At 50.5% G+C, this 103851-nt stretch overlaps 1 protein-coding gene and 1 pseudogene across 1 annotated transcript; one reads left to right on the top strand and one right to left on the bottom strand.

Annotated features, from left to right (window-relative positions):
- Positions 1–35825: 35825 nt before the first annotated feature.
- Osbpl5 (oxysterol binding protein like 5) lies at positions 35826–92482 on the bottom strand. Its single transcript, XM_059264102.1, has 22 exons — positions 92397–92482; positions 64648–64804; positions 62270–62352; positions 57582–57662; positions 57117–57218; positions 56563–56766; positions 55098–55182; positions 52138–52309; positions 51729–51933; positions 50300–50484; positions 49836–49917; positions 48336–48434; positions 47868–47964; positions 46631–46729; positions 43200–43297; positions 42733–42822; positions 42505–42641; positions 41892–42077; positions 41451–41577; positions 40174–40300; positions 39168–39270; positions 35826–36993 (listed from the first exon to the last, which is right to left on the bottom strand). The coding sequence occupies exons 2-22, from the start codon at positions 64781–64783 to the stop codon at positions 36855–36857; spliced, it is 2637 nt and encodes an 878-aa protein (XP_059120085.1). The 5' UTR covers positions 64784–64804; positions 92397–92482; the 3' UTR covers positions 35826–36854.
- A 5938-nt stretch (positions 92483–98420) lies between these two features.
- Positions 98421–98696, top strand: LOC131898418 (large ribosomal subunit protein eL37-like; annotated as a pseudogene).
- Positions 98697–103851: the final 5155 nt, after the last annotated feature.

The raw sequence follows: 103851 nt of genomic DNA, 5'->3' as shown, positions 1-103851 counted from the left end.
CCTTTGTTCCTTTCTCCCATGTAGATGTAGAGATCTGCCTTCCTGTAATTATTTTTATTGACAGGCATTTGGTCAGTGTTAAGTGTCCAGGCAAAAGTATCTCATTTGAGACATTTCCAGACACACCAAGAACAGAGTTACTACATGTCCGAAAATGTTGATTCATAGCCACTTAGTTCGATAGAGGACAAGCATGCCTAAGAGTAGCGACGACTTAAACTAACCTCGCACTAAAACATTCTTAACTCCTTGTATTTACTTTCACCTTGGTTTATTTATTTATTTTTTCCCTTTTGTTTTTTTAAATAATTTTTTTTTCTTTTGGCAGTCTGCCTTCTTTCTTTCTTTCCGAGTAAACCCAAAACTTATTCTAAGCCACAGTCATCCTAGGGTCCCCCCTGCTATGTAGCCTCCCTGGTTCTGTGGGTTGCAGTCTGATTGTTCTTTGCTTTATATCTAGAATCCACTTATGAGTGAGTACATACCATGTTTGTCCTTCTGGGTTTGGGTTACCTCACTCAGGATGATATTTTCTAGTTTCATCCATTTGCCTGCAAATTTCATGCTGTCATTGTTTTTCTCTGCTGAGTAGTACTCCATTGTGTATATGTACCATATTTTCTCAATCCATTCCTCGATTGACAGGCATCTAGGTTGTTTCCAGGTTCTGGCTATTACAAATAGTGCTGCTATGAACATAGTTGAGCATGTTTCTTTGTGGTATGATTGAGCATTTCTTGGGTATATGCCCAAGAGTGGTATGGCTGGGTCTTGAGATAGATTGATTCCCAATTTTCCAAGAAACCACCATACTGATTTCCACAGTGGTTGTACAAGTTTGCATTCCCACCAACAGTGGAGGAGTGTTCCCTTTGCTCCGCATCCTCTCCAACATAGACTGTCATTAACAAAATCAGAAATGGAAAGGGAGACATAACAACAGACAACGAGGAAATCCAGAGAATCATCAGGTCATACTTCAAAAACCTGTACTCTACAAAATTGGAAAATCTGGAAGAAATGGACAATTTTCTGGATAGATACCATATACCAAAGTTAAATCAAGACCAGATAAACCATTTAAATAGACCAATAACCCCCAAAGAAATAGAAACAGTCATCAAAAGTCTCCCAACCAAAAAAAGCCCAGGACCAGATGGTTTCAGTGCAGAATTCTACCAGACTTTCAAAGAAGAACTAATTCCAATATTCTTCAAATTGTTCCATACAATAGAAACAGAAGGAACATTATCAAACTCTTTTTATGAGGCTATAATTGATACCCAAACCACACAAAGATGCAACAAAGAAAGAGAATTACAGACCAATCTCCTTCATGAATATTGATGCAAAAATACTCAACAAAATATTGGCAAACTGAATCCAAGAATACATCAAAAAAATTATCCACCATGACCAAGTAGGTTTCATCCCAGGGATGCAAGGATGGTTAAACATAAGAAAATCTGTCAATGTAATACACCATATAAACAATCTGAAAGAAAAAAAAACACATGATCATCTCATTAGATGCTGAAAAAGCCTTTGACAAAATACAACACCCCTTCATGATAAAGGTCTTAGAGAGATCAGGAATACAAGGAACATTCCTAAACATAATAAAGGTAATTTACAGCAAGCCAACAGCCACCATCAAATTAAATGGAGAGAAACTCAAAGCGATTCCATTAAAATCAGGAACAAGACAAGGCTGTCCATTCTCCCCATATTTATTCAATATAGTACTTGAAGTTCTAGCTAGAGCAATAAGACAATAAAAGGAGATCAAAGGGATACAAATTGGAAAAGAAGAAGTCAAACTTTCACTATTTGCAGATGATATGATAGTATACATAAGTGACCCCAAAAATTCTACCAGGGAACTCCTACAGCTGATAAACTCCTTCAGTAAAGTGGCAGGATACAAGATCAACTCAAAAAAATCAGTAGCCCTCTTATACACAAATGATAAAAGGGCTGAGAAAGAAGTCAGAGAAACATCACCTTTTACAATAGCCACAAATAATATAAAATACCTTGGGATAACACTAACTAAACAAGTGAAGGACCTTTTTGATAAGAACTTTTAAATCTCTAAAGAAAGAAATTGAAGAAGATATTAGAAAATGGAAGGATCTCTCATGCTCATGGATAGGTAGGATTAACATAGTAAAAATTACAATCTTACCAAAAGCAATCTACAGATTCAATGCAATCCCCATCAAAATCCCAACACAATTCTTCACAGACTTGGAAAGAAAAATATTCAACTTCATATGGAAAAAAAAAAAAGACCCAGGATAGCTAAAAGAATCCTGTATAATAAAGCAACCTCTGGAGGCATCACCATCCCTGACCTAAAGCTCTACTATAAAGCTATAGTAATAAAAACAGCTTGGTACTGGCATAAAAACTGACATACAGACCAATGGAATCGAAATGAAGACCCTGACATTAATCCACGCACATATGAACACCTGATTTTTGACAAAGAAGCCAAAACTATACAATGGAAAAAAGAAAGTATCTTCAACAAATGGTGCTGGCATAACTGGATGTCAATATGTAAAAGATTACAATTAGATCCATATCTGTCACCATGCACAAAACTCAAGTCCAAGTGGATCAAAGACCTCAACATAAATCCAGTTACACTAAACTTAATAGAAGAGAAAGTATGAAGTACACTTGATCACGTTGGTTTATTAACACAAGATTTTATCTTAGAGATTTATTCCTTGCGTTTACCCTGAGAAAACAATGGGAAAGGTAATCAGAAGGAAGTAAACATTCCAGCAGATTCCCTGAAGACCTGCAGCACAGCCTTGGTAAGAGTGGCTGGAAGGTACCAGGTTCCGCTTCTTGTGCAAATTAAGTTTAAATCCTCTCCTTTGTTCTACAGCCTAGGTGTAATCCTTAGATCTAAAGAAGTTCCCTTTAGGCAACTGATTATGGCAAAAGTGCAACAACGGACCAAAACCTGCAAGTTTTCTCCTACTGCTTAAGCAGCTTGCCTAGTAACCATTGGGAAAATGGCAAGAGAGCCTTTAGAGGCAGTGCACAGAGAAAAAGACAGTTTTTTTTTTGTTTTTTTTTTTTTTACCTTTTTCGTAACTTTTACTGATTATTGCCTTTTTTTTTAATCACCTAGCCATACTTAGGAATGTAATTTAAGCACATGGAGATTCCCTCATTGCTTTAATCTCTAGTTGACTTCATCAAAGAGCCTTCACTAACCAACTCCCATTCTATTATAATATTAAAAGGACCAGCCTTAAGGAGGCAGGATGGGGAACAGAAAAAAATAAATATCACATTTTCTCCCCCTGGAGAAACCCAGCAGAATCTAGATTTAACTACATACACATTGCTCTGGTTAGTTTCATTAACTTGATACAAGCTAGAGTCATTTGAGAAAAGGGAACCTTAAGTGAGAAAATGCCTCCGTCAGACTGGCCAGTAGGTATGCCAGTGGGGAATTTTTTTGATTAAAGATTGATATGGGAGGACCCAGCTCACAGTGGGCAGTACCACCCCTGGGCAATGGTCCTGGGTTGTGGAAAAGCAAGCTGAACAAGCCACAGAGAGGATGGTGGTTTGAATGAGAGTGGACTCCATAGGCTCATGTACTTGGGCCCCAGATGGTGGAACTGTTTGGGAAGGATTAGGAGGGTGGCCTCGTTAGAGGAGGTATGGCACTGGAAGTGGGCTTTGAGGGTCCAAAAACCCACACCATTCCCAGTTAACTCTCTATCTGCTTCCTGCTTATAAATCAAGACAGAAGCTCTCAGCTACTGCTCCAGCACCATGCCTTCCTGCCTGCTGCCAGGCTCCCTGCCATGATAGTCATGGGCTCACCCTCTGAAACTGTACGCAAATAAACTTTTTCTTCTATTTAAAAAAAAAAAAAAGGACCTTAATATTATACATCCCGGGGGCTCAGAAGAAAAAACTACTAACAGTGAGAATTATTTTCGGGAAATGAATCTAAGTACACCAAGCTCTTTGTCCATCTACTTTATTCCTCTGAGATAAAATCCTATCTACACAGCTTCAGTTCTGTTCTCCTGCCTAGCTCCTTTCTTGCCTGATTTCTCTCTACCTTTATCTACTGTTCCCTCTAAGTTCTATCTTAATTCTGCCTCATCTAGGTCCTTCTCATCTCGTTCTTATCCAGTTAGTACTTCCCCATCTGGCTCTTCCTCATCTTCCATCTCGTCTACATGTTCTCTCTGGTCAAAATCCTCCTTATCCTTCTCAGTTCTCCGTCCTCAAGTTCTCCATCCCTCTCTTCCTCTCCATCTCCTTATCCCTCTTGGTTCTCCATCTTCAAGTTCTCTCTTAAATTCTTCCTCTGAATTTCCTCATACCCTTCAGTTCTTTTCCTCCCCCAGTTCTCTAGGGTATCCAGTTATGTATCCAAGCAATAGCAATCCTCCCCCTCCAGCCAGGTCACCAGGCTTGAGTTCCTACAGGGTCATAAAGGCAGGTAAGAATTTTCCTTAGGCAGTGACCATCAGGCTTTCTTTTACAACCCAAATGAGTGCTAATGATCTGTTAGTCAAGAAGGGAATTTATTCTGGGAGGTGGTGGTGCACGCCTTTAATCCCAGCACTCAGGAGGCAGAGGCAGGAGAATCTCTGTGAGTTCGAGGCCAGCCTGGGCTACAGAGTGAGTTCCAGGAAAAGTGCAAAGCTACACAGAGAAACCCTGTCTCAAAAAACCAAAAAAAAAAAAAAAAAAAAAAAAATAGGAGACAGATGTTGTTGGCCTTGGATGCTTGATAGGTATTTTAGATAAATACACTGTTAGGAGTTCTAGGAAGCACGCATAGCATTACAAGAAAATCACTGTAGGAACCAGCTAATATATATACAAAAGCTAAAATATCACCAAGACTTCTTAAGCCATGGCTTGACCTTTGGAGAAGTCCTTGACTTTTTCCAAGTAGTAGCTGTAGCTGGAGTTTTCCTGCCTGGCCCACGGTCAGGGCAAATCTCTCTCAGGCTGGAGAATTTCTCTCCAGCTCCCGCCACCAAGTCCCGCCAGTCCCAGAGCCCACTTATAAAATAAACATACAGACTCTTATATTATTTAAACTGCTTGGCCATTAGCTCAGGCCTGTTATTGTCTAGCTCTTACTCTTATATTTAGCCCATTTCTATTAATCTTTACTTTTCCATATGGCTAATGGCTTATTGGTACCTTACATCTTCCTTGTCCTCATGGCGGATCGCAGTGTCCCTCTCTCCGCCTTCCACTTCCCAGAATTCTTTTCCTTGTCCCGCCTATACTTCCTGCCTAGCCAATGGCCAATCAGTGATTTATTTACTGACCAATCAGCAACACATTTGACATACAGACCATCCCACAGCAAGTAGCTTTTGTAATAGTAGCTGAATTCTATTACATTTTCCTGCAGCTTGCAGCATCCCATCTTGTGCCGTAAATGAAAGCTGGCAGTTATTGCCCTGTGTGTGAATCTTATCTGCCTTGGTGACTCTGAGAAATTCAAGCCTCACATTGCATTGCAAATAGAATTACTGTTGTATATATGTATATAAACTGGTACCATTGCTGTAGAGAAGAAGTTTGTTAGGACAATAAAGGGACATTGAGAGGTAGAACATGGTGTGAGAAGATTCATTTCCCCATCCCTCAGATTATAGTATCTCTGCTGATTGTAGCATCTTCTTTGGACCCTGAGAGAAAGTCATTGAGGCTGGTTCCTTAAAGGATTTTGTTAGTGGAGGATTAGTGATATAGGAATTTAGCATAGTAACTGTATCTGAGATTAACATTAGAATGAATAATATTTACTGTATCTGTGGCAAACATCAGAGTGAATACCTGTTTTCTAGAAGCACTTTGACCTTGAAGAATCATTGTGGAAAGCAGTAAAGAATCTTTGTGGAAAACAGTGATTGTGTTCAGTGATTTGTAGAATTGTTTTTCTGAGGGAGTGTTGCAGCCTTTGCATGACTTTGGTCACAAGAAGCCTCTGGCACACCTGAAGCGCTTAGATTACTGTGTACTGCAAATGGTACACAATAAAGAACTAAGATCTTGTGGGCATGCGATGCTTTCCTTTAGAGAGACATCTAGATTAGATTAGGGACCTCCGTGTGAGGAAATACTTTATCCAAAAAACAACTTTGTGTAACAATCAAAAAATATGCCTTTGTATGGCTGTTCGAGGTTCAGTTCATCAGAGGCTACATGTTCCTGCTGCCACACAGGCCTTAAAATTTCACCTTGGAGGGACTTCTTTCTTCGACCTACCCACACAACACAGAACACTCCAACAGATTAGTGAGGCTGAGGTTCCTTCAAACTCTGCCTCCAGGAGCCTATGGAAACCTTCACCATAGGGGACTGTGGTGGTTTGAAGGAAAGTGGCCCCCAAAGGGAGTGACACTATTAGGAAGTGTGGCCTTGTTAGAGTAGGTGCGGTCTTGTTGGAGGAAGTGTGTCACAGTGGAGGTGGGCTTTGAGGTCTCATGTACGCTTAAGTCATGCCCAGAGAGAGAGACTACTTCCTGTTGCCTGCATATCAACATGTAGCAGCTTCTTCTCCAGCACCATGTCTGCCTGCACACTGCCATGCTCCCCGCCGTGGTGATAATGGACTAAACCCCTGAAACTGTAAGCTGCCACTTCAATTAAATGTTTTCCTTTGTAAGAGTTGCCTTAGTCATGGTGTCTCTTCACAGCAATAGAAACCCTAACTAAGACAGGGACCAACCTGTAAATTTGCTGGTAGACACATGAGCTACTCATTCAGTATTGCAGGAGACCCCAGGACCCCTTACAACCAAACAATGGAAGCCCAGGGGCAACAGGGGCTATCAAAGAACACAAAAGGATCACTGACTGGAATGTTAACCTGGGACAAGGAACTGTGACTCATTCTTTCATTTCTATTTCTGAATGTCCCTACCCTTTACTGGGGCAGGACATCCTGAACAAGCTCCAGGCAACAATATCATTCTCAGGAGACATTCCTGCAATTGGGAAGCCCTGCTAAGGCTTTAACCATTATCTGCCCAATAAGTGAGAAATATCTGCTCCTCCAAAATCCAACTCATTCCTTGGGAGGGGAATGGAAAAAGTTATTGATCCAGGAAGTTCTGTGGTGATATATTGTGTACGTCAATAAAGTTTGGCTGGGAATCAGAGGACAAAGCCAGCTACTAAATTAGACATAGAGGTCAGGCAGTGGTAGCACATGCCTGTAGTCCTAGCATTCAGTAGGCAGAGATTCATCTGGATCTCTGTGAGTTCAAGGCCATACTTGGAACAGAGCCAGGCATGGTGGCACATGCCTTTAATCCCAGCACTAGGAAGGAAGGAAGGAAGATGGCACAGAAAGGTATATAAGGCGTGAATAAACAGGAAGTCTCTCCCTTGAGGCTGAAGATTTCATAGAGGTAAGAGCATGGCTGGCTTGTTCTGCTTTCACCCCAATATCTAGCTCCATTTTTTTTGTTTGTTTGTTTGTTTTGTTTTGTTTTCTTATTAAACAGACCATTTAGCAATTCATGTTACAAAGGTCCTAGAGTTTGGGCAGAGGACAATCCTCCTGGCTTGGCAAAACATGTGCCACCTGTCATAGTGCATCTAACATCAGGGTTAATGCCCATCCAGTCAAGCAATACACCATCAGTTCAGAAGACAGGGAAGTGATTAAGATTCACATCAGGTGCCTCCTTGAGGCAGGCACACTTATTCCTTGCCAGTCAGCCTGGAATACCCCCTTGTTGCCTGTCCAAAAACCTAAAACTCAAGACTATAGACCAATGCAAGACTTGAGGGAAGGGAACAAGAGGGTAGAATCCATTTACTCAACGGTTCCAAATCCCTATAGGTTGCTCAGTTTATTACCACCAGAGCATAAAGTTTACATTGCATTGGACTCATCTTCACATTTGAATATGTTGATGATTTGTTATTGGCTGTTAACTAAGAGGAGGACTGTTTGAGAGCCACCAGAGGCCTTTTGGAAACTCTAGCCCATTTAGGCTACAGAGTTCCTAAGGAGAAAGCCCAAATTTTCTAGCTCCAGAATATCTACTTGGGGTATGAAGCAAGAGAAGGGAAAAGACTGTTGTCCCAGGCCTGCATAGTGGTCATAACACAAATTCCAACTCCAACCATCAAGAAACAAGTTAGGGGATTTCTGGGAGCTGTTGGATATTGCTCTCTTTGGATCCCTGGGTTTGCTGAAATTGCCAAACCCTTGTACTTTGCCACAGCTGGGACAACAATCCTTTGGAATGGACTGAGGAACATGAATGGGCCTTTAAGAACTTAAGAGGCCCTGGTACAGGCCCCCACTTTAACTCTTCCTGGTATCTCTAAGCCCTTTCATCTTTACCTCCATGAAAGAAAGGACATTGCCAAGTGAGTCCTGACTCAGATCCTGGGTCCCTGGAAAAGGCTGATAGCTTGCATCTCAGAGAGAATGGGTCCTGTAGCCTCTGGATGGCACCTCTGTTTAAGAGCCATTGCAGCCACCACAATTCTTGTTTAAAAAAAAAAAAGCCGGGCGGTGGTGGCGCACGCCTTTAATCCCAGCACTCGGGAGGCAGAGCCAGGCGGATCTCTGTGAGTTCGAGGCCAGCCTGGACTACCAAGTGAGTTCCAGGAAAGGTGCAAAGCTACACAGAGAAACCCTGTCTCGAAAAACAAAAACAAAAACAAAAACAAAAACAAAAACAAAAAAAGCTGACAAGCTTACATTGGGACAGACTCTAACTATAACAGCTCCATGTGTTGTGAAAGCCCTGCTGAGAGATGTCAGCAGGATGTCTAATGCCCATCTGTATCAGTCTGAATGTAATTGTCTCCAATAAGCTCATAGGGAGTGGCCCTATTAGGAGGAGTGGAAGACTTGTGTCATGTTGGGGATGGGTATTGAGGTCTCCTATGCTCAAGCTATGCCTAGTTTAGTTCACTTCCTGTTGTCTGTGGATCAAAATGTAGGACTATCAGCTCCTTCTCTAGCACTATGTCCCCCTGCACACCATGTCCTGCCATGATGATAATGGATTGAACCTCCAAACTGTTAGCCACCCCAATTTGATGTTTTCCTTCATAAGAGTTGCAATGGTCATGGTGTCTCTTCACAGCAATAGAAACTCTTAGGCAGAAGTTGGTACTAGAGACTAGGGTATTGTTGTGATAGGCCTGACCATGCTTTTGTTGAAGGAATATGGGCCTTGGGACTGTGTATTAGAAAAGCAGTTGAATGCTTAAGTGCTGCTTAATGGGCCATACTAGAAGGAACTTGGAAGACTGTGCTATTGCATGTATTTTGGTGAACTGTAGGGTCCTGGCTCAAGAGGTTTTAGAGGAGAAGAATTTTAGTATATGACTTAGAGATTGTTTTTGTGATATTTTGGTAAAGAATGTGGTTGCTTTTTGCCCTTGTCTGAAGAGTCTGCCTAAGGATAAAGTGAAGAGATTTGAATTAATTCCATTAGCAGATGAAATCTCAAAATGGCCTAATAAAGACTTTGTCATATGGTTACTGGTGTTCATGCTTATAAAGATCTATAATTAAAAGGAGCAGCTGGGCAGTGGTGGCACATGCCTTTAATCCCAGCACTTGGGAGGCAGAGCCAGGCGGATCTTTGTGAGTTCAAGGCCAGCCTGGTCTACAGAGCAAGAGCCAGGAAAGGTGCAAAGCTACACAAAGAAACCCTGTCTTTAAAAACCAAAAAATAAACAAACAAATAAATAAAAGGAGCAAGCTTAACAAGGAAAAATACAAAATGTACAATTTGAGGAGAAAAAGCACTAGGAAGTAGAATGGAACTGAGTTCAGTGTTCAAGGAGATAAACAGATTAAAAAATGGAATAAAGGGAGTGGAGACCTCAGGACAAAATCCTACCCAGCTAAGTTTACAACTTGTGAAAAGGAATTAAAGAAAAGCTTAGAGCCAGGTGTGGTGATGCATGCGTTTAATCCCAGCACTTGGAAGGCAGAGGCTGGCAGATCTGAGTCTGAGGCCAGCCTGGTCTAAGAACAAGTTCCAGAACAGCCAAACTTAGGCAGTGAAGGAAACTATTGAGAAAACAGAAAGGTGATGAAGATGTAATTGAATGAGGGAGCCATGTTCCAGCCCCAGTAAACAGCAGAACTTGGCAGTTTTGGCCAAATGGTTCTGGTTTTATAGTTAAGCACAGAAGAAAGGGATTATGGACTATTCCTCTGTTACTAAGGAAAGTTGCTGAGGCCAGGCATGTGTCAAGGGTGCCCCTGAATGGAGGCCCAGATAGGCCATTGTGTAAAGTTGTGAAGTTGAAACCTGGATTGCCTTGGAGACCCCAAGAAGTTAGAGATGCCAGAGTCTTGGTTTACCTACCCAGAAAGCTGCTAATAGGCCTTGGAACCAGCCCAAGAGAAAGACATATGTTGCAGTCAACAAAGCTTAAAGGAGTTAGAGATCTGGAGTGTTTTGGCATCAGACATGGAGATACAGAGTTTGGAGTTTGCCTGGCTGGTTTTTGATCTTGCTTTGGTCCAGTGTTTCCTAACTGTGGTCCCTTCCCTACATTTTGGAATTGTAATGTATATCGTGTGGCCATCATATGTTAGAAGTATTTGGTCTGGGGCTGGAGAGATGGCTCAGAAGTTAAGAGCACTGGCTGCTCTTCCAGAGGTTCTGAGTTCAATTCCCAGCAACCACATGGGGGCTCACATCTTATCTGTAATGAGATCTGATGCCTTCTTCTGGCAGGTAGGCTTACATGCAAGCAGAACACTGTATACATAGTAAATAAATGAATCTTTTTAAAAAAAGAAGTATGTGGTCTGTTTTTTTTTTTAATTTTGATTTATAGGGGATTGCAGTTAAGAGATTGCATGAATCTCAGAAAAGGCTTTGAACTATGGACTTTAAAACATTGTTGAGACTGATAGACTATGGGGATTTTGAAGTTGGACTAGATGCATTTTGCATTATGATATGGTTACAAGCTTATGGGGTTCAGGGAGTGGAATGTGGAAGTCTGATGTAATTGGCCCCCATAAGCTCATAGGGAGTGGCACTGTTGGGAGGTGTGGCCTTGCTGAAGTAGGTGTGGCCTTGTTGGAGGAAATGTGTCACTATGGGGGCTGGTTTTGAAGTCTCCTATGCTCCAGCTACACCTAGTTCAATTCACTTCCTATGGCCTGCAGATCAAGATGTAGAACTCTCTAATGTAATAAATCCATGGGAGTCTGCTTAAGGAGTATTAGGGAAATTTATTAAGGTAAATTGAGGAAATACATTCAGGAATACAGAACAGAGTAGAAAGCTGAAGTCGTCCTCTTATCTGAACAGGAGCTAATCCACCTGCCAGTTCAATCACACCAAGAAGCAGGGAGCAGGGAGAAGGGTCTCATGACCCTTCTCCCTTTCCTTTGAAGAGGTCTCGTACAATGGCAAGAAGCACCGCCTCCTTCAGGCCCTATAGCCCAAGGTCATGGGTGGAGCTAATACCACTACAACTCTTAGCTTCTTCTCTAGCAACATGTCTGCCTGCATACCAACATGTCCTGCCATGATTATAATGGACTAATGCCCTGAATTGTTAGCCACCTCAATTCAATGTTTTCTTTTATAAGAGTTGCTTTGGTCCTGATGTCTCTTCAGAGCAATAGAAACCCTAGGACACCAATGACCCAGTACCAACCCCTTCTTTTAGATAAGGATAAACATATTTGATAAATCTTTGGCCATTAATCTCACCACTCTGATGCCTGATGATGACCCTGAGACCATTCATGACTGCCTCCAGAGGCTGGACATCATCCAAGGTGTGCAACCTAACCTGACAGATGTTTCTCTCACCACCAAAGATGCAGGTCTCTACATAGATGGCAACAGCTTTATTCAAGATATTCAGGGGCAGTGGTGGTCACAGGCCAGAAGGAGGTCATTTGGGCACAAGCCTTTCCCAGGGGTACGTCTACCCAGAGTGCTGAAATAATTGCTCTGATATAGGCTTTAAGATGGGCTGAAGGAAAAATGGTGAACATCTACACAGACAACCAATATGCATTTTCCATGGCTCATTTTCATGGACAGATATGTAAACAGGCTTGTTCACTTCAGAGAGAAAGACTATTAAAAATAAACATAAAGCCAGGAGGTGGTGGTGCATGCCTTTAATCCCAGCACTTGGGAGGCAGAGCCAGGCAGATCTCTGTGAGTTCCAGGCCAGCCTGGGCTACAGAGTGAGATCCAGGACAGGCACCAAAACTACGCAAAAAAAAAACCCTGTCTTGAAAAAAAAAGCAAAGCAAAACAAAACAAACAGACAAACAAATAAATAAATAAATAAATAAAATAGACATGAAATTGTCCAGTTGCTGGAGGCCATCTGGCTCCTGAGGAACTGGCCATAATTTATTGGCCAGGACACCAAAAAGACAAAAGCCCCCAAAACTCAAGGTAACACCTACGTAGATCAAGTTGCCAAAGAGGCTGTTCTTGGGGAACCCAAACCCCAGACTGTTCTGGAACTATCTGCTATCCCTGAGTCCCAACTCTGCCCAATGAAGATGTTCCTTCGTATGACCCAGAAGAAATCAAGTCATATTCTGACTTGGTGGCCCAGGAGAGCTGCAATGGATGGTGGATCTTGCCTGAAGGAAGAATCTGCATGTCAAAGGTACTAGGCCTGGAGCTGGAGTGATGGCTCAGTGGTTAAGAGCACCAACTGTTCTACCAGAGGACCCAGGTTCAATTCCCAGCACCCACACGGCAGCTAACAACTGTCTGTAACTCTAAGATCTGACACTCTCACACAGACGTACATGCATACACTAATGCACATAAAATAAAGATAAATAAATTGTTATTTAAAAGAAAAAAAAAGGTATTAAGCCCAAACCGGCTAACTGCCTTGCATTGCACACTGACTGAAACTTGAAAAAAGAGACCTCAAAGCCCACTTCCACGGTGACACACTTCCTCCAACAAGGCCACACCTCCTAGCAGTACCACTCCCTTTGGGGGCCACTTTCTTTTACACCACCACAGTCATTCAGTGGGTTGTGGATGTTTGTCATCGTTTGGGGGGTTGGTTTCAGGTTGTTATTGGTAATGGTCAGGAAAAAAGCTGAACAAAGGAGATTAGATTCAGGGATCTCTTTCTGAAGAGAAAAGGCAGGGAGGGATATAGGGTAGAAATGACGGGATAAAAGGATGGATTGTCGAGTCTACTTTTGAACAAACACTAGTTTCAGATATTTTACATTGGTATGGGTTTTTGTTTTTGTATATTGATACAAAGTTAAGGTTATTTTTGTTATACTGTATAGAAGTTTCTACTTTTGTTTAAAGTATTGTACCTATGCAGCTCATTTAAAAATGTAATGTAAAGTTCAAGTCCTTAAGGGCTATTATTATAAACCATTTAGGATAATTAAGGAACACAGGTTAGTAGTTAGACATCTATAACAGTTAAACTTTCAGTCATGTTAGGTATGTTTTCAAGGTCATACAAAAATATATTTTAGACAGATAGATGGTTTTCAAACACTTCAAAGACCTACAGTGCTGCGGGCCACAGGAATATATCATAAGAATTCAGCTGGTTATGGCAAAGTCACTACCTGAAGGGATCAAGGAATTCGTTCAGAGGAAGCCAAATTCCAAGGAGTTTTTGGTGTTACTTGGCTTGTTTTATATATATATATATATATATATATATATATATATATATATATATATATATATATCAGCTGTCTTCTGTTATGAAAATCATGTGTGCCTTCATAGTTTTCCCAATTGATTTTTCCCTAAGAAGGGCTCACAGTGTGGACTGATCACTCTCTGGATATACACATTCAAGGTATTTGGAGAACAGCCTCAGGAAAGGCTTCCTCTGGAATCAGATATCTCCCTTAGCCACTTTCAAGGACTAACAGTAATAACAGTCCATATGCTGGTCTCCTGATTTAAGGCAAATTCCACAAGGAGACACTGCCTAGGTTAGGTGGACATTAAGTAATAGCTTTACACAATTTAGCTCGACCCCTCCTTTCTTACAGTCTTATTAACTTTATAGACCTTTAACTCCTTACCTAACCACTTCTAGGAATATTTAGATAACGTTCTGCACTGACAGCTATGCACAGCCAGAACCCCAGTTCAAGCCTCCCTCTAATTATCATTGGCAGCATCTGGCCAGGTCCATCTCCAGATGGAGGAAAGTACCTTATCAGAGATACCTCTGTACTAAGAACAGACTTAAGCATCCAGACTACCCATTTGAGAAGGCCTGGCAGATGTGCCAATTAAGCTTAACTTCCTCCTATCTCAAATCTTACCTCTAGTTCCAGATCTCCCTTTAACTATCACCAGAGGCACCTAGCTGTACACAGGATGCCTAGCAACCGAGCATACCTTCCTCCACCCTGCAGAAAAATGGCAGATAGCTTGGACAGAGGGGAGCCAAAGGAAAAAAGAAGGTAGAGTTTTTTTTGTTTTTTTTGTTTTTTTTTTTTTAGTTTTTCAAGACAGGGTTTCTCTGTGTAGCTTTGCGCCTTTCCTGGATCTCGCTCTGTAGACCAGGATGGTCTCGAACTCACAAAGCCTCTTGCTGGGATTAAAGGCGTGCGCCACCACTGCCTGGCTCTTAACATTTTCTACCAATCATGTTTAAGACTATAGTTGAGCACATAAAATCCCTCTTCTTAGATATTACCCGAATTTAACCTTTAGTTAATTCATTTCCCCACTAGTCACTTTCCTTTGGGGTTGCAAATGATAATTAATGGTTATTGTCCCTCTATGTGATTCCTATCACCCCTACGTTTGACCCTGGAAGCCTGGCTTTGCACTGCCAAGGGATTACTGCTTGTAAGTGTATATATACCAGGACTTCCAGGGCACGGGAGAGGAAGAAGAAGATTTGGAAGAATAAACGACTGGACTAAGAGCTCGGTGTGCTGAGATTCTAGTTCCCAAAAATAGTCCTCGCCATTCATAGTTCTCTCTCCTGAGCCCCTGGGATGTATAATATTAAGGCTGGTCCCTCTATTATACAAGACTACAGAATATGGTATTTAAAATGTTTTGTTAACCTAGGGCTTTTCACGACAGTGATGCTCCTGGCAGCACCAATTTACTTCAGAGAAGATGATGGGCATCGAGGAAACTCCTATCGAGTTTGCTTTTAATGTGGCAAGACTAGCCCTTTGAGCAAGAAACTGCTCTTGTCTTGACTGCTGACAGTGTGTTGTACAAACTATATAAACAGGACACAAAGGAAAAAGACTGTTGAACTTTGTCAAAACAAGGCGAGACAGTCCTTCAAAACTCTTGCTTCACAGAAGTCTGTCAGAAATTCTAGGCCTGTAGGTTAAAGATGGATGCTCCAAAATTACTGAGGAACCTTAGGTGACTGACTCTCCAGGTAGCCAGATGTCTCTGTCATGTGTAGTTTTGGAAGTGGCTTTCATTGCACTTCCTGTTTAATCAGGTAATATTACATATATCCTTCTGGGGTGTTTGATGGAGTCAAAGACTAGGTAGTTGTAGTTTTCCTTAGTCATGATAGAAGGTAAATTAGGTACAGAGCTTTGAATTCACCAAGATAGGATAAATAATGGAGTGTTTTCTTTAAATCTGCCAAAACCAAATTGAATGGGCATTGTAAATGTAATACTTGCTTGGCAATTTTTTTTTTTTTTTTTTTTTTTTTTGGTTTTTTGAGACAGGGTTTCTCTATGTAGCTTTGAAGCCTGTCCTGAAACTCACTCTGTAGCCCAGGCTGGCCTCGAACTCACAGAGATCCACCTGTCTCTGCCTCCCGAGTGCTGGGATTAAAGGTGTGCACCACCACCGCCCAGCAATTATTCTTATTGTATATATTTTTACTAAGTTAGAGTTAAAACCTTTCCTTTTTATTTAGACGAAAAGGGGGAAATGTTGTGGTTTTGTTAATAAGGGGCAACGTAATCTCTTCTGTAACTGCTTCTTAGTAGAAATTAAGGCTTCATTGTCAGGACCCTGGAAGGCTGGAATGCTTGTCAAAGGCCAGGAAGGGAAAGGAGTGCAGGCTGGCAAACATCTCTTTCACTCCTTCCCAGGTTCTGCAGGACCACCAGGTGTCAGGAAGAACAGGCTGCTTTGGAGTAGTCTGGAACTGCTGGTTCAAGAAAGGGTTCAGGCTGGTTGGAAATCCTGTCAGAAGCACCTGTGATTTACATCAGTTTACAGCAAGTCCAGGGCCAGCTGGTTTTTATTTGGAGCAGTTTGCAGTCTTCAGTTGTCTTGCAAATCTATTTGGACAGATACGGACTAGTGTCAGAAGGTAAAGTTAAGGAACTTAGGGGAAAATATTTATCTTGGGTATACACTTGAAACTTCCAGGCCTGTGGTCCTGGTAGCTAGGGGTGTGGGAGTAGTCCCAAGACTAGGGGAAGCAGAGAGAGAGAGAGAGAGAGAGAGAGAGAGAGAGAGAGAGAGAGAGAGAGAGACAGACACAGAGATAGAGACAGACAGACAGACACAGAGAGACAGAGACAGAGAGACAGAAAGCCCACTCTCAAGAATAGGCAGTAGGTGGGAAGCTTAGACTGTTGGTTGACAGGAGTCTTTATCTGAAACCTGTTTGACCTATGACAGGTGGATTCAATTCAGGACTCCCTGAAGCCGACATGAATTTTTTAAGTTTACAAAAAGGGATAAAAGTTTTAGATATATCAGCATTACCACTGTTTATAATCTATACTGAAATCTACATTATAGAAAATGCAGCAGCCTCATGCCTTTAAAATTTTGAGCTTGTGACTATGATTACCACGGCTAGGTTAATAGCTTATCAGAACTCCACTGATTAATGTTAAAATTCTGAACTTTTAAAGTCTTAGTATAACAATAGCATAACAAGAAATATTTCTAATATACCTTAAAGCACTCCCCAGACCTTTATAACTTGCATTTATGTGTCTTAAATCACTTTCTTAGGCCCTCATAACTAACTTAAGCTTTTACATCAAGAGACCTTTACAATTTGCATCTACATACCTTAAATTACATTCTTAGACCCTCACAACGTACATAAACATCAAAGACTTTCTTTTTCCATCCAATAATTTACCCTGAGATACCAGTGATTAGTGAGAGCAGTCACTGCAGAGCAAGTTCAGGAACAGTAAAAAGTTACATGGAAACCTGTTTTGTGAGTTTATTTCTTTCAGTGTGAAGTCAGCCAGCAAGGTAAACTGTCTTTGAGTCTGATTTTTACGTATGAAATGGACTGACCAGGCAGCTGCAGCCTTGTAGGAGGAGCTGGGTGCTTGCTGCTGTTAAACTGATAACGCTACAGTTAGCCATCAGCATTATCAGAGATCTGAGAAGAATACATTAGAGCAGGAAGTGTAATCCAAATGGCCTCTGTATCCGTTAAAATGACAGAGACTTACCCACTACCTGGATAGTTACCCTAGGTTCCCCTGTGGCACACAGGAGGAACTTGAGAAAAGTGACCTATCTTGGTGAGACAGACACAGGGTCGAAAGCAGGAACTCCATCCAAGGGAGGGTTCCAATACTGCAGAGGCCAAGGAGGATGGAAAGAAGAGTCAGAGCAGACAGCTCCGAAGGGGAGGTGAGGAAAGGGTTGCAGACAGTAACTCCAAGGGAAGGAGGAGTCCAACACCCTGGAGGCCCAAAAGGGTAGAAGGAAGCTGCAGGGCTCCCAGGAGGGAGCTGAGAGATAGAAAAGACCAGGGCAGAAGAGAGAAGGGTAAGTGTCTTGTTGACAAGAATTTCAATCCAGGGCACCCCCAAGGGGACTGAGAGATCTGTCAGAGAGAAATATCCCAAATCATAGAGGGGAGGCATCCCTTTCCACGTGATGGGCCCTGGAGGGTGAGAGGAAGCTTCCTGGCACACCGGTGTGACTTTTACAGTAATGGTAGACAAAGCAGGCAGCTCCAGGGAGACACCCAGTAGAGGAGGGGAGGTGAGTGGGCAGAGCAGGCAGGGAAGAACGCAGCTGAAGAGCAGCCTGGGGGAAGGGAGGGTTCCAACAGAGGAAGAGGGGCAGCTCTCTTAGCAGTGAGATGCCCATGTGGTGGGTACCCAAGAGGGCATAGCAGGGCCCAGGAGCCAGAGAGACTGAGAAGAAACTCACCAAGGCGAGGAGAGACAAATGGTTAGAGTAAGTGAAAGGAAGCAGGGGCGGAAGAGGTGGACTCCAGAACAGGAGTCCACTCTGGGGGGTAGCAGAAGCCAGCAGAAACAAGCCATCCACACCTACACGCCTTAGGAAAGTCAAATCAGCAGCCTGCCTCAATCAGGAGAGGCTAAGCCCCTTGGAAGGGGCTCACCTATGCTCCTCCCAGGTTTCAGGCTCCAGATGTAGTATACAGTGAGGACATGTCCGCTCCAATAATGGTTAGGGGGAAGGTTTTTATTGCAGACATGAAGGAGACTACAGCTAGAGGCATCTGGAAGAGTCCAGAGCAGAGAAAGTAGTAGACTAAACATGGCCAGCAGACTGCATCAGGCCATGAGAAGAAGGGGCGGGGAGGGGGCCGGGGAGGGGGGGGGCGAGAGAGGAAGAGAAGAAAGGATCTCTTAAGAAAGAGGGGGCCAGAGGATGCCCAGAGAGGGAGAACCAGGAAGGCACATGGCTGAAATGGCAGGGTTATATAAGAATGAGAAGCTGGGGAAAGGGGAGCCCATGAGCTGGAGAAGTTCAGGGCAGGGGGTGTAGTGAGAAGAGCCACAGGTACTGAGTGGATCTGGAGGCCAGCATGTTCTTTGGTATGCTCATAGGCACCATGGTTAGCCATTTGTTCTGACCTTCTTTGGACTCAGACACCATGGACATGCCTTCAGCTAATTTGTTACTTGGACGTCTACAGGACCATTCTTTTTTCTGGCAACAGCAGACAGCAATAACAACGACTGGAAAAACAAGTAGTAGTAGTAGGAATAGCCAATTTCCGTGATCTGAAAGTGGGAAAAACAAGAAATATTTTGGTCAAGTCAAGAACAGACATTTTTTTTTTTCTTTTCTGGCAGTCTATGATGAAGGACAGATGGCAAAGCCAACGGTCTTCTTCCTGGCATGGCAGAGGCCTGATGACAGGCCCAGCACAGGTAGAACTGGGTCTTTTTTTTTTTTTTTTTTTTTTTGTCAACTTGACATTAAGTTGGGGCAACCTAGGAAGAGGGAACCTCGGCTGGGAAAATGCCTATACCAGATTGCCTGTAGGCAAGTCTGTGGGGGCATTTTCTTGATTGCTAATCAAGAGAGGAGGCCCACTGTGGGCAGTGCCACTCCTGAGCAGTCTATGAAAGCCAACTGAGCAAGCCATGGGGAGCAAGCCATGGAGCATTTCTTCATGGCCTCTGCTTCAGTTCCTGCCTCTAGGTGCCCACTTGAGTTCCTGCCCACATCCTTTCATGATGGACTGTAAGCTGTAAGCAAGTTAAAAATAAGTCCTTTGCTCATTAAGTTGCTTTTGGCCAGCATTTTATCTCAGCGATGCAAAGCAGACTAACACAAGCAGGAAGGGAGGCCACCATGCTGGCGCTCCTGAGAACAGAAAGGACTGGCCTTGTGTTCCAACAGGAAGAAGACATCCTCGTTCCCAAGAGTTTGTTGACTATTATACAATTTGGTAAAACACACATCACACAAAACTTAATATCTCACCACTTTCAGAACATCTGAGGTGTTTTTCACGGCTGTGCAGCCATCTCCACACCAGTCTCTAGGATTTTCTGATCTTCCCTCACTGACCTCTGCCCCCAGTAGACACTAACTTCCCAGCCTTGCTCCCAGACTGTGGTTCCCAATGTTCTCTACTTCACCTCTGTCAGCTTGTTGCTCCAGGACCGCCCAGGTACAACCACACTGGCCCTTAGGGCCAGGCTTATTTCACTTAGCACACTGTCTTCAAGGCTTATTATACTGCTGTGTCAGGGTGTCTGTCCTTTTCAAGAGAGAATGCTATTCCATTGAATATGCTTTCCCCCTTCGGCTGTTGACACTCACAGCTGTGCAGTGCTAGAATTATAGGCCAGGACCAGTGTGTGCTAGTTGAATTTTACTGTATCTTTTTGGAGTACTGGGGATTGAATTTAGGGCTTCATGCATGCTAGGAAAATGCTTTACTTCATGCATGCTAGGAAAATGCTCTACTTCATGCATGCTAGGAAAATGCCCTACCACTGAGCTTCAGCCAAGTCCTAATTTTTGCACATTGTTAAATAAGGATCCAGCTTCATTCTTTCGCACATGTATGTTCTTTTGCCAGCATTATTTGTTGAAGAGGCTGCCTTTTCCTTACTCAATGTTCAGCTCAAGGGTCCACTTATTGTAAAGGATTATTTAAAATTCCATTAACACATGAATGAAGACGCATGTGGGTTGTAGATAATGATTCAGTCATGAAAAAAAAAATGAGGCCCTGATGGCTTCAACCTAGATCAGCCTTAAAATATGATGCCCAGAAGCTGGAGAGATGGCTCAGTGGTTAAGAGCACTGACTGCTCTTTTAGAGGACCCAGGTTCAATTCCCGGCACCCACATGGCAGCTCACAACTGTGTGTTACTCCAGTTCCAGGGGAATCTGACACCTTCAAACCAATGCATGTTAAATAAATTATTAAAAAAACACCATGATGCTCAGGTAGATGGAGAGATGGTTCAGTCATTAAGAGCAATGGCTGCTCTTGCAGAGGACCCAGGTTCAGTTCCCAGCATGCACATGGTGATTCTCAACCATCTGTAACTCCAATCCCAGGGAATCTGTCACCTCTTGTATATATATGGTGCACAAACATATGCAGCAAAACACCTATACACGTAAAATACTTTACAAGAAAACATGATGCTCAGGGATCCAGACACAGAAGCTACATGTGGTGACTCTACATCTTTGAACAATATGAACAGGACAGGCCACTAAAGCAGATTGGCCTGGGAGGGTCAGGGTCTGACAGAGACAGAGATTCCGCTTAGGGGACAGGTATTTTGCAACAGATGGAAGGCTGGTATTCAGTGTTATTTTGATGTCTACTTTGAAACAGTTAATACTGTGGTATGTAAATTTTCGTTCAATAAGAAGATAGCCATAGTGTTTAAAAATACATCTGTCTTACTTGTTGTAGTCTGACCGCACACCGTGTTCGCTGTGGAGTTGCATGCCTGGAGGATGGGGATTCCCTGAGGACACCTGGAAAGAGACACCCTCAGTTCTTTCTGCCAATCAATGGCAGAGGATGCCCAGAAAGGCTTGATGCCTTTCAAACCACATCAGGCAGCATCATGATCCAAGATCTGCAACAGGGCTCTGGCCACACAGCTCTTACCAGCTCCACTGGCATCTCAGACACTATTGTGTGATTCTCACTAAATAGACAAAATTTACTACATTTCCCTCCTCCATTGATGTCCATAGCCTCTTTGGTGGCCTTGGAGTGAGAAAAAGGAGGCCTGTTCTGCTGTTATCAGGGACTCAGATTTCAGTCCCCAGAGCAACAATACTCCCCAGGCCTGCGGCTTGTGCTGACACCCCCTAGTGGTTTGAATATGCAACAACTCCATCTGATACCTGACAGGAGCGGATTCGTCTTATCGAGCGGGGGGGGGGGGGGGGGGGGGGGACACCACAGAATTTTCCTAAAACCTTGCCCTGAAGTCTTTTCCCATACGGTTTAACCCAGACCTACCTTCCTGGGAATGAACGAGGCTTTCTCCAACCCTCCCAAATCCCGTTACACTGAAGAAACCTCGTGGAAGACATCACTCAGAAACACTGGGTCCCTGGCAGGAATATCTACTTTCTCTCAAGGGGCACTAGACTTGGAGATGTCTAGCAATAAGTTCTGCACCATCCAGGCCACAGAGTCCCCACCCCACATTACCCCCTGATAAAGAATGACACAGACTGTCCCCTTCTCTGGACATTAGAGGCCACTCAAACAATGTATAAAGCCACCACCGACCCATGCCACAATGTTCTTACTTGGTACACCGGCGGCAGACTTCATAAGATTTTGGGTCAGAATAGAAATGACCCACTTGGCACTGGCATTTCCGGTCACTGGTGGCAGAGCAGTCAGCCACCATTTCCTGGCCTGCAATCCAAGGAAGAGCAGGGTTAGGTCAAGATGAGCGTCCTCAAATATGCACATAGACCCCACCATCATTTGAGAGGAACAGCGTGTCCCAGTACAAGCTTGACCAGCCATCACAGATGTACTGAACACTAAACAGTACTAACTACTATGAACATTCGATCACCCTCAGGCCTCCAGAGTGGTACCGAGACCTGAGGTAGGTGATGGCTTGGGAGATTCATTGTTCAGCATCCCATACAACAGCATCAAACTACCCTGAGGCCTCCATCACAGGTGGTCCTGACCTGTACGTCCACTGCTGCCCCACAAAGTTCTCCCCTCACCCCAGGCCACCATCTCCAGACATCTCTGACTTGCCTTATTTAATTACCTCATTCTTTGCTAAAGAGCTAGTGACCACGTGTCTGGGATCCCTGGTGGGACCTTGCACCTCTCTTGATTGAGACTGACTCAGTGGCTTATGAGAGAAGACCGTTTTCCCACTTGAGGTGTTCGTGTGTCTATAGTTCAGTGCACCACAAACATTCAGCTGAACGTCAACCCCTCACTGTTAGGGATCTCCATCTAGGGGCCCCACTCCAAACCCCACCTTCAGCACGCCAAGCAGCGTCTCCTCCCCTGGAGCTCCTCAAGACCACCTACAGGGTATTTAAGTCCAGCTCATAGACTTGCCTCGAGGTTCCCCCCTTTCTTGGGACCCCCGGGGAATGCTTTGCTCAGATGAAAACCTGGACTTTAATTCGGACTGATTGTATGTATTGCACCAGCGGAGAAACCCAATCTCGGGGTACAGAAACCTTTCACTCACAGTGCTCTGAAGCTAGACCGTGTCCATTCTCAGAGTACAGCAGTGGGCATAGGCAAGGACTCCCAGCCCGGCTCTCTGCAGATGTCTTACAGCATCAGGGGATCTGTGATTGTGGAATATGGTTCTGTCTTCTGTTTCTTTGTTTGAGATATTATTTCTCTGTGTAGTCCTGGCTGGCCTAGAACTCCACCGATCAGGCTGGCCACACTGAAGTGATATTTTTATCTATCTCTGCCTCCTGAGCTCTGGGATCAGAGAAATGTGTGCCACTATGCTCAGCCTGCTTCCGTCTTTATGCTTAGGAGAAGCATATGACAGTGCTGAAGCACAAGATATTGTGGTATTTGTCATTTAGTTTAACAACATCAGTGACACAGGAGTGTATATACATACATACGTGCATGCACATACAAAGCAGAATTTCTTTTTCCATAATGTCAGGTAACAAACTCAGGTCTTTTGCATACTAGGCAAACACTCTCTCACTGAGCTGCAACCCCGGCCCCAGCAATTGCTTCAAGTTTGTTTGTTTGTTTTGTTTGTTGAGACAGAGTCTCGCTATGTAGCTCTGGCTGTCTTCAAACTCATTATGTAGGCCAGGCTGGCCTTGAACTCACAGAGATCTGCCTCCAAAGTGCTAGGATTAAAAGCATATGTCATCACGCCCCGCCTGCTTCAAGTTTTTGGGAAACTGATGTTATTACATACATTTCTGTATCCTCTCAGTGACTCCTGCAGGCCTATGGCTCTTCTTCTCTCAGCAGCCTCCCCAGATCCCCACACCCACTGCTCTGCTCTGGAAGCTCTTGTTTGGGAACTTGCACACATGGCTGCCTATCCTTGGAGGGGCGATTTTTCTCATTACCTGCATGTGTTTTACTAGGTTCTGCATTCAATTGACAATTAGGAGAAAAATATCTAAACAAGGGGGAAGGCTGTCTTTGTGATTGTGATTTTTCTGACATGGTTCTTACTCTGAGTCCCTCTCACCCATAAGGAATACTTTTTGCTTTGGTTTGGTTTTGAGGCAGGGTCTTACTGTGTAGCCTTTGCTGCCCCGGAACTCACTATGTAAACAGGCTGGCCTTGAACTCTGATATCAGCGGCTTCTGCCTCCTATGTGCTGGGATTAAATGTTGCGTAACCATGCCCAGCTATAAGAAACAAATTTTAGTGGGACTCGCACGCCAGATGCATCCTGGCATCCATCAGTCATGGCTACTCCATCCCAGTACTGGACTAACACTAACGTGTTTCTGACTCTATTGGCAGTTTTCAAAGACACACAGTGCTAGTCCTGTCTCTGCTCAGTCACATACTCACGTTCGTCACAGCTGGAGCACAGTATACAAGAATCTAGGCCATTACTAGCCCTTGTGAACGTTCCTCGCTGACACTTCTCACACTGTCCTAGGGTGTGGGAGATTGTGCAGGGTGTCTTGACAAACTCACCTGTGGATAAGGGCAGACAGGGATCAGCTTGCTCCAGGCACCCAGGGGTAAGGGGCTAGGTTGCTCCAGGTGGGCTTATGTCTTTAGCACAAATTCTAGATAATCTCTGTCACAAACTGCTTGAGGATTTGCAAGGGCTGCTGGATCCCTGAGCTGCACTCCTTCCTGTGGCTATCTGGCCCTCCCGGATCTAGGAAGCCAGAGAACCAGTGGTGAATAGAATGGGCTCCTCGGACCCCCTGCAGGGCTCAGCTTCTATGTCACAAGTAACTGACTTCTGCCCTTCAAGTCCCATGCCCTCCCCTTTGAGTGGCAGTCTCAGTGTTCTGAGAAGCACTTGAGACCCTGGTGAAGTCAGGTCACCTCATTTACTGCCTCACAAACATGTCACTTAACAAGAACTTTCTTCCTCAAGCCTCTTTCTGTCGTTATTGGTGGTGTTGATACAGTATGGCTCAAGTTGGCCAGGAATTCATAGCAATCCTCCTGAGTGCAGGGATTATAGGTTTAGGCTACCATGCTCAGCTTCTTTCTTTCTTTCTTTCTTTCTTTCTTTCTTTCTTTCTTTCTTTCTTTCTTTCTTTCTCTCTCTCTCTCTCTCTCTCTCTCTCTCTCTCTCTCTCTCTCTTTCTTTCTTTCTTTCTTTCTATGTGTGTGTGTGTGTGTGTGTGTGTGTGTGTGTGTGTGTGTGTATGTGTGTGTGTGTGTGTGTGTGTGTGTGTGTGTGTGTGTGTGTGTGTGTATGTCAAAGCCTCAGTCAATAGTCCTAGCTGGCCTGGAACTCACAGCAATCCCATTGCCTCAGTTTCTCAATGCCGGGATTACAGGTGTGAATCACCATGCTCAATGTCTTATGCCTTTCCTAAAGGCAGGACAGTTCTTCGTCCTAGCAGGTTCTCCTGGAACCATTTTGTATCTCTTGGTTCAGGCTCTCTGATACCAACTTGGAAGTGTTCAGGTAGCCCTGGGAATTTCCTTTCCTATTAATTGTAAAGGAAACTGTGAACTAACTATGGGGAAAAGGACCAAGTCCAGCAAACATGTTACTCTCATGTATTCTCTGAAGGACAGCTGCAGACATGACCAGGTGGCAGACATGCAGAGTCCACTGGAGAAGAGAGATTAGTGGAGTGAGACTGAGTCAAGCCTAGTGGACAGCTGGCTGAGTCTCGGTGTCTGGTTCTTGTATCTATTTGAACATCAATAATTTTTCATTTACGATAGTTGATTTTTTTTTGGTTTTTCGAGACAAGGTTTCTCTGTGTAGCTTTGGCGTCTGTCCTGGAACTCACTCTATAGACCAGGCTGGCCTTGAACTCACAGAGATCCGCCTGCCTCTGCCTCCTGAGTACTGGGATTAAAGGCATGCACCACCACCACCCGGTTCGATGGTTGTTGTTTTTAAGATTTATTTTTTATTATTTGTGTGTCTGTCTGTGTACACAAGTATGTGCAGGTGCCCATAGAGAGCAAAGAGGGCAACAGATCCTCTGGAGCTGGAGTCAGGTGGTTGTGAGAAGCCTGATGTGGGTATTGGGAAACAAACTCCTGTCCCCTGAGAGAGCAACAAGCTTTCTTAACTGCTAAGTCATCCTTCCAGCCCTATTTCCTTTTTGAAACTATCTTGAAATGGGAAAGTGAGTGATCATAAAGAATGTTAAAGTCAAGCTCTAAATTTTGGGACTGAGGGTGACATGAGTGGCCAGTTTGGGGTGACAGAGTACAGTGCCCTGTAGCGCCTGCCTCTCTCTGCAGCATCGGCTTCAAACCTGATTGTCTACTGGTATTAGGGGATGAACTTCTCCTGGAGGAATGTCAGGAGGGAGCAGGGGACAGGCTGACACTGACAGACTGGCAAGGGCTGCCATGGTGTGCCTCATGGGACCCAGCCTGGACAGACAGGCAAGGGCTGGTGTGCATCTTCACCACTCCTCTGTGTACTTCTCCAGAGGAGCCCCTCAGCACTGCTCCAGGGCTGGGGGAAGGCGGGGGAACTGAGGTTTACAGCTGGAAGTAGCTTCACTCTGGCCCCACATGGCTCTGCCTACACTGAAGACAAAATTGCTCAGTTCTCTAACAGCTGGGAACTGGACTTTGCAAGGAGACTCCTCCTACGCACAGGAGCCTAAGGAACAGTAAGCTAAATGATTTATCTGGGGTGACAGAGTGGGGGATTGGTGGGTCATGGGTCCAGGACAGCTTCACTTCAGTGGGCTTGGGTGTCCCACGGGATGGGCCTGCTAAGAGAGCCTTCGTTCACCATGGGGCATGGTGTGATTTCTCGTACATTTGTGTTGACAGACTAGGGCCTTGGGCCACCCCAAGTATCTGCAGCCCACTACGTGTGCCTACATGAGTTGTGAAGACCCTATGACGGCTTGGTGAGGGGCTCCTGGCACCTGTCGCGAATACAGGTAGGCAATATTAATCCTCCCAGCTCCCTTTTCTGAACTTTCCTCTCAGCTGGGTGCCACAGCTCATGCCTCCAAGGGTGGATAGGTGGGTGAGCTTCCACTAGTGAGGCCTTGGTAGAAGTATTCATACCAGCTCTCTTGAACACAGAAAGGGGCGCCTTTGGGGGTCTGTGTACCTGGGCTAGGAGGTACTTCCTAGAGTTTGAGCCAGTAGGTAGTGGCTGAGGTGGACTCCCTGCCCCACACCCTCCTCATCCTGTACAGCCCCTGGTGTGGAGTACCCCTGTCTATGTTCTGGCACTGGGTCCCATTGCGGAACTCACCTGCACTACAGTTCTTGCAGCAGTAGTCCCCAGACCAGTACTCATCGGGGCCGCAGCTGGAGAGGTCCTCGCTCTGTCCGGAGAGTGGTGCTGGCATAGCAATTAGCAGGAGCTAGAGAAGGGCAAGGGGCAGCTTATATTTACTGGTAACTGCAGAGCACAGTCGGATGCTGGTGGAAAAGGAAGTACCGAAAAAAGGAGCCTCCTTGTGGGGAGCACGTGGCCAGCAGGGCAGGGACTATCTGATGCTGCAGAACGCTGGAGCCTGCAGTTTTCTGCAGAAGGCTGCAGAGCAGAGCATGGAGAAGTTGGGTGGCTCTCTGCTGTTTGTACAGCAGTACTTCCCCGGTTCTCTTCCAGCAGTCAGCAGGGAGTGTTCTAGTGCAACTTGTGACCTACTAGGACCCTGTCATCCACACATCAGGCTTTTGTGGCTGCTTCCCATAGTGTGGCTGCAGATGGAGGCGCCAGTTGGAGCAACTTGCAAGGGGGTAAAAGATCCAGAGCTCTGCTTTGTGGTTTTGGTTTTTTTCCCACCTGTGTGGCCCTGGCTGTCCTGGTACCCACTCTGTAGACCAGGCTGGCCTCCACCTCACAGAGATCCACCTGCCTCTGCCTCCAGAGTGCTGGGACTGAAGGTGTGGGCTACCACTGTCTTTTTTTTTTTTTTTAATTCACCTTCACATATTATTTCTCCAAGTATCCAAAAGTTTTAAATGTTTTTCTTGGGCTGGAGGGAGATGGCAGTCAAAAGCATATGCTGGCTAGGCATAGTGGCATATACTTTTAATCCCAGCATTTTGGAGGCAGGGGCAGGCTAGTCTCTGTGAGTTCCAGAATAGTCAGGGTTCTATGTAGAGAGACGCTGTCTTAAAAACAAAAAGGAAGAAAAAAAAGGCTTAATGTGGTGGTCATTGGTAGGAGATTGAAAGGACATCATCCATGGAGCTGTGATATCACACAGGCCTATAAATCCAGAGCCTGTAAATTAATAGGTGACTCACACTGGAAAAACTATTTACCCTTGTCATGTCTCGCTTTTCTTATCTGTAGAATGAGGATAGTAATATACTTACTTAGGGTTGAGAGATTAAATAACGCATGTAGAACAGTTGGTATGTTCCCAGCACGTCCTCTCTCCTCCCTGCTTCCCGCTCTAAGTGACCCGCCTTGATCTATAGCCTAAACATAAGGGGCTCAAACTAAGAATACAGATCCCTCAAACTCTCTACCAAAGAAAGCACCAAGCTGAGGCCTCTCTTCTTTCTGTTTGCATTCGCATGGCACACCCTCTTGAAATTCCCGCAGCAGCAGCCCTCAGGACCCATCTACACATTCATGGGAGCTGTCCTCTCTCACACCCTGACTCACTCCGCTCTATTTCACTGCTAGCATCCTCCTCACAATCGTTATCTTCCTCTGGTTCAGAGCTCCTGCCCTCAATGTTTCTTCAATAGACGAGAGAACCTCCTTGGCGGCAGGATTTCCTGGTTCATAGGTTAGGATCATATGACATAATTTTTTTTCCTTCTGGTAGTCTTGGCCCATTTATTATTTGTCAGGAATTCTGCCATTAACTCGGGCCAGGCAGGAGTCTTTTCAGGGTTCCCAGCTTGTCACCTTGCTGCCATCTTTACTGTCAAGGCCTGTGGAATCTGATAGCTCTTCATACATGCCCTGAAGGCGACACTCACTACTTTCCCCCTGCCTTGCAAGGACTGAATGCTTGCCTGCTACACCTGTACTTTCTTTTGGGAGAACGACAATCACAGGCCAGACTGTGGAAAATAAAGATATCTTTATTTTCAGCCAGGTGGTGGTGGTGTCCCATGCCTTTAATCCCAGCACTCGAGAGGCAGAGACAGGCAGATCTCTGTGAGTTCTAGGCCAGCCTGGTCTACAGTGAGTTCCAGGGCACCCAAGGCTACTCTGAGAAACCCTGTCTAGAAAATAAATAAATAAATAAATCTTTATTTTCAGCATTCTTTGAGGATGGTCTGTTTTTTTTGTGTTCTTTAAAGAGATGTTATCTTCAATCTTTTATTTTTATTTTGACTTTACAAGACAGGGTCTCACTACACAGCTCTGGCTGTTCTGGAACTCACTATGTAGACCAGGCTGGCCTCGAACTCACAGAAATCTGCCTGTCTCTGTTTCCTCAGTGCTGGGGTTAAAGGTGTGGGCTGCTACGCACAGCTCATCTTCAATCTTAAATTGAAGCACCTTCTTTTTTTGACAGTATTTGAGTCAATCATTACTTTTTCTTTACAACTTTTTTTTTTTTTTTTTTTTTTTTTTTTTGGTTTTTCGAGACAGGGTTTCTCTGTGTAGCTTTGCGCCTTTCCTGGGACTCACTTGGTAGCCCAGGCTGGCCTCGAACTCACAGAGATCCGCCTGGCTCTGCCTCCCGAGTGCTGGGATTAAAGGCGTGCGCCACCACCGCCCGGCTCTTTACAACTTTCTTTAACAACATTGTTTATCTAGATTGTTTCTGGGGGTTTCTGGAATACAAAATGCAGATGGAATACAAAATCTGGAGATGCCTCAGCAGGCATGTAGCTCCAGAGCCCCAACCTGGAGGGGCAGAGAAGTTTGCTGAGGTTAAGAGCCACCCCATGTGAGGTCTGGGTCTCGCCCCTTGTGGGGAAGTTCACGATCTAGTCTCAAAGAGCTGGGAATTTTAAGTCACCTCTGAGTCACCGCTGTTGCATATCCGCTGGCAGCCTGTGGAGGAGATCCCGGCTCATTGGTCCGGGGCCGCGGGAGCTGCCCAGCAACAGCCAGTAAAGAAGTACTCTTAACCAACGAAGTACTTCTCTAGCCCCCTGGTTATTTTAAAAAGCGCTGATTGCATGTAAATGGTCTCTGACTGCTCAAATAGTATCTTAGAACAACCTAAGGATTATTTTTTGTTGTTGTTGCTACTAAAGATCTAAATGTGTCGCACAAACGCTATATCCTAATGGGTTTATAAAACATAAATCTTTTCCTGCTTGACAGGGTTTCTTTGTGTAGCCTTGACTGTGTGGCTGTCCTGGAACTCACTCTGTTGTCCAGGCTGGCCTCTAACTCACAGAGATCCGCCTGCCTCGGCCTTTTGAGTGCTGGGATTAAAGGCATGTGCCATCACTGCCTGGCTGTTTGGTTTTGAAGACAGGATATTACTATGTAACCTCAGCTCGGTTAGAATACTGTTATAGAGACCAGGCTTGAACTTGAAATTGTGGCAATCCTGCCTCTGCCTTCCGAGTGCTGAGATTACAGGTGTGTGACACTAAACCAGCCTTAAGAGAATTCTCATGAGAAAAAGATTGACATTAAATTGGCTGTAACCGAAAGGTCATTTACAGGGTTGTCCAGGTTTTTTGTTTGTTTTTCGGAGTCTTACTGTGTGTAGCTCTGGCTAGCCTGGAGCTCTATATGTAGATTAGGCTGCCCACCTAATTTAAATTTAACTGCAGTTCACTATTAAAGTGACAATGAGCCATCTTGGAACAGAGATCAGAGAGGCCCACGAAAAGCAGTAGGCAGTCATTTCTTCTACATGCTCCTTTTGTAGTAGTTAGCATATCTCGGGACCAGCCTGGCCGGACCCACCCGAGGAGCACACACGACTAAGCGCTAGTCTGCATCTGCCCCTGTGCGCGCCTGCAGGCGGAAAAAAAAAAGCCAAGGCGAAGAAATTCATGTGCGTTTATGAGCGCTTCTCCTAGCGCTCAGGGATACCCTTCTCTAGTCTGTGAACGTGGCTACTTCCCTGACTCTGCCCCAACCCCGTACCCCACCTCCGACTCCTAACCGAGTAAGAGTAGGCTCCGCGGTGTAGGCGGTGCCCGGGCTGATGCCGGCGCCCCACACAGCCCGCTCCGCCGAGGTGCCTGTAGGCTGTGCCCCGGCTGATCCCGGCGCCCCACACAGCCGGCTCCGCCGAGGTGCCGGTAGGCTGTGCCCGGGCTGATCCCGGCGCCCCACACAGCCGGCTCCGCCGAGGTGCCTGTAGGCTGTGCCCGGGCTGATCCCGGCGCCCCACACAGCCCGCTCCGCCGAGGTGCCCGTAGGCTGTGCCGGGGCTCATCCCAGCGCCCCACACAGCCGGCTCCGCCGAGGTGCCTGTAGGCTGTGCCCCGGCTGATCCCGGCGCCCCACAACCCGCTCCGCCGAGATGCCTGTACGCGGTGTCCGGGCTGATCCCGGAGCCCCACACAGTCCGCTCCGCCGAGGTGCCTGTAGGCTGTGCCCCGGCTGATCCCGGCGCCCCACACAGCCGGCTCCGCCGAGGTGCCGGTAGGCTGTGCCCGGGCTGATCCCGGCGCCCCACACAGCCCGCTCCGCCGAGGTGCCCGTAGGCTGTGCCGGGGCTCATCCCAGCGCCCCACACAGCCCGCTCCGCCGAGGTGCCGGTAGGTGGTGCCCCGGCTGATCCCGGCGCCCCACAACCCGCTCCGCCGAGGTGCCCGTACGCTGTGCCCGGGCTGATCCCGGAGCCCCACACAGCTGTAGATTTCCCCTGCAGCCAAGAGGCCGGGTGCCAGGACCAGGGGTCTTAGCTCCGAGCCCTGAGCGTCTACTCACCTGCACCAGCAGATGCAACTGTAAACAACGACCCAGGTTGGAGACCGACTCAGGGTGGAAAATCATGACTTTTGCCACAGCACTTCACTTGCACTACCTTAAATACCCACTGGCCACGCCTTCCCGCCTCCCATACCCTGCATGTTGCTTCCTGTATGATTGATTGCCCAATCTCTAGGTGATACAGTGCCTCCAGACATTCAGCACTTGTAATGTCTATCTAATTTTCTATAAATGCAGATGTAATTTTAAACACCAGTGAAGTTATTTAACAGAATCATATTGTTGCAAGCAGTACGCTAGAGTTAGGTTCTCTGCTATTTTTCCATTACAGTATACTGCTCTTTATTATAAGTTAATGAAACATTTCTTTCCCATGACCTGAGTGGAGGAAGAGGCCTTGCGATGGTTGGTAAACTGAAAACTGAAGAGAATGAAAACTCCTCAGAAGTGACACGATAGCATTTGAGACAAAAGTCTAGAGTAACAAAGCATGAGATGTTATCTCAGTGACAAAATCAAAATTAGAATGCAGATCACAAGGAAATGTGACCAATTGTTCTGCAATCCTAGAAAAGACAGTTTCCAAAGGATCCATTGTAAGAACAATTTGTGACTATTAAGGATTTTCAAATTCAAAACTTTCAAAGCCAAACTGTCTTCTTCTTTTTGTAATAGTAAAGAAAAAAATGAGGCAAGAGTTGTGATCTGTGTAAAAGACAGACAGAGGCAGATTGTAAATGTTACTCAAAAGCAGCAACAACAGAGAGAGAGAGAGAGAGAGAGAGAGAGAGAGAGAGAGAGAGAGAGAGAGAGAAGGTGGAAACCACACCAACACAGCTGTCCCACAGCTCAACACAGGAAGCAGAAAACGTAGCATTTTTGCTGTTTCTCTTCCGAACAAGAAGTCTGAAGTAATCCACCCCTGTCGCATTCCCATGAGTGGTCACCAGTCAGTGGTCTGGAGAGGCAGCTGAAAGCTTCTCTATCAGGGTTTGGGGGGCTATGTGAGACCTGCTAACTCTGCTGACCCCCAAGGGAGGCCTGGGTCTCCACCCTGTATCGGCTTTCCCTGGCCTGTGAGTGAATCCCTCACCTATTCTTCCCATTGACTGTGTTTAGCTCCTCATGTGCCAATCCAAGCTCCTGGGACACGACATTTAAGGAAAGTCTCCTAGCCTGACATAGGAAACACAAGGTCGATCTCTCATCCTTTCTAGGGAAGCTGGGTCCAAGATGATTGATTGGTTCATCTAATTCCACCTGCCTCCTCCAGGTGTTAGAAAAGATGGCCCACTGACCAGCCCATCCATCTCCCTTCCAAGTACCACTTCCTCTTTAAAATGAGGGAGGACTCAGGGGCATCAGAGGACTTTGAGACCTGGATTTCATTGGCTGCTCCAAGGAAGAGGAGCCTGCACCAGGATGGCTCTCCTTAAGTCATCCTTTGCCTCTCTCCCTAGGGCCAGGGAGCAGAGCCTGTGTCCACAAGCCCTCACCTAGGCTGGGCAGTGGGAGGGGCCAATTCTTTGGCCAGCCTGCAGCCCTTTGTGTGTGTGTGTGTGTGTGTGTGTGTGTGTGTGTGTGTGTGTATGTGTATGTGTTTGTGGTTTTTTTTTTTTTTTTTTTTGAGACAGGGTTTCTCTGTTTAGTTTTGGAGCCTGTCCTGGATCTCACTCTGTAGACCAGGCTGGCCTTGAACTCACAGAGATCCACCTGGCTCTGCCTCCTGGGTGCTGGGATTAAAGGCGTGCGCCACGGCCACCCAGACGACAGCTGTCTTCTTGTCTTCCCTCAGGCCTGGTGTCTGCTCAGGACTAAACCAAATCAAAGCACAAACATGTTCCTTGGAAAGTTGCATTTGCTGCTCTTGCTCAGCAGGTAGAAGCCCGTGCTGCCAAAGCCTGATGACCCTAGTTCAATCCCCCAACCCACATCGTGGTGAATCTACAGGCCAGGAAGTGCTGTCACAGGGGAGGCAGAGGCAGGCAGATGCCTGCTTTACAAGGTGAGTTCCCAGACAGCAAGGGCTACACTGTCTGGAGAGGGGTGTGTGGGGGGGGGACCACAGAACCGATTGCACTAAGTTGTCTTCTGACACACACACAACAACACAATCTTTTTTCCTTCCTTTCTTTCTTTCTTTTTTTTTTTTTTTTGAGACAGGGCTTCTCTGTGTAGTTTTGGTGCCTGTCCTGGATCTCGCTCTGTAGCCCAGGCTGGCCTCAAACTCACAGAGATCCACCTGCCTCTGCCTCCCGAGTGCTGGGACTAAAGCCACGCCCGCCTACAACAATATTTTTTAAACAATTTGAAAATAAAACAGCTGGACATGGTGGCACACATGGCCTTAATCTCAGCACTAGACAATCAGAGCAATGAGGCAGCTTGGTCTATATAGTGAGTTCCAGGCCACAAAAAAGAAAACAGATAGATAGATGATACCTTAAAAAAGAGGAAACTTGTTTTACCATTTTTCTCAGAGTTTGGTTTTAACTTGGTTATTGTGGGCTGGCTACATTTTGCCTGAGTTCAGTCTCTAAGATTGTAGGTACATTTAGCATAAGAAATCATTATTTCTAAACCTATGTTACTCAGTTTGACCAAAAAGGAGAGGAGGGATTTCTTTTGCAGACGGGATCAGACTGGATGGGGTGTTACTCAATCTTTTCACATCTTTTTTTTTGGGGGGGGGGGCGCTCAGGCTTGTGGTTTCCTGACCTTCAGGACCTCCTCCCAACCCAACCTTCGCTCCTCCCTGGGACAAAGCTGAGGATTGAAGTTTACTCATTCATTCGTGACGTCACCGCTCCGCCGCCGCCGCCGCCGCCGCCGCCGCCGCCGCCGCCGCCGCCGCCGCCGCCGCCGCCGCCGCTGTCCCAGTTACCGCCTAGGAAACCTCCGGTTCCCAGGAAACCTCTAGTTCCCGTTGCCTGTTGCCTCCTGCTGCCCATAAGAATGGATTCTCTGCACATGATTTCTTGGGTAAGATTCTTGCTTAAAGAGATTTCTACCCAGGAAGAGCAGACATGCAGGAAGTCCTGAACCCTGGTCCTCTGCCAGAGCATGCTCCTGTGGTGCTGGGCTCTGTCAAGCTGGCTTGAATCCAGGCACTGACTCAGCGCCCCAGGAATGTGGGTGAGAAATGTGGCTCTTGTGCAAGAGCCCTTCGGAACTGCTCCCGTAAGCTAAGTGAGTGCTGGGGCTGGAGAGGCGGGGTAGACTGCTTGTTGCTCTGGCTGTCTAATTAGATCAGGCTGGCCTTGAACTCAAAGGTCAGCTTGCCTCTGCCTCCAGACCCCAGCCCTGGGACTAAAGGTGTACACCGCCACACCCGAAGCAACACCGGTAGCAGCAAGTGTTCTTACCTACCTCCAGCCCTCAGCACTCGTCCTGCTCCTACCTTAGCCCCACCTGACCCGAGCCCAGCCCCACAGGAGCGCTCCAGCAGATGATCATACTTCAGCACCCGCTCCAGCAGATGATCATACTTCAGCGCCCGCTCCAGCAGATGATCATACTTCAGCACCCGCTCCAGCAGATGATCATACTTCAGCACCCAACAGCTTCTATGTTCTCTTCCGCCTGACACCTTTCTTCTTCTCCTGTGGCAGCCCCACGTGCCTGGGGCTGGACTGGCCCACCTCCACAACACAACCAGACCGAATTGAATTGAAGGCATAGGATGAGTTACCCATTTCCTGGAGTGTCTTTCTAGGTTTTTAAAATGGACTCAGAGATGCCTAGGGCTACTCTGGATGCCTCCAAGCTATCTGAGCATAAAGAAGCTTAATCATTTCAGCAAGGCCATGCTGGCCACAGCAGGCTGCCCAGTCTGAGCTTCTTTATAGTGACTTAAAGAAATAGGTCCCGATCCCTTCCCTCACTTTCCCAGTCCTGGTAGCTTCCCAGAATGCCTTGGCAAGCAGCATCCTTCCCATATCCACAGTTGCTCACTGGCTGATGGGTGGGACTCCAGCTCTCAAGGGCTCCATCCAGGTGGGCCATGTTCTCACTTCACACTGTGAACCCGCACCCCGCCTTCTGAACCTCTCACTTGGTGCCTCCAGCCCAAGACAGCCCTATTACACTGGTTTTTCCATCTCCCCAGAAGTTCTTCCTTGTCCTCAAGGAACCCCAAGAAGAGAACATACATGTATTTCCATTTATTTCAAGGCATGGAGCAGACACACCCCCAGGCTGGGGAAGGAGAGACAAGTGGATACAAAACTTGAAGGGATCAGTTACAGTGGAGATGGCACCAACAAGGTATTAAGGCTCCGAATGTGAGTACGTGTAGGTGCCCATACATACGCACACGCACGCACAGAGGGCCATCCACACGGGGTTGGGGGCCGGCTGCAGAGGCTGGTCACTGCACACAGCTGCCTGGAATATTGCCAACTATATGTATTTAGAATGTCAACAGAATGGGAAGACTGTGTTGGTCAGGGCATGTGGCAAGCTTCAGCCTCCCTGGCTTTTGGGGACACCCCCTGGGCACTTCTCTTGCTTACAAGCTCACACTGCCATTGGCCAGGGCACTCCCCTGGCACAGGTGAGCTCCTCTGGCTGTAGGGCAGGTGTGGGTTCGGCAACTCCCTGAACAGGCTCCTGTCCAAGCAGCTTAATAACAGGATAAAGGTCCCAATGTCCTCACCAGAGCGGCTACAGCCTGTCAGTGCTTGAGTGGGCAGACTGTCCAGAAGTCAACGTCGCCGCTCAAAGAGCCCTGGGAAATCCTGGAGTCGTCTTTCCTGCTGCTCCTGGAAACCTCCTCGCTTTCTCCCGCGCTGCGGTGAGTGGCTGTCCAGAGCCTGCACAGGCCCTCCTGACCCCCAGATCTGATGCCATGTGGCAAGTGAGGGCTGGCTTGGGAGTGGCAACTTGAGATGACCAGGGGCACACTGCAGGGCAGAAACTGCATTTGGCTTTAGCGTTAAGGCCGGTGCTAGGTGGAGGGCTCTGTAGGAGAGGCCAGTGCTCCCTGGAGGGTCCTACAGTTGGGGTCACAGCACCCTCATAGCCCCAGGCCCCACCTGCCATCCTCTCGTACGAGGACCCTTCTGTCCCAGTAGCCATGCCTGTGGGCCTCACTGCCTCCATTGGCCGGTGTAAAGTGCTGGGTGCCTAGGAGGGAACTCTGCAGGCATCACCCTGCATGCAGATCCCAAGGGCTCTTATTTGAGGACATAGTTAATGAATAACTGACATGTCAGGAAGATGCAGAGCAGGAACCAGGAGCGGGGGTTCTGCAGGAGGCTGGGGGACGACGGCTGCCCGGCACGAACTGTGGAGCTCAACATGGCTGAGAGGTGCCTGCAATGACAGAGGCGGAGGCTGCGTGAACACCAGCATGGCCACCCTCCCGGCCTACAGAGGAGTCTGAGACAGGATGGCATGTCTGTCTGCTGGGAACATGGCTACCGGGGGCAGGGGGGGCGGTCCTCAGGGAGAGGGGTCCCAGGGCAGGAACCTGGGCTGTGCTTTCTGGGTATCAGTCGTGGGACGGGAGGGTCTGGTCTTGGGGAACAGGCCTCTTGCATCCTCCCTGCCACCCCTGGGGTGGTGACTGAATGGTGTCCTCCTCCTCAAACCTATGTCGAAGTCCCCTGAGCTGTTTGGAGATAAGATCTCTGAAGAGGTGGCTACTTTAAAAGGCTTACTAGGGTGGGCCCTTAATCTAAAAGGGGATCAAGACAGAGACATACATAGTTACAGAGGATAACCATGGCTGCAAGCCAAGGACAGGGCACTGGGAAGAGCCAAGACTGAGACTTTCAGCCTCTTGAATGTGAGACACTCAGGGTCTTGTTGACATTCCAGGGACATAGGAACAAACCCACCAAGCCTGGACCCTGGTGTCTGGGCTCTCTGTTTCCTGGATGGAAGCAGTCCTTTTGTGGGGTACCAGGTTTCCCTTTCTTTACCCACACAGCTTGGGTAAGGAGCAGATTGAAAGACACATGGCTGTATTGTTGAGACATCGGCTAGAGGCGTTAACCTGGATTGACTCAAGGATACCCAGGCATCTGGGCAAGCACCTCCAGGGAGACCCTGTCCTCAGCAGGCTGTGTACAGCCCACTTCACACCTCCTCAGCCCTCTGTCAGCCTTCTGGGTCTGGGGCTCCCCACTGTGACATCAGAAGAACTCCAGAGGCCCTAGGAATCCCCATTCTCATTAGCTGGTGTATATTTATATTTATGTGACTGCCGGAGGGAAGGCAAAGGAGGATTGCAAGTGTTGAGACTTTCATGGTTTTGCTGATGGCCATCTGCAGGCAAACCACAAGACATATACAGTCCACAGAACAAGAGTGATGTCATGTACGATTCATCTCCCAGCAACCTTTGCCAATTTTCCCCACATTCTCCTGTGAATTAATGAGGCTTTTCTTTTTTGGACCTCTAGAGGACACTGACATGGGAAAGCAGAAAAAAAAAAACTGTCACTTAGCATGGGGAGTGCTGCTAGCCTGGCAGTGCCATCATCTTCCCTGGGGCCAAAAACCACCTCTGGCCTCATACACCCACTCCAAGCTCTCTGCCTCTGAGGCCATAGAATCTTTTGTTTGTTTGTTTTGTTTTTTCAAGACAGGGTTTCTCTGTGTAGCCCTGGCTATCCAGGAACTCACTCTGTAGACCAGGCTGGCCTCTGCCTCCTGAGTGCTGAGATTAATGGTGTGTGCCACCGTCACCCAGCAAGTACCTAGGGTCTTAAGTCATTCCACACCTTCCCCTCAGGCTACTGCAGGTACCCAGGGGCCTCTAGCCAGCACACTTCTCAACTTCCCAAACTATAGCGATTGACTTCAGCCAAGCCACACTCAGCTTTCTAGATCTCCGTCTGAGTGGTGCTGTGTGTCTGGAACCTGGCTGACCCAGGAGGTACCCACCACATCTCACTCCTGTCCCTACCCTTCTCAGTGTCCCAGCCCTGCCTCACTCATTTCTCTTCAGCTCCACGCCCCATCCCTACCAACCAATTCTCTTGGCAAGATCTGGAAAGGAGTCAACAGGGTCAAGTACTGTGCCAGTCACTTGTGGGGTGCCTGGATGGGCACAAAGCTTGTTCTCCACCACACCCTCTCCATTCTGCCCCCCACCCCCTGGTTGGTGCTGCTATTAACCCATTTTACAGAGGAGAACCAAGTGCAATGGCATATGGTGTCCTCATATGATACTGTGTGCTGTCAAGAAGGAACTGTGTGGCCGTGGTTCATACCCCCTGAGGTCACACAGTACGGCTCTCAGATACTCCCTTTGTCTTGAGCATAGTCTGTACAGCGGTGCTGACAAGCTGCAGGGAGCCTGAGGGATCCAGGAGGGCTGCCACCTGCTTTCACACACCTGAGGTGGGGGGCTCCCCTGGCCCTGAGGGACTCCCCTAGCCCTGCACTTTCTTCTAAGCCCCTTGCCTGTGCCCACTGGCTCCTGCATGAGGGTTGCACTCTCCTAGGCTGGCAGGCCCCTCCATCTCCTGTGTTCTTACCTATGCAGCTCTTGCTGAGCTTCCCGAATAGACAGCACAGCCTCCTGTAGCATCCGTAGCCGGTGTGCGTCTCGCCTGCACCGAGGACATGGGCTCTCGCTACCTGGATGTCCAGGATGGAGACAGCAGGAAGAAAGAAACCAGGGTGAGCTAGGATGTCCTGGCTGACCCAGCCTCTGATCTACCACCTGAGAAAACTTCAGCAGCCAGCCACAGACACGGAAAGACAGGGAGAGGTTAGGAAGGGATGGATTCAGGCTCAGCTAGCCTGCAAGCCCTAGAGATGAGTGACCAAGACGTGGCTGGTCCACTGCAGAGGTGGGGACAATGTTGGGGAGACACAGATTGCTCAGTAACAACAAAGGAGCCAAGAGTCCCATCAGGGAAGGGGTCATAGGCAGAGCTGGGGGCTGGGCAATGGACAGTACCCAACCAACCTCTCACAGTGTCCTTGCAGCTCAGGAAAATCCTAGCCTGGGACCACGGTCTCCCTGCAAATCCCCATTTTTCAGAGAAGATTTCATGTATCCTAGGCTGGCCTTGAACTCACTATGCAGCTGAAGGTGACCTTAACTCTTGATCTCTTGTGTGACCTCTGGAGTGCTGGGTTATGAGTGTCCATCACTATGCTGGGTTTATGCTGTGCTGAGACTGAACCCAGGGCTTCATGCATGCTAGGCAGGCTTTCTACCACTAAGCCACATACACAGTACTCTCTTTTCTTCCCCATGTCCTGGCTACAGCCTCAGTCTGTCCTTGGACTCTAAGAAGGCAGATCTCTTAGGGAGAGGGCAGGGCAGGACAAGCAAAGATGTACTATGAGGATACCTGCCCCTGTATCCTCATCTCTGGAAGGTGCTTCCTGGCCCTTAACATCCTGCAGAGGGGCTACAGGAAGGGACTGGCCCTCTCCTTCAGCCCTCCTCCCTCTTAGTCAAGGTCCAAGGTTTCCACCAGCCAGGGCCAGGGCCTGCTTAGCATATGTGAAACCCTGGGAGCTACTTACCAGGAACAAAGTCCTCATCAGAGAGGTCTGGGCAGGATTCAGGTGTGGAGCCGCTGCTCTCCGTGACCTGGCTATGGCCAGAGGGCTGGTCACTGGCCTTGCGGAGCCGCCGGTCGGGGCCAGGTCTCTGTAAAGAGATGGAGTTAGTCTATCTAGGTTCCCCTCCCATGGGCCCTTTGGAGACATGGTGGCTCATTAATGTCAGGATGCCCTAGAGTAGGGCAGTGTGCAGAGGACAGATCTGATGGCTTTGCACCTGGACACAGGTGGTTTAAATCACCTGGCATGAACTGCAGCCATTCCATCTCTGGGGCCTCAGTTTCCCATCAGGAACAGAAAACCATTGACCTCCTCTCCAGGAAAGAGGACCAGCCAGCTCTATGTGGTCTGGCCACCAGGTTGGCTCATGGCCGGTGCTGTTCACACCTGGGACCCAGAACATGTGGCCAGACCCACCTGGTGGAGCCATTCATAGTCCCACCTTACATAAGGGCATCTCCTCCCTCCTTCCCCCTTTTTCCTGGAGCTCCCCCGACCCTTTGACTCCTTCCTGCCTTTCCCAGGCCCTAGGCGTGTATAGATGCTGTAGAATAAATGCTTCTGTACACGGTGAAAATGTGTTGCTCTCATTGTTAATAAAAAGCTGGTTGGCCAATAACTAGCAGGATTGTTGGGGCAGAGAGAATGCTGGGAAGAAGGGTGGGAGTCATGGGAGAGACATAGAGGAAGCAGGAGATAAATATGCCATGCTAGAAGGTACCACTACATGGCAGAGGGTAGATAAGAAATATGGGTTAATTTAAGTTATAAGAGCTAGTTAGTAACAAGCATAAGCTATCAGTCTAGCATTTATATTTAATGATACGTCTCAGAGTGGTTATTTGGGAGCGAACAACTGCCGGGATGCAGAGAAACTCTGCCTACATATGGATGCTGGCTTCTCGTCTTTCTTCTTGGACTACCCTGAGCCTGGGTTTCTTTATCTATAGAATGGGACAAAGTGGCTTCAGGAGGTAAACAGACTGGTAGCCAACTGACTCCTACATGGAGTCTTAAACTGTGAGGCCCAAGGTGCCCATGAATCAGGTATTCTGTATCTGGGGTCCCCCACAGAAAGGAAGAAGGAGCCATGAGGAGCCTGGGATCAGTGAAGGCCCACTGCCGGGTAGGGTTTGAGATATCACAGACCCAGGCACTGAGGGAGGAGGGCTAGGTGGAAGGAATGAGATAGCCATTGAGATCAAGCCTGGGCTGGAGCCTTGGTGAGAGGTACTGACCTTGTGCCTGGACCCTGGACTCCCCAGGAAGGTTGTCTGGCCAGACATAGTCTCCCTCTGCAGTGTGTGAAGAATCCCATCTTGCTCATATTGGGCGATGTCCTTCAGGGGGTCCCAGGGGCTGTGGCTGGAGGGTCCAGATGGTATCCATCAGTAGCAGTGATGACCCCCCCCCCCCCCCGAGGGAGAGGGCGCTGTCCTAGCCTAGACTTCAGCCTCTCATGGTAACCCAGGGGATAACCACTGTTCAGAGTCTTCAGGGAAGGGTTGGGGGGGGGTCTATCTTTCCATCCCTCCATATCCCTTATCCTTAAGGTACTGCTGAATGCAGAGAGAGGGCATTAGAGACTCCATGATGTCCCCAAGTCAAAACAGGCACAGTGGAGTCAGTCTGCCAGCTCCAGCCCCACGGCACAGACCCCAGGGCCACTGGCCACTCACTTCTCATATCGGTAGCGCCATTCTTGGGTGAGTGGGTCCAGGTGGAACAACTGTGGCTTCCATGGAGTGAGGCTCTGCTGGTGCTCACGGGCACGCTGCCGCTGTGCCTCCTCCAGCACAGACTTCTCCTGTGTGGCTTTGTGCTGGTCACCCTCACGGATGGCCCTGGTGACGTGCTGCCAGAGCCTACAGGCCAGAAGATCAACCCACCAGGAGCTCAGAGTGGGGCGGCTCCATTAATCAGCAGCCCCGAATCAGTCCCGTCTATATGGGAAGGAGGCCGAGTGCTCTTTGCTTGGTTGCCTTCAATGGCAGGGAGCTGATTATCTTGCAGGAAGCCTGTGTCTCCCAGGTTTTGATTCCACACTATGAACTGTATTTTTCCTAAGCGGGGCTCCCACCTGCTACCTGCAGGGATTCCCTTGCTGGCTATGATGAGGCTCTCTCCTCCAGCTGTCTCTAGCAGGACAGTTTGATCTGGCCTGAGGGGTCTATTCTGAGGCTGTCCTTGCCAAAGACATCCTGGAATGTGCTCCCAGCATTGTGACCCTGACCACCCTCCCCCGGCCACCACAGCCTGTGGTCAGCAGGGCTCCTGGGTATAGGGCCTCACCTCTCAGACTCCAGCTCATTCTGTTCTTCCAAAAGCACTGTGTGCCGCTTCAGCCGCTGCCTGCGGACCTCCTCACTAGGAGTCCAGAAGAGCTCGGTGCCTCCACTGCCCTCTTCCTTGATAAACACATCTCTGTCCTGCCCCAGATAGCACAGCAGCATCAGAGCTGCCGGCCTGGTTGGTGACCACCCTCGGGCCCAGCCAGGCTCCTGAGGAATGATGTCTTACCCAGTGTCCAGTGAGGCGTGCAAGGACCTCCTCCCCTGACGTGATCTTCCCAGAGATCTGGTTGATGCTGGTGCTGCTCCCAAAGAAAGGCTGCAAGAGCAGACGGACATCCAATGAGTGGGGAGGAGGAGGAGGGCCCTGCTTAGGGGCACATCCTCAGAGGTACGAAGTGGTCATTCTCATGACTACGGCTTAGATGAGGCTCACTACTAGAAAAGGATGCCCTCACGCCAGTGCCTCAGTCTGAACTCAAATCTGTAGTCTTCTACCGTTAGGACAATGGGACTTAGGCCTGCAGGTTCTGCTGTGTGGCCTGTGGGCAACCCCTTTCTCTGTCTGGGCCCTGCCTGTTCTATGCGGATGCAAAAGTGTACTTGTTTGGGGGCACTCTGCTTGGTGTGGGATGAGGGAATCAGGCCTCCCTCCCTGAGCTCCATGCATGGTCTCCCACAAACTGCATACATTACCTTGAGCTTGAAGTCCAGTTCAGCTTGAAGGTTGTTCTTCTCACATGCGATGGTCACTTTGCCCCCTAGCTCCATGGTCATGGTGCCATACAGGATCCCTGAAATGCAACTGGTGTTGGGATTCAGCCCTGAAAGCCTGTGTCAGCAGACAGGGTAGGGAAGGTGTATGAAGGGGTTTGTTGAAATGGAGCCAGAAGCTTGCCTGTCCTTCAGTACTGTGACCCAGGAAGGGGCCTCTGCTCTGGTCTGGAGATGCCATACCCTTCAGTGGGTCAGCTCCTTCAGGAGCCCTGATCCCAGTGACTGAGCAATCACATCTGTGGCTGGGTTCTGCCCCAGAACTAGAGAATAGATGTGTCTGTTCCTCACTGCCCCCAGGACTGGGCCAGTGTGTCTGTTCCCAGCAGTCCCTCAGGGCTGTGTTGCATGCATCTGAAAATCCTGTATATCTTTTTCTCAGTATACTTCTGGTCATATGGAAAACATAATCTAATTTAAAAATCACCACCATGATTGCAGTCGTTTGAATAAGAATGGCCCCATAGGCTCATATATTTGAATGCTTGGTCATTAGGGAGTGGCACTACTTGACAAGGATTAGGTGGTATGGCCTTGTTAGAGTAGGTGTGGCCTTATTGGAGGAAGTGTGTCACTGGAGGTGGGCTTTGGGGTTTCAAATGCCCAAGCCAGGCCCAGTGGCTCTTTCTTCCTGCTGCCTGACAACCCGGATGTAGAACTCTCGGCTGCCTCTCCAGCACCATGTCTGCCTGTGCACTACCATGCTTCCTGCCATGATGACAATGGACTAAACCTCTGAACTGTAAGCCAGCCCCAATTAAACGCTTTCCTTTATAAGAGCTGTCATGGTCATAGTGTCTCTTCACAGCAATAGGACACTGACTAAGACAATAATAAAACAAAACACCCACACATTTCTACTTGAAAACTCAGAAATGTGAAATAAAATATTTCATTTAAAAAAATTAAAAGCAAAAAAAAAAAAAAGAAGAAAGAAAAAGAAAAGCCATTTGTAGCAGCAAAGGCTCGACCCCTACCCCTATATTCTTCCAAGGAGACTGAAAGTGCTAAGATATAGCAAGTACCACAGGGACCTACACAACTCAGAGGAAGGCAGGATCCTCATGTTGCTCCAGGGGCTCTCGGGGCTGCATTACAAGGTAAGAAAAGTCAGCTATGAGCTTGGTGTAATCTCCACACTTGGAGGCTGGGGCATGAGGATTATGAGCTGGAGGTCAGCCTGTGCTGCAGAGTGAGTACCAGGCCAGCCTGGGTTACATGAGGAGACTGGCGGTTTGAATGAGAATGTCCAACGTCCCACAGAGGCTCACGTATTTGAACACCTGGCCTCCACGTGGAGAGGTTTAGGAGGTGTGGCCTTGTTAGAGGACATACATCACGGAGGCTGCTTTGGGAGTTTAAAGACTCGACATTTCCCTTTGTTCTCTCTGCTTCTTGCTTGAGGTCCAAGGTAGGAACTCAAAGCTTCCTGCTCCAGCTGCCATGCCTGCTGCTGGCTGGCATGCCTCCCCACCATGGCGGAGGACTGGCTCCCTGGAACCATAAGCCCAAATAAAATCTTTATTCATAAGCTGCAAGCTGCTTGCCATTGAGCCTGAGGACCTGAGTTTGGTCCACAGGTCCCACATGGTGACAGGGGAGAAGCAGCTCCTTCAAGCTGCCCTCTGACCTCCACGAGTGTGCAGTGGCACACTTACTCACTCCAAACAACTAAACAAATAAATGAAATAAAAACCAAACTAGGAAAAGGAAGAAAAAAGAAGCTAACTACAGCTCCGTGTGGGAACAAGGGACAGGGTTCTGAAAGAGACACGGGGACCAGTCACACCTTGTTTTGTGTTTTAGATTTTTAGAATCAGGTAAGTATTCTATACACACAATTATACAAAATAAAATAAAAATGAATGAATTCCTCAAAGTCACTGTAATTCCCAAGCTAAGACTGGTGGGAGTGGCTGTGTAATCTTGGAGGGGACCTTTTCACTCCATGGGGACTCTGAAAGTCCTTGGAAGACAGGCTTTACACAGAGCTGAACACAGAAAGCAGGCTCATAGCACCAAGAGTCCCATGATCCTAAGACTGCCACCTGTCACCTAGCTAGATGGCTTTGTCAGGTCTGCATCAGCTCTGCCCGAGACTTAAGAGCCATGCAAGATCGGGGCTTGGCAGGCAGGGTGTAAAGACTCAGGGTCACAAGCCAACTGCTGCTCCCCAGATCAAGCTGCACGTGTCCCGCTCATCCTTTCAGTTGTCAGAGCTATGCCGAGTCAGAGATGAGGTTTTTTTTTTTTATTTTTTAAGACACGGTCTCACTATGTAGCCCTGGCCTCGAACTCACAGAGACCTGCCTGCCTGTGCTTCCCAGGTACTGGGATTAAAGGTATGAGCTACAACAGCAGGTTTAGAATGGATTCTTATTTTTATTTTTGGAAGTTCTTGGGGTTGAATACTAGCCTCAGCATGCTCAGCACGTGCTCTGCCGCTGAGCTTCAGCCCCCACCAGGGGGATTTTTAGGGTGGGGAGGTCTTCTGTTTGACACCACAGTGGTGACTCTATGTCACTCTTTAAACCTGTAGAATATACACAAAGAGTGGGCCTTAAAGGAAACTGTGGATTTTAGCTAACAACTAAGTCATGTCTACCATACTAAGGAAGATGTCTGTGATAGGAGCTGGGGGTGGGTAGGGATCTATAGGAATTATGCCTTTTAATTTTGAGACACTGTCTTACTAAGTTACCCAGGCTGGCCTTGAACTCCCTCTGCAGCCCAGGCAGGCTCTGACGTTTCAATCCTCCTGCCTCAGCCTCCTCAATAGCTGGGACTGCTCACTATCACAAATGGGAGCCAGAGGCAAAAAAAAAAAAAAAAAAAAATCAAAGAGGAGAAATCCTAGCAGTCCACCCAGAGTTACACACCCAGTTCTGAAAAGTCACCCACGAGGTCAGGACACCTTCACACAAGCAAACACCTGAGTGGTTTAGCACCTGCTATGGTTGTCAACACCACCTGAATTTGGAATCACCTAGGAGACACACCTCTGGGCGGGTCTACAATGGTGTTTGCAAGGAGGTTAGCAGAGGAAGGAAGACCCACCATGGATATGGATGGCACATCCCTGGGGTCTTTGGCTGAATAAAAAAGGAGAAATCAGCGGAGCACCAGGTTCATCTCTTCCCCCTGACTGTGGATTCAACATAACCAGCTCTGTCACCTCCTCCTCTATGGTAGACTGGACCCTCAAATTGTGACCCAAAACAAACTCTTTCTTCCTTTCTTGGTTGTTTTTTACCATGTCATCGTAAGAAGAAAAGTAACTAATACAGCCCCCTATGCCATGACTGAGGGCTAGCCCGGGCTATCAGGAAGTGGGGCAGGGCACAGTCACTCACCTCGGCAGTGGGCGTAGGGCATGGTGAGGGTGTACTCCTCCTTGCGGCTCAGGAAGGTGAGTTTAGCCTTGCCGTCCAGAAGCGCGGACAGTGAGTTCCCTGCAAGGACAGGGCAGGGCTGTTGAGGGCACAGACCCTTAGCATCGGGCTGCTGCTGGACCCCAGGGTCTGAGTGCCCTTGCAACATATCCCAGAGTTCCCAGTGCCTCCAGCTGGAGCACCGAGGGACAGACACACAACCTCTGGTGCTTGGAAATCATAAAAACTCTGTAGTTTGCACCTATTATGAACTCTGAGAAGTCATCTGCCTTGCAGCATGTTAGTGGCCCATTGTAGTTACTCCACCAGGGAATTTCAGGGTGGAGACTATTAACCTTCTGGAGCCAGCCTGAGCCCAGAGCCCAGGTGGGAAAGGTGAATAGAATATGGATGCAGATGCCACGTGCTACCCTCTGCTGCTACAGGGCACACAGAGAACCTAAGCACATATCTGCACACAAACTATGAAGGTAACAAGGTGCCTGACGGGGAAAGGTGTTGCTGAGGTTCCTGGGCACTGCTATTCCCAGGCTCAGAGCAGCACAGAAACACAGCTTGCCCTGTGATGACAGGCTGCTCTGGCCTGTTTGGAACATTCCAGTACCTGCCACCAGCCAGGTGTGGCTACCAAAACACTTGATGGGACCCATGCAATAGAATACTGTTTTCACTTCTATATACCTACCTACCTTCTATCTATCTACCTATTACCTATCTCTCTGCCTCCTACCCACCTATGTATTATCTATCTATCTATCTATCTATCTATCTATCTATCTATCTATCTATCTTCTATATACTGACTTTCTGTCTCTCTATCCATCTATCTACCTACCTTCTGTCTATCTGTCATATATCCACCATCATCCATGTGCATTTCTGGCGATGGAACCCAGGGCCTCTGCCCACTAGGTATGCACTTTCCACTGATCTGCAGCCCAGCCCCCCTTTTAACCAGTACAGACAGCCACATGAGGCTGATGGCTATGGAATCAGGTGGTTCTCCTGGGACAAGTTTTTCTCTGTAGGCTTCTCCTCTGTTCCCTTGCTTCCCTGCAGAAGGTGTCTGCTCTCAGCAGAGTTGGGGCCACCCACATCATCCCACCACTGGGGTTCTGGGGTTCACTGGCTTCTGGAGTGAAGTTCTCCTCTCACTTCTACAAGACCCAGAACCCCTCCCGCCCCCAAGCCTCCTCACCATAGAACCTGGACTTTGCTGTGATGCTGCCGCTCATGCAGAAGCCATCCTTCCGGTTGCTGACATAGAAGGCAGACACAGGAGGGTGGTGGGACACCTGCGTGAAGAGACGTGACTCTGGAGATGGCTCCAGAGAGGGCAGTCCCAGAAACGACATACCTCGGGGTCCCAGGACCAAGTGTGGGACGGCAGGGCCTGAATCTCCGTGTCTGGGAACCTACTCAAATGTCTGAGTCATCTAAAAATGCCCTGTGCTGGGCAGTTAGGCTGCTTGCCCTCCTTCAGATGATGCTCTGTTACATGCCTGCCTGTCTTGGAGAATGCCCATGGACAGTGACCAGTGTGCAGCCTCCCCTATGGCAGGGTATAGGCCAGAGAAAATGCCACCCTCAGTCCCACCAGCCCCCGCCCACCGCCCGCTGCCCACACTGAGCTGGAAGGCTGAGTTGGGCAGTGGGGTCTTCTTGCCTGCTCTGCTATGTAGAAGGTGTGGCTGTTGGTCTGAGGGTGCAGCCAGCGGCAGCGGAAGGTCTCCCCCAGGATGGGGTTATAGGGTTTCTTGATGCCCTGTGGGGAGCACAAAGACATGCTGGAGGAACTGGGAAGAAAAAGCCACTTCCGGGGGTCCAGATGGAGTGAGGCGCAGGTGAGACAGTATGTGTGAGGGGTGCTCCTGCCTCTGGAAGGGGCTCTGATTTGCCATTAGCACCTTGCTTCTGCTTTGAGGAGACGACTTTTTGCTGGTGGCTTATGTTTGGCGGGGAAGATGGGGGGAGGCCTGCCTCGGGAATTCCTGGCTTCTGCTGAGTTCAGAGAGGCCTCAAGACCCCAACCAGATCTGACTGTCCTAGGACTGAGGCACAGCCCATACATAACTGGGTCAAAGGCAAGCTTGGGAGATGCCAGGCTTCCAGGAGACCTTGGTCTATCTCAGTCTACGGTATGACTCTGGGTTGGACTGCAGGCTCACATCTATTCAATGAGAGGCAGAACTGGAATCCAACTCAGTGTAGTCTTCCTGCTTCTGCCTCCAGAGTGCTAGTATTATAGGTGTGAGTCACCACACCTGTGTGTCTGCCTGTGTGTGTGCGCGTGCGTGTGCATGCGTGCGTGCATGAGTGTGAGTCTGCATGCCTGTGGAGGCTGGCAGTCAATGTTAAGCGCTATCCCTCAGAAGTTATCTACCTTGTCTCTGAGACAGGACTGCTCACTAACCTAGAATTTGCCAAGCGGGCGAGGCTGGCTGGCCAGTGGGCCACTGGGATTCTCCCATTGCCACCTCCTCAGCACTGGGATTAGAAACACGCGCTCCCACACCCAGCCCCAGTGAATGAAACGCTGGTCTTCAAGCTTGCATGGCAAGCGTTTTACTGACTGAGCTCTCCCCACTCTCCCCTCCCCTTTTAAAGATGGAGTCTCACTACATAGCCCAGGCTGGCCTTGAACCCCAGGAAATCCTGTTTGTGCTTCCCTGGTGCTGGAATTACAGGTGTGCAACTACCACATCTGGCCAGAATCTTGGTTGTCAAGTTTGTGTACTATGGAACCCCAGCTCCAGGTAGACCTGCAGGCCACTCCATAACCACGATGGCTGCTACCAGCAGAGTCCTGGGCTGGGGGTTTTCGAAAGGGATTCTGTGACAAAAGGTGATAGATAACCCCAGATCCCAGAGGTAACATAACTTAGGGTCAAATGCTCCTTTCCTAACACTCTCGTGTGTGCTGGCACCTGTCACACAGCCTGAGGCTGTCTCCTTGAAGACTGAGGAAGGATCCAGTTAATGGGACCAGCACTGGGAGCTGGGCCTGAGAAGTCAGAGACAGAACTTTCCTCCACCTCTCAGGATCTAGGGCCATGGTGGGGATAGCTGGGTATCTTCTGGGCCATGGAGGAGAGTGTTGGTCCCACTCACGGTGGGCTGACAGACCCCTGGCTGAGGCCCTGCCCTTTCCACAGGCCCCTCCTACCTTGGGCTTCTTGTAGAAGCCAGACAGATACCATTGCAGCACAAGCTTCATGCGGCAGTAAGCATCCTCCTCTGTGGCTGCCCTGTGATGGGGGTGGAGAGCTCTGACTCAGGCTGGGGTCCCCGGATAACCTCCCCAGCACCCTTTCTCCAAACATCCCAACCTCCACCCACTTGGATGAAAGAGGCAGCCTCATCCCAGATGACCTCAACACCCCGCTCCATCCTTCCAGGCAGGCCAGAATCAGGCCAAGTGGGTTTAGCACACAGCCGTAGAAAGTGCTGCGGTCAGCTCCACACTGGGGCAGAGAGGGCTCTGCATGCTCCGGGCTGTCGGGGTGCCCTCCCCTCTAGGAAGACCCCTTGGTGCTCATGCCTTCGCTTCCCTCTTCCTGGCTCTACCCCATCCCCTGCCTCCGCAGCAGCCCACAGGGCCTGTGGGGCCCCCTTCTGTCGGTGATGCACCTGGAGAGCAGGTCCCCGTGATAGTAGTAATCTGAGAGCTTGCTGAGGAAGGAGCGGGGCTCCAGCACGAAGGTGGGCAGCACCACTCGCGACAGGTCCATGCCCGGCCGCAGCTGTCGCAGCAGCACCCACATCAGGTTCTTGTTCTCCTCGGACACTGTCTCCACCTGGGACGTCTCATCCAGCTGCAGCGGAAGGATACAGTCAGGCCCCATGGGATGGACTTGAAGCCTCTGCTCTGGGTTGCCCAAAGGAGCTGAGGGACAGGGAGTCAGAACAGCACATTTGGTCCTTGCCTACCGGAGGACATGCGTCCACTCTGTGTGAATGGGTGCCACCGCCCATTCTGGGCTTGGGAGGGAGGGAGTTCCTCAACAGGTCTGAGAACAAGACCAGCTCTTCTCTACCTCTGGTGCCTTGGCTCTCCTTCTCACAGGCACAACTGCCATGGCGCCGTTCACCACATGGCATATCCACAAGACCTTCACCAGAGGCCAAATCCACAGGGCTGCCCGATCTTATATGTCTGGCCTCCAAAATTCTGAGCTAAAAACCCCTATTCTCTAGAAGTTCCAGTACAGGAATCTGGTTGCCCGGGTCCTGTGTGCTTGTGGGTGTGCCGGGCAGCTTTCTGCTACTATAAGAAATACCCGAGGCAGTCGATTTTTAAAAGAAGAAAGGTTTGAGCTAATCTCAGCACTAAGGAGGCTGACAAAGAGGACTGCTATTTGTGGCCAGCCTGGGCTACAGAGTGAGTTCCAGGCCAACCAGGGCTACACTGCCCAGTCTCAAATGAAACAAAAGGTTTATCTTCACTGTAGGAGGGCTTGGTGTAGGATTGATGAGCTTGCTTTGGGCCTCTGGAGAGATGGTACATCATGCAGGAAGTACATGGCAGCACAAATGCTCATGGTCAGGATGCAAGAGAAAGAAACCAATCGGACCCCTCTGAGGCCATGCCCCCAGTGACCTAACTTCCTCCTGAGGTCCCAGGTCCTCAGGGTTCTACCACCTCCCAGCTGTAACAAGCTTCCCACACCTGGCATTCGGAGGACACTCAACATGCAGGTGAAAAAGTCACAGGACAACACAGGTTCCTGATTGGGGTGAGGGGCCCAAGGTTGTCCGACCACAGGACAGGTCCCCAGTGTGTACAGGAGTTTGTCATCTGCCCAGCAGGGAGGGCTGGGATCTGTCCTCTGGCCACAGTCCACCCCAGCTCAGGGAAGCTGTTTATTTGGGGCTGGACCTTCACATCAACCTTGCATCTCATGCTAGATGGGCAGGGCAGAGTTGGAGACATGTCATTCAGAGACGTCCACTCACAGACACAGCCGCTGGCCGCACACGGAGTAACAAGAGGCTGCAGACTTCAGCCCTAGCCCTGCTGCGCCCTGTTTCTGTTCTTTCAGTTGACAGAGGCTCTCACCTCTCCCAGCTCCTCCTGGACCTGCTCCACATAGGTAGTTCCCCTCCGTGGCCCACCAGGGCTGTCCAGTGGGTCGCTCCCACTCTCATTGGTCTTGCGGCTGTGATCCTGGGTGTCAGCATCTGAGTCTTCAGCATTCTCTCGTTCTGACTTGTCCGAGAAGGCATCATTCTCCAGGTGGTTCTCCAAGGCAGACCCATTCAGCCTGGAGAGAGGAAGTGCCTGTGGGCCCCCAGTTCTAGGCAACACCTAGGACCTCAGACACCCATCTGGGTACCTGGCCTCTTTCACTTCAGGGACTTCACACACTGCCTTATACTGAGTGACCTGCATTCGTACTATTGCTCTTGGCCTCCCTCCTGCGGCTAATGGGGACACCATGCAGACCCTTCTCACCCAGCTCACTCACGGGAACAGGTCTTGGTCTGGGATGGTGGTTGAGGTGGGCAATCCATATAGAGAAGAGGGTGAGGCATCGGGCGACGACCCCTGCTCTCCATCTCGGCCCTGCTTGCATGTGCTCAGTCGAAGCAGGCTGGAGCAGCGCAGGGCCAGCTCCAGGGCATCTAGCCAGCAGCGGCCTGGGGGACACAGAATGAGTCTGATGGGGCAACCTTCCCTGTACTTCCCCACTGTGGTAGTTTGAATATAATTGGCCCCCATAATCTCATATGGAGTGGCATTATTAGGAGGTATGGCTTTACTGGAGTGAGTATGGCCTTGTTGGAAAAAAGTGTGTCACTGTGGGGCACGCTTTGAGGTTTCTTATGCTCAGGATATTGGCCAATGTCTCATCGACTTCCTGTTGCTGGCAAGGTGTAAGACTCTCAGCTACTTCTCCACCACGTCTGCCTGCACACTGCCATGCTCCCCACACTACGATGGTAATGGACTGAACCTCTGAAACTGTAAACAAGCCACCCGAACTAAATGTTTTCCTTCTAAGAGTTGCCGGGGTTATGGTGTCTCTTCACAGCAATGGAAAACATAACCAAGACACCCACCAAGGAACTTGATCTGCCTATTTTCCGGAAGTAGCTTTCAGGAAGCAATCTCCTGCCAAGGTATCCTGTCTTTTAGTCATGAAACTTCTGGTCCCATGCCTCACTCCTCTCCACTAGGGTCCAGTTAAAGACTCGGTCCCCCTAACAGACCCCAGCCTTGCATGTAGCCATCCTGGCAGGAATGAATATAAACTAAAGAGACAAGTGTGTCCCTCCCTTCAGCCATCAGACTATTGAAACAATGAACCCCAGGAGTCTCACACTGAGGAAGGGAAAGGCTGAAGCCTGGTGCCAGCCAGAGGGGGAGTTTGTCTCCTAGAGAGATCTCACAGAGTTCTGAGAACTTGTCAGACCACCTTGCAGGAGAGACTGGAGGTGACAGTGATGGGTCAGTGACGGGCAGGACCACACCTCGACCAGGACTGCTTAGCTCTGCACGCCTCCTGCCCTCTACTTAAACCTAAATTTCACACCAGGAGCCTGAAGACAGCCTTGAGGGCCTTTGTTTCTCTTCACAGTGTGTCCACACTGAATCAATCTCCCTCCCCCACTTCTCACTGCTGTTTGTCTGTTTAATTGATTACTGAGAATGGGTGCCTGAGTCCAGCTTGTCGGGGCTGCCAACAGTTCTGGGAACATGTGCACACACATGTATGCCCTTGGAAATGAGTGTGGGGCACACATCAGGGGTCCCATGTTCGTGGGGGCAGAGGCTGGGCAGGGAGGGGTCTGGTATGCCAGTGAGGAGCCAGTGAGCAGGGTTCAAGAGCCAACAAAAGACTGCCAGGGCTGTGGGGAAGCAGGGGACAGGCAGGGCTGTGGCCCTGAAGTTCCACTTTCTTCATGACAGTGTGTATGCGTGTCTGCAGGGCTTGGGTTAGACCGGTATATCACTGCCCTTGGGAGTGGGGTGATAGACAGGAGGGTATTGTTCAGAGCTATGGGGAGAGGCACCCACACAGGTGACACCAGTGTCCCAGCATGATCACTAACAACAGTGCCTCCATCCACACCTCAGAGTCACCATAAGTGATACTACAGTGTCCGAGGGACTCATGTGTGAGGGCCCCAGCTTAAGGCAAGATGAAGGAAGCTTTCGATTCCTAAGTTTCCGTGCTGGGTGTCCCTGGGTACTGTGGGCTTCTTTCACTAACTTAAAGCCACACAGCCTTTTGTTGGAGAGCCCCTGGGGCTACACTGGGAAGCTCAAGGGGACCCACCTGGATGGGACCTCCTGGTGCCCTGGAACTGCCCTCTTGCTCAAGGATGCCTGGCATCCTGCTTAGACTCACTGTAGGCTTCCTTTGAGCACAGTGCTACCACCAGTGACACTGGGCATTTGTGGGGACAGTGAGAGGATCATGGGAGGTTATATAACCCAGGGTGAGAGCTGGGGAGATCATTGTGGAATTGGACTTAGGGCCCAAACATGCATTTTGTGGCTGCCACAAAAGACTAGACATCCTGAGTGTTATACATCCTTTGAAACCCCGTTTGAAAGCCTCTGCCTCCTCCTGCAGGAAGCCCACCCTGATACACATGAGATTGCAGATAATTTTCCTTGACTGTGGCCCCTGACAATCAGGGCTTCAGCTCAAACTTGTCATCTGGTGGCTGGCTCACTGCTCAAAGACCCCCAAGGTATGCAGGCTCTGTCAGGGCACAGATTGTCTGTCCACCCCAGAGTCCAGCAGGACCAATGACAGAGAGGGTGAACAAAAACATTAAAAGCATTCAAGATAGGCTGGGAGTGAGTGTAGATATAACATTTGACCACCAGGGGGCGCCATAGAACCGGCAGTTAAGCTATATGCGGGATTCCAAACCTGAACAGCTGGACCTTAGCGGTCAGGTCCTTGGACCTCCAGCTGGAGGCACCAGCTCTGAGGTTTTGATCAGGAGCCACAGCCCTGCCTAGAAGCTGTCACCTGAAGGACTCCTTGTTACAGAGATAATGGGCTGCTTGCTGCTTGGAATCTGTGATCTAGTTCAGAGGATCTGGACTCAGGGGAGCCCACATTAATATCTGTAACCTATTGCTAGACTACTTCTGGGCTGCCTGTTACTTAAGTTTCCCCATCTGTCAAACATGAAATATCACAGCAGAACTTGTTGGTGGCACTCAGAACTGTCACCTGATTGTTTCCATACAGCCCCGGGATTCCCATAGCATTGTGGTGACAGGTACAGCTAGTCCCATTTAATCCACGGGGAAACTGAGGATCGGCTGAAAGAGGGCCATCACTGTAGGGCAGGCTCAGTCTGTGTCGTTGGGTAGCTGAGGGCCCATACCTTAGCTGTAGCCCCCAAGAAGACTGATTCGAGGGGACTCTGGGATGGCGGAGACAGGGCAGGTGGCACTCACCGTCCGATTCAGAGGCGGCCCTGAAGATCAGGTAGCTGCTGGGGAGGGGCTGGGTGATGGATCCCACACTCTCACCTTTGGGGCCCTAGAGAGGCAGAGACCTGCAATGTCAAGCACTGGGCCAGGAAGACTATGAGGAATTGGGTGGGGCGCTCCCCACCCGCTTCTGAGCCGAGACCCCTCCTTCAGTTCAGCTCCCTGATTATGGTGGCCAGAACCAGTTAAGGTAAGTTCCAGACTCACGGTCGAATTGTCCCTTCAGAGGGACAGGGAAGGGCTGGTCAGTGTAAGAAAGTCTGTGTTTTGTTTTGCTTTTGAAACAGGTTTCACTACGTAGCCCTAGCTGGCCTGTAACTTGCTAAGTAGACCAGGCTTGGCCTCAAACTCAAAGAGAATCCGCCTGCCTCTGCCTCTGGAGTGCTTGGATTAAAGGTGTGACCCCGCAGGCCAACCTGGAATACATTTATACGGTCAGCATTTTCATATAAAATGGTTTTATTTTTAACTCCTTTTTGGTTTTTCAGCAGTTTTTGTTTTTGTTGTTGTTGCTTGTTTGTTTTGAGACTGGCCCACTCTCACTCTGCAGCCCAGGCTAGCCTACAACTTCCTATGTAGTTGGAGATGGCTTTGAACCTCTGATCCTCCTGCCTCTGTCCCCCAAGTGCTGCCCATGGGGCGATGGGGTGTCCTCAGCTCACTGAAGAGGGCTGCACTGTGCTAGCTCAGGCACGTTCATGCATTTTTGAGGTGCAGTATTTTTAATCCATAGCGGGTTTACTCAGCTGTAATTTCACCAAAAGTGGGGAGAATATTACTTTTAAAACTAATAGAAGCTAGGCATGGTAGTTTATACCTGTAATCTCAGCATTTGAGAGGATGAGGCAGGAGGATTGCCACAAGTTCTAGGCTAGCCTGAGCCATAGAGTGAATTCTACATCAGTATGGGCCATAGACTAAGAGAAACCATGTCTCAAAAAAATCAAACCAAGCCGGGTGAGGTAGTACACTCCTTCAATCCCAGCACTCAGGAGGCAGAGGCAGGCGGTTCTCTATGAATTTGAGGCCAGCCTCCGTAGTGAGTTCCAGGCCTGCCAAAGCTACACCTTGTGTCATCCCCACCCCCAAATCCAAACAAAACATAAACTTTGTCGTTTCTCTGAAACCCCAATGTAACGAGGTTTTCCCTGAGGACCCACGCCTGTCCCATCAGTCCTGGCTGAGCAGTCCAGGTGGTGAGGGATGAAGGTCTGAGTCAGGGACAGGCCCTTCCTCCCCTCCAGACAGCATTGGATGAGGGACCCAGTGTATAGCCTAGATCTGCCCCATCTCTGCTTCCTGCAGCCCATCACGGGCTGCTCAACCCTCCAGGGATCCCTTGCTAGAGCTCTCCTTTTGGAATTGTGGTCCCGGGAGGAGCCCCCAATCTCCCTGCACCCCCGCCTGGGCACCCTGATGATCAGCTCACCTTTACAGCCCACACAGACTGGTCCAGCGGGTGGAAGAGTTTGAAACAGAAGCCGTCCTTCTTGGAGGGACGCTCGATGAGCTCACAGCAGTGCAGCAGCACCGTGCCCACCCACTGGCCCACCTTGGGCGTCTTGTAGATGAGCAGTACACCTGGCTTCAGCACACACCACAGCTTCGTCCAGCTCTTCAGGGTCCCTCGGATCTGCAGAGGACTTCACGGTCAGGATCATCCATGGGAGGCTGCTCCCCGAGCCATCTACACAGCTTGGTCGGGGGATGACCAGGGGCAGTGACTGGGGTGATGGACTCCTGGAGGCCCCAGGAGCTAGGGGGTGTATCCCAGAGCTCTGTGGGGAGTGTGGTCCTCACAGCACCTTGACTCTGGCCTCTGGCCTCCAGACCTATGGGGAACCGGCTTCTGTGTCGCGTCATTTGATATAGCAGTCCAGGGCCACTCAGACAGCTTTGTAGTGACAAACACTTAGACTCACCTCCCAGGTGCCACAGATGTCCTGTCCTATCGGAGCCCCTGTGCGTGGCACACCTGCCTACCTTCAGGCTGTCAGCCATGATGACCACACTGGGGTCGGTCAGGGCGCTGAACAGCTGCTTTGTAGCCCGCTTCTTCTCCTGCCGATAGTTCTCCTTCTGCGCCTGCGACCAGCACAGAAGTGGGTTGGTTGTGGAGAGCGTGGGCTGCCCTAGCTCCTCCCACTGCCAGCAGGGCACAGGGAAAGGAGGATGTAGAACAGTGGTTCTCAACCTGTGGATCGTGACCCCTTCGGGGAGGGCTGAACAACCCTTGCACGGGAGTAGCAAATCAGATTTTTATATTGCGATTCATAACAGTAGCAAAATTATAGTTATGAGGTGGCAATGAAATAATTTTATGGCTGGGAGTCACCACAACATGAGGAACTGTACTAAAGGGTCACAGCATCAGGAAGGTTGAGAACCGCTGATGTAGAAGGTGTGGGTGTTTCCCTCCATCCTCCCCACCTCCCGGGCCAGGCCTACCTTGAGAGTGTCCTTCTTGGAGATCCTGGTCGTTGGGGAGGTACATTCCTTGTCAGATCCATTGCATAGCCTGTACTCAGCCTGTAAGAGAGAGAATGGGGTGCTGGGGGTGTCAGGGTACAGTTGGGGCTGCCAGGGCCGTGGCAGCAGAAAGCAGGGGTCCCGGAATAAACAGAAATGAGAAAGCGAGCTGAGCATCAGCATTCACCTCTGCTTCCTGACTGTGGACACAATGAGACCGACCACTCAGCTCCTGCAGCCAGGCCGTCCCTACCCCCACCACGATGGACTGTGCCCTTGAACTGTGAGCCCAAAACGGTCCTTCCTCCCTTAGGGTGCCTTCACCAGGCATCTTGTCTCAGCAATGAGAAAAGTAATAAGGTGGGGTTTGTAAAAGAGGGTCTTGGCAGCAGCTAGGGCATGGTGGTGACAAGCTTCTAGCCTATGTCAGCCCTAGGGACAGCAGTTCTCTCTCCCACAATGCTCAGAATGGCCACTCCTTGGCCACCACCAGGGTTCAAGGAGACTTTGGGGTAGGGATGCCCATTGGCTCTGCGGGAGGTGTGTCTAGAGAGTCAGTGTCCAGACCTTGCTTGAGGCTAGAGACAGGAGCCAAGCACTGGAGCCTGGGGCTATCGCTCACTTTCCGGACCTAGAGCAGTACGAGAGCAGCATCATGGAGCTGGAAGGAGCCACAACCCCACAGATGGAGAAACTGAGGTCTGGGGAGTAGAGCCAGAACTTGGTCTAAAGGCCACAGGTCTGGGGATCACAAACTGTGCCCCGAATCCTGCATGCCACCTGTTGCCATGCCCCTGGGGTCTACAGGTGTGATACACACGAGGCTGTAAGCTGTCGTTGGCTATTGAGTTCACTGAGAAGCTGCCTCTGGGAACAAGGCTGCACCCCACATGCATGTTGTCACAGTGTCCTCCAAGGCCCCTGGTCTCACATGGCTGCCCCTCCCCAGCTCTGTGACAGAGAGGGAAGGGACCATTTCTAACGGAGGAAGTTACCATTGTTCATCTCACAATGTAACAGTGCCCACAGTGGGAACACGCAGCCAGACTCAGCTATGGACAGAAAGCACAGCTGGAAACCCCAGCTGATTGCCTCAACTTCCCCAGGCAGTTTCTGCCAGGTGTTGTGAGCCCCCAGGTGTTATAAGTCCCTCTGTTCACGGTCCCCAGCAGGCTCTTCCAGTCATTTCTGCTGAGCCCTGTAAACGCCTGATTTGATGATATTTTGCTATCTATTGCTTCTGTCTATTGGCTACCTACGTGTGTTCTTTACTTTGTCTTGTTAAATACTTAATAAACACACTCATAGCTGGGTGGTAGTGGCACACGCCTTTAATCCCAGCACTTGGGAGGCAGAGTCAGGCAGATCTCTGAGTTCGAGGCCAGCCTGGTCTACAGAACAAGCTCTAGGACAGCCAGGGATACACCGAGAAACCCTGTCTCAAAAAAACCAAAAAAATAAAAATAAAAAAATAAACACACTCATTCAAAACCCAAAGTGTGGCTATCGGCTGCTATTGCTCACTCTCCTACACAGAACAAGCTAAAGTGTCTAAAAAAAAAAATCAAATGAATATTTCATGATGTGAAAATTATAGTGTGTGAGTCAATTTTAATTGTCAACTTGACAAAATACAGAATCACCTAGAAAGAGTCTCAGTGAGGGGCTCTCTAGATCAGGTTGGCCTGTGATTGTCTTGGTTGAGTTGATGGAGGCGGGAAGACCCACCCTGAGTGTGGATGGCACCATCTCATGGGCTGGGCCCTGGACTGAATGGAAAGGAGAGTGTGAGTCGAGCTGCAGCCCATGGGTGTTAGTCAGTGGCTCTCTGCCCCTGACTGCGGTAGAAGTGACTGTGGGTAGAGGTGACCAGTGCTTCAGGTTTCTGGTGCCTTGACCTCTCCGAAGTGATGGATTGGGACCTGAAGAAGTAAGGATGACTATGCTTGGCTCTGAGGGACAGATGGGAGTCCATAGGTACATGGATGTTGTAAGAGTGAGGGGTTGAAGTACTATGTGTGGGCTTTTGTGTTGGTAGGTACATCTGTACTCATTATTTTTTAAACATTATTTACGTGTGTGTTTGTGTGTTTGTGTGTGTGTGTGTGTGTGTGTGTGTGTGTGTGTGTGTGTGTGTGTGTAGGTCAGAAGACAATTTGCAGGACTAGGTTCTCTCCTACAGTGTGGGCTCCAGGGATTGAACTCAGGTCATTGGGCATGGTGGCAAGCACCTCACCTGCAGAGCCATCTCACTGGCCTGTATATGCATATTAAACAGAACAGCTCAGCTGGGTGTGGTGTTACATGCCTTCAGTCCCAGTACTCAGGAGGCCAAGAGTCTGTCACTGTGAGCTGGAGGCCAAACTAGTCTATACAGTGAATTCCAGGCCAGCCAGGGCTACACAGTGAGACCCTGTCTCAAAGACAAACCAACCAACCACAACAGCTCAGGTCACTGGTGTCACTCACGTCCCGCAGAGACGGGGACCATCCCATAGCAAGGCTCAGAAGCTTACCCTGGCCATGCAGCAACTAAGCAGCCACGCTGGGATTGAACTTGGCAGTCCCCCTTCAGAGCTGCACCCTCTTAGCCACATGAGAACATTCCAGATCCTCGGAGGAAGTGCCCAGCGGCTCTGCTCAGAAGCAGTCTTTGAGCTAAGGGTAAATGACAATGCATGTGCCAGGTACCAAGCCTCTAGCGACAGGCTCTGTGGGGACTCGGCAGAAGGCTCCCCAGCCTGGCATGCTCATCCACGTGGTTGGGTAGATGCTTCTCTTCCTCAGTCCCCGAATGGCCTACCCAGAAGGAGGATAGCTCTGACCACACTGGTGGGGACATGCTCCCTCAACTTGCCCAGGGCTTAGACAGTCCCAGCCCTGCAGGGACTGCGGTTAGCTGTCTGTCAGTCCCTGCTCAAATTAGCAGCTGGCGTTTGTCAAGAACTATGAAGAGGTGGACAAAAATCAACCCATGGTTTAAATTAAAACACTATTTACAGAGAGAAATGGCTCAGTGGCTAAGAGCCCTCTAGAGGACCCAGGTTCAATTCCCAGCATCTACATGGTGGCTAACAACCATCTATAACTGTAATTCTAGGATTCTTCTAGCCTCCTAGGACACCAGGCATGCAGGTGCTGCATACATGTGCATGCAGACAAAGCATCTACACACAAAACACAAATAAATGCATCTAAAAACCCCATTATTTACAGCCCCGTGGATGATCTCTACCAGCCAGCCTCCCACCAGCCTGGGTTGTTGGAACCAGCTGTGCTTGTTCTAGACTACAGAGAGAGGGAGGGGGAGGCCAGCTGGAGGCCTGGGGCAGGGCACCTGCATACCAGAGCCCCCAGGTCACTCCTGTGTCCTCACGTGTACCAGGCCGCACAGGAACGCTTAGGAAATGGGAAGGCCCCCCCAGAACTGGGGATTTTGAAATCTTCCTGGAACTCTGTGGCCTATAAAAAAATGACTTAAAAAGTGGAATTTGAGAGTTTGGAGGAGGTTGCTCAGTGGATAAAAGAAAGCACATGCACACAGGTGTGCCGGCTAGAGTTCAGATTCCTAGAAGCAAGCCATCTAAGAGTAAGACAGATGCTGTTACCACCTGCAATCGCATCAATCGAGAGCTAGAGAGGGGATTCTGGGGCCAGCTGGCCAGCAAGACTGGTCAGAAATGCTCAGCTCCGGGTTCAGGGAGGGGCCCTGCCTCAATAACTAGAGAAGGACACCTGATATCAACTTCAGGTCTCCACATGCATGCACATATACCCCCTATATCATGCAAACTCCACATAGCACACACATCTACACATGTAATAAAATAAGATCAACTGTAATTTGGAACAACCTCCGAATGAAAGGAAGTATTTACAGACCACACATCTGAGAAGGGCCAAGGATTTGGAATATATATAAAGAAGGTTTGCAACTTCATAAGAAAAAGACCAACAACCCAATCAGAAGGCAGGTGAAGGACTCAGCAGACATCCCCCAGGAGGATGTACATGATGCTACACAGATCTGAGTCAACACGGAAACCCAACCATACTGAGATGCCAATCGCGAAAGGCTACAGTCAGAAACAGAATAGAAACCACCAGTGCTGGCTGGGGAGACCCGAGGGAGGGGCGACCCGTGACATGCTGGTGCTCTCCAAGTACACAGGAGTGTGGCAGTTCTTCAAAAATGAAACAAAGACTGTTTTAGAAGGCCGTAGTTGCCTTAGGACCTGGCGAGTACACAGAGGACTGTGGCCCAGACACATATGCACACGGGTGCCCACAGCAGCTGTTTACTACAGCTAATGAATGGAAATCACCAGGAAGTGGCTGCCGAGGGAACAGCACCAAGTGTGGAAGAAGAAATGGAGCAGGCCTAATAGCTTGGAGGGTCTCCCTAAGCAGAGAGACTTCCTTTCACGGGTACTTTCTGTTCCCCAAATAGTTCTGTCTGGCACACATCCCTTCTCAGGTCCCCTGGACTATGCTAAGCTCCTAATAAAACAAGAGAGACAAATGAGTAAACCCCATGCCGCAAAGGTGTAGCCTGAGAGTTGAGGGTTTGCCTTGTGTAAGTATGGGGACCACAGGCTCAGCCAGCACCCCGCTGTCCCTTGAGCTAGGCTCCCTGCCTCCCAGTCCTCCCACAGGCAGGCTCTTACCGGTGGTACCTTTGTGGCAGAGCCTGGGGTCAGGGGCTCTTCATCTCTGGATGGTGATGGGCCATTGGACTCCATGTCCCTCCCTGGAAGACAATGGGGAAGCAGGACTTCTCAGAAAGTGCTCTGAAGGCTGCCTGGGAGGGGCAGGAAGCCACTAGAGTGGTGTGGCCCTGAGAGGTAGAGTGAGCTTCAGTAAAGGGTCCCAGAGGCTCTGGCCAGGCCCTCCCAACCACAGAGAGGAAACCACAGGGGAGGAGCTGGCAGAAACAAGGACAGCTGGGCCAGTAGGGTGTGACTTAGGCCCTTGGATCACCAAGGAAGCATGGCACCCAGGTTCAGAGGCACACTGGTTCAAAACACAGGACTCTGGTAGTCCCGTAGTCTTGTTCCAGATTAGCTGAAGAGGTAGGAGGGAAGCTTGGCACCTGGATCCCTGCCCTGCCGCCCTGTACTCTGCAGCTTGAGGGAGAGAGATGATGGTGAGGTGGCCTGAAGCCAGCCATGGGTGTGATTTGGCTACTGTCAATTCACTGCCTGGGGGAGGTAGGCCTGTGGTTTATAACAGAGGCCATGAGTCAGTGATGGAGTGAAACTCTTCCTGAAGCCACAGGCCAGGGATAGGTAGGGCACAGCTGGGCAATGGCGATAGTCTCTCCAGAAAAGCCAGGACAGTGACCTGAGGAAGTAGTTCTCCCCACCGGTCAGAGAGCAGTAGCCAATTGAAGTCACCTAACATCCCAGTCTGGCACAGTGACTGAGCCCCAGGAGCGCCTACTCTCTGCCCATACAGTCCGTGACTCAGGCCTTGGTGACGGGGAGGCAGCTGTCTACTCTCACACGTGGGAAGATGCATCCTGGGTGGGGAGGGGTAATGCTCCAAGCACCCAAGAGGACAGAGGTGTCACATCATGTCAGTGCAAACAGCCCAGCACGGGCTCTTCTCTTTGCTGCCATACATATCCTGTCCACACCCCTGCGCCCGGGACCTGTCACCTCTTGCATTCCTTGAGGAGGGCCTGGCGCCTCCCAGTCCTACCCTGCCTAGTCAGTTGTTCCAAGTCTCCAGAAACTGACTGAGGCTTGTCACTCCTCCCTCTCCTTCCTTCCTCCCCACAGGGACACCACCCCCCCCCCCCCCCCCCCCCCGTCCCTGTTCCTGCAGCAGAGGTGAATAAGAGCTTCGGGTTACATCCTAGGCATCAACCTTCCTTGTATCCCAGTGACTGTCCAGAGCGCCCTCTCCACTCTGGGCCTCAGTTTCCCCTTCTGGTGGCTGAGATCGTTGATGGCATGACGCTTAGCTCTCCTTCCCCATCATGACCTTCTGCCTGCCCCAAGAGAGGGCCTGTGTCTCTTCCTCACTCTGCATCCAGCAGAGGGGGGTGGAAAAGGGAAGAGGGGAGGGGAGGGCTGGAGTCCTCCAGAGCAGTGCAATCCCACCTCCCACTCCTTAGGGACTCCTGAAAGGAAGGATTAGGTCCTCTAAGGCTAGCTATCACCCACAGGGTAGAGAGAGCTTAGTTCAGACTCGGCTATGGGTTGACGGGCATGGAAGCCATAGGTCCAGCAGCCATGAAAACATTCTTTTGTGGTGGGGTCCACATTCCAGGACCCAGAACTTTACCCACAAGTGGCATGTTCCCTCCCAGGGCTTAGGACCTCTTGGAAGTGTGCTGTGGGATGTTCTGTACGGCAAATGTGTTGCTAATTAGTCAATAAATAAAACACTGATTGGCCATTGGCTAGGCAGGAAGTGTAGGCGGGACAAGGAGGAGAATAAAGCTGGGAAGTGGAAGGCTGAGTCAGAGAGACACTGCCAGCCGCCACAATGACAAACAGCATGTGAAGACGCCGGTAAGCCACGAGCCATGTGGCAAGGTATAGATTAATGGAAACGGATTAATTTAAGCTGTAAGAACAGTTAACAAGCCTGCCATGGCCATACAGTTTGTAACCAATATAAGTCTCTGTGTTTACTTGGTCAGGTCTGAGGCTGTGGGACTGACAGGTGAGAGAGATTTGTCCTGACTGTGGGCCAGGCAGGAAAACTCTAGCTACAGAAGTGGGACATTGGTACTGATGTTGTATCCATTTTCTAAATGAGTAAACTGAGACCCAATAACAGGTCTGTGGGCCCCCGGCCAGGACAGCAGGGCTGGGGTCAGGTGCCTGTCCCCACAGCCAGTATTTGATGTAACTGCCCTTTGCCATCCCTAAGTTAGTCCCTTGCCAGCCAACTTGGTCCTTCAGGGTACTGTGAACGCTTTGTGTGGGAGTCACTCTCACTGGCCATGAAGGTACTGGAGGAATGGGATACTGACTGAGCTGCCACAACTGCAGAGTCAGGAGGACCCCAGCTGCCCATGGCCTGCACCAACCTGGGGTGATGGGACCAAGCTCATTTTCGCAGCCCAGAAGCAGGTTCCGTGGGAGTTTCCGGGGGTCAGTCTTCTGTGGAGTAGAAGCTGGTGGACAGAGTGAGAAGCGGCGCCGGAGAAAGGCCTCCTCCTTCATGGCGTGGGTACTGGGGGGCTTCTGAAAGGAAGAAGAGGAGGGGCATGTGGTCAGGCTTCACCTGAGGCCAGGGGGAGTGCCCACAGAGAGTCAAGAGAGGACAGACCAGGTGGCCCTAAAGTGTCAGGAGGCCAGCTAGCAGCAGGCACTAGACGGAGGTTAGGGTGACCCTGGGCCTGCTTGTTCCATCTTAGGACACATGAGATTTGTGCCCCTGCCTGAGTGTCTCTGGTCTTATGTGGGTCCCTGGACTCAAAGTCCTGAACAAGGTGAGAAGGTGCAGGTGTGCTCTGACAGGTTCATACCAGCCCAAGACGTCACCTACCTGCTAGAAACAGCCCTGGGAACAGGAGAGGCGACAGAGGAGGAACCACAGCCAGCCACTCCCACACTCTTGGCCACTGCAATGTCTTCAGCAGATCACAGGCCCCCACAGCCTCACCCTAAACACGGCCTGCCAGCTGAGAACAGCTGATCCGCCACCTCCCAAGCATTTCCCTGTTGACGGAACAGAACCCATCCAATCTCCACTAGTCCTGTGAGAAAAATCACCTGACCAGCTTTCAGACCATCGACCAGCTTTCCCCCTTCTCCAGCTCTCTAGGGACATGGCCTCAGCCTCCACAGGTGGTCAATGGCTCCCCAGAGAGCCAGCTTTAGCCTCCCTTTTTTCAATGGCTTGATCCCAAATACACATAGCCTTTCCTGCTGGACTTGGGGACCAGGTGGGGTTTCAGGAATGGGCAGGGTATCTAGGGTGTCAATGGTCCCAGAGGTTTCTCTCCACACCCCAAAGCCCCTGTGGCCCTTGCCCACTTCTTTATTCAGCTAAGATTCCCAGACACCTGGGTTGTGCCAAGCCCAGGGCAAGCCCGGCTCTTAGGGACCCACAGGAGGCAAGAGGGCCATTCCTGGCAACAATGACGAAGGGTGTTGACGTAGTTGTTTTGCCCTCCCTGGAGCTTCACTTTTTTGTTTTTTTTTGTTTTTTTTTTTTTTTCTTGGAAACAGGGTTTCTCTGTGTAGCTTTGGTGCCTGTCCTGGATCTCACTCTGTAGACCGGGCTGGCCTCGAACTCACAGATCCGCCTGGCTCTGCCTCCTGAGTGCTGGGATTAAAGGCATGTGCCACCACCACCCGGCGAGCTTCACTTTCTTTAGGGATTGAGTAACACAGGCTTGGGGCAGGGTTAACAGCTTACTCTCAGCTGACCCATCAGGCCATCTGCCCACTTGCAGGAAGTGTGGTCAGGGAAGGATGTGTGTAAGTGACTAGAGGGACTCCTCAGAAAGTACTCTCCATTGTTCACTCATGTATATACTATCCTGTCTTCCCCACTTCCCTCCTCACTTACCCATCAGTCTGTCCACCCTTCTCTCCCTCTAACCATCCATTACTCACCTACCTATCCATATATCCATGTGCCATTCACCCATTCATCAATGTGTCCATGCATCATCCATCCATCCATCCATCCATCCATCCATCCATCCATCCATGTACCCATCAATCCATCCATCCATCCATCCATCCATCCATGTACCCATCAATCCATCCATCCATCCATCCATCCATCCATCCATCCATGTACCCATGCATCCATGCATCCACCCATCCATCCATGTATCCATGCATTCATCCATGTATCCATCCATCCATCCATCCATCCATCCATGTACCCATCCATCCATGCATCCATTCATCCATCCATGTATCCATGCATTCATCCATGTATCCATGCATCCCTCCATCCATCCATCCATCCATGTACCCATCCATCCATGCATCCATTCATCCATCCATGTATCCATCCATCCATCCATCCATCCATCCATCCATGTACCCATCCATCCATCCATCCATGCATCCATTCATCCATCCATGCATCCATGCATTCATCCATGTATCCATGCATGCATGCATGCATCCATCCATCCATCCATCCATCCATGTACCCATCCATCCATGCATCCATCCATCCATCCATGTACCCATCCATCCATGCATCCATTCATCCATCCATGTATCCATCCATCCATCCATCCATCCATGTATCCATCCATCCATCCATCCATCCATCCATCCATCCATGTACCCATCCATCCATGTACCCATCCATCCATGCATCCATTCATCCATCCATGTATCCATGCACTCATCCATCCTCTTATCTACTTATCCCTCACCATCCACCCTCTCATTCTCTCTTCTTCGCTCCCTGTATCTTTCCAGGCAGTCAGCTGACCAGCCTGGTTTCCACTTCCTTCTCATTCACCCTACACTCAGACACACGAGGTGGGAAGGGCAGTGACTACCCTGCCAGCATGAACAGACACCCCGCCCCCGCAGGCCCAGTACAATTCAGGTGTACACCAGGAGCCAAGGGCTCTATAGTGACGCCTACAGGCCAGTGGTGGCCCAGCAGCTTCCTTCGACCTGCTCAGCAGGAGGCTTCAGCTCTGCAGAGCTACCCTGAAGTTCGGACTCCCATCCTTTGTGCCCTGCCTGCTGTCTGAAGGTCACTGTCACACACTAGGTATGTGGGGCGGGGTTGTGCATCTCACAAGCCAGCCAGGTCCCCTGGTCCCAAGCTCTGCCCACCTTGTGCCGCTGGCCCTTGTTCTCCACTCCTTTAGCCTACTGGGCTCTAGTCCTGACAAATGCTGAGCTCAAGCCTGCTGAAGGACCTCTGCATGGCTCTGCTCTGCTCCCTCTGTGTCCCCACCCCTATTGCGCAGGCTGGGTTTTGTCACATTCCACTCAGAAGAGTGTCCTCTGCGTGGCCACTCTTTGGCTGCACTACGCACATTCTCTGCATAGCACTGGCGGCTCCTAGACACCCTCCCTGGCATTCTTTACTGTTAAAACTCTCGGGCAGGAGAGATGGCTCAGTTGATAAAACAAACGGTTGCTAGACAAGCAAGAGGGTCCGAGCTCAATCCTCAGAACCTGTAATCCCAGTGCTGGGGAGGCAGAGGCATGTGGATCCCTGAGACTGGCTGGCCAGCCCGTCCATCTCTAAGGCCCCAAGCTAGTGAGAGACCCTGCCCCAACAATCAAGGCAGACGGCTCTGAGGAATTGCACCTGAGGTGCATACACAGACGCATGCAGATGGACCCTATGCTTAAAGGTGCGTTCTCTCTGGTTCCGTCTTGCCCACCATGGGATCCCACCACCCAGGGCAGCAACAAGTGAGGAAGGTCCTGAGTGGGGACCTAGGGATGTGGGGCTATAGATGATGCTGGCTGAAAGTGTCGGAGTAAAGCTGGGCTCCCTGGACAAGCGTGCCTCCTACGCTGGGCCCACCAAGCCTCCAGCTCAGGAAGGAGCTTTAGAGAGGTGACCAAGGCAAGGCCTGCTGTCCACAGTAACCATCCAAGTCACTCTTTCTAGCTAGCAGCTAGGTATAAGGGGCAGCATCTGTAGAGTGCTTGGAATGGCTGAGGAATGGCGTGGGAGGCAGAGACCATCCCACATACCAAGGGCCAAGCTGGGGCCTGTCAGTCTGCACTGGCCCAATGTTCAACAGAAGTTCTGTGTTGACAGGTCCTGGGAGCTCAACTCCCATGAGAGCTTCAGGGGAAGAGAGGGACTAGAAAGAAGAGAGGAGGTAGAAGAAAGGGGAGAAGAAAGGAAGAATGGATGAGGAAATGGAATGCTGGCTGCAGCAGCAGAGTCCTGGTCCTCTGAGTGACTCAGGAGGGCTGTGTTGCCCACCTGTGGCCCATGTGGCCTACCAGGAGGTCTCCTGGACTTTGACTCTAAGTATCAAGGTCCAGCCAGACTCTCTAGCTCCTGAATTCTGCTTACCCAAGGCCACTAGAAGCCAAAGTGTGCTTACCCAACTATTCTCTGTGACCCAATCAGCAATGCCACCTTTCAGACCTCATAGCTACTCAATGCCATCTGAACACAGCTGGTCCTTGCCTACAGTTTCCAAAGCCCTCCCTGCTGCAGACGATGCCATTTCTATGTTTAGCTGTGTTTTCCTCTTGCCCTCATGATCCTGAAGTCCAAGTACATGAGGGAGCTCTGTGGGACTGAGAAGAAAGAACCCAAGGCAAGCATACAACATAGCTGCTTGTGCTTGGGTTCATGGGATGGAGGTCTAGGGTGGTGCCATTTCTGCCCAGGAGGAACCTAGCCTAGAGACCCTGATCCCCTGAGGTGGGATCACACAGAAGGCCAGGCCATGAGGCAGAGGACAGAGCTGTGGCTAGGGAATGGAGTGATAGGCATATACGGCCAGCATCACCCAGTTCTGGCCCAGGCCTTGGAAGAGAAGTTTTTGCAAGACAGGAGCACAAGAAATCCCAACAGATCAAGGGAAGGCTGGGGAGCCCTCCCCTTGTATAGTCTAAGCCAATCACCTCCAGAGTTAAGGCCATAACCCCTGACTATGCGGTAAGGTGTGGTCCTGGTAGGCTTATTGGGCAGGCAGGGGTGGAACCCACCAGCCAGCACCCCTGCTTTGGGAGTGAAAGCTTTAATGCAGCTTGGGGTAGACCTTGTGACTACCACAGACTGCCTGTGCTCAGTGTCAGCCAGACCCACTCTTTAGGCTACAAAGGCTGCAGACGAAGCATGCCCATCTGTCTTCCTCCTGCTGGTTCTGACAGAGTGGCTCTGGCCTGGCCATCCAGCTAACCTTCTCTTTGCTCTGACTGTATTAGAGACCACAGACAGTAGGGACATACAGCCTTCAGAAAGGGGCATTTTGAACTTGGCTTCAGAGCACAGACATGTGACTCTTAGAAGGACAATGTTCTGAGTAGAGAGGATGGGCTGGACATGCCTGGAACTCTGTGATTTGATGGGAGTATGAGAGAGGGGTGGGGTGGGGTGGGGATTGGAGTGGACTCCTGACTCACAGGGACAGTGTGGGTATCGTGATGCCCAGGTAGGGCCTGCTTGCTGGCAGAGCTCATGGAAAGGGCAGTGAGGGTGGGCCTGTAGGCTCTGCTCTGAGTGTTGCTAGTCTAGGGGCAGGTAGGAGAGGAGAAAGGAGGAGCCACCATATTCACCCCAGTTGGTCGATGGCCTTTCTTCTCTCCACCCGGGTAGCTGAGGTGTGCCTCTGCCTCCACAGGGCCATCTGTGGGACTCTTCTCCTTCCTTAGAGAATTAGCTCTTCCATAGAATGTTTCCTCGGGCTGCTGTTCAGGTACCCACGTTTTCCTACAGTCCGTATGGGATCTGTGCTATGCCATATTGGGCTTGTGTGAGGGGCTCATTCTCAGCTCACTTGACCCCTCAAGTTCTGCTGTGCTCCATGGGCTAGGTAGACACATGGCTAATGTAGTACTTCTGCAGAGAATTAGCTCGTGGTGGAAACTGGGCTCAGGAGAAGCTGGAGTTGCTAACTCTACGGAAGGCTCCTGAAGGGCTCTAGCAGGTCATCAGACCCATCCCTGAGGCCGTGGGAAGTGACCCCTCTTGCAGCTCTTCTGGATAAAGCAGTGGCTGCCCAGCCAGAACAGGGATAGACACACACCCCTGAGACCCTGACCTCCTGTTCCAGACGCTTTCTGGATCCCTCCCTATCAGTACCAAGGGCTGATGGGCATGGGGCTGTGGGGCCCTTGGTGTCATGACAGTGTCCATAGCTCCCACTGTGCTGCTGGGGCCACAGTCGAGGTACATCCATGTAGCTGGGCCTAGGAGCAGCAGGGGCTCGGACAGCTGACTGGTGGCTCCCACTCAGGCCTAAGAGCCACTGTGTGGCTCTCTTCCCTTGACTGTAGATCCTCCTTGTCCCTTTTCTCAGGAATTCTACCCTCTCCTGCCCAGCTGAGGGTCACGGGCCACCTAGGAGTCAGGAAGGTGGCAGGTAAAGGATAAGGGTAGGAGGCAGCTTGACCTTGACCCTGCCCTCCACACGGGCTCAGACTCAATTTCCCATCTAGAGCATAGAAGCCTGTCTTGGTATCAGGGGTGATGCTGCGTCCCAGAACAGACAAGGTGGAGGTCACTGTGGTCCCTGCTCCATCAGTCCGTTGTCCCTGTGGACAAAGGTCTGGAAAATGGGAAAGGACCCCTGCCAGCTGGGACACCTCCTACAGTGGGGACACCACCACCTAAGCCAACCACTTAATGAGATGACTCCTCCATCTGAGACACTCAGTCCCCACCCAATGAGGACATCCCTCCCAGCTGGGTCACCCCACCAAGAAAGAGCCAGCTCACTGCCCTCCGGCTGCCTTCCAAGCAGGGATCTGGCCTCCAAGGCACCACTCCCTCCACTGCTGACAGACGCCCACCTTCAGCCCAAACAATGGGATCTTTGTGGAGAAAGGTCAAGGCCACACAGGAGGGAGGCACAGATCTGTAATCTGGGTCCAGGCTCGCCTGAGCCTCAGAGAAGGGATCAACGCGAAGTCTTCCATTCCCAGACTTCCTTCGCATTCCACCTTCGAGGGGATGGGGCAGTTCTGACCTAAGTTCTCTCTGTCATCCTGCAGAGGACTGGGGACCACAAGAAGGACCCAGCACCATGGCTGGGTGGCCTTAGCTGGCCACATTCATTTTGCAGCTATGTGTAGAGTCTTTCTCTGAGTGGGGCCTCGAGGTACCTGCAGCAGCCAAGTGCTCTCTCATGGCTGGCACTGTGGTCTCTGGTTAGCTTCTTCACCCACAACCTCCAGGGAGCTGCTGGAGGGAGGCAGGCCAGGGTCCCTAGGGAGAGATGAGGCTCCAGCTGCTGGAGCTCTTTATTATCGGTGGAGGCCTCCATCTCTGTGTATGTGCTGATGCTTCTGTCTGAATTTGGAGTCTCATTAAAGGCTATGGTGGGGATGGGGGGGGGGGTTCAAATCCTTGAAACCAGCTCAGCGGTGAAGGACCGGGGCCTACAAGCTCAGCTCTCCGCATGCTCACTGGAGAACTGACAGACTATAGAATGACAGCAGCTACCACTTAAAAGGCCTGTCCTCACCATGTCCTGCCAAGTCCCGGTTGGTCCCATCCAACCGAGAGAAGACTTTGATTTTGGACACAGACCGCCAATAGGAGCAATGCTCTCAGTGGCCACGCAAGCTGGCATGGGGGACTCTGGCGGATGAGAGTTAGGACAGGGGACAGTGCAGTCAGGGACAGGGACCTACCAGGGCTCAAGAAGTCTGCCCCCCTTTCAGGCCAGACTCACCTGAGCCTCCACACCCCGATACAAAAGAGATGGGAGGAGGCAGGCTTCCTGGGGACAGCCAGACACACTTCTGGGAAGAGCTCCACCATAGTCACGGCCGGCCCTGTGCCAAATGGGCATACCCGAGGGGCTCTCAGAAGGGGTGTGGTGTTACAGACACACCCCTTAGTTTAGCTCTCCCACTCTAGTGCCCAGCATACCATCCCCAGTGGGATGGCTCTGCAGGTCATCATCTACCTTGGGTGGGGACTGATGGAGCGACAGGCAGCTGCCACTAGGTCACCCAGCAGGAAAGCTGGGTGAGTGCTGCCAGGAATTGTTTGCTTACCTGGTCTAGCCACTCACTTTCCCTGTGTAGGCTGTACTACCTGGATGGACCACAAGAAGACTGGAGGAGACAAGGTAGCCACGGTCTCTCTTGCTTCCTCTCTAGTAGCACCAGGGACCTGAGGTCCAAAGGGTGGAAACTGTCTGTGCTGGTTTTGAGAGGCCTGGACACTGCCCAGACACCCCCAGCGTCCTCTCCCCCACTGCTCACCCCACCCCCACTGGGGACTCCTGCCTTGGCGAGGCCCATGCTTCCTGGATATGGTGGGCCTGCCTGGACTCTGGACATAGCTTCTGCCCCCTCAGTCAGAAAGAAGGGTACTAAGGACCCAGCATGCCATGATCTCTAAGACGGTAGGTGATCTGGCTGGCTGTGTGAGGCTGGTGTCTGAGACCAAAGAGATCACCAGAGGTACCTCTGCTGCCTGCTGTCCCCAGACCAGCCCTACCACGTGATCTGTGGGTGGGTGCCCAGCTGCCTCGTATCTAGGCGCTACTACTTGTGGGGTGTAACAAAGCTGGGACTGTCCCAGTACCAGAAAGCAAGGTGGGGTGAGGGTCTCTTCACACGTCTATGCATGGCTGCAGCTGGTCCTGTGGCAGGGTCACAAAGTGTACTGACCTTGGAATGTGCTACTTGCCAGAAGGCCCTAGATCAAGTGACCACTGGAGACAGACACCTTCTTCAGCTCTACCTGCTGAGTGTCAAGGGTCACAGATGTGGGACCTTGGAAGTATTGTGAGTAGGCTAGCCCAAGGTCAAACACTGAACAGCACCCACATCAGATGTGACCACTCAGGCCCTAGTGGTACTTGGGGGACAGGGATGGTGGATACCATGTGGTAACCAAGTTCTAGTCTTGTTCCAGTCCTAGCTCTGGATCAGGCCATGGAGGCTTGTACCGTATTCCACAGGATATCCCAAGGTTACCTCCCACCCTCCCTTGTCCTCTGGTGCTGAGATGCATCCTGGCTTGAGGGCTGAGGAAAGACTCACGTAGTTGTGCATCTGGGCTGCAGTGGAATTTAAAACCAAGAACCAGCTATTCAAAAGGCACGAGCTGAACTCCCAAAGACACACTCCTCTGGGTTCCGCCATGCAGTCGTTCCTTCCTTTCTGTTCACCTGGTCACAGGTACTTCATGTTGGCCTGGTCCTAGCTTGGGACAAACCGTCCTCTCCACTTCCCCTCGACACCCTCCTCTTCAAGAAATAAGGTTCTAGATCTGGGGAGCGAGGAGCCTCTCCCCCAGATGTAATGAGCAATGGCTTCCTCACTTGCTGGAGGGGTAAACTGAGCCCCCTGATCCCATGAGCTATAAGCCTTGCACAAACGCCCCTGAGCCAAGTTGGAGTGTGACTCTCTACCCGAGAGGCCCCTGCCCACCTGGGCTCCCTCTCACATGGGGGTGGTCAGAGTTCTGGCTTCCCCCATGCAGTGCTTCCGACCCCCCATGTCCTTCTGCCCCAGTTTGCGGGGCCAGCCACACAGCCCCCTCTGCTGTCCACCCCATGAGAGGCTTCCAGAAGGTCCTGGTCAGTCTTACCAGAGGCATGGGGTGGACACAGGACCAGGGAGCTTCACCACAGCTTGGGTTGGCAGGGGGAGGGGCTAAACTGTGAAAGGTGAAATGCCCACGGGGCGAAGCCGTCTCTGTGCGCCTAGGTTTGGCAAGTTCAGTCTCATCAACAACGCTTTTGAGAGCCACCCCTGCACGCCTGCCCTTGCTTGCTGAATATGGCAGATGCCAGGCAGGCAGCAGGGCCCCTCCCCTTCTCTACCGCCCCATTGCCCAGGCAGGAGTCTGGGCACTTGAAGCAGTAAAGACCCTGAAGATTTAGAGATGGCTCGGGAGTTAGAGTATTCACCACGGAAGCATGAGGACCAGAGTCCCCAGAAACCCATGTAAAAGCCAGATGGGTGTGGTATCCCACCTGTAATTCCAGCTTCAGAAGGCAGAGACGGGTTCCCAGGGCAAGCCATGGGAATGTAAGACTAGCCATGCCCACCAGCTCTGGGTTTGACTGAGACCTTCCCTCAAAAAACAACAACAACAAAAAACCCCAAAAAACAAAAAAACAGGTGGAAGAACAATTAAGGGCAATTCCTGACCTCAGCCTCAGGCTTCCACAGTAAGTGTACATGTACACATATTCATATGTACCCACACATGTGAAAAAACATACATGCATACATGCATAACACGCATAAAATAGGGAAAGAAAAAAGAAGAAGAAGAAACGGGGGAAGAGCCCAGAGGCTTCTATCACTCTCTTCTGCCTTCTTTCCATTTGACAGATGTGTTAACTAAGGCACAAGCAAGCACAGAATCACACAGGGCCATGTGGCTGGTCGGTGCAGGGCAGGCATCACCGGCCCAGACACCCTCTATGGTGACTGCCAGCATCTGTGGGGACCACCAGACCAGGATGGCCCAAGAGAAGAGCTTTGGCTGCAGACACCGGGGGGCCCACCTCCCTTCTTGCCCTACTCTGCTCCCTCCAAGAACCCAGGACCCCTCTCCACTCGATGCTTAGGGGACCCTACTCACAACCCTTCCTCAGGCTTGACTCCACGTGGTTAGCTCCTTTCCATTTTACATATAGGGAAACTGAGGCACAGGGAAACAAGAAGTCAACTGATTCCTACAGTTTGATTCTGGGCTGGAGCACCCCTGTTCTGCCGGCCCCACCTACTGTACTCACCAGGGTCTCACAAGGCTGCGGCAGCCTCAGTCCTCGGCCTCTTCTTAATCACCTCAGTTACTGGCTGGCAGCCTGGTGGGGCTGCTGCTGGGACCCAAGCCAGAGAGCTGACAGGTAGGTGCAGGAGGGTGACTTCCTCAGGGACCCTTGTGGGTGAGCAGCTGTGACAATCCTGGTCACCATACCTATGCTGTGGGTTATAACCTTAGCTGGCCCCTCCCCGTGCTTTGTGGGGAAACTGGTTCTGTCAGTCAGGTGAAAGCTACAGTGAGAGCTACAGGCAGTTCTGACAGGTGGGTGGGGCCCAGCACTGCCAGGTGCCATTCTCCACCACACCCCACCAAGACAGGGATGGTGTTTGTGTGAGGGGTGACCAGCCCGGAGGCCTTGGTTCTGCTTTCTCTATTCATAGGACTCTGAACCCATTCCCCACCCCCAAAGGCCCACAGGTGGGTGCAATGGTTTTTCAGGTGGAAGAATGGGCTGACCACAGGGCCTGCCCTGTCCACTCTGGACTATCTCCATGGAGGGCTCAGCATGCTCCCGGGCAGGGGTTCCAGCGGCCACTGTGCAGCGGCTCTTCCTGCGTCTTCTTAGCCCCGTTCCACCCTCTCCTCCTCTTCCTTGTCAGAACCACCGGAAGTCCTAAGGCAGCCCCTCCCGCAGATACTGTTACTCAGATGGATCAGGGCAAAGATTACTCCCTCCTCACCACAAGGACACATCATTGGTCATCCCACTATCCATCCCAGGGACCACGGCCTGACTCTTCCTCTCTTGAGCAGAGTCCCTGGAGGGGCAGAAAGACAGACCACTTGAATAGTGAACCACGAGGGACACCCAGTCCTCTGCCGTGACTGGCCAGTTGCACTGGGACATAGAGGGGTCCAGAGACACCCCCTCCCCCACAGTGGTCCCAAGTCCCCAGAGCTATTAGGGCTAAGAAATAGTTCCGGAGGAGAAGTGAGAAAGCGTGTTTCGTCTTTAACGTTCCCAGGCCTAAATTTGGATCTGTACACTGGCATACTGGTCACACTCTGAAAATGACAAGTTCTAAACCAGAAGCACGGCCACCAGACCTCGCGAGCAGCAGGTGACAGGTGAAAAGAGAGAGACACTTGTAGCTGTGTTGCAGAGACCATGATAGGTCCCTGGTCACACCATACTTTCAACCCCTCCCAACCCCAGTCGTTTTATGTATACATGCCCCTGAAGTCTGATGCTGCAGCTCACTATCCCTGTCTTTGGGGACCCTTCCTCAGGAGCTGAAGCCTTCTAGTCACACTACACCCAGGCCCTCAGCCTCCTATTGATGGAAGACAGAGTTGGTGGGGGCAGGGCCTTCCTTGGCCTTGACACCAGCTTCCCCAAGAGGGGGTGCATGCCTCCCTGGGGACAGCTTTGACAAAGGACCACAGACAATGACTTAAAGGTTTATTTGCTTATGAAGCTCTGGGGGCCCCAAATCCAAAATCAAGGTATCAGCTGAATCACAGTACCCTCAAGGACTCCAGGAGAGGGACCTGCCTGCCTTTGCACCTTCTGGGCACCCCAGGCATCTCCTAGCTTCTAGGTGCATCTTTTGACAACTCATTGGTTCTCCATTCTCCCCCAAATCCAGGCTGATCTCCACTCAGACCCTCATTTATACATGCAAAGTCCCTACACCAAGTGAGATCACCTTCACAGACACCTGGGATGAGGGCTTGGCATATTTGGGGGGAATATGACCTTACATCCTATAAGGAAGTTCTGGGGCATGGGACCTGGTGGAGTCCTTGGGGTGAGGGGTCAGCTCCTTACTCTGCCCCCACCCTTGGGAGGGAACGCTGGCTGAAAGGAGGCCGGCTGGGGGCTAAGCCTAGAAAAAATACCTTTGTAGAGCCAGCACCAAGTCCTGTAAGGAGTGGGCCATGCAGGGGCTGCGGGAGAACAGGACAAAGGAGCTAGAGGCCAGGGGGTGCTAGGGCAGCGGTGCTGGGGAGATGGAGCCTAGGTTCCTACTGCCATGCTCCCCTTTTCTCTTCCACTATTATGCCAAGCTCACCTTACCCACCATGCCCTGTGGCCTAAATGCAGCAGAGTCAGGGTCCTGGGGCAGCTATGCCCAAGGCCCCTCTTTTCTTGTCTACCCTGATATGATACCACCACAGCCGCACTCCTCCAGACTCCACAATCCCTCAGACAGGCCGTTCAGAGCTTGGGGCCGGCCCAGGGAACAAACAGCAAGCAGCCACAACAGCCACAACAGCTCAGAAGCAGCTGCAGCTGCAGCATGGGACCCTTCCATTAAAGGTGAGCCTAGCCTAGGCGCCTGTGCCCTCATTTAGTTCCGGGGTCGTGAAAACAGGTGCTGTCAAGATGCTCATTATATAAACATAAAGGGGTAAAGCTGTGGGCTGCCTAGGGTTCCGGAGGCCCTGCCCTAGCACACAGGTATACTCCAAGACGGATGGACTCCTGTGCATGGTCTATCTGCCTCTTGATCAAACAATCTATCTCCCAAGGACTGTCAACAGGTGGCCACAACCCACAACCTCCCGCTGGTGCCAGGCAACTAGGAGCCTAATGGCCACTGTGGTCATTACTGATGAGCTCTGTATATACGGGAGCACAAGATTCTTGCTTCCTGTTTCCTCTCACCCACCCTGACCACTCATGACCCTTTCCCTACACACACACACACACACACACACACACACACACACACACACACACGCACGTGTATGTGCATCATGTCAGAGGTGCCCAAACACCTGAGCCCTCTGCTTCTGTTTCTCTCAGGACAGCAGTTCCTTGAGGGCTCTGCTGCTGTGGTCAGGGCAGGGGAGCTGCATGGCTGTGAGAAGCAATCGAGGCAGCTTCCTCCACAGAAAGCCAATGAAGACCTGGTCTCCGGAATAGACTCCTGGGTCCCCAGGGAGCAGACAGTGCAGTTTGATTTTCCTTGTTTGGATGAGGGCTTTCGGAAGACTTTTTTTCCCGTCCCCAAGTAAACCTGCTGATGCAATGGTTGCTGTTTCCTCCCAGGTTCCTCTGGGGCAGAGGATCAGACTAAGTGTCTCAGAGCTTAGGAGGGGCCCAGGAGGCCCTTGATAGGTAAGCAGTGATCCAGGCCCCCAGAGCATATCCAACATGGCCAGGCTGGCCACTTAACACAGGAGTGTGGGTCCGGAGGGACGAGCTCAGGTCTCCCTCCAGGACAAGACAGCGTGACATGCTGAGGTTCAAGGCCTGTGCCCAACAAGGCAGAGTACAAGATCCCTCAGGCTACCTCTCCTCCTGGGGACATCTCCCCGTCAGTCACACTAGCCCTCCTTCCCAGCTCCTCACCCACTGCCTGGGCAGCCTAGATCTTGCTCCTTTTGAGTCTTCACTGCTCTTATCAGTAAATAAGATAGCACTTCAGTAAATAAGATAGCACTTTCCAGTCCAGTCCCCAGCCCAAGGGCTGGGAGGACTGACTGTGGCCATGGACTGACTGCGGCGATGGACTGACCGTGGCGATAGACTGACCGCGGCGATGGACTGACCGCGGCGATGGACTGACCGTGGTGATGGACTGACTGTGGCCATGGACTGACCGCGGCGATGGACTGACTGTGGCTATGGACTGACCGCGGCGATAGACTGACCGCGGCGATGGACTGACCGCGGCGATGGACTGATTGTGGCCATGACTGACAGCGGCGATGGACTGACTGTGGCCATGACTGACCGCGGCAATGGACTGACTGTGGCCATGAGTGGTGTCACTTCTGCAGCACTGTTCTAGGTCCCGGAACCCACCGACTGTCTCCACCAATTCCACCAGCTGGGCTGCAGTGCTGGCTCTTCATTTCCCTCAGAGTCTCGGGAGCTCTTGACCACTGCCTAAGGGTATAGAAAGAGGCTTTTGTCTCCCCCCTCAACCCCCAAACGTACATCTAAGTCCTAATCCAAAAGTATGGTGTCTTCAGGAAGAGGGTGTTTGTAGAGGTAACCAGTTAAGAGGTCACCAGAAGAACTGGGGTCCTTTAGTGACAGAATGGAGACACAGACACAGAGGAGTGGGTGACTGGAAAGTGCAGAAGGGTCTGGAGGGTTGTGGCCACAGCTTAGTGACCCTGGGTCTCCAGAAGCTAAGGAAGTAGGACGGTCCCTCCCTGATGGTCCACAGAGGCAGCCCGCCCCTGTCCCCACCCCGAGGAAAGATGACACAAGAAGGAATTTCTATTGTCTTGATATCCAGTGTCTGGTCCTCTGAGGCGGTGGCTCAGAATGACGACATACCAGGTGGGGAACCCTGGCGGAAGGGAGTGGACGCTCCCCACCCCCAGTGTGTGGCATTAGAAGCCTCTGCGCCCAGCAACACAAAGGCCTTAGAAAAGCCACTGCTGTGCAAGGCGACCCACCCCTGCGTGCACTCAGATCCAGCTGTACGGCCTGTCCCGTCTCAGGGGCTCCCCAACAGCCCCTATCCTCTCCCCACAAAGAAAAGGAGGCTAGAGGCGAGTTTTTATCCTGATTCCCTACTTAGCACTAGACTGGATCTCCTGCTCCTCTTTGATCCACTGCTGCACACCTGCCTGGCATAACCCAGGAGGGAAACCAATACGCCTTAGAGAGCTGGTGCTGGTGCTGCAGGTGCCGTCCCATGCCCAGGAGTCGGGTAGTTCTCAGGCGGCATGGCACACTGAGATGGCTGAGTTCCTAGCGGTCAGGATGCAGACCGTTCTCTCCCAGTTCCCACAAGCGGGGGCCCCTGGCCTGGTCAGCTCCTGGCCCCTGCCCACTCCTGGGGAAAGGCTCACACCCAGAGCTCCCAGAACCAGCCCCTGAAGCCCCTCTTTCCTCCCTGCCAGACTAGATGTGTCCCTGACACCTGCATTTCCTGATGACTCTGGCAGCTTGGGTGGCCTCACCCAGCCCAGTCAGGGAAGCATGAGACCTGCCCTTGATGCTCTTCTTGTCTCTTGATGCTGTCAAGGAAAAAGGCTCTGGCTCTCAGGCCTCCAACCCTGCTCCCACCTCTGTTAGAGACAGTGGTCCTCACAAAGCCCATGATGGATGAGCTAAGTTCAGGAGGCTAGGAGTGTTTGGGGCCAGCCTGGACTACATGGCTAAAAACAAAAAAAACAAAAAAAAAAACCAAAAAACGACAAAACAACTCTTAAAAATTACAAAAAAAAAAAAGAAAAGAAAAGAAAGAAAAAAAGATAGTAAAGCATTCAGTGGCTACAGCATAGATAGGCGTACTATTCCTGAGTGTGATTTAATTAGCTATGTGGCACACAAGACGCTAGCCAAGTGCAAGGGCACATACTTGTACTTGGAAAGCTGAGGCAGGAGGATCCTGAGTTTGAGGCTAGCCTGGGTTAGAGAGTGAGACCTAAGTGGTTGGGCCACCTTGAACCACTCCATGAGCAGGACTCAGTAGCAACGTGTGGTCCTCCCAGGTTAACACATACTGTTCAGCCACATTCCTCCATGGCTTCCTCACCCTATTAGGTCCCTAGGGCCTCCAGTGCCGCCCATCTCAATACTGTGGCTAAGCAGGTGTTCCCTTCCTCCCTCATGGCTCCACATGTGTCCCTCAGAAGCTGCCATGCTCAGTCTAAGGGGACAACCTTCCCTGAATAAAGAAGGCTAGGTCTTGGGCCAAGACGCTCCTACTAGAACCCCCAAACAAGCTCTCAAGGCTTGCTCACATTTCTAACACCACCATTTATCTGGTTTCCCAGGCAACAGTGGACTTAGCCCCTCCCACAGGAAGTTTAAGGAATTTGGAGCAGCCGCATAGGCACAATTGTAGAACACTGTAGCATCTCGATAGAGTCTAGTATATCACTGTGTGGGAGATGCTACACTGTGCTGGTTCAAACCACAGCCCTGTGTGGGGTGGTGACCTGGGGAAGCTCTTGTCACCTCTGAGCTTCAGTGTCCCCATCTGTAAAAGGAAATGACAATAGTGTCTACTGCTTATTGTTATTTTAAGCACGAGCAGAGATTAGTCACTAAAAGGCCTACAGGGTGGGGGGATGTGCTGTTGGCAGTGTTTACCTGGCATGCATGAAGCCTGGGTTCCATCCCCAGCACCTCATAAACCAAGTGAGGTGCTACATGCCTGCAGTCCCAGCACTCAGGAGGTAAGATGTGGGAGCCCACAGAGGTTTCCTAGTGAGATCTGAACTTGCTTTACCAGGCCTGCATAAGAGGATGATTGGACCACAGGCCTGGGTACGAGGTGTTTGGAAGGGTCTACACTTGGCTGTATCTAGCAAAGGGGAGATCTTTTGCCTCACCCTGTGGCATTGTTATAAAAAGCCCTTTTGAATAAAGTTCTGGGCCGATAGATTTTGATCCAGGTCCTCCCGAAGCTATCCTGTGTTTCTGTCTTTCCTCTCGTCAACTAGGTCTCTCTTTCTACCTGATATTTTCTTATCCCTCCCTCCTCAAGAGTACCCTGGAAGAAGTGGGGGAAGGTCCCCCGCAGTAGGAACAGGAGATCAGCAGTTAATAGTTATCTTCAGCTATATAGTAATTTTGAGGCCAACCTGGGCTACCTGGGACCCTATCTCAAAACACATTTTTAAAAAGTAAATAATTTTTTTAAAAAAGCCAAAAGGGCCTACAAAATGACCCTAGTCATAGGAAGTGGGTTATTTCTTTATTTCTTTTATTTTCTTATTATGTAGCTAGCCCTGGGTGGCCTGGAACTCCATATGCAGACCAGGCTGGCCTTGAACTCACAAAGATCTCCTTGCCTCTCTCTGCCTCCTCAGTACTGGGACCAAAGGTGTGTGCCACCACACCCAGCAAGAAGAGGGTTGTTCCTCATGTGCACCTAAGTTTACAAGGAACTGAGTACATGGTGCCTTTACATCAATCTACTTCCACTGAGCATGGAAAAGAGTTCAAACCTTGGATCCCAGTAGAGCTAACAGTGTGATCTGGGGGGAAAAAAAGTCCCAGTGCCCCAAAGAAGTTCCTAGGGTCTACAGTGGCTGATGACAAACACGAGCATCCTCACTGGGATGAGGCTCCAGGAACGATGAACGAGCACTATCAGTGGGTATAGGCGCCTGCTGGAGGTACATGGCTTGTCCCCACCCCCCCAGGCAAGGTTTGCAAATAAATGGGAAAACAGACACAGGTTAAAAATAACGCTTGGGGTGAGGGTGGTTATTTGTGTGCGGTCATTCATTAAACTGCAGTTTACACCAAGGGGAAGCTCAGGCTGCCGGGAGACACAGACCCAAGTAGGGAAAATTCCCGAATGACCCACGTGGCCAGGCCACAAGGGATGGGCAGTTGTCCACTGTGGCTGCCTGGGAGGAGCCTCCAGCTTTCCCCTTACACTGCACTAGAGTTCTGAGCTTCTAAGAGCACAGACTCTGGCAGCAGGAAGTCCTGGGCTGTCTCCCTCCTCTTCCATATGCAACATCCGCAGGAGCACCCAAGCTCTGGAAGCCTCAACTGCCCACGGGTGCGGAGAACACTCTCCCAAGGTCTACAGACAGTGCCTGATGAGGGAAACACAGGGAACCCAGGGAGGACACCAGACCTCTCATTGCCAGTGAAGGACCTTAGGGGTATGTGATCTCCTGACACAGTGGAGGCAGAGAATACTTAGGAAAGGCATAGCACTAACGGCCCTCTGGCCTTTGGATCCTGGCCTGGGAATCTATGATTGATGGGGGAAGTCAGCCCTGTGGTGGAAATGACCAGTGAGTGACAGGACATGACCATGGAGCCTCACTGGCACTGTACATGGGAAAGCCTGTCCAACACACTTCTTCCTTGCTCTTCCGGTGTGAGCCTTGAGTGGTTAATGCTTGGGTCACCTAAAGGTTGGCCCATGGCCAGCTGAGCCTAGGCTTTCTGGGCAGACGTAAAACAGCCACAGTTTGAACAGGTAAATGCTGAGAACATTTATGCTATGTGTTGATGGGTACAGAGGGCTATAATCACGCCACAGCACATGTGCAAGGCAATGTGGCACCACAGGAGGCGGCAGAGTGGGCTCTGTGCTATCTCTGGCTCCACGCGGACCCTGTAGTCCATCAGGCAGACTGGCCTCTTCTGGATTCTCAGGGCCTCAGGGAAGGTCGGGCCAATTTTTTGGTTTTTAATTAACAAAATGTATTGGCCAACTAGAAATGCTGGAGGGCCTGGCCAGCATCTGTGGGAACAAGCTTTTATTCTGCAAGCTGGGGGTGGTGGTGGTGGTGGTGGTGGTGGTGGTGGTGGTGGTGGCATGCTCCCTCTAAAATCCTCTCTCTAAATGGATAAGAGAAATTGGAGTCTTTTTGGACAATAGATGGATGTGGTAAGTGGAGCCCCCAGGGCCAGGAGAGTCAGGAATGCCCTTAGCTGGAAAGTAACCACATCCCAATGGGGTGCTGATGGGCACCTTTAACCACCCATTCCTTAGAAGATCTTTACAGATGCACCAGGGAGACCTGGACACAGTATTCCAGCCAGAGAGAATGGAAGCAAACTAGACACTTCCACGCAAAGCAAGGAACACAGCCGGCCCTGGAATCACAGAGCAAAGGGGCCAGCCGCCCCGGCTGTGCAGCACTTTCTGCAGGTTCTGAGATGCAAGGAGAAGGGAGGGGTGAGCAAAATGAAATCCCAGCACTCCAGAGGCTGAGGCAGGAGGACTACTGTGAGCTCAAAGCCAGCCTGGGCTACAGAGTGAGACCTTGTCTCCAAAAACCAAAACAAACAAAATGACAGATCCAGAACGGACGTGTATAAAAGAAGGCAGAGAATGGCACCCACACCTGCTGGTCCATCATCCACAGCGAAGGCAGTGAAACCATGCCTGGGAAGGCCCACGTCACCTGAGGCTGCAGGCCCTGGGGAAGGCGCAGCAGCTGAGGGACTGCACAGGGCTCTCCCTTCCTCCCTCAGCAGCACGACTCCGATCTCTCAGAACCAACCTGGAGCAAACACAGACGAGCAGAGGTGCCTTGCTAACGCTGGTTTGCTATGGCTCGTGAGGCTGGCATGGCTTCTATTATTTTATGTGGCTTCTGTGTTTAAATCTTTCAAGATGTTTAATTATTAACCAATGTTTTTATTAATGAAAGGAAGTATTTCTCTCCATTCTGAGAAGCCCTGCCATCTCTAAACAGAACTGTAGCCTGGCCGGGCCCTGCACTCACGGTAGACCTAGTCCATGTTCTTGCCAAGTCCTCTTAGCATCTCCATGAAGCGGACAACATGATGGCCCATTGCACAGGCCAATGAGCAAACCGAGGTCTGGACAATCAGGGCCACTCAGGGAAGGAGTTTCCATGAAGAACTGGATCCATGTTCTAACTGCATGGCACCCGGCGGCACCCAGGACGTCAGACTGCCACTCAGAGCCCATGGGTCAGAAGTGAGTAGCTGCAGATAGTGCCACAGCCTTCTGGGGCACATGGCTTCATATGCCTCTGTACCCAACAAGACACCTCAACCACACAGACATGTCACACAGCAACCCTGTGACACTCGCTGGTTAGAGATTAAAGTATGGGCTCCACTAAGCCTGGATAGAAGGAGGTTGGGGCCAGCAGCAAGGAGATCATAGCCCATTCAAGTAGGTGTGTCTAGCCTTTGACATTGAGATAGGACACTGCCATCTACAAAGTTCACACTGGAGAGTCACGCAATTGAATTACAAAACAACAACAACAAAATCCAAACTCATGCCCCACCCCAAACACAGTGTTTTAAGTACATTTTACAGTTTTGTGAGTTCGGGACCAGTCTGGTCTATATATGGAGTTCCAGGCCAGCCAGAACATGTAATAGTGAGACCCTGTCTCAAAAAAACAAAACAAATGAAAGGTCTATCAAGTTAGACTAATGAAGGACCACCCTGATAAAGGGGTTGGCCTCCACAGATGGGGTGCCAGAAGACACGGGTGATGTGAATCAGGTATCAGGTACTAAACCTGCCCCAAACATCTTGCATCTACTACACACTTGCTAGGCACATTGGGTCAGTGTCCCACACAGAGACAGGGGTATGCTTTCGAGCCAGGGAAAGGACATCTGTGAAGACGGAGAGATGTAGGCAGCAAGAGGCCCAGCTAAGCCAGTCCCATGTTCAAGGAAGGTCGACAGGGCCAGGCCTGTGCTCAGTCTGGTTGAGTGGGCACATGGCCACCGGCACCAGCTGCCCTGAGTCATACTGAAGGTAGTGCAGAGTGAGGGTGACTGTGCCCCTGGCCATAGGGTCCACATGCCTCACTCTTCTATCTTCTAAATGAGATTATAAAAATGTGGCCCAGGCTGCCCAATTCAAGTTCTCCTGGGAAGGTGGGCACTGGTTATGGTGGGCACCATCAGGGAGGGCTTGTACTGGGAAAGAGTCCTGGGATACACCCTGGGGAGGGAGGGCAGCAAGGAGGTGGGTCCCATCCGGACTCATGGAGTCCAGACCAGTCGACAGGCACTCTTAAACAGCCCACCCAGACTGTGCACACTAATACCACTCCTTGGGTGTCAGTCATCAACAGGAAAGTCCTCTGTCCCCTTTCCCCACAAGACCCTATATAACAGCTTACCTGCCTGGTCAGCAGGGATGACCGGCAGGGGCCCCTGGGATGGGACCAGCAACCAAGCCCTGTCCTAAGCAGCCTCACCCTTGGGTTAACATGCTGGGGCTGAATTTCTAGGTCAAAGAAAAAGTCTCTTTATATCCCAAACTCCCCATCAGTACGTAGCCAAGTGCCCTCCTCTTCCCAGCAGCCTCCCCTGCCCTTTGGGGACCTGCTTTCCAGGGACTTGTCATTCTGTTGCTATTCAGAGGCAGAATCTAGGCCTCTCAGCAGCTGGGGCCCACGCGTTCCTGCAGGTGCCAGGCCCAAAGTGGAAACCCAGCATAGCACCACAGTGGGTGAGGGCTCCCTTCAAAGCTGGCTGCTCCATCCCTCTGCCCACAGAGGTCAAAGGGCGCCACAGGGCATCAGGTAAAGGCTTGTTGCTCACGCTGCTACCTGCTTTTTACATCTGCCTCTGTCCTTTCCACTCTGTCCTGGTGCAGGGACTACAGGATAGTAGGGTGGGGCTATGGGAAAGTGGGCTTTGCCTCTGACAGCAGGTACATCAGCCATGGGGAGGCCACACACACAAGGCTGCACGTGCAGTAGACTGGAGAATGCTGAGGGACACTGAAGACGCATCTGTCTGTGCCAGTGTGTGAGAGCTGGTGTGGGGAGGGAGTAAGGAGCAGCTTTCAAACTCTTTAGAATAAACACGATGTGACTCTAATGATAGAAAATGGCTCAAGGAGCCATGCAGATGGCGCTCTGTGGAGAACCTCTGCTTTGGGGGTGCCCAGCTGCACTGTAAGTGCCTGCCTGGACGTCATGTGCTTACAGGAGTCCCTAGATCTGCTGGTTAGGGGGCAGTGTCATGGAGAGGGAGCCTTAAGAACAGAGAAATTGAGGCCAGGTGAAGGGTAATCTTGCATTCCTGGGTACCCATCAAACGAGAGCTGGGGTACTGGCAGCCTGCACTTACCCAGGGAAGTCTGGGAAAGGGTGGAGTAACCAGGGCTCAGGAGCAGGCATGTGGAGCTCTGGAGTAAACAGAGGGTGGTACCTAAGGACTCAGCGCTTCTAACCCCTTCCCATAGCCAAGTCTTTTCAGGGGACAGGACATGCTCCAGAGGCCAGGATGGCCTGAGAACTGTCACCGTCCCTGTCTGTCATCTTGGAGACTGAATACTAGCTCTGGTACCTAGGTCTGGGCTAATGAAAAATCTGGTTCCTAAGCGAAGCGCTGACATTGTTAGGCAACTGTGGATCAGAGAAAAAGACACCCCAGTTCTCTAGACTTTGGATCAGTGAGTCTCACTGGGTCTGCTCCATGTGAGGATTCTGTGTGCTGGGATCCCAGCTCTGTAGGTGATGGCAGGCATTCTCTAGAAGGTGGGGGCCAAACAAGCCCCCCTCGCATGGAATCACTGCCTCTTCACAGGCTGGGTGGCCACCACCCACAGAGACAGCTCCAGACAGCTAGGGCGGAGGCTAAGGTCACAAGCAGATGGGAGCCGTAAAGAGGAGGACTGGGAAGGTCCTGAGTAGAAGCAGGGTCCACTTGGGATTCCACTTGCAGAAGAAGGCCCACGGTGACAGCAGGTGGGACTGTCGAGGGAGATGATGGCTGGAGGGCGGACACCTTTGACTGGGACTTTAGGGAATATACAAGTCAGTCACCACATAATGGCTGATGTCACCCGGTATTGTGTGAGCCCAGTGACACACACAAGGACAGGTAACTTGGAGACAAAAAGAGCATCGTGGCAGAACACTTGGGTTGCAACATTTCTGTAAGGTTCCCATGGCCAGGCCTTTCCATCCACTCCTGCCACTCAGGCCCCTGTGAGTCTGAGTCCAGGAACTGTACCAGGGATCTGAGCAGCATGGGTGGTTCTGGCATTTGGGATTGTGGCTGGTTGGAGGGGCCAAGGGTGGTCCAGAGCTGAGCACTCCCTCACTGCCCTGGTTCACCCTTCCAGAACAAGGAACACAGGCCTTCTCTGTCTCTGCCCCATAGGCCTGAACCCCCTGAATGAAGGTGACTTTCCGATGTAGCTGAGTGTAAAGCTTGTTGTGTAAACTGGAAACCTGGCCTTCCTTCTCTCTTCCTCCCCCCCCCCGCCCCCCCCACCCCTGTGCCTAGTGGTCAGCCTCAGAGTCCTCTACCTCTGCACTCTTAGGGAAGTGGCCCAGCTATGGGCCACAGACCAGACCCTGAGAGGTGCCTGGCTTCCCTCCTACCCTGAAAATGAAGAAAGAAGGCAGAATTCAGACAAGAAACCACTTCCCAGGCCTGATCCTCTCTCTCAAGGGACCCGAACTCTCCACATTGCACTCACCCAGAGAGTGTGCTGGCATCTCACTGCCACCACTGCCCAGATGCCACTGCTTGTACTCCTACTCATGTTCCCCAGGCTGAGTGTGCGAGTTTGTGCCCTGGTGGGACCATACGAATCTCTGCACTGTTCCTGTCAGGTCCTGGACGTAGTGGGTGGCTGTTTGAGCCATGTCCTGAAGCACTGCCTCTCGTGAGGCAGCGGCAGCTGTTACACCTGCCTATGACTTTGAGGTACCGGCCTCTGGGGCGTGGCCACTGGGGACCCTTAAGACCTGGGATGCATGTATGCTGGCCCCTCTTGGCTACCTCGTGGTTCTGGACACTGAGATCTTGGACCAAGCCGTTCAGCGTGGGACATAGTTCAGCTTTCCCGGACCCTACGCTAAATCTCCCGTGGTTGTGAGTTCACCCCCAAATAAATTCCTTTGATCATTAAATAGACTCCATGGATTAATCCCAATACCTGGAGGCCTGGCTTCTCCCTGTGCAGACACTCTGTGTGCCCACCTACCCCTGGAGAGACGCTGTTTCTGCTGTGACCTCACAGACAGTGTGGCCTGGATGGGTTTCCAAACTCCCCAGGTGCTTGTCCAGGGAAAGCGATTCCACACCAGGCCAGCAGCAGGACATCTCTACGTCTCTACTTAAGTTATGAACCCCAATAAGTTAATTCTCCTCTGTCTGGCTTTGAGGCAGGGGCAACAGCCACCGGCACACACCACATAGGAATACAGATGTCTTCTGCTCCAAGGCTAATCTGCAGAAGTTGGTCCTAATTCAGAGGCTGCAGGCTGGGAGGCATGGATCACACACAATACCGAAGCAGATCTCTTACCTCCTGATGCTGGGGAGGCAGGAGCTGGAGAGGCAAGATGGGCAGCTGGCCTCAGACTGCCAATTTCCAGGGATTTCCCTTCCAACCTCACACAAGCACAGAAGGCTTACTGTGTGCCAGGCCCCGGGAGTTGAGCCTGGAGCTCACATTCAGACAGCAGAGAACGGTGACAGGTGATGGTGCCCTCACCCGGGCTACCTCTGGCCCAGCTGTTCTCTGCATATTCAGACATCCAATTAAATAAATCAAGATAATTTCAGATATAGCTTCATGCTGCTAAGAAGGAAACGTAAGACCCAGTGAATTGAAAACAGGCACTTCAGGACAGGGACAGAAGGTGTCTCGGAGGAGTGGCACCCTGGCGGAACCTGGATCAGATGGAGCTCACCACGTTCAGATCTGTGAGAAAGCTGGTCACAAAGAGTACAGTCGTGCAAGGCCATGGGGTAAGAAAACCAGGCATGTGGGTGAGTCCCTGGGAGTGAGGAATGGGGCAAGGTGAAAGTAGAAGACAGAGACCAGGGGGTAGGTCCCGGTGACCATGGACTTACCCAGAGATCCATGGTGAATAGAAGGGCTCTGAGGGGTCAAGTTACATGAACACACACACACACACACACACACACACACACACACACACACACCTATGCACCTTGGCAGTGCTAGGGATGGAACCCAGAACCTCCCAGAACTAGTAAGTGCTCCAATTCTAAGTCCAGTTTATAAAGGCCACACTGTTTCTGGCTGGATGACTAGGTGTGATAGAAAGGGAGAGCCTGTGAGCTGGGAAGCAATGATGCCCCATGCAGGAGTGGGCAGGTGGGAGGCTGGGAAAGCCCTGTAAAGCTTGAGCTTACAGCCTGGGGTGGCTCTGAGCCTCGATCAAAGGCCGTTGTGTATTCTAGGCCCTTCTACACTTGTCGTTCTGCATCGGCTGGCCAGGCTCCTGTCTTGAACTGTAAAGGCATTCTCTTATGTCTTAATGACCTGGATGACCTTGGCAAGGCTGTGTTGACCAGAGCCACCCTAGGGGGTCTGATTGGGTGGCTCCCAGGCCTTTCTCAATGGCCTTCAAGCCCTCCACCCTCCCACAGCTCTGTCATCACCCTTGCAAGGATCTCCTCTCTGGGTCCCCAAACCAGCTTGGTCCTCTTCACACGTGAGGATTGCCCAGCTAGCTGTATGGACAAAGAACTCCAAATTGGAGCCTCTGTTTCACCCCAGCGGCATCCCAAGCCCTGTCCACGACTGCTGCCAGTCCCCTCAGCTTAGATGCCAGAACAAGGCGACCTGTTACCCATGTGTGCATTCTGCCGTGTCCTGGCTTGGGAACTGTAAACAAAGACAATGATGTGATCCCAAGTCCAAGGCCTTTGTACTTGACCCCAGGCTCAACATTCCTTATCTATGCATACATCTCATATGAATGGCTGATAAACCCTCAGGGATCTGGGCAGGTTGTGAATTCTTTGTCTTTGAGCTGAAGGCTCAGTACAGAGAACAGTATTCTTTTCCTACAGGACAGCCTTCAACAGTGACAGGGCACCCCGGGGCAGGCCATAAGACTTTCAGTGGGCCGCCTGTGGAAAGGCCAACTTCACTGTCCTGCCCCACCCAACACTGCAGGTGCTCACCCGGGCTGCCTAGCCAACCCTGCTGGAACAGTTCACGGTGGCTCCGGGGAGGGATCTGAACCCAACAGTCCTCTGGGCTTAGGGTCATTTGTACCACTATCTTGCAGTCAGAATTCAAGCTCCTAGGCCTCACGGGGAGGCCCACACGTTTCCGAGAAGCAGCCCCACGCTCAGACCCACCCTCATTTTGAACAATAAATGGAAATGAAGGTGGGACACACCCCTGCTACCTTGAGCAAGCTCAGCACCTGTGTGTCAGGAGTGGCGTGTGTCTACTTGCTTGTGGCTGAACCACAGAACACACAGATGGCTCAAGTCCCCAACACAGCTGCCAGACACAACACTTGCCAGCACGTGCCATTTCTGTCCTCCCCCCTCGTGCGTGGCATGTCAGATCGCGCTATTGTAGCTCAGAGAGCTTCTTGGAAGAAGCCTGGTGTCGGGAGAAACCGACCCTGGATAGCTCAGCCAAGCAGACGCAATCGGGGTGTGGGGGAAGGGATGCTTTAGGCATCTGGAAAGAGCCCAGAGCCAAGCTCTGAAGGACTTAGACCCCTTGGCTAGGAAAGAGAACCCCTCTGACATCCAGGATGTGCTGCTGGGGTTAGGCCTCAGCACAGCAGTCTCCCTGAGACTAGGCACAGCCCCGTGGAGGAGGAGCCTCACCCAGCTGCTTCACCCTACTCTAAACACTGCCTGGCCAGGCCAACCAGACAGGGGCAAACACTCGCTTCCTTGGCACCCAGGCCTGGTGCTAAAAGGCCTCACGACACTGCCCCATACACGTGCAGGCAGACAATAGATCCGCAGTCAGGAGCCTGAAAGGGACAGCCAGATGTCACCACTTGCCACCCAGGTCACCCTGACTTGTCTGACACCTGCAAAGCTCTCTGGGCTCCTCTGGAACCCCAGCAAGTTCAAATGTCAGTAAGTACCCTCACCTCCACCCCTTTCCCCACTTGAGCAAAGAGGGGCAGAAAGGTAGTAAGGACAGCCAGCCAGTTGGCTGTTATTAGCAGGGGCATGCCTTCCGGGGATGGGGGTGGCGGTGGTTGCTGGATTCACTCGGGACCAACAAACTCAAAAGTGCGGTATCCGCCCCGCCCCCAAGGGTCTTGTCTACTTCTCCAGGCCCTGATGCCACCACTCTTGCTCCTGTGACCTGACAAGGGTGTCTGGCAGAGGCTGGAGCCAAAGGCAGACACATATAGGAATCTTGAAGTACAGACAAGTGGGTGGCCAGTCTGCAGGGGAGACCCCGAGATGGTAAAAAACAAGAAATTCAAACCAGTGGTTCTAGGAAGCCCCTCCCAGCTACATGCCCAGCCTGGCCCGAGGTGGGTGAGGGGGTGAAGCAGCCCCCTTGGCTCTGGAGGGGATGTCTACCCACACCCCTAGGAGCCACTCACAACTGGGACTCCAGGGACTTGGACCTAAAGAACCAAGATGTCTGGGTCGGGAGGCAAAGCCAGGCTGGACTTGTAGCTGGGAGGGGCTCAGGTCCTATCCCACCCCAGACCCTGAAACCCTCAAGTCATCTCAACAATGCCAAACTCCCTCCCTTTCTTTAGGGGCTCAGTCCTATGGATGGAGGCCACGGATGGACAGAGTCCAAGGGCAAGGTGGGGTCAGCAGCCACTTGCTCTGCGGACCCTGCAGAACCATCCTGGGAATCAAGCCAGAGACCTGAGATCTCAGACCTCTTACATACCAATTCCCTGATTTGGCTGGGCTGGGGTACAGGCTCCTCCACTCCCAGGGTCGGAGGCAGCCAGACCTTCCCACCCACTCGCCTGGTCCTGACTCCTTTAAGCCCCACCAAGTGGGAAGCCGGGCTGGGCATGCCGCACCCACACGCGGGCCTCACCCAGAAGTCCCCACACACTCGGGCTCCCCAGCCAGGCGCTGTTCCCCGTACTGGCTGCTGCCAGAGTCTACCCGGCTGCATCCAAGGGGCTCCCAGATCAGCCCGTGAGGGATCCCTGACCCTCACGCCGGCTCCGTGGCCCTGGAGCTTCTCAGGCCTGCTGAGTCCCCTCCTGGCCTTCCCCGGCCTGTCCACCATCCCTATCCCTCCCGGTGCCCAGCAGCGCAGCTCCTACCGTGCCGGTCGCGCTCAGTGCTCGGGCCGGGCCGGGCCGCGCTGGGCCCGCGAGGGGCTCAGCTGTCGCCGAGCAGCAGGAAATACCAGAGGGCTGATCCAGGCGAGGCGGAGCGAGGGAGCGGAGGGCGGAGGAGGGAGGAGGGAGCGGCGGACGCAAAACCCCGGGCGGACGGAGGGCGGATCGGCTGCTGGGGAGACGCTCTGGGGATCCAGTCCCTGCCTGGAGCCTCCTCCTCTCTGGTGCGCGCTGGGGACATAGAAATCCTTAAGTATAGACAAGTGGGTGGCACCTGCGCGCCAGGGCTGGGGACACCGCCCCACAAATAGCCAGAGGAGGGGAGAGTGGCGGTAAGCGGGGCTACTCTTGTGGGAGGGTCTTCTATTTGAGGAGTGTACCTGGGTGCGGTGCATCCTCCCTTCTCAAAACACAAGATCCCCAGAAATCAAACCTACTGCTCTAGTCTTACACAGGGGTCAAGGGAACCCCTTGGTCCCCATTCGTGATTCCCACTACACTTCTTTAAGGATGCCTGGGCTGAGAATCCGACCCTTGGGGCTAGAGAGGTGGCTCAGAGGTTGAGAGCACATGCTGCTCTTCCAGAGGACCAGAGTTCCATTCTCAGCACCCCGATAAGGCTGCTCAGAGCCACCTGTAACTCCAGCTCCAGGGGATCTGACAACATCTTTTAGCTTCTACTGGCACCCGCACCCATGTGACACACGCACAAATAGAAATAATAATAATTAAAAGACCCCATTTTTGTGAGAACTTAGTCCTGTGTGTCTATCAGCTTTTCCCACCCCCACCCCCCAAGAACTTTCCAGACTCCTCATTCCTCATGTATTTAGAAGACACTTCTCCAATTCTATACCACCTGTAGAGAGAGGCTGATCTTAGGGGTCTCCAGCTGCAGCCCTAAGCATGAGGTGTTTTGTTTGGGTGTGTGGAAGGGTCCTTCCCAGGGACCACCTAAGCAGGGAGTTGGGCCTGCCTCCTCCAGACCCCTGGAATTAGTCAGGTAGGACACAGGTGTGGAGGCTTTTCCCCGCAGAACCTTCAACCTTAGGAATACCAGGCATGAGTGTGGACAGAGCCCTACCTGATTCCCTCATTGTCAGTGGGTGCTGCTGCTGGCAGACATGCTTCCAGACGGAAAGCCGCCGCTGCTAAAAGCCACTGGGCAGGGCTGTGGAATGCAAACCTAGGATATCCAACACCCAGACCCTGCGGACCCCTTGCCCACTCAACCTCAGCCTTGCCCACACTGCTAGAATAGGTGGTGGGTGTCCACCTGGCGGACAAGTACCAGCCTCTTGTGCGCAGATGGAGCAGGCCAGGTGGGCTGCCTGGACTCGCTGGTTCTCAGTTCATCCCACGACCATCCCCGCCCAACCCCAGTCACCTGGCGAGGCCTTCGGATGCAGAACTGCTCAGACAAGATGCTCAGGGCCATGGTGGAACCTCCTTCTTGAGATCTGAGGGATGGCTCTGCCCTTCCAGCAGGGCTGTGTGTAGTGTGGGCCACCTCACAGATGGAGAACAGCCTGTCAGCTAGGTCTGCTCCAAGCTCAAACAAAAAGCTGGGTGCGACTGCTAGTGAACCAGCAGTTGCTAGGGCTAGTCCTTGGGGAAATCAAAGAAGAAAACAAGGCCCCCGTCCCCTGGGGCAAGGCCTCAGTAAAATTGCCTTCACTTGCTACTTGAATGTGGACTATAGGAGCCAGATTACTGGCCAAAGGGGGGAGGGGGCTATGCATGATAGCAGGACAAGTGGGCTGGGGAACACAGTCTGAATGAGGTTCCCCCAGAGCCAGATGGTCAAATGTGGGCTGAGGAACGTGCCACCTGCCTGGCTCAGGGACAGGTGCGTAGCTGGGGCTGGGCTTACCAGAAGTCCCCATCCCTGCTCCTTGCTTGGCTGGGAAAGGCAGCGATGTGAATGGAGGCAGGCTCCGGTCTTGCTGCTGCTGAACATGGCTCTGTCACCATGCAGCACCTCCTTCCTTCTGGGTTGTAGTCTGCTTTGTTTTAGACAAAGTCTCACGTGGCCCATGCTGGCCTCAAACTCACTATATAGTCGAAGATGAGCCTGAACTTCTGGTCTTCATGCCTCTACCTCCTCCCAAGTGCTGGGATTACAGGTGTGTGCTGCCACACCTGCTTTCATGTGGTAGTTTAAAAGAAAATGGCCCCCAAAGGGAGTGGCACTATTAGGAGGTGTAGCTTTGTTGGAGTGGGTATGGCCTTGTTAGAGGAAGTGTGTCACTGTGGGGGGTGGGCTTGAGGTTTCCTATGCTCAGGACACCACCCAGTGTCTCAGTCCACTTCCTGTTGCCTTCTGATCAAGATGTAGCCAGCACCATGCCTGCCTGTATGCTACCATGCTCCCTGCCATGACAATAATGTACTGAACTTCTGAAACTGTCAGTGGGCCGTCTCAATTAAATGGTTTCCTTATGAGAGTCGCTGTGGTCATGGTGTTTCTTTGCAGCAATAGAAACCCTACCTAAGACATGGGGTGTTGGGGATAGAAACCAGGGTCTTGTACATTCCAGGCAAGCACTCTACCAACTGAGCCACACCCCCAGCCTGAGCTGTCCTTCGGGATGGACCTCCTTTTCTTTGACTGTCAAATGAACAGCATGTGTGGTGAGAGGTAGAGACAAGAGCAAAAAGCCTTGGGGCTGAGCCGTGCAGGAGCAAGTTGGGCAAGGGCACACTGCTGAGCTCCAGTACCTAGGGCAGCCTTGAGCAGGTCATGCAGCTCTCCATGCCTCAGTGTCTGCACATGTAAGGAGTGATAGTGAGAGCAGGTTCCACCTCCAGCTGCTGCAGGGAGGAAGCACATCTGGCATCGGAACTCAGTGCAGCCCAGGCACAGGAAGCAGCAGGTGCCAGGAGTGAGGAGGTGACGTTCTTGGTGTTCGTGGGGTGGCCAGAGGCTGGGGTGGCCAGGACAGCCAAGTGGGGAGAAGGGCAAGATGTGAGGTCAAGGAGGCTGGGAGGTTTGTCTTGCCTGGGGCTTCCTAGGAGATGTGTGGATTTGGGTTTTATTTTGATTGTAGTGGATTCAGATAGGGTTTCTGAGAAGAGAAAGAGTGGTCGTATTTATGTGTGTGCACGTGGAGAACCCTATTGTGGTTCCTCAGGTGCTGTCCGCTTGGCTTTTTGACACAGACTCTCTCACTGGGATGTGAATTTACCAATGAGGTTAGACTGGCTGGCCAGCAAGCACCAGGGAGCCTCTGCTTTCACCTCATCAGTGCTGGGGTTACAAGTGTGTGCCACCATGCCTGCAGGGGTTTGTTTTGTCTTGTTTTCCAAGACAGGGTTTCTCTGTGTAGTCCTGGCTGTCATGGATCTCACTCTGTAGACCAGGCTGGCCTCGAACTCACAGAGATCCGCCTGCCTCTGCCTCCCAAGTGCTGGGATTAAAGGCTTGTGCCACCACAGCCCACCCTGAACTTCTTTTTTTTAACTTGAGTCCTGGGGATCAAATTCAGGTCCTCCTACTTGCAAGGCAACCATTTTACCAACTAATCTGTTTCTCCAACCTATTGGTCTTATTTTTGATTACAAAAAAAAAAAAATCTGTCACTATAGAGCAGTGGTTCTCAATCTTCCTGATGCTGTGATCCTTTAATACAGTTCCTCATGTTGTGGTGGCCCCCAACCATAAAATTATTCTGTTGCTGCTTCATAACTATAATTTTGCTACTGTTATGAATCATAATGTAAATATGTGGTATGCAGGATATCTGATATGAGACCCCTGCACAAAGGTTGTTCAACATTCCTGAGAGGATCTTGACCCACAGGTTGAGAACCACTGAGGTAGAGGACCAAATATGGTAGGAGGAGGCTGGGATGTGTCTCTGTAGTGGAGCACCTGCCTGGCATTGGTGACCAAGAGTCCTGTGAAAGGATGGAACTCTGTCCAGGCTTGTTTAAGGAGGTCAGGAGGCTGGAGAGATGGCTTGGTGGTTAAAAGCACTTGTTGCTCTGGCAGAGAATCCAAGTTAAATTCCTGAGTTCAGTTCACATTTGGTGGCTCAAAACCTCCTGTAACTGCCGGATGGTGGTGGCGCATGCCTTTAATCCCAACACTCAGAAGGCAGAGGCAGGCAGATCTCTGTGAGTTCAAGGCCAGCCTGGTCTGCAGAATAAGATCTAGGATAGGCTCCAAAGCTATAGAGAAACACTGTCTCGAAAAACAAACAAACAAACAAACAAATCACCTGTAACTTCAGCTCTAGAGGATCTGGCACCCTCTTCTGGTCTTCTCATGCAACTGTATTCGCAGGCACACACACGCATGTGCACATGCACACACACACACACACACACACACACACACACACACACACACTATTAAAAGTAAAACAAATCTCCAAAAGAGACTGAGGTTGACATACACCCAGTCTGTGACCTCCAGGATAGGGATGGAGGTTCCTAGTTCAAGGAGGAGAAAGCTGTAGTATCCAGCATAGGGTCAGGGCTCCAGGTGACTCCCCACCCCAGCCAGCTGACTTTGATCTGTTAGTGCCTCAGTTTCCCCATTGTCCTTTGACGATAATACAAATTCAGACTTCAAGGAGAGCTAAATCGCCATTGGGGTAACTGAGGGGCACATGTTTTCTATGTCAAAAGCACCTGTTAAAAGATATTTTGAGTTGAAGGGTCATGGGACACTGAGGTAGATTGTTCTTTTGGTAAGAGATTTAGTCAAAGAGTCTTTAACACCACAGACAGACAGACAGCAGCATGGCAAAGACTGAGGGGCATTCAGGCCCCAGCATCATAGATAAACAGCATGGTGGGGTTTCTGATGAGGGTTCAGGTCCACAAGGGAGTCCGATGTCCCTTCTACAGGTCTCAGGGGAAGAGGCAGGTTTCATGGACTCGGGCTGTTTCTGGTTCCCTGTGAACTGGTGTGGGAGGAGAAGGGAGTCGTTCACTGTCAGGAAGGGGGATGTGGGGCAGTGAGGAGGAGGTGCACATCCACCTGAGGTGTACCCCACTGTATGGGTGGGGGATGAGCTACCGCATAGCCCTCTAAGTCCTGGAGTCTGATAACTTGAGCCTGGAAACGTCCTTAGGGACTTGTGCCTGCCTTTCTCTCCCAGAATCCCACACCTGGGGCATCTTAAGGGGTAAGGAGTCACAGACAGGCTTTGGGCAGGGGCTTGCCATTTTCTTTACAGAAGAAAGAGGCTGCTGTAAGCGGGTGTGGCCTAAACAGCAGTCTTGTCTGTATTCTTTTTTGTTTTTAATTAATTTTTTTTAAAAAAAATCATACATAGGTACTGTATTTACATCATCTCCACAGATCTAGATTCTAACATTCATCTTCTGCAACTCGGGCATGCAGTATGTATGCCCTTATCTGCCAACCACAATCTCCTGGAGGCCAGGGCCTGCTTCCTTCTCTCCAGGAGCCCCATCCCCAGAGTGTATTCATGGCAGTTGCTCTGAGAATGACTGAGAGTGTCATAACACAGAGGTGAAAAAGAAAGAAAGAAAGAAAGGAAGGAAGGAAGGAAGGAAGGAAGAAAGAAAGAAAGAAAGAAAGAAAGAAAGAAAGAAAGAAATGGACATATTGTTCTCAGCTCATAGGCAGTGACTACCAGGCCTGCTGGTGCTCCCCAGTGCTCCCTGTGCTCCCCTGTGCTCCCAGCACTGCAGAGGCCAGCCTAGCTACAGAGGGAAAAACCTGTTTCTAAAACAAGAAGAGGAAACATGGAAACAAGCAGAAAAAGCTAACCAAGTCGAACCGTGTGTAAATACCACACCCATATGGGATTTCTCACAGAGAGAGAGAGAGAGAGAGAGAGAGAGAGAGAGAGAGAGAGAGAGATGCCAACTGTCAACGTCCTGCATCATCATAGCACACGGAAGAAGAAAAGCCACGTCATCTTCCCGCAGAAGCAGAGTAAGTACTCAGCAGAACTCAGGGGTTGGAGAGAGGGCTCAGGGGTTAAGATGACATACTGGCTCTTTGACCTTGGTGGCAGAAACAAGATGAGGAAAGCAGAGTCATCCTTCAGAGAGCGTCGCAATAAGACACACACATGTGCTGCTGGCCGCTGAGGCTCTGAGGTCTACCACCTTCAGAAGCAGATCTGTGGCAAATGTGGCTACCCCGCCAAGTGCAAGAGAAAGTGTAACTGGAGTGCCCAGGCCAAGACACAAAACACTACTGGGACTGGGCGATTGAGCCACCTAAGCCATGGATTCCCTGAAGGAACAAGACCCAAACCCCAAAGGGCAACTGTTGCAGCTTCCAGTTCATCCTGAGGATTTCAGCAATCAATCATAAAGTGAATGTTCAGGCTGGGTGGTGGGGGTGCACACCTTTAATCCCAGCACTCAGGAGGCAGAGGCAGGTGGAGCTCTGAGTTCAAGGCCAGCCTGGTTTACAGAGCAAGATCCAGTACAGGTTCCAAAACTACACAGAGAAACCTTTTCTCGGAAAAAAAAGAAAGAAGGAAGGAAAGAGAAAGAAAGAAAGAAAGAAAGAAAGAAAGAAAGAAAGAAAGAAAGAAAGAAAGAAAGAAAGAAAGGAAAGAAAGAAGGAAGGAAGGAAGGAAGGAAGGAAGGAAGGAAGGAAGGAAGGAAGAAAGAAATCTAAATAATAAAAATTTTAAAAAGTAGTTCTGGTTTCAAAAACTGGGGTTTTTTTGTTTGTTTGTTTTTGTTTTTGTTTTTAAAGAGTGCATAGTATTCTTGCAGAGAACCTAGATTTAGTTCCCAGAATCCACACCAGGTAGCTCACAACCACTTACAACTCTGGGCATGTGAGAAAATCCACTACTAATACCACAGATGACAGAGAAACATCAACGCTTTCTCCTTGGCCAGGAGTAGAGCGAGGCTGTCCAGAGTATCACTGCTGTTCAGCAGTACTTATGGGTCCTGGACAGCTCAGTGGGGCAAGATAAGGGTATAGCCAGTGCACACACAACCCCATCACTGCAGAACTAAACAAGACACCCAACACTTCATGGGGCAGAGACTGGTGCTCAGTGGCAGAGAGAGCCCTTGCCTAACTTTAAAAGCCCTGGTGTCTTGGTTTGCTTTTCTGTTGTTGTGATAAACACCATGACCAAAAAATAGCTTAGCGAGGGGAAGAGTTTATTTGGCTTACAGACCACAGTCCATCATGAAGGGAAGGAAGCTGGAGCAGAACTTCAAGACAGGAATCCAGAGGCAGGAACTGAAGCAGAGACTGTGGAGCAATACGATTACTGGCTTGCTCATCATGGCTTGCTCAGCCATGCTCAGCTTATAGAGCCCAGGATCATCTGACCACTTTGGCACCACACACAGTGGCTGGACCCTCCCACATCAATCATTAGTCAGGAAAATGCCCCACAGAAGTGCCCACAGCCAATATGACGGAGAAATTCCTCAGCTGAGATTCCCTCTTCTCAGATGACAACAGCTTGTGTCAATTTGACAAACAACTTAACCAGCACATCTGGCCTCCATCCCAGCACAGAAGGAGAAAGAGAAAGAGGACATGAGAAAGAGGAAAGGGGGAGTGAGGAGGGGGCAGGAGAAGCAGCTAGGCACACTGGAAAGGGAGAAATGGCATTGCCTCTGTTTGCAAGGGATATAATTATCTATGTGAGACATCCTACAGAATAGACAAAACGCCAAACCCAGTAATGGCTTGAACAAGGTCTTATGCTATAAGGTAAAGCTCATTTGTGTGTGTATGTAAGTATTGGGAAGGAAGACACAAAGGAGACCCCAGTACTATGGTATTATTGAAACTGCATTCACATACAGTTAGGTGTGGGAAATACTCAGGTCCAATCTAACCACGTAGCATCTATCTGTTTAATATACCAAGGATTTAGTTACAGATGAAACAATAAGAAAGCTCAGTTGTAGTCAGGAGTCAGCGTTGCTAAGACTCAGTGGGATACCAACAAAAGCCCAGCAGGGTGATTCTAAAATTTATACCAAAAGGCAGCATTCATCATGATGTTATTTGGGACAGTCTAGGGGTACATCCACAGATGAATGGTGAAGAAAATGAAGTACGTTCAGGGTCAACAGATAAGTGTGCACAATGGAGTTGTAGTCAGGCATGAAGAAGAATGAAATGCCATTTACAAGAAAATGGGTAGAAATGGAGATCATGTTAAGCGAAATAAGCCAGACTCAGAGAATTCAAGTTCAGTTCCCAGTATAACCATCAGCAGGCTCAACAATGGTATGTAACTCCAGTTCCAAGGATCTGATGCCCTCTTCTGGCCTCCTTGGGCACTCATGTGCACAGACCCACACATAATTACAAATAATAAGAATAAAACTTTAGCAGCTTATTCACACAGGCAAAACCCAAAGACAGCCCAGTGTTCCTTAGCAGTTCAGTGAATAAATGGTAGTATTTAGACTGAAATTTCATTTGACAGCACAGATGAATGCTGGCGGCATTAAAAGTATACAAGAAGCCTGACAAAAGAATATTACTGTGCAATATTGTTCATATGAAGTTTCGACACAGGCAAAGGTAATCTCTATGACAAAAGCCAATATGCTGTTACCTCTGGGAGCCCAGTGCTGACTGAGGCTAAAATGTTCTCAGTTTTTAGTCTGAATTATGGACATATGGGTTTGTTTATTACCAAAATGTATCAAGTTGTGTTATAGTTAATAACAATGGAAATATATTTATTTTGTAAACATTTAAAAATATTCTACAAAGACATGAAAGAAGAAGGGTGCCAAGGGAGGTGTGGGAAGAAGGAAGAGGGTATCATATATATATAAAACTAATAAAAGCCATTTTCAAGACCCGAGCAACCAAACCAATCCCAAAAGAAATCTATTACTTTACGTAAGTAATGTATATTAACAATTTTTGAAAACCGATTATAATTAGTGTTGTTGTGTGTGCACGTATGTGTGGAGGGGGCACCGTGCTGCAGCATGTATGTAGAGATCAGAGGTCAACTCTCTGATATCTATTCTCCCTTCCATCTTTATATGTGTTTCAGGAATTGAACTCAGGCTGTTAAGGCTTGTGGGAGAGAGGGGCACACACCTTTCCCTGTTAAACCATTTCAATGGCCAAAAACTTAAAACAATTTTTTTTGAAGTAGCTGGGGCTGGAGAGATGACTCCATGGTTAAGATCAGACACTGCTTTTGCAGAGGATCTGAATTTGGTGACCAGCACCCACACTGGGTAGCTCACAACAGCCTGTGACTACACTTCCGGGCTACTAATGCCTCTGGCCTCACAGATACCTGAGCTCAAGTGCCCACGCCTCCACGCAAGCACACACTCATACACATACTTAAAATAAAAATAAATAGTTTTTTAAAAGTAGAATCGCTAACACAGTTTTGAACCAGTGTGGTGGTAGGGTTCTTGCCACCTGGCTTAGGGACTCTCCATGAACGCACAAGAATCAATTCCATGCTGGATTAGTGTTGGCAAAAAAAGACACAGATTAACAGAATGGAGCAGAGTCCAGGAATCCACGGGCCATTGGTTTTTGACACAGACACAAAGACAGAAAAGGCAGATCAGTGGAGAAAAGGCAAGCTGCCAAACAAAAGGCACTCTGACAACTGGCCTTTTCTCTGCAGACAGACAAACCTTGTACCGCTTTCTAGAGAAGTGTCTGCCAAAACCATGTAAGGAGGATTTGTGTCCAACCTGTGGCACTACTGGGAGGTGGTGATACCCTTAGGAGGTAGGGCTAGGATGTGCCCTTGAAGGGGCTGTTGGGACCTGGAGCCCATAAGTTACTGGCAAATCAGATCACAACAGGACAGCCAGATGGTGTGGGTGACCACAGAGCAACAGTGTCCCTGCGTGTCACTGAAATGAATGCCAAGTGGCTCTGGCCTTTGGAAGGCAGGTCGGCAGTTTCGGATTTAAACACTTCTAAGAGACTCAACAGCTTCATTGCACTGCACCCACCAAGCAAAGTGACATCGCACAGAAATGTGTGTACTGTCTACGGCTTCATTCACAGATGCCCAAGACAGAAGCAAGCCGGCATGTGACATAGGAGCACCAGGGCATTGGCGGAGCAGACATACCCCCGAACCTCTTCCTCCACTCAGCAGCATGCAGGAATCCCAGAAGCTCTCTGCAGCATGGGAGAAGCACAAACGGATGTCTACCCACCAATTGTTTGTACAATTTTCTGGCAAAGGCAGAAGTGTAGGGACAGGAGAGAGATCAGGTTTCCCAGGGGTGAGAGGCAGGGGACAAGGTGGACACTGAGTGTCCAGACCTCTCTGCAGTTGGACTGTGGCGGCAGTCACACCACTGTGGAGACAGCCACACACTATCAAGACGATCTGTGTGGACTATAATGGTGTGACAGCTTCAAGTGTCAACTTGCCACAACCTAGAATCACCCGGGAAGAAGAGAATCCCAATCGTCTACATGGCAACGGTGGCAGGGAGAGGGGACAGGTGGTGGCTGTGGGCATATCTGTGGGGGATTGTCTTAATTAAGCTGATTGATGCCACACTGCGGGTGTCACCATTCCCTAGGCAGGAGCTCCTGAACTATGTAAGAGTGGAGAGATGGAGCTGAGCACAAGCAAGGCTGGGAGGGAGCCTGAATTCATTTCCCTCTGCTCTTGACTGTGGATGTGCTGGCTGGGACCAGCTGTTTGAAGTTGCTGCCTTAAATTCCCTGGTATCGTGGACTGTAAGCTGGAATTGTAAGTTGAAATGAACCCCCTCTCCCCTACATGGATTCTGTCAGGGTATTTCATCAGCACAACTGCGATGAAACAGCTCAGAACAGCCCAGAAAGTCATACTGATGAAATGATGGAGAGAAATGCCAGCGATAGGGAGCAGTCTTCCAGAAGCACGTGCGCACATACACAGAGGGGCTGTGGGACACGTACACAGATGCAGAGGGGCTGTGGGGTGGGTACAAGCTGAGTAGTGGGCCCTCCTGGAGGCCATTCTGTTCCAGATCCAGACCTGGCCCTGTCCAGAGCAAATTCCACTGTGTGTCTGGTCATCAGGCACAGCTTGGGACCTATACTCCTTGAAGGAGTGACTCTCTGGATGTGGGAAGGGGCCATAGACACTGGGAAACTGGCAGGAAGGTCTGGGGTAGCTGTCTTAGGGACTCATGGGACAGGGTATGGGAAGGAGAGAATAGATGTGGCCGCTGATATTTTCAGTCTCTGACACCGGGGCCTCAAGCAAGCATCCAGCAGGACCATGAGTGTAGTCTTATCCTGGCTGGGTGAGGGGCCTGTCAGCATATGAGCAGGTGGGCAGTAGGTGTCAGGGTCCTCCATCCTGGGCAGAGCAACTCTTGGCTCAGGGCCTGGTCCAGTCCTAGGCCCAGGTCGACAGAAAGGGGATGGGTTGAATCTTGCCCTATTGGAGGCCAGGTAACCCCATGACAGGCTGACGGTCCATGCTCAGTCCTTGACGACTCATCCTGCTGG

Source organism: Peromyscus eremicus, chromosome 1 (assembly GCF_949786415.1).
Source record: "Peromyscus eremicus chromosome 1, PerEre_H2_v1, whole genome shotgun sequence".
In the NCBI taxonomy this organism is placed as follows: domain Eukaryota; kingdom Metazoa; phylum Chordata; class Mammalia; order Rodentia; family Cricetidae; genus Peromyscus; species Peromyscus eremicus.
The sequence above is the reverse complement of the archived record's forward strand: the minus strand, read 5'-3'. Positions and strand labels throughout refer to the sequence as shown.

Coding starts and splice junctions, on each gene's coding strand:
- Osbpl5 (XM_059264102.1), bottom strand. CDS start 64,783: ATGAAGGAGGAGGCCTTTCTCCGGCGCCGCTTCTCACTCTGTCCACCA. Junction 50,485..51,728: donor TCCAGGAGGAGCTGGGAGAG/GTGAGAGCCTCT, acceptor CTTCCGCTGCAG/CTGGATGAGACGTCCCAGGT. Junction 42,078..42,504: donor AATGAGCTGGAGTCTGAGAG/GTGAGGCCCTAT, acceptor TCTGGCCTGTAG/GCTCTGGCAGCACGTCACCA.